The sequence below is a fragment of the Aegilops tauschii genome, chromosome 4, assembly GCF_002575655.3.
Source record: "Aegilops tauschii subsp. strangulata cultivar AL8/78 chromosome 4, Aet v6.0, whole genome shotgun sequence".
NCBI lineage: Eukaryota > Viridiplantae > Streptophyta > Magnoliopsida > Poales > Poaceae > Aegilops > Aegilops tauschii.
In genome coordinates, this window is record NC_053038.3 from 102849043 (window position 1) to 102993221 (window position 144179).

At 46.3% G+C, this 144179-nt stretch overlaps 1 protein-coding gene, 1 non-coding gene and 1 pseudogene across 2 annotated transcripts; 1 reads left to right on the forward strand and 2 right to left on the reverse strand.

Moving 5' to 3' along the window:
* Positions 1 to 17002: 17002 nt before the first annotated feature.
* LOC109732165 (F-box/FBD/LRR-repeat protein At5g22660) lies at positions 17003 to 18917 on the reverse strand. The gene is made up of 3 exons (XM_020291364.4): positions 17857 to 18917; positions 17605 to 17748; positions 17003 to 17469 (listed from the first exon to the last, which is right to left on the reverse strand). The coding sequence occupies exons 1-3, from the start codon at positions 18826 to 18828 to the stop codon at positions 17095 to 17097; spliced, it is 1491 nt and encodes a 496-aa protein (XP_020146953.1). The 5' UTR covers positions 18829 to 18917; the 3' UTR covers positions 17003 to 17094.
* An 8251-nt stretch (positions 18918 to 27168) lies between these two features.
* On the reverse strand, positions 27169 to 82337 carry LOC109732162 (F-box/FBD/LRR-repeat protein At1g13570-like; annotated as a pseudogene).
* A 12952-nt stretch (positions 82338 to 95289) lies between these two features.
* On the forward strand, positions 95290 to 95371 carry TRNAS-UGA (transfer RNA serine (anticodon UGA)). The gene has a single exon. It is a non-coding gene; the product is annotated as a tRNA-Ser (tRNA).
* Positions 95372 to 144179: the final 48808 nt, after the last annotated feature.

Sequence of the window (144179 nt, forward strand, 5' to 3'; positions counted from 1 at the left end):
ACGTTCTCTGGGCCGTGGGGCCATTTGGCCAGTGGCCCAGGGGGCCTATTGGGCGCTGGGCACTAACGGGGCGGGTCGGGCGTTGTGGCGCCCGACTGGGCGTTCGCCCAGATCGCCGGGGCGAGGAGGGCCGGGGCACCGGCGAACACGCGTGGGGCGACGGCTGGCGGGGTGCTGGGGTTGGGGGCGCGCTCAGCGGCGCGGCGCACCTGCCGGCCACGGTCGCTGGGCGGGGCAGGCGCAGGGAGTCGTCGAGGGAGAGCGGGGCGGGACCAGCAGGGCGCAACGGCGCGGGAGCGGGGCCGCGCGAGGCCAGGAGGGCGAGGGCGCTGTGGGCGCAGCCGACGCGGCCAGACGCCGGAGAGCGGGGCGGGTGAAGGATGGCCTGCACGGCGGCGGGGAAGCAGGCCACGGGCGAGCGGGCGACAAGCAGCTGTGGCGCGAGGCAAGGCGGGGCGATGGCGCGGGCGGCAGAGGAGCAGAGCAGCGGAGCGGGGCCACGCAGCATGGGGCGCCGTCGAGCGCGGCGGCCAGCCGCAGCAGCGGCGACGGGGATAGCCGCAGCGAGAGAGGGGAGGAGCGCGGTGCAGGGGCCAGGGTCGACGGCGGGCGCGACAGGGGGGCAGCGTGTTGGGCGTTGCGGAGCAGGCCTGAGCGGGGGCGCGGTGGCCGGGCGTAGCAATGGCGGCGCGAGGTCCGCGGCGAGGTGAGCACAGTGGCGCGGGCGCGGCCGACGCATGTGCGTGCGTGCGCACAGGGACAGGGGGAGAGGAGGAGAGAAAAGGCGGCGGCTCACGGCGGGGGAGTAGGGTCCAGGGCAACGGGGGCGAGGAGGAGGACGGAGACGACCGGCGACGGGGAGGCAGACCGGTGGGGAGGAGGAGGAGGCAGGCAGGCAGGCGAGGGCGAGGCGGCGTCGGGCGATCCGGGCGGCGGCGTCGGTGGTCTCCTCCTCTCGATCCCGATCCAGTCGGGGGAGAGGGGGGAGATATTTTTGGGGGAGGAGTGGGGTGTCGGTGGCGATTCGGGTGGGGGATGGTGAGTGGATAAGGGGGGGGGGGAGTGGGTGGCCGGCTGGGCCTGATGGGTTGGCCCAGTTGGGCCACGGCCCAGGGGGTTTTCTCTTTTTTGTTTTCTGTTTTGTAATTTCTTTTCTTTTTTCTGTTTTAAATCATTTTAATTTATCTAGGAATTTTATAAAAATGTGTTTATTACACCATATTTACTTATGCAAAATATGGCACCTCCCGAACATTTTTGTTTTAAATTTTGAAAAACTTTTATCGTTGACATTAACTTGAATTTGAATTTTTAAACGGTTTGACCTAACGGTAGATTAGCAAAGTAACCGTGGTGACGTGGCACCATTAGCATGTGATTATTGTAGCATCATTATTCGGGCGTTACAAAACTCCTCCACTACAAGAAGTCTCGTCCCGAGATTTAGGAGGTAGAAGGAAAAGGGCGGGGTATTCATCACGCAGGCGATCCTCGCGTTCCCAGGTGGCTTCATCTTTAGAATGGTGCGACCACTGGACTTTGAGGAACTTGATCGCCTTCTGACGTGTGCGGCGTTCAGCTTGGTCGAGAATGCGGACTGGATGCTCCTTATAGGAGAGGTCCTGCTGCAATTCGAGCACTTCATGATCCACTGCTCGGATTGGGTCCTTGAAGCAACGGCGGAGCTGTGACACATGGAACACATCGTGAACCTGAGGAAGGTTCGGCGGAAGCTCCAGTTGGTATGCCACTTTTCCACGCCTTTCGAGAATAGTGAATGGGCCAATATATCGAGGAGCTAGTTTGCCCTTGATTCCGAAGCGGTGAGCACCCTTCATTGGTGTGACTCGAAGATAAGCCTTTTCGCCAGGTTGATAGACCATGTCTTTATGATGACGGTCATACTGACTCTTCTGACGTGACTGAGCAGTCTTGAGATTCTCACGAATAATGCGGACTTGTTCTTCGGCATGTTGGATAATATCCGGACCGAAGAGTGGACGTTCCCCAGTTTCTGACCAGTTCAGAGGGGTTCGGCACTTTCGTCCATATAACACTTCGAAGGGGGCCATCTTCAGACTAGATTGATAGCTATTATTATAAGAGAACTCAGCATACGGGAGAGATTCCTCCGATTTCTTGCCGAAGGAAATAACACAAGCTCGAAGCATGTCTTCGAGAACTTGGTTGACGCGTTCAACTTGCCCTTGCGACTGAGGATGAAACGCAGTACTGAATGACAGATGAGTTCCCATAGCTTCTTGGAAACTTGCCCAGAAACTTGAAGTGAATAAGCTGCCACGGTCTGAGCTGATAACCAATGGAATACCGTGGAGTGAAACAATCCTGGACATATAGAGCGTTGCCAACTGACTAGGAGTGATCGTTTCCTTGACCGCCAGGAAATGTGCAACTTTGGAAAGCCGATCAATGACGACAAGAATAGCATCATTACCTTTCTGTGATTTGGGAAATCCAGTGACGAAGTCCATCTCAACATGGTCCCATTTCCATTCAGGAATAGAGATAGGTTGCAGAGTTCCAGCAGGCCTTTGATGTTCTGCTTTGATACGACGACAAACGTCACACTCAGCAACATAACGAGCAATGTCTTGCTTCATATTAGACCACCAGAATCTCTGACGGATGTCTTGGTACATCTTTGTACTACCAGGATGGATACATAGAGGCGTATCATGAGCTTCTTTCATAACTTCCTGTGTCATATCCAGGTTTTTCTCTGCACATGGCACCACTAGGCGGCCCTTGAAGTACAAAGTGCCATCTTCAGCAATAGTGAAGAATGAGGGCTTTCCTTCTGCGAGGTAGAGCTTAATCTTGTGGGCTTCAGAGTCATATCCCTGTATTTTTTTGATGGAGTCCAAGAGATCTGGTTCGACGACCAATGTATTGAGGGAACCCTGGGAAACAACACGGAGGTTCATCTTGCGAAACTCCTTAGGAGGGGGAGCGAGTGCACCCGGAGGAACAATATGGAGGTTCAGCTTCCTGAATTCTTCAACAAGCGAGGGCTGAACTTTTTGAACCTGGAGGTGGTTGCAGTAAGACTTGCGGCTCAAGGCATCAACCATTACATTAGCCTTGCCTGGCATATAGGAAATACCCAAGTCATAGTCTGCAACAAGCTCCATCCATCTCTGCTGACGGAGGTTCAGGTCTGGCTGAGTAAACAGATACTTCAGACTTTGGTGGTCAGTGAAGATCTCACAAGGATTACCGAGAAGGTAATGTCGCCACTGCTTCAGCGCATGAATGACAGCAGCAAGTTCGAGGTCGTGAACTGGGTAGTTCTCTTCGCGAGGGCGCAATTGCCGAGAGGCATAAGCAATCACTTTGCGGTCTTGCATTAGGACACAGCCTAATCCTTGACGGGAAGCGTCGCAGTAAATGACGAAGTCCTTCTTAGTATCAGGTGGAGCTAGAATTGGGGCAGAAGTCAACTTGTCTTTGAGTGCCTGGAAACTTTCCTGACATTTGTCTGTCCATTGGAACTTGACGCCCTTATGCAACAGGTTAGTCAGAGGCCTGGCGATCTTGGAGAAGTTCTCGACGAATCGACGGCAATAGCTGGCGAGACCGAGAAAACTTCTGACTTGCTTAACTTTCTTGGGAGGAGTCCAATCAAGGATAGCCTGGACTCGTTCAGGGTTGACGGCAATACCATCCTTAGAGATGACATGCCCAAGATAGGTTACTTCTGGTAGCCAGAATTCACATTTGGAGAACTTGGCATATAGTTGATGCTCTCGTAGCTTTTCCAGCACAAGTCGAAGATGTTCAGCATGTTCTTCTTCGTTCTTGGAAAATACCAGGATATCATCCAGATAAACCACGACGAACTTGTCGAGGTAATCCATGAATATATAGTTCATCAGACGAGAGAAGGTGGCTGGAGCATTGGTTAAACCGAAAGACATGACGATGTACTCGTATGAACCATATCGAGTCACGAAGGCGGTCTTTGGGATATCCTCTTCGCGAACACGGATCTGGTGGTAACCCAACCTCAAGTCGAGCTTAGAGAACACTGATGAACCCGCCAGTTGATCATATAGATCATTGATCCGAGGAAGAGGGTATTTATTCTGAATGGTAGCTTGGTTTATAGGACGGTAGTCTTGAACTAATCGGTTTGTCCCATCCTTCTTCTTGACAAAGAGAGAAGGTGCTCCCCAAGGAGAGCAACTTGGGCGAATGAATCCTTTGCGAAGAGATTTGTCGATTTCCTCCTTAAGCTCAAGGAGTTCATGCGGCGGCATTTTGTAGGGTCGCTTGGCTATAGGAGTGGTGCCTGGTTTCAAGTCGATGATGAATTCGACAACTCTAGCAGGGGGAATCCCTGGAAGTTCTTCAGGGAAGACGTCGAGGAATTCACGCACGACGGGAATGTTTTCAATGCCCTCGAGTGGTGCGGCGTTCAAGGCATTCAATGCATAGAGCCTGGCCTCGGCATTTTGCACCAGATGAGCTTGGTAAGCAACTATTTCATCTGAAGGGTGAAGTAGATGGACGGTCTTAGTGGCGCAAACTATAGAAGCAGTATGCGCTTTTAACCAATCCATCCCCAAAATGAGGTCGATGTTAGACGACTTCAGGATAATGGGAGAGGCATAGAATTCCAGCCCTTCGATTTCCACGGGGACGTCGATGCCAACCAGGGAGGTTTGACACTGTCCCACGGGGGTTTTGACCAATACCGAGGTGTTCATCTCCTCACATTTAATGTCGTGCTTGTATGCAAAATCTTCTGACATGAATGAATGCGATGCACCTGTATCAAATAAAACAGATGTTGGTACTAAATTTACGAGGAGTGTACCCATCACAATAGCAGGCTGGTCTTGAGCTTCGTTCAGATCAACGTGGTTGGCATGAGCACGACCATAAGACTTGGCCTTGTTGCTGCGGGGCTGGTTGCTTCCATGGCTAGCTGCGGGAAGGGCAAGTTGATTCTGATTCTGATTGCAGTCCCTGGCATGGTGACCTGGTTGACCACACCTGAAGCACAAACCATTATTGGGAGTGGGAACAGGAGCTTGGGGTGGTGGAGCTGGAAGTCTTGACTGCCTAGATGGTGGTGGAGGCAGACGAGGTGCAGCATAGGTCTGCCTTGGGGCAGATGCATTTGGACGGTACATGCTGTTCGGGATCCATATCTTACACTTCTGTGAGGGCGGGCCCAAAGATGAGCCCGTGTCACAGTTGCGCCTGTGGGAGCTCTGGTATTCCTGCAGACCAGTTTCGACATTGATGGCCTTGTTCACCAAGGTGGCGAAATCAGCAAAGTCATGCACCAAAAGTGCGAGCTTGATGTCAGCTTGAAGGCCATCACGGAACTTCTCCTGTCTGCGTGCATCAGTTGCAATGTCCTCTTCAGCATAGCGAGACAAGTCCAGAAACTCCCGCTGATAAGCTTCAACAGTTTTGTTGCCTTGGGTGAGGTTGCGGAACTCACGCTTCTTCCGGTCCATGACTCCCTGAGGAATGAAGCGGGCACGGAAAGCTGCTTGGAAGTCTGGCCAGGTGATGATTGTTCTAGCTGGCAGAGTACGCCTGTGGCTGTCCCACCATTGAGCTGCGGGTCCCTTCAAAAAGAAGGAAGCAAAGGTGACATAGCTGGCAGGGGCTACATTGGCAAACTCCATCTCATAGGTGATGTCACGGAGCCAGTCATCAGCATCCAGAGGCTGAGTTGAGCTGCGGTACACAGTTGGATTGAGGCGCATGAAATCCCGCAGAGTTACTCGGGTTGGTTGCCGGTCCATATTGGGGCGCGGAAACTGAGCCATCATATTTTCCATGAATTGGCGGTTCAGTTCGAACTGTTGGATCATACCAGCCATGTACTCAGGTGGTGGTGGGGCATTGCCACCACTACCACGACCACTTGGTCTAACCATCCTGCTAATATATAACAGGGGTAGTTCATCATTGAGAAATTTGCAAAGACAAGAATCATTCATGATGAAACATGCATAATGAAAGGAGCACGATAGCTACTACATAGTAGTCGGCATAACTTACAAAAGGGGTCATGCATAGAGTTCAGTACACAGAGTTCAGTACATAGACTAAAAGAACATAGGCGGCACACAGGCTCGCGGCGAATGCATCTAACACTAACAAGCAAGCCTACATCAGTCCCAAGAGGTACTGTGGAGGTAGGTGTAGCCTGAAAGCTGGTAGTGTCGCATCGGGAACTCCACGTCAGCAACCTGGGGGCCGCGAATACTCTGGTGCAGAACCTGACGCTCAGGTGGCAGAAGAGGTCCAAGTGCGGGAGAGTGGCCTCCCACATCTGGCCAGCCGACACCCTGGGGCATCACAATCCTGGCTGGGTAGATCGCAGAACGGGGCAGCTCCCTAGATCGGACAAAGGGGTGCAGCAGCGTCAGAGCACGGTAAAGGTGCTGACGGGTGGTGTACAACTCATGGAGAAGAGCTCGGTTAGCTCGATCCAGCCCATTAGCATGCAGAACCAGGTTCTGATGGTAGAAGGGCTCTCGGGTGACAGTGGAGTAGGCAGCAGTATAGTATCCCTCCGCACCAACATCAGATGCGATAGCAATGTGCCTGAAAGGGGAGGTGTCCAACTCCCGATACTCTCCACGAAGACGTGTCAGAGCAGCATAGGCAGCATCTTGGACAGCCATATCGATGGTCACTCCAACACCATGAGCGGTGTGCATCACAGTAGTGGAGTCATACTCCCGCGAGTAGAGGTGGACGATGGCACGGTACTGCTCCTGGTTAAAGTCCTGGTACTCCTCGTAGACGGTGTACTCAGGGTGCCAGCGATAACCCAGATAGGTCATCATCTCAGCTAGCACAGCAGGTGATCCCGAGGCACCAATGGCCGTCGTGTGGCGCACGACCTGCCTCGTGGGTTCCATCTGAAAGCAAAGATGTTTCAAAGGAGTCAAATGACAGTGTGTGAATTGTTCAAAATACTATTCTAAGAAATAACTATGGCTTATCCAACTTTGGGGTGAATGTGGTCACGGGATCCTAGTGTTAGAGTTAGTAAATTCGTTTAACCCGAGTAGAAGAGAGTTCAGAGTCCGAGAGTAAAGGTCGAGGAGTAAAAGATCCTAGTACAACCCAATGGCGACGTGGGCCCATAACCCACAGGTCCCAGGATCGAAACCTGGCTCTGATACCAACTTGTGACGCCCCCGATTTGACCATACACTAATCATGCACGCAAATGTGTACGATCAAGATCAGGGACTCACGGGAAGATATCACAACACAACTCTAAAACATAAATAAGTCATACAAGCATCATAATACAAGCCAGGGGCCTCGAGGGCTCGAATACAAGTGCTCGATCATAGACGAGTCAGCGGAAGCAACAATATCTAAGTACAGACATAAGTTAAACAAGTTTGCCTTAAGAAGGCTAGCATAAACTGGGATACAGATCGAAAGAGGCGCAGGCCTCCTGCCTGGGATCCTCCTAACTACTCCTGGTCGTCGTCAACGGGCTGCACGTAGTAGTAGGCTCCTCCAGTGCCGTAGGAGTCAGCGTCGACGGTGGCGTCTGGCTCCTGGGCTCCATCATCTGGTTGCGACAACCAGGTAGAAAGGAAAGGGGGAAAAGAGGGAGAGAAGCAACCGCGAGTACTCATCCAAAGTACTCGCAAGCAAGGAGCTACACTACATATGCATGGGTATATGTGTAAAGGGCCATATCAGTGGACTGAACTGCAGAATGCCAGAATAAGAGGGGGATAGCTAATCCTGTCGAAGACTACGCTTCTGGCAGCCTCCATCTCACAGCATGTAAAAGAGGGTAGTTTGAAGTCCTCCAAGTAGCATCGCATAGCATAATCCTACCCGGCGATCCCCTCCTCGTCGCCCTGTTAGAGAGCGATCACCGGGTTGTATCTGGCACTTGGAAGGGTGTATTTTATTAAGTATCCGATTCTAGTTGTCATAAGGTCAAGGTACAACTCCGGGTCGTCCTGTTACCGAGGGACACGGCTATTCGAATAGATAAACTTCCCTGCAGGGGCGCACCACATAACCCATCACGCTCGATCCCATTTGGCCGGACACACTTTTCTGGGTCATGCCCGGCCTCGTAAGATCAACACGTCACAGCCCCACCTAGGCACAACAGAGAGGTCAGCATGCCGGTCTAAATCCTATGCGCGCAGGGGTCTGGGCCCATCGCCCATTGCACACCTGCACGTTGCGTATGCGGCCGGAAGCAGACCTAGCCTAGTGGCGTTCCAGTCCAATCCGGCGCGCGCCGCGCGGTCGCTGACGTCACGAAGGCTTCGGCTGATACCACGACGTCGAGTGCCCATAACAGTTCCCGCGTAGTTGGTTAGTGCGTATAGACCAAATGGCCAGACTCAGATCAAATACCAAGAACTCGTTAAGCGTGTATTTTGAAGTAACCACAGACGCCGTCCAGGGCCAGGCCCACCTCTCGCCTAGGTGGTCTCAACTTGCCCTGTCGCTCCGCCACAAGGATCCACTTGCGGGTACTCCTACGAGCCGACCCGACTTTAGTCACCACATGTGTCATGTATATAGTATATAAGTATATACCCGTGATCACCGCCCAAGTGATCACGGCCCGATAGTATAGTACAGCAGACGGACAAGAATGTAGGGCCACTGATGGAAAACTAGCATCCTATACTAAGCATGTAGGATTGCAGGTAAAGGTAACAACAGTAGAAGCAAGGACAGGCTATGCATCAGGATAGGATAAACGGAAAGCAGTAACATGCTACACTACTCTAATGCAAGCAGTATAGAGAAGAATAGGCGATATCTGGTGATCAGGGGGGGCTTGCCTGATTGCTCTAGCAAGAAGGAGGGGTCGTCAACAGCGTAGTCGGTCGGGGCAGCAACATCATCAGTCTCGTAGTCTACCGGAGAGAAGAGGGGGAAGAAACAGTAAATACAATGCAAACATAAGCATGACGATGCGTGACATGACAATGAGCGGTGCTAGGTGTGCCCTAACGCGCCAGTAGGTGGTACCGGCGAAGGGGGGGGGACATCCGGGAAAGTATTCCTAATGTTTCGCGTTTTCGGGCAGACGGACCGAAGGGGGAAAGTTCCATGTTCGCTATGCTAGGAACGTGTGGCTGACAAACGGACTACGTATTCGGATTCGTCTCGTCGTTCTGAGCAACTTTCATGTACAAAGTTTTCCCATCCGAGCTACGGTTTATTTTATATTAAATTTTAAAGATTTAAATCATTTTTAGAATTTAATAAATTAATTTAATTCGAAATTTAATTAATGCATCAGCATGACGTCAGCAGTCAACATTGACCTGGTCAACCTGACAGGTGGGTCCCACCTGTCAGGGGCTGTTAGCTAATTAACAGTAGTTAATTAGGTTAATTAGTTATTAGGTTAATTAATCTTAATTAGTTAATATTAACAGGATTAATTAAGTTAATTAATTATCTTTATTATTTATTTTTATTAATATATTTTTAATCATTTTCATTTTTTTTAAAATTAAACGTTCTCTGGGCCGTGGGGCCATTTGGCCAGTGGCCCAGGGGGCCTATCGGGCGATGGGCACTAACGGGGCGGGTCGGGCGTTGCGGCGCCCGACTGGGCGTTCGCCCAGATCGCCGGGGCGAGGAGGGCCGGGGCACCGGCGAACAGGCGCGGGGTGACGGCCGGCGGGGTGCCGGGGTTGGGGGCGCGCTCGGCGGCGCGGTGCATCGGCCGGCCACGTCCGCTGGGCGAGGCAGGCGCAGGGAGTCTTCGAGGGAGAGCGGGGCGGGACCAGCAGGGCGCAACGACGCGAGAGCGGGGCCGCGCGAGGCCGCGGTGGGCGCAGCCGACGCGGCCAGACGCCGGAGAGCGGGGCGGGCGAAGGATGGCCAGCACGGCGGCGGGGAAGCAGGCCACGGGCGAGCGGGCGACAAGCAGCTGTGGCGCGAGGCAAGGCGGGGCAATGGCGCGGGCGGCAGAGGAGCAGAGCAGCGGAGCGAGGCCGCACAGCGTGGGGCGCCGTCGAGCGCGGCGGCCAGCCGCAGCAGCGCCGACGGGGATAGCCGCAGCGAGAGAGGGGAGGAGCGCGGTGCAGGGGCCAGGGTCGACGGCGGGCGCGACAGGGGGGCGGCGTGTTGGGCGTTGCGGAGCAGGCCTGAGCGAGGGCGCGGTGGCCGGGCGTAGCAACGGCGGCGCGAGGTTCGCGGCGAGGTGAGCACAGTGGCGCGAGCGCGGCCGGTGCATGTGCGTGCGTGCGCACGGGGACAGGGGGAGAGGAGGAGAGAAAAGGCGGCGGCTCACGGCGGGGAGTAGGGTCTAGGGCAACGGGGGGCAAGGAGGACGGAGACGACCGGCGACGGGGGAGGCAGACCGGTGGGGAGGAGGAGGCAGGCCGGCGAGGGCGAGGCGGCGTCGGGCGATCCGGGCGGCGGCGTCGGTGGTCTCCTCCTCTCGATCCCGATCCAGTCGGGGGAGAGGGGGGAGATATTTTCGAGGGAGGAGTGGGGTGTCGGTGGCGGTTCGGGTGGGGGATGGTGAGTGGATAGGGGGGAGTGGGTGGCCGGCTGGGCCTGATGGGTTGGCCCAGTTGGGCCACGGCCCAGGGGGTTTTCTCTTTTTTTTCTTCTATTTTGTAATTTCTTTTCTTTTATTTATTTTCTTTTCTGTTTTAAATCATTTTAATTTATCTAGGAATTTTATAAAAATGTGTTTATTACACCATATTTACTTATGCAAAATATGGCACCTTCCGAACATTTTTGTTTTAAATTTTGAAAAACTTTTATCGTTGACATTAACTTGAATTTGAATTTTTAAACGGTTTGACCTAACGGTAGATTAGGAAAGTAACCGTGGTGACGTGGCACCATTAGCGTGGGATTACTGTAGCATGATTATCCGGGCGTTACACTAGGTCTGCTTCCGGCCGCGTTCGCAACGTGCAGGTGTGCAATGGGCGATGGGCCCAGACCCCTGCGCGCATAGGATTTAGACCGGCGTTCTCACCTCTCTGTTGTGCCTAGGTGGGGCTGCGAACTCGCAACTTTCCCCCTCCGGTTCATCTGTCCAAAAACGCGAAACACCGGAAATACTTTCCCGGATGTTTCCCCCTTCGCCGGTATCACTTACTACCGCGTTAGGGCTTACCTAGCACCGCGTATTGCCTCGTTATGTTTTGTGGTGCTTTGTTTGCTCCGTATTTACTGTTTCTTCCCCCCTCTTCTTCTCCGGTAGACCCCGAGACCGGCGCTGAGGCCACCGAGTACGACTACGTCACCGACGACCCTTCTCCCTGTACAACAGAGCTTCCAGGCAAGCCCCCCCCCCTTGATCACCAGACATCGCCTATTCTTCTCTATACTGCTTGCATTAGAGTAGTGTAGCATGTTACTGCTTTCCGTTAATCCTATCCTGATGCATAGCCTGTCATTGTTGCTACAGTTGTTACCCTTACCTGCTATCCTACTGCTTAGTATAGGATGCTAGTGTTCCATCAGTGGCCCTACACTCTTGTCCGTCTGCCATGCTATACTACTGGGCCGTGATCACTTCGGGAGGTAATCACGGGTATATACTATATACTTTATATACATGACACATGTGGTGACTAAAGTCGGGTCGGCTCGTTGAGTACCCGCAAGTGATTCTGATGAGGGGGCTGAAAGGACAGGTGGCTCCATCCCGGTAGAGGTGGGCCTAGGTTCCTGACGGCCCCCGACTGTTACTTTGTGGCGGAGCGACAGGGCAGGTTGAGACCACCTAGGAGAGAGGTGGGCCTGGCCTTGGTCGGCGTTCGCGGATACTTAACACGCTTAACGAGATCTTGGTATTTGATCTGAGTCTGGCCATTTGGTCTATACGCACTAACCAATTACGTGGGAACAGTTATGGGCACTCGACGTCGTGGTATCAGCCGAAGCCTTCGTGACGTCAGCGACCGAGCGGCGCGCGCCGGATTGGACTGGAACGCCACTAGGCTAGGTCTGCTTCCGGCCGCGTTCGCAACGTGCAGGTGTGCAATGGGCGATGGGCCCAGACCCCTGCGCGCATAGGATTTAGACCGGCGTGCTGACCTCTCTGTTGTGCCTAGGTGGGGCTGTGACGTGTTGATCTTCCGAGGCCGGGCATGACCCAGAAAAGTGTGTCCGGCCAAATGGGATCGAGCGTGTTGGGTTATGTGGTGCACCCCTGCAGGGAAGTTTATCTATTCGAATAGTCGTGTCCCTCGGTAAAAGGATAACCCGGAGTTGTACCTTGGCCTTATGACAACTAGAACTGGATACTTAATAAAACACACCCTTCCAAGTGCCAGATATAACCCGGTGATCGCTCTCTAACAGGGCGACGAGGAGGGGATCGCCGGGTAGGATTATGCTATACGATGCTACTTGGTGAACTTACCATCTACTCTCTCCTACATGCTGCAAGATTGAGGTGGCCAGAAGCGTAGTCTTCGACAGGATTAGCTATCCCCCTCTTATTCTGGCATTCTGCAGTTCAGTCCACCGATATGGCCCTTTACACATATACCCATGCATATGTAGTGTAGATCCTTGCTTGCGAGTACTTTGGATGAGTACTCACGGTTGCTATTCTCCCTCTTTTCCCCCTTTCCCTTCTACCTGGTTGTCGCAACCAGATGCTGGAGCCCAGGAGCCAGACGCCACCGTCGACGACGACTCCTACTACACCGGAGGTGCCTAATACTACGTGCAGGCCGCTGACGACGACCATGAGTAGTTTAGGAGGATCCCAGGCAGGAGGCCTGCGCCTCTTTCGATCTGTATCCCAGTTTGTGCTAGCCTTCTTAAGGCAAACTTGTTTAACTTATGTTTGTACTCAGATATTGTTGCTTCCGCTGACTCGTCTATGATCGAGCACTTGTATTCGAGCCGTCGAGGCCCCTGGCTTGTATTATGATGCTTGTATGACTTATTGTTATTTTTAGAGTTGTGTTGTGATATCTTCCCGTGAGTCCCTGATCTTGATCGTACACGTTGTGTGTATGATTAGTGTACGGTCAAATCGGGGACGTCACGATTCATAGCGTCATTGACACGAGCAGGAACTAGCTGCAGTAGCGCAGACATATCATTAAAAGCCTGAGATTAATATAAGTTTTGGTAGAAACCCATGATTTCATGTTGCACTTCCACCGGGTCATCACATATTGTTCCATCCGCCCTCTCAAGGGAGGAAATTCTATTTGTTCGGCTGCGCTTCGCCACTTGGGCTTGATAATATTTTGTGTTACGGTCCCCTTTGCGCAGCCAATCAATTCTTGATCGTTGCTTTAGCCACACCTCTTCTTGCCTCAAGGTTTCTTGAAGCTGTGCCGCCACTGACAGCTCCTCCGCATTCGGTCCCCGTCCTATCGAGGCCGCTCGAAGACGCTCCAGATTTTTCTGAAGTCTCTGCACCTTTTTGGTGATGTTGCCAAACTCCCGATCACCCCATGCTCCCAGTTTTTCCTGAACAGACGTTAGAGCAAGCATAACGCCCTCCAATCCTTGCTGACCCGTCTCTGACTGCCAAATATCATTCACCAAGGCATCATAGTCATTGTGAGACTGCCAAACATTTTCATAACGAAACGGGCGTCAACCACGTCGTTCCCCACGTTCCTGAACACACTTCAACTCAGCAAGAACATAGCAATGATCTGAAGCCGTCGAGCTGATATGTTTCATAGTAGAATACACGAACAAGGACAGAAAATCTGCATTGCCAACAGCACGATAGAGTCGTGCTTTCACATTGGCATTTCCCTGCTGCTTATTGTCCCATGTAAAAGGAACACCTCTCCAGCCTAGGTCTTGAAAAGAACAGTGATCCAAGACCTCCCGGAAACCACGCAAGAACTCCCAACTATGATATCTATTTTCAGTTCGAGGTTCCTCGTAAAAACCCGTGAAGCGCCAAGGTTGCTGCTGATCACTTGACTTGACACTTACATCAATGTGCGCACGGCTATAGTTCTTCAGTTCAACAGTTACATTATCGGTCCAGAACAAACCAATGCCACCACTAAGGTCGTTACTATCAACAGCAAAACACCCCGAAAAACCAAGGAGGTTCTTCAGACTCTCAACTTTGGTCCCTTTTATCTTTGTTTCCATGATAAACAGAAGGGAGGGTCCTTCCTGCTTCACAATCTTGCGAAGCTCACAAACTGTCGATGGGTTCCCAAGTCCCCGACAGTTCCAGCTCAAACAATTCACTGGGACGGGCAGGGCTGTCCTGCAGCCTCTGCCGAATTCTCAGGAGTTGGCTTCTTCTTCTTCGGAAGCCTGTTATAACCATGTTCAGCCCCAGAGTCATCATCCGCTTTGTCTTCCTTTGCATTAGCCGAAGCACCAATTTCAGATTGCTCTCCGGCTTCTGTCAGCAGAAGCTGTTGTACAGTTTCAACACGACGGTAGACCTGCTGAGGTGCTTCCTTTCTTTTTTGCTGATTCTTCTTCTTAATAGGTGAGTTCACCTCATTACCCCCCGCCGATACGTTGCTGGAATTCTTAGACTCCCTCTTGCTGGCCGGGCCCGACTGCTGCTCTCTGGCTGCAGACTCACCCGAGGTAGTCTTCCTGCGCTCCTCCGGTGCCCTCAACTTCGGACCAAAGGGTAGCTCGCCTTTCTCATCCCGGTGACCAGGAGTTGGGCAAAATGGATCAGAGTGACCTAGACGGCCGCATGAGAAACAAAAGTGGGGTACGTTTTCATACTGAATATCATAGTGATCCTGCTTCTGTCTCTTTGCCGATTCAATGACAATCCACCGTCGCAGCGGTTTGTTCACATCAACTGAAACTCCCGCCCTCAGAAAGCCACCCATGTGGTCAAACTGCGCGTGAGTAGCTCCTTTATCAATCTGCTTTGCAATAACTTTTCCCCACAAGTCATCCCGAAGGTTGTAGGGTAGGTTCAAAACCCTAGCCCATAGGTGCAATTTATCAAACTCAACCTCATCGGGTCTCATACAATCCTTGAAATCAGCCAAGATGACCGCATTCTTACTGATATGCCAAGGCGATCCGTCCTAGATGCGGTCCCTATCTCGCTGCGACTCAAACTCATCAACAAAAATATTCTCTCCCATCAATCTGAATTGAAGTCCCGGAGGGTTCCCCCACGCCGGCCGCAGAGCATTAGTGATGGTATGGATGTGGAGCACGTTGCGATGCAGTACCTTCCTGCTAGTAGCCACTTCTCCGGCGCATCCTCCTCGCGATCATCAATGACCAACGGAGTAGCTTCTTCATCGGTGATTCCCAACTTCCCTAGAGCCTCCTCCAAACGAGCCCTATCTGCACGCAGCGGGTCCTGACTCCCTGCTGATTGCTTGCCATGATCATATGTAGCCATCCTCTCAGGAGATCGAAGCGCCCCGCTGGTCGAGATCGACGAGCGCGAGTTTTTTCCCCCGATCCCCAATCGCCGCCGCCAGGGAGGTTTAGGGTTTCGTGGAAAACGGTTCCTGGTGGCCCTAGGGTTAGCCGAGAGGGAAAGTGAGCCGAATGGTCAGGTTGGGTCGTGACTGTGTAGGCTGCGACTAGGGCTATGTTGTGCCGTAGGGCGAAAGTTAACTAAGCGATACTCAACTGCTGCTGGACCGGCTCAAACACACAATACACACACTCTCTCTCGGCTTTAATCATTATATTAAAATAACTCATATTAAAAAATTGTTTGGCAGGTAAAATGGGCTCCTGATTTGATAAAAATTTACGTGTAGCCTTGCGATATATTTGGGCACTCATTTATAATTTACATGGAATGTAATCCATATACATTAACATTTGGGTTTGAACTGCAACTGTAAGTGGTACTAAATTATTCCAAAAATTAGAAATAATTTTGGGAGGTTCCTATTTTTAGTGGAGACTATCTATAGGGTTACAACTTTTAAAAACCGGACCAACAGTGGACCCGGTTAGGCTATTGGTTTCGGGTTTTACCGGTCAGTGGACCCGGTTAGGCTATTGGTTTCGGTTTTTACCGGTAGGACCGCTGGTTCAACTGGTTCAATAGCGACCAAAAACATGAATATTTAAGTTGTTCTTCTTTTTTTTTAAATGACCGTTGATCAAATGAACCTTCACAACCAAGCTTTATTCATCGAAAATCAACAGAATGTGGGATACAATTCTGGTTGTAGGGTTGGCGAACCAAATGTGACGTCTCAGACCTAGAGACAAAGCGAACTTGGCTAAACTACGTGCTTCAACATTGACAACACGACCTTCAAAAGTAAAATTACAAGTAAAAAGCGAAGCTTGAAGCTTAATCTCATTGATAATGGCTCCATTACTACCACGGTTGTCATTGTGGATATCACCTATGACCTGCTTAGCATCCGAAGCAACCACACACTTTATATTGGTTGTAATCCTTTATTAAATCATAAATTGTAGCTAACCCAGTTGGTATTGGGCCTTTGGGCGTGTGGTGGCTCAATGTTAAAGGTTCGATTTCTAGTTTACATACGATTTTCTTGATATTTTGCTGGTTTTTTGCTAAAAGATCAACACACGTTAAAAACTGGACAAGGCTTCGGTTCCGGTTTTTCCCCCTTCATTCCGGTCCGGTTTTTAAAACTATGGTTTCGACAGATTTCACCATGTTAAAGTCTCTCAATTTAAATAGATACAAATCTATGTATTTTATTAAACTGCATTTTAATTAGGCATTAATACTATTGGGATTTAATCTAACACCATTTCAAGATTAAAGCATGATGATATATGATGGCATCATGCCATGGTGATACAAAAACAAAAATAAGAAGCAATTCTAATTAGGATACTACCCCGGACCGTTACACCTTGGCTATCTATCGACGGGATCGCTGAGCAATGAGTGGAGCGCTATTGGAGAAACCATCAAAATGATGATTAAAGCACCACTCCATATCTGGTGTGAAAATTTGCATTCTAACCTTAGTTGGTTAGACCTGACAACTACAAACTTGTAATGGCTAATCATGCTAGTAGCAGAAACAAGAGACAGTGTGAATCTTCAAACACTAAAATCAAATCTTAAACATTGTCTTGCAAGCAGCAGAACATTCTGAAGTACATAGGCCACTTGCCTTGACTTCAGTAGTTTTCAAAAGGGTCGGCAGGAGAAAAATCAGATCCTATTTTGAAGCTCCAAATATAACCTCCTTGAGGATCAGAACGTGTAGTGAGCAGCACTATGGAGGTTTCACTGGCCCGTTTCATGGACCCCAGAATATCCAATTTGGATTGCACCTCTTCCATCGAACTGGGGGCAGCGGCAAACACAATCACCGCCTCCTGCAGCACCAATGCGCTCTCAAAGAAGAATTTGAGGAAGGCGAGCTCACCGCGGCCCCCTCGGAAATCATGGAAAACCAGCAGCTTGATGCGCGACCGGATGCATTCTATGGTGCCAGACTCGTGCCAGGACTTTAGGTTCAGCTTGCCAGTGGATTGGTCGGTTTTTCCAGACTGAAAATTCAACCAGTCAAATGTACATGCAGTTCATCAGCTATTGATAGCAAGTAGCAATATGGCACAGTTCAAAATATGATGCCAGTACATGATGGTGCAAATGAATGGCAATAGAAACTTCAGGGGCCTCACCTTGATGTGGAGCGTCTCAACATTCGGAAAGCATCTGAGGACACCGGGAACCATCTTGGCATCATTGCGGACTTCTAAACGCACCTCCAAAGCCAGAATTCCCACACTTGGCACCATGGTGCTCAGACTCACCCCTGTCCCAGCCTGCAATTGCAATTAAAATTTACAATGCACCCAATTAAGAGAAGAAAGATCACACATTTGCATTGATCGCCTAGGAATTTAGGCTGAACTAAAGGGGAGATGAGGCACCTTGATGATGGTGTTGCCGACCTCTAGGATGTGCCTCTGGTCCAGCTCCAAGTATCCCAACAAGTGCAGCTTGGGGGCATGCCCAATCTTCACCTTGATGCAGGTGCCATTAGGGGTACAACCTTCGGACTGGATGAGCCGCTCAAGGTGCGGGGCGTCCACCACGAAGATTTCTTCAAGGAAGCACCCTATGATCTGCACGCACCGGAGGCTCTGGCTGACAAGGCGGAGGCAAAGCCTGAAGAGATTCCCTTCGAGACAGAGCGTCTCCAGCACGGGGCTCCTGTCGAGGACGAAGTCCAAGTCCCTGCTCTCCATTATGACGTTGCAGAGCCCGAGCTCGCGGAGGTTGCGGAAGCAGGTGGCGCTTGGGAGGCCGGCCGTGTCGGGGAACTTCCAGGGGCCGAGGTAGAGGCGGGTGAGGGTGGCCATGCCTAAGAAAGTGTCGGGGAGAGTGATGTCGAGCGGCCACCGGCGGTTGACGAGGACGAGTTCCCGGATGCCCTTGTCGGCGAGGATCTGGAGCCAGCCCGTGAGCAGGGCAGGGAACTCGTCCATGTAGCAGTCGTTGAGGTGGACGCATCGGAAGGGGCCCGGGTGCGCGGCGAGGACGCTGGACACGGCGGAGGTGGCGGGGAAGAGGTCGGCGTCGACGAGGACGAGCGGGGCGGAGCGCCAGACCCCGCGCCAGCGGCGGGAGAGCGCGGAGGTGCGGGCGGCGTCCTTTACGGGGAGGCGGGAGACGATGTTGTGCAGGAGCGCGTCGGGGAGGCGGCTGACGCGGTCGACGTCGTCGTGGGGGGGAAGGGCGAAGAGGCAAGCGGCGGCGGAGACGGGCGGGTCGGGGAGGGCGTAGTGGGCAGGCAAGTAGGTGCGGTGGAAGAGCTGATGCATCCAGTCCTCGCTGCCCAGGTACTCGCCCACTAGCTTGACCAAAGGCATGAAAAGGGGACTCGAGGTGAAGTACTCCATTTCCGCCGCCGCCGCCGGAAGCCGCGGTGGGGACGAGGGCTTTGAGCGGCGCCTGGTGTCTATGTCTGTGGACTGGAGCAGGAACGGCCGAAGGAAAGGGGAAATAAATGCTCCTGAGCTTTTTCATTTAGGGATGGAACCGGGCCGATGGGAGAATATCAGGATACACCACTTAGATGCTCCTAGGATACCAACTCGAAAAAAAAATTCAAATTTAAAGGATTCAAAAAAATTCATGAAAATTTGTGAATGCTCACAACACATGTGTCTACGAACCCTAAAAATTCAGATCCAAATTCAAATCACGCACAGAGAAAAAAGAGAGACAAATTTAGCACGAATAGTGTCAATAAAGACAAAAGCATGAATAGTGTGAAAAACTATTCTATCCACAGCAGGTTTGTCTCTTTTTTTTCTCAATTTGTATATGATTTTTTTAGGTTTTGTAGACACATATGTTGTGAACATCCATGCTTTTTCGATTTTTTTTGAAACATTTAAATTTGACTTTTTTGAGTTGGTGTCAGGGGAGCTTCTAAATGTTGGTATCACCTGATATTTCCCCCCGAGCCGATATGCTCGTGGCCCACTAAATTAGTCAGTCAGTTATTGATTGAAATCCAATAAAAAGGACAAGCAATTTTTTTTGAAAAAGGACAAGTTGTTAATTGGAATTTATAAAAGCAACCACCTGGGACATATGTGGAGAGGAGATCACTAGGGCTGTGTCGGCTGTCGTCAAGATTATGAAAGGAGAAGAGAGTGCGAAACACATTAATGAAGTAGTGTTGGTTAATTCCCAAGGTAACAAACCCTACACTTCTTGGTCAGTTGCGACTTATAAGTTTGTGCAATGTGCTTTACAAAAAAGTATCCAAAGTGATTTTCAACAGACTAAAGCTCACCTTGCCTGACGTCATCTCTGTGGAACAGTCAACTTTTGTTCCTAGAAGGCTAACCACGAACAATATTATCTATGCATACGAGTGCTTATATTTTATGAAGCGTTCCAAAGCCAAGTCGAGTAGCTCCTTCGCACTGAAGCTTGACATGATGAAGGCCTGACAGATTAGAGTGGACTTATTTGCAGGCTATCATGACCAAACTTGGGTTTGCTTCAGTCATGGATAAACACGGTCATGGGGATGATGTCTTTAGTTTCTTTATCAGTATTATTCATTGGAGAGAAACTTGACCGGTTCAAGCTTCCCCTTACTTGTTTTTTATTGCGGCAGAGGGTCTTTCATGCCTTTTAAAATCCAATTCTCTGTTATCAATTCTAACTTCTAAGCGGCATAAAGGTGACACCCACAGCCCCGATAGTGAACCATCTTTTATTCATGGATGACAGTCTATTGCCTTTCAAGGCAAGTCTTGAGGGTGCAAATCTGATGTCAAATATGTTGAACACGTATTGCAGCGCTTCGGGTCAGAGAATTAATAACTATAAGTCGTTCGTCTTTTTAGTAAGGGATGCCCTCAAGACATCTGAACCAGCGTGAAAGATGTACTGAATGTCCCAAACGACTCTCTGAGCGATAATATTTGGGCATGCCGACTGATGTTGGCTGCTCAAAATACGAGACTTGGGCTGTGTATGGGAGATGGTGAAAGGCTGGATGGAAAAGCTATTATCTGATGTTGGCAAGGAGGTGTTAATCAAGGCGCTAGCTCAGGTAATTCCAGTTTATTCCATGGCATGGGATGTTAAGACAAGACCAAAGCATTTTGAGAGGTCTTGGCTTCCATGACATGGAAATATTTAACCTCGCGTTGTTAACGAGGTAGGCTTTGAGGCTGCTGAATGAACCTATGAATCTAAATGCAAGAATGCTTAAAGCTATATACTATCCAGAGTGCACCATACTAGAGGCGGAATAGGGTTCTCGTCCAACTCAAATATGGAGGGTTGTTCTAGATGGGCATGACATTTTGGCACAAGGAATCATCAAGTGAATTGGCGCGGGAGAGGATACTAGCATCCGGTCGCATAATTAGTTACCAAGAAAATATCAAGAGGACCATTTGAAAGGATCGATACGGTCAACTAGAGAGGGGGTGAATAAGAGACTACAAATTTTAGTCTTGTTTGTGAATTTTAGGGCGGATAAATAGGGTTCACTAAATGTGCAACTAGGTGGACACAGCCTATATGACAAGCAACCTTACAAAAATATATGCTAGACAACAATCTAGATAGCAAGCCAACAAGCATACAAAGCAAAGCAAGGTGCGGGGAAGGATGAGTCGGGGACATGGATTTTATCCCAAAGTTCATTATTCCTTGGGGAAGAGCTAATCTCCGTTGGAGCGGTGTCGGAGCCAAAGCTTACGGAACGCCATCGAAGGCTCACTGTATTCTCCTTGAGTTACCCCCGACGGATGAGCCTCAAATCACTCGAATTGGTCTTGCAGTCGACCACCACACCTTTACATACGTCTCCGGAGCACACTACAAGCAAGGAAGCTTATGGAGGAGCCCTAACCATCTAGGAGCCCAATCTCCAAGAGTAACAAATCAATGGTAAATAAATCTTGCGGGGAATACAAATTGGTTTGGTCAAAGCGTAGATCAGATCTTGCTTTCTCATCTCAAAATTTTTAACAAATTTTGGTGTGGGGATTGAGAGATAGGAGCAAAATGGAGTTTGTCAATCTTGGAGCTCAACAAGACATAAGGGTTAGGGTTGGAGGTGGAAGAAGATGCCTTTATTTTGCCCGTTGGACCCCATGCGCACAGGCTAAGTCAGCCTCGTGCACACGGGCTACACACACATAAGAAACCCACACCCCGTGCGCACGGGGGTCCAGGACCCCGTGCGCACGGGGTGTCCAAAGAGTTACGCGCCACCCCATGCGCACGGGGTGCCCAGTGAGTTATTGACCACCCCGTGCGCACATGGGTCAAAGGTATCTAGTGACTTTCTGTTGCAGCTCTTTGGATACCACCGAACAAGCACAATATTAAAGGCAATATAATGGTAGGTGTGGGAAGGCTGGTGTATATGTTTGAAGTGTTCTCAAACGAAACTCATCCAATATGACCCCTCTTAATAGTGTGTTTTTTCCTACAACTCGAATCGAACCAAAATGAAAACCTTCGAGCCGCCAGGAAAACCATGTCTGTGATCTTTTAAAAATTGGGGGGGATGTTGGAAATATGCCCTAGAGGCAATAAAAAATGGTTATTATTGTATTTCCTTGTTCATGATAATTGTCTATTGTTCATGCTATAACTGTATTAACTGGAAACCGTAATACATGTGTGAATACATAGACCACAACATGTCCCTAGTAAGCCTCTAGTTGACTAGCTCGTTGATCAATAGATGGTTATGGTTTCCTGACCATGGACATTGGATGTCATTGATAACGGGATCACATCATTAGGAGAATGATGTGATGGACAAGACCCAATCCTAAGCATAGCACAAGATCGTGTAGTTCGTTTGCTCAGAGCTTTTCTAATGTCAAGTATCGTTTCCTTAGACCATGAGATTGTGCAACTCCCGGATACCGTAGGAATGCTTTGGGTGTACCAAACGTCACAACGTAACTGGGTGGCTATAAAGGTGCATTATAGGTATCTCCGAAAGTGTCTGTTGGGTTGGCACGAATCGAGACTGGGATTTGTCACTCCATATGACGGAGAGGTATCTCTGGGCCCACTCGGTAATGCATCATCATAATGAGCTCAATGTGACTAAGTAGTTAGTCACGGGATCATGCATTACGGAACGAGTAAAGTGACTTGCCGGTAACGAGATTGAACGAGGTATTGGGATACCGACGATCGAATCTCGGGCAAGTAACATACCGATTGACAAAGGGAATTGTATACGGGATTGATTGAATCCCCGACATCGTGGTTCATCCGATGAGATCATCATGGAACATGTGGGAGCCAATATGGGTATCCAGATCCCGCTATTGGTTATTGGCCGGAGAGATGTCTCGGTCATGTCTGCATGGTTCCCGAACCCGTAGGGTCTACACACTTAAGGTTCGGTGACGCTAGAGTTGTTATGGGAAATAGTATGTGGTTATCGAAGGTTGTTCGGAGTCCCGGATAGGATCCCGGACGTCACGAGGAGTTCCGGAATGGTCTGGAGGTAAAGATTTATATATGGGAAGTCATCATACGGTCACCGGAAGTATTCGGGGGTATGCCGGTATTGTACCGGGGCCACCGAAGGGGTTCCGGGGTCCACCGGGAGGGTCCACCTGCCCCGGAGGGCCTTATGGGCTGTAGGTGGAAGGGAACCAGCCCCTAAGTGGGCTGGGCACCAACCTCCCCCTAGGGCCCATGCGCCTAGGGTTGGGGGAAACCCTGGAGGGGGCGCCCCCCTTGACTTGGGGGGCAAGCCACCCTCCCTGGCCGCCGCCCCTCCCACCAGATGGGATCTAAGGGGCCGGCCCCCCTCTCCCTTGCCCCTATATATAGTGGAGGGGTGGGAGGGCAGCCGTACCCCTTACCTGGCGCAGCCCTCTCCTCCTCCAACTCTTCCTTCTCCTCCGTAGAGCTTGGCGAAGACCTGCAGGAATACCACAAGCTGCATTGCCACCATGCCGTCATGCTGCTGGAGTTCTCCCTCAACTTCTCCTCTCCCCTTGCTGGATCAAGAAGGAGGAGACGTCCCCGGGCTGTGCGTGTGTTGAACGCGGAGGCGCCGTCCGTTCGGCGCTAGATCGGATCTTCCGCGATTTGAATCGCTGCGAGTACGACTCCATCAACCGCGTTCTTGTAACGCTTCTGCTTAGCGATCTTCAAGGGTATGAAGATGCACTCCCTCTCTCTCATTGCTAGCATCTCCTAGATTGATCTTGGTGACACGTAGGAAATTTTTGAATTATTTCTACGTTACCTAACAGGGGAGGGGGTCACACATCTCCAACATGATCTTCATGGAACCAATATCCTCAGATAAACTTTAGCAATCGATGTTAGTTAAACTAACCATATTGTCATCACACCAAAATACAATTAAGTGCCACATGCACTTTCACTATACAACTTTAGTTCCGGATCCACCCCAACTTCTGACGGAGTTGATCGACACCACTTCGGGCTAGTTCTTTTGCTGGCTTCTAGAATAAGCTGGAATAAGCTCTTACCCAGCTTATTCTAGAAGCTCAACCCAATTAATTTTTTAGAAGCCTGCTAATAAAGACTTGACTAGTAGGCTTCTAAAAAATTGGTTGTGCTTCTAGAATAAACCAGGTAGGGGCAGCTTATTCCAGAAGTCCAAAAAAGCCACCAAAAGAGTTGGCCCTTCATCCTCATGGCAGGAGGACCTGGTGAGCACTGTGTTCATCCCTATTGATGATGATGAGTTTATGAAAATCTCCTTATCCACAAGGAGATCGAGGATTTATGGGCATGGAGCAAGGAGAATCAGGGAAACTTTTCAGTGCATTTGGCGTATAGGATGATCCTATCGATGAAACAAAGCAGGGAGGATTGGCTGGAGCACAACGCCAGGACTTCTAGCACTGAGTCAGAAGGCAAGAGTTGGACAAAGCTCTGGAAAACCAATGTGCCATCTAAATTGAGAGTGTTTGTCTGGAGACTTGTGCAACATTCAATTTCCATGGGCGAGCTACTACATCATCGCAACATGGCCATGACACCGGCGTGCCCAATAAGCGGTATGCATGACTCGTGGCGACACACTTTGCTCGAGTATTCCATGGCATAGAGTGTGTGGTCATTATCTTCAGAGTTGAGTGAATGAATGTGCCTCGACTAGGATCAGGGTATGAGAAACTGGATTTTCTCCTTACACGATTCATTACCGCATGTGGACTTTACTCGTCTTGTGGTGACACTAAGACTTGCGGGGCCAGAAGGAAGGCCATATATGAGCAAATTTTCCAGAGTCTGTTGTCCACACACATGTTCATTAACTTTATTTCAGACATGCAATATGAGGAGAAGCCAACTGCGGCTGCTAAAGGAGGATAAACATCAAGTCCATCGATGTGGCTTGCCCCTCCCGTGAGTATTTCCAAGATCAATGTTGATGGTGCTTTGACAAGAAGTGGGCATTTTGGGGCTGTTGGAGCGGTATGTAGAGATCACCATGGAACATTCTTAGGTGCCTCTGCTATAGTGCTGCCAAGGATCTATGGCCCACCAACTTTGGAGGTGATGGCAGTAAGGGAGGCGTTGGCCCTTGAAGAGGACCTCTATCTACAAAGGATACAGGTGGCTTCGAACTACAAGGTAGTAGTGACCGAGATCAAACAAGGGAGCGTTGCAAACTATGGAGCTATTATTCAAGAAATCGTTCACCATTCTAGTTCTTTTTTTTGGCAATTTTGTTCATGAGTTTAGGTCCTCGAATGTTGAGGCACACAATTTAGCAAAGCATGCTCTTACTTTAGGGGCTGCCTGCCATGTTTGGTTAGGCCAGCCCGGTGATCTCTATTTCGTCCCTGTAAAGGTTGTGATGAGTTAATAAAGTTTCGCGAGATTGCCTAAAAAAACGACCACCTGGTATCATGCCAAAGAAAACTGGTAAGTGCATTAAGAAAACCAAGTGTTTTCCAACAAAAAAGCATATCTTATTTCAAGTTGATACCGACCAACAACACAACATCAAAAGCTAGTCCGGACATCAAGATTACTATTTTTTCGAAAAGGAAGTTAAACCCCTGGCCTCTGTGTCATCATGATGCACATAGCCATGGACATCAAGATTATACACAACCAATTTATTAAAAAAGAAACAAAAGACATCAGCTACAAAAGTCATGTTGAAGCAATAGCATGCATAGGCTCAAACATCTGTTTCTCTTGCAATTAGGGTATGAAACCCTGAATCGAGCATTTTTTATGTCTCTCTACAGCATCCAAATAGCAACACAAATGAATTCTGCACATTCAGACATATCAAGAAATAAAGCGATGTGAATCAAGGTAATGGCGTAACAGAAGATGTGCACGCTCGACATTTTCCTTGCCATAATATATCCAGATGAACATGCAACTCCCAGAATTCAAATAGAAGATGTGCATGCACGATCGTTGCATATATGGAAGATTAAGGTTCCCTTGCGTATTAAAATTTTTATGTGGTTTGTCCACAAGCAAGTAATACTCACCAAGGACAACCTAATTAAGAGGCGATGGGTAGGTAGTCCATGCTGTTGTTTTTGTGATCATGATGAAACAATACAACATTTATTCATTGAATGCCCACTCGCCAAATTGCTTTGGAGAACGATTCATATAGCCTTCAACATTAACCCTCCTGACATTGAGTCATTGTTTGGAATGTGGCTAGCTGGGGTTGAACATACTATTGCAGCTCGTATTCGGATTGGAATATGTGCGCTTCTGTGGGCTATATGGAACTGTCGGAATGATTTTATTTTTAACAAACAATACAATTTAACATTCTTGCAGGTTATCTTCAGAGCTACTGCTTGGATCCGTACGTGGTCCTTACTCACTCCTATGGACTCCAGGGAGCCTTTGGTTACTGGGTGCAACCAGTGAGAGATGGTAGCACGGGCTATATTCAACCGGTTCGGATGGCGGTCGCATAACAGGATAGGACTCTAGGAACCTTATCCTCCATATTACCGTACCGGTTGTGATTGTCAGCATGTACTTTTTTTTTCTTTTGCTTCGCTCCGCTTGTGAGCTGTATTACTTTTATGACTATATGCTACTTTGCGTACTTTTAATAAGATGGCTGCATGCATCATTATGATGCAGAGGCCGGAGGTAAACCTCCATTTCCAAAAAAAGGAATTCAAATAGAGCACTTGTTTATCTATGCACTTTCACAAGATTGAATGAAAAGGCTGGGGGTTTAAGACACTACTAATCATGTTACATATGATAAACCGGTCAAGTGATCAGATTAGCTTTCACGACTGCACATCAGGATTCACATTTCAATTAGAAGAAACCAGGAAATTCATGAAGAGTTGGAGCTCTGATCATAATTAACTTGGCAGATCTAGGAAATTCATGAAGAGTTGGAGCTCTGATCATAATTAACTTGGCAGATCTAGGAAATTCAATCAGAACACACAAAGGCACAATGCTGAAGGTATAAAATCTGCTTCAGAGAGAAACACACATTCCCTAGAAGTAGGAGCATGCTCAAGTAAAATTATGACAGAATTGGCAAATCATAAATTGGCTCAAATGTAGCACATTCAACAGAATTGTGACACACATCTAGCAGAAATTGTGTGATGTAGCACATTCAGCAGCAGGTCAAAGCTAAGATAAATAAGCTACATAAAACACCTGTCTTTTGCATAAACGCCGGAACTACTAACTTAAACGTTTGAAGGTAAACATGCTAATAGAACCAAGAACCCTGTTGAGTCTCCATAGAACATGTGCCAATGATCCAAACAGTGCCCTCATTTTTCCAGCAAAACTAAGCTCTGACGATGATGGCGAAAGGGTCCCTCACAGAGAAGTTATATCCTCTTTCGAAGTTCTGCATTTCAAGGCCTTGACCTTCAGCAAATGCACTCTCGAAGAGCAACAGTTGACAGCAGTTACTGGCCCATTTTGTGTCGAACAGAGGCTTCACTTTGGCATTTTCCTCAGCCAGCGAGCCGAAGCTTCCATTGACACACACAATCGCCAGATTCGTCAGCATCCGAGCATTCTCAAGGAAGAACTTGAGGAAGGAAAGTTCGCACCGATCTCCTCGGAAGTTCTGAAAGATCATCAAGTCAACGTGTGAACGGATGCATTCGATGGCACCGGACTCCTCCCAGAACTTGAGGTTGAGCTTGCCGGTGGTCTCGGCAATTTTCTTGGACTGTAGATAATTAAATCGGTGCAAACTTCAGTTAGAGCTCGTAGATCTCATCACTTGGCAGCGGCAATATACATGTATGAGTGCGGGAAGATGCAAAATTGTTGACAAATTGAGTAGGGGGTCACCTCGATGTCCAGACTCTCAACATTTGGAAAGCACCTGAGAAAGCAAGGCAGAATTTTGGCTTCGTTGCGGACACCAAAACACACTTTTAAGCAGAGGATCTTTACGGTTGGTACCATGGTGCTTGGGCTCGCCTTTGTCCCAGTCTACAATGCACACAATTGTCTTGAGGCAAGTTGACACATTGGTATCGATGATTTGTGAGTTAAACAAGCAAAAAGTAATTCTGAGAGCGCGGGATGAACCTTGATGGTGGTGTTGCCGATCTGGAGCGTGTGCAATTCCGGCTCCAAGTAGCCAAGTATGCTTAGCGCTGGTGCATGACCGATCTTGATCCTCTTGTGCGAGCCTGGGCCTTTGCGGGTGTATTTATCCAAAACCACTACAGTTGGGGCTAGGGTAACAGGTTGTACCAGATTTGAGCCAGGTCACAAAAACCCACCAGTTCTGAGACTAATCAGTAACATGGAGCACTGACGGGCTGATTTGGCCGCGGAAATAGCGAAACCGATAGGTGGGACCCACATGTCAGGTCGACGTGGCGCGGGCTGACGGATGTCGTTAGACGGCTATTTCCTTGCCCGTGTCTTAGCTCACCCGCCCATCGTTTCCTCCAAGCCCTAATTTAGTTTCCTCCCGCGCGACTCATGGCGACCAGCTCCGGCGGCGACGATGGCGGGGAAGGCCTCGACGGCAGCGGTGCCCGTTCTTTCGGTGTCCGCCGCCCGCAATGCGACCCCGTTGGCAAGTTGGGCCTCAACCCCGATGGCGTCTGCGAGCTGGCTTCGGACTCGTTGGCGGTGGAAAAAGTTGTCCTGCCGCCGCCGTCCCATTATGCGGAGGAGGCAGAGAAGGCTGCGGCGCTAGCTGATTCGTTGGGGGAGGAAGTACCCCCCTTGCCTCCATCTCCAACCAGGTTCTCAGTGCAAAAAAACTAGGGTTAGGGTTCTAGCAATACTGCTTAGTTAGGATACCTAGGGTTAATTCTAGATGTGCTGCCTAGTTGATTGTAGCAATATTATACCTAGGGTTAGGATTGAAAATGTAGTTTCTTTGTATTTTCTCTGACTTACTTAATGTATCATAGTTTTTACAGCATCTGTCATAGTCTTATTGTTTCTTTGTATTTTCTCTGAATTACTTAATGTATCATAGATCTTATTGCTATTACTCTTGCTGTTACTTTGTTTTATCTATGCATATGTATCATAGAGTTTTTATTGTGCCACTGTACTGAAAATGCTGTTATTTTGTTTTGTCTTTTGTAGGCCTGAGGAGCCATGGTCATTATATTTTTAGTTCCTTCTAAAGATGCTGCCAAAAAGTATGCCCTTGTGAAGATGTATGAGAGAGACATGAGTTATGGCTGTTTGCTTAATGTGATGGTCGGAAGTGGATATGAAAGTGATGACAATATTTTCTACTTGAGGAAGGATGGCATAGGGATGCAAAGGATTTCTGTCATCAGAAACAACACTAAAGTGGATGAGATGATAAATCAATTTAAACCCAGTCAGACATTGTGTTTGTATGTTAATGAGGGGAAGTTAAATATTAAGCAAGCACCAGTTAACAAAAATGTAGAACATGAAGAAGTGGACCCAGCTGAAACAATTGTAGATTTAACAGTGGACCCACCAGCTGTATTTGTTGTTAATGAGTCAAGTGTTGTGCACAAAACAATAGATGATTATGTTGGCTCATCATATTTTGTTGGTACACAAGAAAGTGTGAACTATATGCCAATAAAAGCAGTTCCTACACCATGTCAGTTACTTCTTGGGACACAAAATCACCCAATTGAGACAGAGATGGCAGATGTAGAGCAGGAAAATAATGCATTGCAACATGTTAACACTCAAGTTAGTGTTAATTATGCAAATTTCCAGTTTGATACAGATGAGGAGGAGCATGCAGCAAATGAGGACACATCTGATGAAGATGATGACTCGGTATTTGATGAATACTTTGTAGCTCATGTGGACCTCCCAGATGTAGAAGAAGAAGAAGAATCAAAGTCAATGGAGTATGAAGAAGAAGATATAGTGTAGCCAGAGAAGAAGAACAGAGGAGGACAGTGGACAGTGATATGAAAGAAACAATTTCTGACATTAAGAGGAAGAGAGCTCAATACATGAGTAGTACACATTGTGAAGGGGACACAAACCCTGAAGATTTATATGACATGGACTTGGAGGAAGAGGGTGATGACTGTCAAGAGATTGCAGTTCTTGAGCCTGTTGAGAAGAAGGTAAAGAGGCCTGGGCCTACAAGTAGGTCCCACTCTAGTATTGCCAGAAGCATGAATGAGGACTGGTATCCATCTTCGAAAGAGGATGATACAGGTTTTGAAGCTGATGATGATGGCAATGAACCAATGTCCTTTGTAATCCCCATTGGTAGAAGGAGCAGAGCTAAGAAAAGACCACCCAGGGTCTGGTATGATGAGGATAGGGTGCATCCAGAGCAGTAATTCCAGCTCAGGCTTTGTTCCAGAGATGTTTACCAATTTAGAGAGGCTCTTGTGAATTTGCATGTGAAACAACTTAAAAGATACAAATATCACAGAAACTGTAGTGATAGGATAATAGTGTACTGTGATGGAGAGGGCTGTTAGTTCCACATGGTTGCATCAAAGATCAGTAATGAGCCCACTTTCTGCATTAAGAAGATGATATTGGAGCACACATGTCCCACCCAATCAGAGAAGACAAGGATTAGCTCAAAGTGGCTTGGCAACAAAATGCTTGAAACTATAAGATCAGACCCCAACACTACTGTACCTGCTATAGTTGACAAGGCAAAGAGGCAGTTTGGTGTTGGGGTGCCCAAGATGATGGCATGGAGAGCAAAGAGGAAAGCAAAGGAGATTGTGCTTGGAGATCACAAGAGGCAATGTAAGAGGCTGGGAGATTATTTGGAGACTGTGAAAGCTACAAATCCTGGATCAAGATGCATTGTCAGTACTGTGAGTGAAAAAACAAGAGAAAATCCAACTATAGGACCAAGGTTTCATGGCTTTTTTTCTGTTTGAATGCATGTGTTGAGGGATTTTTGAATGGATGCAGGCCATTCATAGGCCTAGATGGTTGTTTCATTAAGTTGAATAGTGGGGCACAAATACTAGCTGCTACTAGAAGGGATGCAAACAACAATATGAACCCCATAGCATTTGGAGTGGTTGGAGTTGAAGACACACGAAATTGGTCCTGGTTTTTGACTCAACTCAGTATGCCATAGGAGGGACTGGAGAGGGAAAATTTGGGAAGTACACATTCATGTGTGATAGACAGAAGGTGAGTTCATTTAGATCTTCACTTGTTCCTAAATTAGTAGTATATCTAGTTCATAATTTGTGCTGCACTTAGTATAATTAGTTCATTAATTTGTTCAGCCTTTAGTATAATTAGTTCATTTATTTGTTCTGCACTTAGTATAATTAGTTCATTTATTTGTTCTGCATTTAGTATATTTAGTTCGTCTATTTGTTCTGCACTTAGTATAATTATTTCATTAATTTGTTCAGCATTTAGTATAATTAGTTCATTTATTTGTTCTGCACTTAGTATAATTAGTTCATTAATTTGTTCTACATTTAGTATAATTAGTTCATTTATTTGTTCTGCACTTAGTATAATTAGTTCATTAATTTGTTCTGCATTTAGTATATCTAGTCCATTAATTGAACCCCCCATCTACCCTAGTTGGTATGTGTTGAGTGGTAATGCGTCTTGTCGACACTTAGGCCAAGATAGGCTAGGGTGACCTTTTTGGGTCAACATAGCCTAAGCAACCTTTCATTGAACCCATCTACCCTAGTTGGTATGTGTCGAATGGTAACGCGTCTTGTCAACACTTAGGTCAAGAAGGCCCTTTTGGGTCAACATAGCCTAAGCAACCTTTCATTGAACACATCTACCCTAATTGGTATGTGTCGAGTGGTAACGCGTCTTGTTGACACTTAGGTCAAGATAGCCTAGGGTGAACCTTTTGGGTCAACATAGCCTAAGCAACCTTTCATTGAACACATCTACCCTAATTGGTATGTGTCGAGTGGTAACGCGTCTTGTCGACACTTAGGTCAAGATAGCCTAGGGTGAACCTTTTGGGTCAACATAGTCTAAGCAACCTTTCATTGAACACATCTACCCTAGTTGGTATGTGTCGAGTGGTAACGCGTCTTGTCAACACTTAGGCCAAGATAGCCTAGGGTGACCCTCTTGGGTCAACATAGGTCAACATATAATTGCTATCAATATACCAATTAAATCAAATTAAGCAATTGAATTGAGTTAAATCAAAATAATAGTAGAACAATTAAATTGAATTAAATCAAAATAATAGTAGAACAATTAAATTGAATTAAATCAAAATAATAGTAGAACAATTAATCATGAAAATATATGCAATAGTTTAAAATCATGTAAAATGGTAGTATTAACTGATTTAAATTTGTTTTGAAACATTTCTTTAATTTAAAAAATGTAAAATTCTTTGCAGGGTCTGCTGAATGCAGTCACAACAATCTTTCCAAACTGCCCTCATAGGTACTGCTTGAGGCACATTTATGCCAACTTTCAGAGAGCAGGATTCAGAGGAGAAGACTTGAAGAAATGCATGGATGCAGCTGCATATGCTTACACTGAACATGACTTTCAGTTGGGAATGGAGAGCATGAAGGCTGAGTGCAAGGCTGCTTGGGAGTGGATGTCAAGGATTCCTCCTAAAGCTTGGTCAAGACATGCAATGGATACTAACTGCAAAATTGATCTGGTGGTCAATAACTTAAGTGAAGTTTTTAATAGGTACATACTTGATGTAAGGAAAGAGCCAATTGTCACTATGGTCAATGGGATCAAGGACAAATTTCTGGTAAGGTATCAACAAAAGAGAGAGGGTGGACAAGTTGGAAGATGGAAATTGCACCAACCTATGTTGGGAAGTTATAGATGAACAAGAAATATGCAAAGGACTGCAAATCATTGATAGCTAGACCAGATCTTTTCCAAGTGACTAGTGGGGAAAAGACATACACTGTTGACACTAACCTAAAAACATGTGGCTGTAAGAAATGGGACATCACTGGAATTCCTTGCAACCATGGTTGTTCTGCCATCTATAGGTCCAAACAGCTACCAGAGGACCATGTTAATGTGTTCTTAAAAAGGCTATGTACTTGGAGTTGTACAAGCCTATAATTTACCCAGTTCCTGGTCCTGATTATTGGATGAAAACTGCAACTCCTGACATTAACCCACCTCAGTTCAAAGAAGACAAGAAGGGACCAGCAGAAGAGAAAAGGAAGAAAGGAAGGTTTGAGCCTCCTCAAGCAAAGCAGACATCAAGGATGGCCACTATAACTTGTGGTAACTACAAGTTGCAGGGCCACAAATACACAAGTTGTGGAAAGCCATTGAGGCCAGATCTGCAAATTAGGAAGAACAAGCACATGGTATGTTCTTTTTGACTTCCTTCTCTGTCTCATCATTCATTAAGTATCACTGAAATTTATCCCACAATAATCATTGCAGGAAAACAGAACAGCCCCTGCATGGCAGCAAGGTGGAAGTTCAACATCTGCTACAACTCCTAGGGGTGCAAGCTCTACATCTGCTTCAAGGGGTTCATCCGCTGCTGCTTCACGGGGAAACTCTACTGCTGCTGGTACATCTGCTAGAGCTGCAAAATCTTCTCCTTCTAGTGATGGTGCTGCTGTAAGAAGAGGTGCAAAAACAGGTGCAAGAAGCTTCAATCCTCCAAGAAGTACTGCAGAAGCTTCAAGTAGCCAGGCAACAGGAAATAGGCCAAAGAGGACAAAATACATGAGCAAAAGGATGGAGGGGTACTTCTATGCCAGTGGGAACTACTGAGAGTTCTTGATTGACTATGTATCCAAGTGCATGTGTGCTCCATCAGGCACTAGAGCACTTTATCTATGCCAAGACTAAATATTGAACTTATGTACTGCTATGTTGAACCTATGTATGGCACTAAGAACTACTGCTGTGTACTGCTATGTTGAACCTATGGATCTTGGTTTTATGCTATGAGGAACGGCTATCAATAATTCTTGTGTACTGCTATGTTGGCTTGCATGATCATCATATATCTTTCTGTAATTATGTGCGATAGTTCAACAATTTGACCATATATTTACTGTGTACTGCTATGTTGTTTGCCCGATCTGTTGGGGAACGTTGTATTTCAAAAAAAAAATCCTACGATCACGCAAGATCTATCTAGGAGAAGCATAGCAACGAGCGGGGAGAGTGTGTCCACGTACCCTCGTAGACCGAAAGCGGAAGCGTTTAGTAACACGGTTGATGTAGTCAAACGTCTTCGCGATCCAACCGATCCAAGTACCGAACGCACGGTACCTCCGCGATCTGCACACGTTCAGCTTGGTGACCTCCCTTGTACTCTTGATCCAACTGAGGCCGAGGGAGAGTTTCGTCAGCACGACGGCGTGGTGACGGTGATGATGAAGTTACCAACACAGGGCTTCGCCTAAGCACTACGACAATAACCGAGGTGGAAAACTATGGAGGGGGGCACTGCACACGGCTAAAGATCAACTTGTGTGTCTATGGGGTGCCCCCCTTCCCCCGTATATAAAGGAGGGGAGGAGGAGGAGGGCCGGCCACAAGGGGCGCGCCCAGGGGGGATTCCTACTCCTACTAGGAGTAGGTTTCCCCTTTCCTAGTCCAAGTAGGAGAAGAAGGAAGGAGAGGAAGAAGAGAAGGAAAGGGGGGCCCGCCCCCTAGCCCTAGTCCAATTCGGACCAGCCCATGGGGGGGCATGCGGCCTCCCATTGTGGCCCTTCTTTCCTTTCCACTAAGGCCCATGAAGGCCCAATACTTCCCCCGGCGAATTCCAGTAACTCCCGGTACTCCGAAAAATACCCAAACCACTCAGAACCTTTCCGATGTCCGAATATAGCCTTCCAATATATCGATCTTTACATCTCGAACATTTCAAGACTCCTCGTCATGTCCGTGATCTCATCCGAGACTCTGAACAAACTTCGGTCATCAAATCACATAACTCATAATACAAATCGTCATCGAACGTTAAGCGTGCGGACCCTACGGGTTCGAGAACTATGTAGACATGACCGAGACACATCTCCGGTCAATAACCAATAGCGGAACCTGGATGCTCATATTGGCTCCTACATATTCTACGAAGATCTTTATCCGTCAAACCGCATAACAACATACGTTGTTCCCTTTGTCATCGGTATGTTACTTGCCCGAGATTCGATCGTCGGTATCATCATACCTAGTTCAATCTCGTTACCGGCTAGTCTCTTTACTCGTTTTGTAATGCATCATCCCGTAACTAACTCATTAGTCACATTGCTTGCAAGGCTTATAGTGATATGCATTACTGAGAGGGCCCAGAGATACCTCTCCGACAATCGGAGTGAAAAATCCTAATCTCGATCTATGCCAACTCAACAAACACCATCGGAGACACCTGTAGAGTGATACGTCTCCAATGTATCTATAATTTTTGATTGTTCCATGCTATTATATTATCTGTTTGGATGTTTAATGGGCTTTAATATACCTTTTTATATTATTTTTGGGACTAACCTATTAACCTAGAGCCCAGTGCCAGTTTTTGTTTTTCCTTGTTTTTGAGTATCGCAGAAAAGGAAAACCAAACGGAGTCCAATTGACCTGAAATTTCACGCAGATTATTTTTGGACCAGAAGAAGCCCACGGAGTATCGGAGATGGGCCAGAAGAGTCCCGAGGCACCCACGAGGGTGGGGGCGCGCCCTACCCCCTGGGCGTGCCCCCTACCTCGTGGCCGCCTCGGAGACCCCCGTGACTTGTCCCTGACGCCAACACCTCTTATATATACCCAAACTTCCAGAACATAACCTAGATCAGGAGTTCCGCCGCCGCAAGCCTCTGTAGCCACCAAAAACCAATCGGGACCCTGTTCCGGCTCCCTCCCGGAGGGGGGATCCCTCACCGGTGGCCATCTTCATCATCCCGGCACTCTCCATGACGAGGAGGGAGTAGTTCACCCTCGGGGCTGAGGGTATGTACCAGTTGAGGGAGTCCCGGATGAAGGGGTCCTCGGGCGTCCGGACTATGGAACATGGGCCGGACTGATGGGCTGTGAAGATACAAGACCGAAGACTCTCTCCCGTGTCCGGAGGGGACTCTCCTTGGCGTGGAAGGCAAGCTTGGCACCCGAAGATTCCTTTCTCTATAACCGACTTTGTACAACCCTAGTCCCCTCCGGTGTCTATATAAACCGGAGGGCTAGTCTGTACAGGCAATCATAATCATACAGGCTAGACTCCTAGGGTTTTAGCCATTACGATCTCGAGGTAGATCAACTCTTGTAATACTCATATTCATCAAGATCAATCAAGAAGGAAGTAGGGTATTACCTCCATAGAGAGGGCCCAAACCTGGGCAAACATCGTGTCCCCTGTCTCCTGTTACCATCAACCTTAGACGCAAAGTTCGGGACCCCCTACCCGAGATCCGCCGGTTTTGACACCGACATTGGTGCTTTCATTGAGAGTTCCGCTGTGACGTCAAAGACAAGATTGATGGCTCGCCTTGTTATTGCTACCTCTTGAGCACTGCGTTGGTTTTTCCCTTGAAGAGGAAAGGGTGATGCAGCAAAGTAGCGTAAGTATTTCCCTCAGTTTTTGAGAACCAAGGTATCAATCCAGTAGGAGACCACACGCAAGTCCCTCGTACCTACACAAACAAATAAGAACCTTGCAACCAACGCGATAAAGGGGTTGTCAATCCCTTCACGGCCACTTACAAAAGTGAGATCTGATAGAGATAATAAGATAAATATTTTTGGTATTTTTATAATATAGATTGAAAAATAAAGATTGCAAAATAAACGGCGACAGAAATAGCTAGTTGACGGGAGATTAATATGATGGAAAATAGACCCGGGGGCCATAGGTTTCAGTAGTGGCTTCTCTCAAGATAGCATAAGTATTACGGTGGGTGAAGAAATTACTGTCGAGCAATTGATAGAATAGTGCATAGTTATGAGAATATCTAGGCATGATCATGTATATAGGCATCACGTCCGCGACAAGTAGACCGAAACGATTCTGCATCTACTACTATTACTCCACACATCGACCGCTATCCAGCATGCATCTAGAGTATTAAGTTCATAAGAACAGAGTAACGCATTAGGCAAGATGACATGATGTAGAGGGATAAACTCAAGCAATATGATATAAACCCCATCTTTTTATTCTCGATGGCAACAATACAATACGTGTCGTTTCCCTTTCTGTCACTGGGATCGAACAACGCAAGATTGAACCCAAAGCTAAGCACTTCTCCCATTGCAAGAAAGATCAATCTAGTAGGCCAAACCAAACTGATAATTCGAAGAGACTTGTAAAGATAACCAATCATACATAAAAGAATTCAGAGGAGATTCAAATATTGTTCATAGATAATCTTGATCATAAACCCACAATTCATCGGATCTCGACAAACACACCGCAAAAGAAGATTACATCGAATAGATCTTCGACAGAATCGAGGAGAACTTTGTATTGAGATACAAAGAGAGAAGAAGCCATCTAGCTAATAACTATGGACCCGAAGGTCTGAGGTAAACTACTCACACATCATAGGAGAGGCTATGGTGTTGATGTAGAAGCCCCCCGTGATCGATGCCCCCTCCGGCGGAGCGCCGGAAAAGGCCCCAAGATGGGATCTCACGGGTATAGAAGGTTGCGGCGGTGGAAATAGGGTTTTGGATCTGTCTCTGATGTTTTCGGGGTACGTAGGTATATATAGGAGGAAGAAGTAGGTCGGTGGAGTTGCGGGGGGGGGGGGGGCATGAGGGTGGGGGGCGCGCCCAGGGGGGCAGGCGCGCCTCCCTGCCTCGTGGCCTCCTCGCTTCTTTCTTGACGTCCACTCCAAGTCCCCTGGATCACGTTTGTTCCAAAAATAACTCTCCCGAAGGTTTCATTCCGTTTGGACTCCGTTTGATATTCCTTTTCTGCGAAACACTGAAATAGGCAAAAAAACAACAATTTGCACTGGGCCTTCGATTAATAGGTTAGTCCCAAAAATAATATAAAAGTGCTTAGTAAAGCCCATTAAACATCCAAAACAGATAATATAATAGCATGGAACAATCAAAAATTATAGATACGTTGGAGACGTATCAAGCATCTGCAAGCTTAATTCCTGCTCGTCCTTGAGTAGGTAAATGATAAAAACAGAATTTTTGATGTGGAATGCTACCTAGCATATTTCTCAATATAATTTTCTTTATTGTGGCATGAATGTTCAGATCCGAAAGATTCAAGATAAAAGTTTAATATTGACATGAAAATAATAATACTTCAAGCATACTAACAAAGCAATTATGTCTTCTCAAAATAACATGGCCAAAGAAAGTTATCCCTACAAAATCATATTGTCTGGCTATGCTCTATCTTCATCACAGAAAATATTTAAATCATGCACAACCCCGGTGACAAGCCAAGCAATTGTTTCATACTTTTGATGTTCTCAAAGTTTTTCAATCTTCACGCAATACATGAGCATGAGCCATGGACATAGCACTATATGTGGAATAGAATGGTGGTTGTGGAGAAGACAAAAAGGAGAAGATAGTCTCACATCAACTAGGCGTATCAACGGGCCATGGAGATGCCCATTAATAGATATCAATGTGAGTGAGTAGGGATTGCCATGCAACGGATGCACTAGAGCTATAAGTGTGTGAAAGCTCAACAAAAGAAACTAAGTGGGTGTGCATCCACCTCGCTTGCTCACTAAGACCTAGGGCATTTTTGAGGAAGCCCATCATCGGAATATACAAGCCAAGTTCTATAATGTAAAATTCCCACTAGTATATGAAAATGACAACATAGGAGACTCTCGATCATGGTGCTACTTTGAAGCACAAGTGTGGTAAAAGGATAGTAACATTGTCCCTTCTCTCTTTTTCTCTCATTTTTTCATCATTTTTTTATTTGGGCCTTTTCTCCTTTTTTTATGGCCTCTTTTTTTCTTTTTTTTCTTTTCGTCCAGAGTCTCATCCCGACTTGTGGGGGAATCATAGTCTCCATCATCCTTTCCTCACTTGGGACAATGCTCTAATAATGATGGCCATCACACTTTATTTACTTACAACTCAAAAATTACAACTCAATACTTAGAACAAAATATGACTCTATGTGAATGCCTCCGGCGGTGTACCGGGATATGCAATGAATCAAGAGTGACATGTATGAAAGAATTATGAATTGTGGCTTTGCCACGAATACGATGTCAACTACATGATCATGCAAAGCAATATGACAATGATGGAGCGTGTCATAATAAATGAAACGGTGGTAAGTTGCATGGAAATATATCTCGGAATGGCTATGGAAATGCCATAATAGGTAGGTATGGTGGCTGTTTTGAGGAAGGTATATGGTGGGTGTATGATACCGGTGAAAGGTGTGCGGTATTAGAGAGGCTAGCAATGGTGGAAGGGTGAGAGTGCGTATAATCCATGGACTCAACATTAGTCATAAAGAACTCACATACTTATTGCAAAAATCTATTAGTTATCGAAACGAAGTACTACGCGCATGCTCCTAGGGGGATAGATTGGTAGGAAAAGACCATCGCTCGTCCCCGACCGCCACTCATAAGGAAGACAATCAATAAATAAATCATGCTCCGACTTCATCACATAACGGTTCACCATACGTGCATGCAACAGGAATCACAAACTTTAGAACAAGTATTTCTCAAATCCACAACTACTCAACTAGCATGACTCTAATATCACCATCTTCATATCTCAAAACAATTATCACTATATATGATAGTTTTTATTATACCTATCTTGGATGCTCATCACTTAAGGACTAAAATTTTAACCAAAGCAAATTACCATGCTGTTCTAAAAGACTCTCAAAATAATATAAGTGAAGCATGAGAGATCAATTATTTCTATAACATAAAACCACCGCCGTGCTCTAAAAGATATAAGTGAAACACTAGAGCAAAATTTTCTAGCTCAAAAGATATAAGTGAAGCACATAGAGTATTCTAATAAATTCCGATTCATGTGTGTCTCTCCCAAAAGGTGTGTACAGCAAGGATGATTGTGGTAAACTAAAAAACAAAGACTCAAGTCATACAAGACGCTCCAAGCAAAACACATATCATGTGGTGAATAAAAATATATCATCAAGTAAAGTTACCGATGGACGAAGACAAAAGAGGGGATGCCTTCCGGGGCATCCCCAAGCTTAGGCTTTTGGTTGTCCTTGGATTTTGCCTTGTTGTGCCTTGGGAATCCCCAAGCTTAGGCTCTTGCCACTCCTTGTTCCATAATCCATCAAATCTTTACCCAAAAACTTGAAAACTTCACAACACAAAACTCAACAGAAAATCTCATGAGCTCCGTTAGCGAAATAAAACAAACCACCACTTTAAGGTACTGTAGTGAACTCATTCTTTATTTATATTGGTGTTAAACCTACTGTATTCCAACTTCTCTATGGTTCATAACCTCCGATACTAGCCATAGATTCATCAAAATAAGCAAACAACACACGAAAAACAGAATCTGTCAAAAACAGAACAGTCTGTAGTAACCTGCATCTAACGCAAACTTCTGGAACTCAGAAAAATCTACCAAATAGGATGAGATAGATAATTTGTTTATTGATCTACTGCAATTGGAATCAGTATTTTATCACGTTCTGATGATTTTTAACAATTGTTTTCATGAGCAGAAAGTTTCTGACTTTTTCAGCAAGATCAAATAACTATCATCCAAGAAGATCCTATAGGTTTTACTTGGCACAAACACTAATTAAAACATGAAAACACATCTAACCATAGGCTAGATCAAATATTTATTACTAAACAGAACCAAAAAGCAAGTAACAAAAATAAAATTGGGTTGCCTCCCAACAAGCGCTATCGTTTAACGCCCCTAGCTAGGCATAAAGGCAAGAATAGATCTAGGTATTATCATAATAATGATAGGGTAAATTGCGAAAACTCCTCTCATATTCCCTACGTTCAGCAGCAAGTTTCCTTTGGGGCAAGCAAATCTAATCAAAGGGGCTAAATTTAATGGGACAAAAGTCCCCAAGATCAAGCTCGGGAGGTATGGGTTCCTCCTTTGGCCCCTTATATTGCACAACCAATTCATCATTATAAGCGTTCTTTTGGCAAAAAGTCATGAGCCTACGTACAAGGAAAAACCCTAACCCATTATTCTGAATAGCAAAATCATCATTGAGTTCAGAAATTCTATCAACTAGAACATTGGTAGGAACCTTCTTTCTAAGGTTTTCATTATAGGCGACATGATCTAAAGATCGTAAACGCATTAAGTGTTCTTGATTAAAAAGGATAGCTTCTATGGGAGGACATCCAACGTCCACCCTATAATGTGCAAAAATTTCATTGGCTTCTTTCATTATAAATCAAAACTCATGTGCCAAAAAGATAGTAGCTGCTCGCTTAACAGAAGAGTGCTCAATATTGGAAAATTCTAGAAAACCTTTGAATGCAAGGATGCATATGAATAAACTGTCTTTCAAGTTCAACTACGAGCAAAGATATAGCATCCGAAGACTACTGGTTCTATGAAGGATAGATCCACCCATAGTGGGCAAAGCACCGACACAAGTAAAGAAATCTTGAATAACTCCTTTTCCAATAATATTACCACCACCGATTCGAAACTTTTTAGTATGTAAGATAGTGGGTTCTTCAGGAGGATCATCCGAAGCATCAAAGTTTCCCATGTTATTACTATTGTCCTTATCAACGATAACCTCCCCAGATTCAGACATAATGGCAGCAAATACAAGGGACAAGAGAAAAAGAGGCGAACGGAAAAAGAGGGCGAATAAAGCGGCAAGGGTGAATTGGGGGAGAGGAAAACGAGAGGCAAATGGCAAATAATGTAATGCGAGGGATAAGAGTTTGTGATGGGTACTTGGTATGTCTTGACTTGTGCGTAGACTCCTCGGCAACGGCGCCAGAAATCCTTCTTGCTACCTCTCGAGCACTGCGTTGGTTTTTCCCTTGAAGAGGAAAGGGTGATGCAGCAAAGTAACATAAGTATTTCCCTCAGTTTTTGAGAACCAAGGTATCAATCCAGTAGGAGACCACACGCAAGTCCCTCGTACCTACACAAACAAATAAGAACCTTGCAACCAATGCGATAAAGGGGTTGTCAATCCCTTCACGGCCACTTGCAAAAGTGAGATCTGATAGAGATAATAAGATAAATATTTTTGGTATTTTTATAATATAGATTGAAAAATAAAGATTGCAAAATAAACGGCGACAAAAATAGCTAGTTGACGGGAGATTAATATGATGTAAAATAGACCCGGGGGCCATAGGTTTCACTAGTGGCTTCTTTCAAGATAGCATAAGTATTACGGTGGGTGAACAAATTACTGTCGAGCAATTGATAGAATAGTGCATAGTTATGAGAATATCTAGGCATGATCATGTATATAGGCATCACGTCTGCGACAAGTAGACCGAAATGATTCCGCATCTACTACTATTACTCCACACATCGACCGCTATCCAGCATGCATCTAGAGTATTAAGTTCATAAGAACAGAGTAACACATTAGGCAAGATTGCATGATGTAGAGGGATAAACTCAATCAATATGATATAAACCCCATCTTTTTATCCTCGATGGCAACAATACAATACGTGTCGTTTCCCTTTCTGTCACTGGGATCGAACAACGCAAGGTTGAACCCAAAGCTAAGCACTTCTCCCATTGCAAGAAAGATCAATTAGTAGGGCAAACCAAACTGATAATTCAAAGATACTTGCAAAGATAACCAATCATACATAAAAGAATTCAGAGGAGATTCAAATATTGTTCATAGATAATCTTAATCATAAACCCACAATTCATCGGATCTCGACAAACACACCGCAAAAAGAGTTACATCAAATAGATCTCCAAGAAGATCGAGGAGAACTTTGTATTGAGATCCAAAGAGAGAGAAGAAGCCATCTAGCTAATAACTATGGACCCGAAGGTCTGAGGTAAACTACTCACACATCATTGGAGAGGCTATGGTGTTGATGTAGAAGCCCTCCGTGATCGATGCCCCCTCCGGCGGAGCGCCGGAAAAGGCCCCAAGATGGGATCTCACGGGTTCAGAAGGTTGCGGCGGTGGAAATAGGGTTTCGTGGTGCTCCTGGATGTTTTCGGGGTATATGGATATATATATGAGGAAGAAGTAGGTCGGTGGAGCTGCGGGGGGCCCACGAGGGTGGGGGGCGTGCCCAGGGGGCAGGCATGCCTCCTTGCCTCGTGGCCACCTCGCTTCTTTCTTGACGTCCACTCCAAGTCCCCTGGATCACGTTTGTTCCAAAAATAACTGTCCCGAAGATTTCATTCCGTTTGGACTCCGTTTGATATTCCTTTTCTGCGAAACACTGAAATAGCAAAAAAAAACAACAATTTGCACTGGGCCTTCGGTTAATAGGTTAGTCCCAAAAATAATATAAAAGTGCTTAGTAAAGCCCATTAAACATCCAAAACAGATAATATAATAGCATGGAACAATCAAAAATTATAGATACGTTGGAGACATATCAGTTATCAAGGACGGTGTCACCTCTGGAGGAGCACTGGCCCCAGGCCAAACCCTCCGGCTGGGCGGTTTTTCCATGACCGCCCGCTCGGCCGTTAAGCCGACGATGACTTCTCGAGTCATCGAAAATCCCCTCCGTGTTGGCTCCGAATACTCCAAGCAGATGGATCCGGCGGAGTTGTCGTCTTTGAACGAGCTCCTAGATCGCACCACCGCCTTGGGGATCGCAACAGACTACGATCGGATTGGGCTTAAACCCGACTAGAGAGAAATTAAATCTCCACCGATCACCCACCAGATAGCGGTAGTAGAGGAGCAAGACGACAACTCTTCCTCTATACTAAGGACGAACTATGTTCGGATCTCCGAGCTCGAAGAGCCGGATACCTGCCTTCGGAAAGACACACCCTGCCCTTCGAACCTAGAATCGGACGACGGGCCTGAAAAATCGGTTGATATCCCAGAGCCCGAGCTATTAAGTTCGGAAGTTTCTCAAACTCCGGACCCCAAGTTGGGTCAGGGTTCGGATTTAAAGCCACCCACCCACCTAGATGTACGTGATCTCATGTACATACGGCAGCAGTCTCAGGAAATAGTCCATCACTTTTGGGCCAGATTCCTCCTTGTCAAAGACAAGATTAAAGATTGCCGCGACGAAGACGCGATCTCAACATTCTGCCATAATTGCACGGATGTAGGAATCCTTAACGCCATCAACCGCCGTCGCTTATTACACTTCGCTGACTTGGCAACTATCGTACAGAAGTACTGCGCAATGGAAAGCACCTAGAAAACTCAAGCAGCTCGTTGGGAACCACATGTTTCCACTGAACCCTTCGTCCGGGCAAAAAGGATGCACCCTCGCGGGGCACCCGAACCAATAGTAAAGAAATCTAAGCCCATTACGGGGCGCGGAACCGTTCTAGAGGGATGGCTCGATAGGCCATGCAAAATAGACACAACATCGGATACCATACCAACCCACAGCCTTAGAGCATGTTGGATTCTCCGACAAGTGGCCAAGAGCGGCGAGGATATCCTCACCAAAAATACCTCAAAACAACACCCCCCGGAAGACGAGGACCTCAGAGTATTGACGGTCTTCGAGACTTTCGCTTCAAAAAATAGGCACAAAAGGGCACTGCGCGACCTCGCCGAAGTCTGCCAAGTCGCATCAATAAACCCCTGGAACGACACGGCCATAACTTTCAACGCCAGTGACGAACCAAAATTCAGGACAGTCCGGGCACCAGCCGCCTTGGTCCTTAGTCCAATCGTCGATGGCTTTCGGCTCACCAAAGTGCTCATGGACGGCGGCAGCGGACTAAACCTCATCTACGAGGACACACTCATCAAAATGGAAATAGACAGGAGCCGCATCGAGCAAAGTAGCATGACCTTCCGAGGAATTATTCCCAGTCGGGAGGTGCGATGCGCGGGAAAAATCACACTCGACGTGGTATTCGGCACGCCGGAGAATTGTCGATCCGAGGAAATAACCTTCCAAGTGGCCCCTTTCAATAGTGGATATCACGCCCTATTGGGGCGAGACGCATTTACACGCTTCCAAGCTATATATACCCCATTACGGGTACTTGAAGCTCAAGATGCTCGGGCCCAATGGTATAATCACTCTTACCAGTGATCCGGACATAGTACTCCACGCCGAAAATAAAACCGCATCCCTGGCCCTCAAGGATTTATCTGAAGCCCTCGCTGCCGAAGAATTAACCGCACTACGCTCCACGGTGGATAGGGACAACGTAATCCTGGACAAGCGACCCAAATCCACCTCCTTTAAACCAGCAAATGAAATAGTCAAATTTCAGGTCCACCCGACGGACCCCAAGAAGACAACATCCATTGGGGCACAACTGGACCCCATGGTCGACGCCACGCTACGAGAGTTCCTACGCGAGAACTGGGACATATTCGCCTGGCACCCTTCTGACATGCCAGGAATCCCACGCAGGTTGTCCGAAGAGAGCCTCAATATATTGAAGGGATATAAGCCGGTCAAACAAACACTGCAACGCTTTTCCGAACCCAAACGTCAAGCAATGGGGGAGGAGCTAGCCAAGTTAATCGAGGCCGGATTCATCAGAGAAATAAAACACCCAGACTGGCTAGCAAACCTGGTGATGGTGCCAAAGAAGGATAAATCCTGGCACCTGTGTGTCGATTTCAAAGACCTTAATAAGGCCTGCCCTAAGGATCCCTTCCCCCTCCCCCGCATCAATCAGATCATTGACGCTACCGCAGGACACGACTCACTGTGTTTCCTCGACGCATATTACGGATACCATCAAATCAAAATGAAGGAGTCCGACCAAGCCGCAACGGCATTCATTACCCCATATGGGCCGTTCTTCTTCAACACTATGCCCTTCAGACTTAAAAACGCTGGTGCCACCTACCAACGCATGATTCAAACATGCCTGGAGAAACAGATCGGCAAGACAGTTGAAGCATATGTGGATGATGTCGTCATCAAAACTAGGCATGTCGAGTCATTAATAGACGATTTGCATCTCACATTCGACAACCTCCGTACATACGACATCAAGCTCAATCTGGAAAAGTGTGTTTTCGGCGTTCCCGCCAGAAAACTGCTGGGCTTCATCATTTCCAATAGAGGAATTGAGGCAAACCCAGCAAAAATCCGAGCTTTGTCATAGTTGGCTACCCCAACAGACCTTAAACAGGTCCAAAAACTAGCTGGATGTGTGGCAGCGTTAAGCTGCGTTATCTCCAGAGTAGGAGAAAAAGCATTGCCACTTTATCGCCTTCTCCGACGCACCGACCACTTCGAATGGACGGAGGCGACAACGGCCGGACTGGAAGAAATAAAGGCTCTTTTAGTGAGCAACCCAATCCTGGCCGCACCGAACACCGGCGAACCCATGTTATTATACATATAGGCAACACACCAGGTCGTGACTGCGGTGCTCGTCATTGAAGAGCGGAGGGCGGACACAAATTCCCGCTTCAGAAGCCGGTATATTACGTATCCACTGTCCTCACACCATGCAAATCCCGGTACCCTCATTACCAACAAATAGCATACGCGGTCTTCATGGCATCCCGGAAGCTACGACACTACTTTCAAGAGTGCTCAATCACGGTGGCCTCCGAAGTACCACTTAATGACATAATAAACAACCGCGATGCCACAGGCCGGATTGCCAAGTGGGCCATTGAGCTCCTCCCATTCGACATAACATACAAACCGCGTCGGGCCATTAAGTCCCAAGTGCTGGCCGACTTTGTCGCCGAATGGATAGAGGCCGAACTCCCTAAAGAGTATGGCACATATTCCAACTGGGTCATGCACTTCGACGGCTCCAAAATGCTGGCAGGCTTAGGAGCGAGCGTTGTCCTAACGTCCCCCACTGGAGATACAGTTCAATACGTACTCCAAATATTATATACAGACTCCAACAATGCAGCCGAATACGAGGCCTTGTTGCATGGTCTTCGGATGGCTGTCTCCATGGGCATACAACGCCTGGAAGTGCGCGGGGATTCAAACCTCGCAATATCTTAAATAAATGGAGATTTCGATGCCAAAGATCCGAAGATGGCGACTTACCGTAACGCCGTTCTCAAAATGTCGGCTCGGTTCGAGGGGCTCGAGTTTCATCATGTGGCTCGAGAAAGTAATCAAGCGGCGGATGTCCTTGCTCGCATCGGCACCAAGCGCGACCCCGTCCCACCTAACATCTTTTTGGAAAGACTCTTCAAGCAATCCGTGGTGTGGCAAGGGGAGAGCGGCAACACCAATCCGGATCCGACTATGACCCCAGATTCCGAACACACCGATATCATCGGGGGCTCGGCAGCCGAAATAACACCGCCGGCCCATCTTATCATGGCAGTTATTGCCCCATGGACCGAACCCTTCTTGGCCTACCTTAATAGGCGAGAACTCCCTGAGGATCAGAATGAGGCTCGCCGCATTGTCCGGCGCTCGAAAGCCTACAAGGTTCATGACGGAGAACTCTACAAGAAAAGCGCTACCGGAGTACTCCAAAGATGTATCTCCGAGGAAGAGGGGCGGCAGCTATTGGCTGAAATTCATGCCGGTCTCGGTGGTCACCACGCTGCGGCTTGGGCCCTTGTAAGCAAGGCCTTCCGTACAGGTTTCTATTGGCCGACGGCTCGAGCAGATGCACAGGACCTTGTCCAACACTGCGTCGGATGCCAGCTTTTCGCCAACCAAAGCCATATGCCACCCACCACTCTACAAATAATCCCCATCACTTGGCCTTTCGCGGTCTGGGGGCTTGATATGGTCGGACCCCTTAAAGGAGGAAGCCATAAGAAAAAATGTCTGCTGGTCATGGTAGATAAATTCACTAAGTGGATAGAGGCCAAACCAGTTAAAACGGCCGAAGCTGGACCGGTGATAGACTTCATATCCGATGTTGTGCACCATTATGGTGTCCCACACAGCATCGTCACCGATAATGGCTCCAATTTCACAGCCGATGAGGTGAAAACCTGGTGTGCTAATCTGGGTATTAAGCTCAATTATGCCTCCGTCTATCACCCGCAAACAAACGGTCAAGTCGAACAAGCAAATGGTCTTATTATGAGCGGCATTAAGCCTAGACTAGTGCGGTCTTTGAAAGAATCAGACAAGCACTGGATGGAGAAGCTCGACTCCATACTCTGGGGGCTGCGGACCACGCCCAATCGCACTATCGGATATACACCTTTCTTCATGGTGTACGGCGCAGAGGCTGTGTTACCCTGCGACATTATTCATGACTCACCTCGAGGCGCATGTACGAAGAGAGAGAGGCCGAGCTTGATCGGCAGGACAGCTTAGATGCCCTGGAGGAGGAGCGCGACGTTGCAAAAGCCCGTTCCGCATTTTATCAACAGCAGGCCCGCAGATATCAAAGCAGAGAAGTGCGGGCCAAGACTTATAATGTTGGCGAACTCATTCTACGCTTGCCGGAGAAGTAAAAGGGCAAACTCAAGCCCAAGTGGGAGGGTCCCATCATCATTGACGAAGTTCTCACTGGAGGAGCGTACCGCCTGCGTGATGCATCAGACAATCGCCTGGAGCCGAACCCCTGGAACGCGGCCAGACTCCGAAGATTCTATGCCTAGCGCTGAACTCTTTGTTCGTCTCCTTCTCCCTCTTGTTTCATTATTTTTCCTCTCTTTTCACTTTTTTTGGCCTTAAAGCTTTCGCGCGGCTAAACCGTGCACCTATGACGTACACATTCTCAAAAATGTACGTCCATTATACCTGGGGGCTTCTGGCACAGAAGCTTATTATTTTTATTTTCTGAGCATCAAGCTCATCACATATGCGTTTTTTCCTCATATGTACCTTTTCTTCGCCATTATATGCATCGATATGACTTAAGTTTTGGTCAAGCTGGGTTGCCTGGCTCCTGTGCTTATGCCTTACATTCCCGTTAGTTTGGCTAGGGCATAAAGGGAGCACCTCTGTGATTGTTACTGTCGGGTCATCCGGATGTGTACCTCAGACTGGGTGAAGCCGAAAGCTAGCGTTCTTAAGGGAATATTCGGTTGGCGGACTAAAGATGTTTTTACATTCATTCCACTATGAACCCCCAGATGTTACGTATACTGCGATTTTTTCAATCACAGTTCGAACATGCACATTAACGCATGTACACCCAGGGAAATGAACCCTTAACGGAACTATTCTCTCTCGAAGATGTTTCTTACAATCACAATGTAATATAACATAGCTAGCCAGATACAACTTGTCTGTTCAAGCAACTATGACCCCTACGCCTGGTTTCCATGCATACCCCGGTCTATTTTGCCGCTTAGGTATTCGGAAACACTCCGCACCTTCGGGTCCAGAGGTCGAAGCGAAAAGGTTTGCCATGACAATCGTTTTACAATCCGGCTAGGGACAAATATGTCAAGGAAAGTACACAGTCACTTGGACTCAAAAATTTCCTCCTCTATACCGTCTAACAGGCTGTCTAACTTACAATCCTGTTGGGAATATTTGGCGGCTACTTCTACTTGGTCATATACCAAATTAACGGGAATTACTTTCCCATCTGACCCTAGAGGTCCGACCCGGGCCATATGAGTTGGATCAAGCTTGGTATACCGTGTTTTCACCATGGCCCAGGCCTCTCGCGCACCTTCCCGGCAGGCCGATTTCTTCCATAATCAGAAAAGCCACCGCGCTCCCTTGAATAGATGTACGAGCTCCTCCATACTTCCTGGAGGGGAGGCAGATGGCCATAAGGCCTTGGCAACACTTCGCATCGCCTGCCGAGCTCACTCATGCATTTGCGACAGCTCTTGTAGCAGATCGCCCGAAGATCCGGACATCCCCTCCTCGGGACGGCCAGTCAGCATACCTAAAGACATAACTCTGTCAGTTCCTTTCCTCGCTGAATTACACGAAGGTAAGTTTGAACACATACTAAATATGCCGCCTCGCAGCCTCTTATTTTCCTTCACAGAGTCAGCCAGCTGGGCCTGCACATCTTTCAGTTCTTCGCCCAGCTGGGTATTGGTATCCTGGAGTTTTTTTTCTCCTCCCTGACCCGTGTCAGTATACGTTCGCCCGCGGCCCATTGCCTTTTGGCTTCTTGTTCACCCGCTTGCGCGACTTCCAGTGCCTCCTTCAGTTTATCTGACGATCACGCCATGAGATATGCAACACTGTTAGCATAGCTGGTATATAATTATATTTTCTCAATGAAGGGGAATATTACCAGGCGATTCCTTTTTGGATTTTTCAAGTTCGGCGGTAGCGGAATTTAGCTCAGTCCGACACTTTTCCAGTTCTTGAGACAACAGGTTGTTCTTCTCCGTAAGCACCTGGTTATACAATGATCCTTAAATCAGTTGTATCAACTGTTTCAAGTCTCGGGGGCTACTGGTATATAATTATCATATTTGGACAATGTAAACTTACCCGTATATCTTTCAAATACTGGTCTGTGGCTCTGGTAAGCCCGTCTCGAGCAGCTCGGATGTATGCATCAGCCGAGCTGAAGGCATTGAATGCCTCTTTTGTAAAACCGGCGATGATGATTCATGGCGCTCTCCACTTCCGAGTTTGTGACGGATACATCATCTGAATCCTCTGCCAAAGGACAATCCGGCGTCACTCCCGTATCAGCCCCCATCTTTACGGCAGGGTCTGGAACCTGGCTGTTGGGAGTGTGATCGGCAGGACCACCGGACATAGTCCGGCGAACGCTTTTCCTGATAAGGCACAAACGGACAATGTCATAGTTGGATGTGACTGCCAAGGAGCATATTTACAAAGCCATACCTCTTTGATGAAGGCTCGATCATGTCTTCGTTTGCCTTCCTCTTCGAAGGCTTGCCCGGCATGGGCGCCGCTCTCTTGGGAGTTGCCTCTGGTGTAGTATGGCGAGCCGGACGCCTCCCCTTTGGAGCACGAGACAGTGCGGTGGGTGAGGCAGAATAAGGAAGCTCTTTCGGAGGAGATGTCTCCTGATTACTTATGTGTGAGGCAGGGAGAAGACCGAGATAGTCGGCGGTGATGGCCACTTCCGTGCAGTCATAGCTCGCCTGGTAAAACACCCCATTCTCGAGCTCTAATACGTCTCCAACGTATCTATAATTTTTTATTGTTCCATGCTATTATATTATCTGTTTTGGATGTTCAATGGGCTTTATTATACACTTTTATATTATTTTTGGGACTAACCTATTAACCGGAGGCCCAGCCCAAATTGTTGTTTTTTGCCTATTTCAGTGTTTCACAGAAAAGGAATATCAAACGGAGTCCAAACGGAATGAAACCTTCAGGAACGTGATTTTCGGAACAAGCGTGATCCAGAGGACTTGGAGTGGACATCAAGCAAACAACAAGGAGGCCACGAGGCAGGGGGGCGCGCCCTCCATCCTCGTGGGCCCCTATAGCTCCACCAACCTACTTCTTCCTCCTATATATACCTACGTATCCTAAAAACATCAGAGACAGAGCCAAAACCCTATTTCCACCGCTGCAACCTTCTATACCCGTGAGATCCCATCTTGGGGCCTTTTCCGGCGCTTCGCCGGAGGGGGCATCGATCACGGAGGGCTTCTACATCAACACCATAGCCTCTCCGATGATGTGTGAGTAGTTTACCTTAGACCTTCGGGTCCATAGTTATTAGCTAGATGGCTTCTTCTCTCTTTGTATCTCAATACAAAGTTATCCTCGATTCTCTCAGAGATCTATTCGATAGAATCTTCTTTTGTGGTGTGTTTGTCGAGATCCGATGAATTGTGGGTTTATGATCAAGATTATCTATGAACAATATTTGAATCTCCTTTGAATTCTTTTATGTATGATTGGTTATCTTTGCAAGTCTCTTCGAATTATCAGTTTGGTTTGGCCTACTAGATTGATCTTTCTTGCAATGGGAGAAGTGCTTAGCTTTGGGTTCAATCTTGCGGTGCTCGATCCCAGTGACAGTAGGGGAAACGACACGTATTGTATTGTTGCCATCGAGCATAAAAAGATGGGGTTTATATCATATTGCATGAGTTTATCCCTCAACATCATGTCATCTTGCTTAAAGCGTTACTCCGTTCTTATGAACTTAATACTCTAGATGCATGCTGGATAGCGGTCGATGTGTGGAGTAATAGTAGTAGATGCAGGCAGGAGTCAGTCTACTTGTCACGGACGTGATGCCTATATACATGATCATACCTAGATATTCTCATAACTATGCTCAATTCTATCAATTGCTCAACAGTAATTTGTTCACCCACCGTAATACTTATGCTATCTTGAGAGAAGCCACTAGTGAAACCTATGGCCCCCGGGTCTATTCTCTATCATATTAATCTACCGTTATTTCTATTACCGTTTATTTTGCTTTCTTTACTTTTAGTCTTTATCATAAAAATACCAAAAAAATTATCTTATCATCTCTATCAGATCTCACTTTTGCCAGTGGGCGTGAAGGGATTGACAACCCCTTTATCGCGTTGGTTGTAAGGTTCTTATTTGTTTGTGTAGGTGCGTGGGACTTGAGCGTGGTCTCCTACTGGATTGATACCTTGGTTCTCAAAAACTGAGGGAAATACTTATGCTACTTTACTGCATCACCCTTTCCTCTTCAAGGGAAAACCAACGCAGTGCTCAAGAGGTAGCAAGAAGGATTTCTGGCGCCGTTGCCGGGGAGTCTACGCACAAGTCAAGACATGCCAAGTACCCATCACAAACTCTTACCCCTTGCATTACATTATTTGCCATTTGCCTCTCATTTTCCTCTCCCCCACTTCACCCTTGCCGTTTTATTCGCCCTCTCTTTCCGTTCGCCTCTTCTTCGCTTGCTTCTTATTCGCTTGTGTGTTGGATTGCTTGCTTGTCACGATGGCTCAAGATAATACTAAATTGTGTGACTTTGCCAATACCAACAACAATGATTTTCTTAGCACTCTGATTGCTCCTCTTACCGTTGCTGAATCTTGTGAAATTAATGCTGCTTTGCTGAATCTTGTCATGAAAGATCAATTCGCCAGCCTTCCTAGTGAAGATGCCACTACCCATCTAAATAGCTTTGCTGATTTGTGTGATATGCAAAAGAAGAAAGATGTGGACAATGATATTGTTAAATTGAAGCTATTTCCTTTTTCGCTTAGAGATCGTGCTAAAACTTGGTTTCCATCTTTGCCTAAAAATAGTATTGATTCTTGGAATAAGTGCAAAGATGCTTTTATCTCTAAGTATTTTCCTCCCGCTAAGATCATCTCTCTTAGAAACGATATTATGAATTTTAAGCAACTTGATCATGAACATGTTGCACAAGCTTGGGAGAGGATGAAATTAATGATACGTAATTGCCCTACTCATGGTTTGAATTTGTGGATGATTATACAATTTTTTTATGCTGGATTGAATTTTGCTTCTAGAAACCTTTTAGATTCGGCCGCGGGGGGCACTTTTATGGAAATCACTTTAGGAGAAGCTACTAAACTCCTAGATAATATTATGGTTAATTATTGTCAATGGCACACTAAAAGATCCACTAGTAAAAAAGTGCATGCGATAGAAGAAATTAATGTTTTGAGTGGAAAGATGGATGAACTTATGAAACTGTTTGCTAATAAGAGTGTTTCTTCTGATCCTAATGATATCCCTTTGTCTACTTTGATTGAGAATAATAATGAATCTATGGATGTGAATTTTGTTGGTAGGAATAATTTTGGTAACAACGCATATAGAGGAAACTTTAATCCTAGGTCGTTCCCTAGTAATTCCTCTAATAATTATGGTAATTCCTACAACAATTCTTATGGAAATTTTAATAAGATGCCCTCTGAATTTGAGACTATTGTTAAAGAGTTTATGAATTCACAAAAGAATTTCAATACGTTGCTTGAAGAAAAATTGCTTAAGGTTGACGAATTGGCTAGGAACGTGGATAGAATTTCTCTTGATGTTGATTCTTTGAAACTTAGATCTATTCCACCTAAGCATGATATCAATGAGTCTCTCAAAGCCATGAGAATTTCCATTGATGAGTGCAAAGAAAGAACCGCTAGGATGCGTGCCAAGAAAGATTGCTTTGTGAAGGCGTGTTCTTCTAGTTTTTATGAGAATAAAGATGAAGATCTAAAAGTTATCGATGTGTCTCCTATTAAATATTTGTTTTGCAATATGAATCTTGATAATGATGGGACTGGAGATGAGTCAACTTTAGTTAGAAGGCGTCCCAAAAATTCGGAGTTTTTAGATCTTGATGCAAAAATTGGTAAAAGTGGGATTGAAGAGGTTAAAACTTTAGATAGCAATGAACCCACTATTTTGGATTTCAAGGAATTTAATTATGATAATTGCTCTTTGATAGATTGTATTTCCTTGTTGCAATCCGTGCTAAATTCTCCTCATGCTTATAGTCAAAATAAAGCCTTTACTAAACATATTGTCGATGCTTTGATGCAATCTTATGAAGAAAAACTTGAGTTGGAAGTTTCTATCCCTAGAAAACTTTATGATCAGTGGGAACCTACAATTAAAATTAAAATCAAAGATCATGAATGCTATGCTTTGTGTGATTTGGGTGCTAGTGTTTCCACGATTCCAAAAACTTTGTGTGATTTGCTAAGTTTCCGTGAATTTGATGATTGTTCTTTAAACTTGCATCTTGCGGATTCCACTATCAAGAAACCTATGGGAAGAATTAATGATGTTCTTATTGTTGCAAATAGGAACTATGTGCCCGTAGATTTTATTGTTCTTGATATAGATTGTAATCCTTCATGTCCTATTATTCTTGGTAGACCTTTCCTTAGAACGATTGGTGCAATTATTGATATGAAGGAAGGGAATATTAGATTCCAATTTCCGTTAAGGAAAGGCATGGAACACTTCCCTAGAAAGAATATTAAATTACCTTAAGAATCTATTATGAGAGCCACTTATGGATTGCCTACCAAAGATGGCAATACCTAGATCTATCCTTGCTTTTATGCCTAGCTAGGGGCGTTAAACGATAGCGCTTGTTGGGAGGCAACCCAATTTTGTTTTATTTTCTTGTTTTTTGGTTCTATTTAGTAATAAATTTTTGATCTAGCCTCTGGTTAGATTTGTTTTTATGTTTTAATTAGTGTTTGTGCCAAGTAAAACCTATAGGATCTTCTTGGATGATAGTTATTTGGTCTTGCTGAAAATTCCAGAAACTTTCTGTTCACGAAAACAATTGTTTAAAATCACCAGAACGAGATAAAATACTGATTCCAATTGCAGTAGATCAATAAACAAATTATCTAGGTCGTCCTATTTTGGTAGATTTTTATGAGTTCCAGAAGTTTGCGTTAGATACAGATTACTACAGACTGTTCTGTTTTTGACAGATTCTGTTTTTCGTGTGTTGTTTGCTTATTTTGATGAATCTATGGCTAGTAAAAGAGTTTATAAACCATAAAGAAGTTGGAATACAGTGGGTTTAACACCAATATAAATAAAGAATGATTTCATTACAGTACCTTGAAGTGGTGTTTTGCTTTCTTCCGCTAATGGAGCTCACGAGATTTTCTGTTAAGTTTTGTGTTGTGAAGTTTTCAAGTTTTGGGTAAAGATTTGATGGATTATGGAACAAGGATTGGCAAGAGCCTAAGCTTGGGGATGCCCGAGGCACCCCAAGGTAAAATTCAAGGACAACCAAAAGCCTAAGCTTGGGGATGCCCCGGAAGGCATCCCCTCTTTCGTCTTCGTCTATCGGTAACTTTACTTGGGGCTATATTTTTATTCACCACATGATATGTGTTTTGCTTGGAGCGTCTTGTATGATTTGAGTCTTTGCTTTTTAGTTTACCACAATCATCCTTGCTGTACACACCTTTTGAGAGAGACACACATGATTCGGAATTTGTTAGAATACTCTATGTGCTTCACTTATATGTTTTGAGCTATATAGTTTTTGCTCTAGTGCTTCACTTATATCTTTTAGAGCACGGTGGTGGTTTTGTTTTAGAGAAATTATTGTTCTCTCATCCTTCACTTATATCATTTTGAGAGTCCTACAAAACAGCATGGTAATTTGCTTAAATTGTGAAATTAGTCCTAATATGATAGGCATCCAAGATTAGTAAAAACTTTCTTATAAGTGCGTTGAATACTAAGAGAAGTTTGATGTTTGATGATTGTTTTGAGATATGGAGGTAGTGATATTAAAGTTGTGTTAGTTGAGTAGTTGTGAATTTGAGAAATACTTGTGTTGAAGTTTGCAAGTCCCGTAGCATGCACGTATGGTAAACGTTGTGTAACAAATTTAAAACATGAGGTGTTCTTTGATTGTCCTCCTTATGAGTGGCGGTCGGGGACGAGCGATGGTCTTTTCCTACCAAGCTATCCCCCTAGGAGCATGCACGTAGTGCTTGGTTTTTGATGACTTGTAGATTTTTGCAATAAGTATGTGAGTTCTTTATGACTAATGTTGAGTCCATGGATTATACGCACTCTCACCCTTCCATCATTGCTAGCCTCTTCGGTACCGTGCATTGCCCTTTCTCACCTTGAGAGTTGGTGCAAACTTCGCCGGTGCATCCAAACCCCAGGATACGATACGCTCTATCACACATAAACCTCCTTATATCTTCCTCTAAACAGTCGCCATACCTACCTATTATGGCATTTCCATAGCCATTCTGAGATATATTGCCATGCAACTTTCCACCGTTCCGTTTATCATGACACGCTTCATCATTGTCCTATTGCCTTGCATGATCATGTAGTTGACATCGTATTTGTGGCAAAGCCACCATGCATATTATTCCATACATGTCACTCTTGATTCATTGCCCATCCCGGTACACCGCCGGAGGCATTCATATAGAGTCATACTTTGTTCTAGTATCGAGTTGTAATCATTGAGTTGTAAATAAATAGAAGTGTGATGATCATCATTCATAGAGCATTGTCCCCCAAAAAAAGAGAAAGGCCAAATAAAAAAAGGGAAAGGCCCAAAAAAAGAAAATAAAATAAAAAGGGGCAATGCTACTATCCTTTTTCCACACTTGTGCTTCAAAGTAGCACCATGATCTTTATAATAGAGAGTCTTTTGTTTTGTCACTTTCATATACTAGTGGGAATTTTTCATTATAGAACTTGGCTTGTATATTCCAACAATGGGCTTCCTCAAATGCCCTAGGTCTTCGTGAGCAAGCAAGTTGGATGCACACCCACTTAGTTTCTTTTGTTGAGCTTTCATACATTTATAGCTCTAGTGCATCCGTTGCATGGCAATCCCTACTCCTTGCATTGGCATCAATTGATGGGCATCTCCCTAGCCCGTATATTAGCCCCGTCAATGTGAGACTTTCTCCTTTTTTGTCTTCTCCACATAACCCCCATCATCATATTCTATTCCACCCATAGTGCTATATCCATGGCTCACGCTCATATATTGCGTGAAAGTTGAAAAAGTTTGAGATTACTAAAGTATGAAATAATTGCTTGGCTTGTCATCGGGGTTGTGCATGATGAGAGCATTCTTGTGTGACAAAAATGGAGCATGACCAAACTATATGATTTTGTAGGGATGAACTTTCTTTGGCCATGTTATTTCGAGAAGACATAATTGCTTAGTTAGTATGCTTGAAGTGTTATTACTTTTATGTCAATATTAAACTTTTATCTTGAATCTTTCGGATCTCAATATTCATGCCACAGTTGAGAGAATTACATTGAAAATTATGCTAAGTAGCATTCCACATCAAAAATTCTGTTTTTATCATTTACCTACTCGAGGACGAGCAGGAATTAAGCTTGGGGATGCTTGATACGTCTCCAACGTATCTCTAATTTTTTATTGTTCCATGCTATTATATTATCTGTTTTGGATGTTCAATGGGCTTTATTATATACTTTTATATTATTTTTGGGACTAACCTATTAACCGGAGGCCCAGCCCAAATTGTTGTTTTTTTTGCCTATTTCAGTGTTTCGCAGAAAAGGAATATCAAATAGAGTCCAAACGGAATGAAACCTCCGAGAACGTGATTTTTGGAACAAACATGATTCAGAGGACTTGGAGTGGACGTCAAGCAAACAACGAGGAGGCCACGAGGCCGGGGGGCGCGCCTACCCCCCTGGGCGCGCCCTCCACCCTTGTGGGCCCCTCGTAGCTCCACCGACCTACTTCTTCCTCCTATATATACCTACGTACCCCGAAAACATCAGAGACAGATCCAAAACCCTATTTCCACCGCCGCAACCTTCTATACCCGTGAGATCCCATCTTGGGGCCTTTTCCGGCGCTCCGCCGGAGGGGGCATCGATCACGGGGGGCTTCTACATCAACACCATAGCCTCTCCTATGATGTGTGAGTAGTTTACCTCAGACCTTCGGGTCCATAGTTATTAGCTAGATGGCTTCTTCTCTCTTTGTATCTCAATACAAAGTTCTCCTCGATTCTGTCGAAGATCTATTCGATGTAATCTTCTTTTGCGGTGTGTTTGTCGAGATCCGATGAATTGTGGGTTTATGATCAAGATTATCTATGAACAATATTTGAATCTCCTCTGAATTCTTTTATGTATGATTGGTTATCTCTGCAAGTCTCTTCGAATTATCAGTTTGGTTTGGCCTACTAGATTGATCTTTCTTGCAATGGGAGAAGTGCTTAGCTTTGGGTTCAATCTTGCGGTGCTCAATCCCAGTGACAGGAGGGGAAACGACACGTATTGTATTTTTGCCATCGAGGATAAAAAGATGGGGTTTATATCATATTGCATGAGTTTATCCCTCTACATCATGTCATCTTGCTTAAAGCGTTACTCCGTTCTTATGAACTTAATACTCTAGATGCATGCTGGATAGCGGTCGATGTGTGGAGTAATAGTAGTAGATGCAGACAAGAGTCGGTCTACTTGTCACGGACGTGATGCCTATATACATGATCATGCCTAGATATTCTCATAACTATGCTCAATTCTATCAATTGCTCGACAGTAATTTGTTCACCCACCGTAATACTTATGCTATCTTGAGAGAAGCCACTAGTGAAACCTATGGCCCCCGGGTCTATTCTCTATCATATTAATCTACAGTTATTTCTATTACCGTTTATTTTGCTTTCTTTACGTTTAGTCTTTATCATAAAAATACCAAAAATATTATCTTATCAGCACTATCAGATCTCACTTTTGCAAGTGGCCGTGAAGGGATTGACAACCCCTTTATCACGTTGGTTGCAAGGTTCTTATTTGTTTGTGTAGGTGCGTGGGACTTGAGCGTGGTATCCTACTGGATGGATATCTTGGTTCTCAAAAACTGAGGGAAATACTTACGCTACTTCACTGCATCACCCTTTCCTCTTCAAGGGAAAGCCAACGCAGTGCTCAAGAGGTAGCAAGCTCCACGAATATGTCATGATCCTCTTCGAATCCGGGGTCAAGGTCTCGGTTGTGGTCCTCTGGCTGTGGGGCGGGGCTGTGGAGCCCCTTGGTGATCTTTCGCCATTCCTGTTACAAATGGATGAATTAATATTCATTAAAATTGACTCAGGGAGCAGATTGAGTAGAGTAGTAGGATTGGAACTCACCCAGCTAGGAGTATTGTACATGGAAAATCCATCTCGGCGCTTGATACGAGTGAATTCCTCTTTCTCCCCTTTGAATAGTTCGACCAATATTTTGGCCAAAGCAGCGGGGGTGTCCGGACCCTTCCGACCGCAGCGGGAGGCGTCGTCTTCCCTGTTATAGTGCCACATGGGAAGCCCTCTGTATTGTAGTGGCTGAACCCCTCGTACTATGGAAGTCGCCATTACCTCGACTATTGATAATCCGGACTGGGCAAGCGTCTTTATCTTGCTCATCAGTTGACGGACTTCCGCGCTATGTTCCTCCTCGAGGCTCCGAGGGTGCCAGCTGTGGCGTTTCTTCAACGAAACACTTGTAAATTCCGGAAGACCCATTCGGACTGCGTCGGGAAGGGCCACGTCCTCGATATAAAACCATTCGGAAGGCCACTCTTCGGATTCCTTCTTCGGCGTGCCGGACAGGTATCCGGTCCCGGCGATGCGCCATACCTTGGCTCCGCCCACTTCAAATATTGATCCCTCTTGGTTACGAGGGACGAGGCAGAATAGCTTCCTCCACAATTCAAAATGGGCCTCACAATCCAGGAATAGCTCACAAAGAGCAACGTAACCCGCGATGTGCAGGATGGAGGCAGGAGTTAAATTGTGCAGTTGGAGGCCATAATACTCCAGAAGTCCTCGGAGGAACGGGTGGATTGGAAATCCAACGCCTCTCAACAAGTAGGGAACGAAGCACACTCGTTCCCCCTGGATGGATTGGGGAAATTCTCCGCCTGAGCCCCACCGTTGAAGGAAGTCAATCCTGCTCGAACGGGGACCAGATCCGCGGGGGGAAGAAATCCCTGTGTTTGCAGCTTCACTAGCTCTCTGTGGGATACGGAACATCTCTCCCAATCACCTTTTTCGGAGCCGTAGGGCCGGGAGGAAGAACTGGGAGCGCTAGCCATGTTGGAGTGGTTCCTCCTAGCAAGCTCTGAGGATTTTCCGTGTGGTGTGGAATGGATATGAAGATCCCAATCTCTTTAAATCGACGCCTTTCTTATATGGTCAGGGTGATATGTGCAAAAATACCCCGACCTCTCGTATTCGCTCGACACGTGGAAACTGAAGTCATGAAGGCGTGGAAGCCGATGGGCATGACATTAAATGGAAAGCCGAATACTGCTCTTTAAGTCAGGTACTTTGAAGTAATCGGAGGAGGAACCCGCCTTGCAATGCCGAAGACAATCTGCGCGCCGGACACATCGTCATTGAAAGACTGGTTCGGGGGCTACTGAGGGAGTCCTGGATTAAGGGGTCCTCGGGCGTCCGGACTATGGAACGTGGGCCGGACTGATGGGCTGTGAAGATACAAGACCGAAGACTCTCTCCCGTGTCCGGAGGGGACTCTCCTTGGCGTGGAAGGCAAGCTTGGCGCCCGAAGATTCCTTTCTCTATAACCGACTTTGTACAACCCTAGTCCCCTCCGGTGTCTATATAAACCGGAGGGCTAGTCCGTAGAGGCAATCATAATCATACAGGCTAGACTCCTAGGGTTTTAGCCATTACGATCTCGAGGTAGATCAACTCTTGTAATACTCATATTCATCAAGATCAATCAAGCAGGAAGTAGGGTATTACCTCCAAAGAGGGGGCGCGAACCTGGGTAAACATCGTGTCCCCTGTCTCCTGTTACCCTCAACCTTAGACGCACAGTTCAGTACCGCCTACCTGAGATCCGCCGGTTTTGACACCGACACCAGTAGCTATGTGTTTGATCTCTCTCTCTCTCTCTCTCTCTCTCTCTCTCTCTCTCTCGTTCTTGATTTGGCACGATCTTGATGTATCGCGAGCTTTGCTATTATAGTTGGATCTTATGATGTTTCTCCCCCTCCACTCTCTTCTAATGGATTGAGTTTTCCCTTTGAAGTTATCTTATTGGATTGAGTCTTTAAGGATTTGAGAACACTTGATGTATGTCTTGCGTGGGATACCCATGGTGACAATGGGGTATTCTATTGATTCACTTGATGTATGTTTTGGTGATCAACTTGCGGGTCCAGTGACCTTGTGAATCTATGCATAGGGGTTGGCACACGTTTTCGTCTTGACTCTCCGGTAGAAACTTTGGGGCACTCTTTGAAGTTCTATGTGTTTGTTGAATAGATGAATATGAAATTGTGTGATGCATATCGTATAATCATACCCGCGGATACTTGTGGTGACATTGGAGTATCTAGGTGACATTAGGGTTTTTGTTGATTTGTGTCTTAAGGTGTTATTCTAGTACGAACTCTAGGATAGATCGAACGGAAAGAATAGCTTCGTGTTATTTTACTACGGACTCTTTAATAGATCGATCAGAAAGGATAACTTTGAGGTGGTTTCGTACCCTACAATAATCTCTTTGTTTGTTCTCCGCTATTAGTGACTTTGGAGTGACTCTTTGTTGCATGTTGAGGGATTGTTATATGATCCAATTATGTTATTATTGTTGAGAGAACTTGCACTAGTGAAAGTATGAACCCTAGGCCTTGTTTCAACGCATTGCAATACCGTTTACGCTCACTTTTATTATTAGTTACCTTGCTGTTTTTATATTTTCAGATTACAAAAACCTATATCTATCTCTTTGCCGAACTAGTGCACCTATACAATTTACCATTGTATTGGGTGTGTTGGGGAACACAAGAGACTCTTTGTTATTTGGTTGCAGGGTTGCTTGAGAGAGACCATCTTCATCCTACGCCTCCCACAGATTGATAAACCTTAGGTCATTCACTTGAGGGAAATTTGCTACTGTCCTACAAACCTCTGCACTTGGAGGCCCAACAACGTCTATAAGAAGAAGGTTGTGTACTAGACATCAAGCAGTTTCTGGCGCCGTTGCCGGGGAGGTGAGTGCTTGAAGGTATATCTTTAGATCTTGCAATCGAATCTTTTAGTTTCTTGTTTTATCACTAGTTTAGTCTATAAAAGAAAACTACAAAAAAATGGAATTAAGGTTGCCTCATATGCTTCATCTTTTCAATATCTTTCGTGAAAATGATGGAAAGGAAAATTGTGCCCAAGTGCTAGAAGAAGAATGCATTAAAATGTTTGGCACTAAATCTTTGAATGATGAGCATGATTGCAATGTTGTTAGTACGAACTCTTTGAATATCCATAGTACTAATGATGATTGCACTAGTCATGATGAAAATGTCTCTTATAAGCATGTCAACTTTTGTGGAGTGCATAGAGTTTGCAAGTACACACCAAATAGGAAAGATAGATTTTGCAAGAGGCATAAGTATTTAGAAACTAAATGGTTGCAAGAAAGGCTAGATGTTTGTGCTGAAAATTTAAATTTTCTTAGCCATCCTTATGAACTTTGCAATGAACGTGGTCATTTAAATATCCAATGCAAATTGTTTCATGATCGAATCGTGTCCAAAAATTGTGATGACTTGATTTCCCTTGCACATCATAATGAACTTAGTTTGCTTGTGGATTATGAAGAAATGAAACGTATAACTAAGGATATTCCAGAATTTGCCCTTGAGACAATTCTTGATTTTGATCTAGAGGAAATTTATATGTATTGTGCGGTTAATTGCATTGAAAATCCTTATATTGTCAATTACATAAAGACAAGAAAACAAATAGAAGATGGAGAGAATACTAATGAAAGGGAAGAGACTTCCCAATATCCTCCTATTATTTCTTATGATGAATCAGGTAACGAGGAGGAGCCTTCTATTCAACCAATCTCATTAATAAGGAGCTCCAGAAAGAGGATTAAACCCACACATGATGTGAAGAAGAAAAAGAAAAGACGGAGAAGCAAAGGTAAAAAGGTATCCCTCCCAAATGATGTTGCTCCTACTACTCATTGTGATGATAATAGTTGCTATAATATTGGTGCTATCCATACTATTAATGATGAGAGTGATTATGCTTATGATGTGAAAAGGCCCAAGCTTGGGGATGCTATATTTGATGAGAATGACATGTTTGATAATTTATTTGCTGCAATTAATGTTTGTACCAAGCTTGGGGATGCTATGTTTAATGAAGATGATATTTCTAGCCTCCCAAGTTTTGATATGCAAATTTATTATGATGATAGCATGCCTCCTACTTATGATGATTATATTGATGAAAGTGGGTTTGGAAGAGTGTCAACTTTAGGAAGTAATGATCCCACTATTTTGGCGGGTGTTGAATCTTATTTTGATAATTATAAAAGTGGATTTGGAGAGGTCATGACTTTATTTAGTAATGATTCCACTATCTTGGAAGAGGTTTCAATCGATTATGATGAGAACAAAGTTGCTACTTATGATAATTATTGTGATGATACTTATGCTATAAAAAGTAGTGATGATTATATTTATAAAACTTGTCATGATTATGATTGCCCTTTTCTGAACTTTATTCTTTCAATGTGGAAACAATTTATAGTATTCGAGTTTCTTATGATACTCTCACTATTCATGTGGAGAGTAATAAAAATTCTATGCTTGTAGATCATGAAAAGAATGCTTTATGCATAACTTCAAAACTTTAAGCACATAGAGAGGAAACTTGATATTATTGCAATTCCTACCAGCATATGTTCCTCCCTCATAAAATTTTTCAGTAGCATCATGAATGAATTCAACAATACAACCATAGCCGGAGCTAGGAGAGCTACTTCAAGCTAGGAGACGAGGGCACACCCCGCCGGCCGCCACTTCGGCGTCGACGGCCACCACTTCGGCGTCGGCGGCCACCACTCTACGCCGCTGCCCGCGTGGGATCGGCGTCCACCCACCCGTCGTACGCTACTCCGGCTGCGGCGGCCACCCCTACGTTTGGTGTGCCTCGTCTTGCTACAGGAGTTAGGGCACGATCTCCACGTCCACGGTTTCTTCTTCATCCCAGGCTCGCTCTTCCCTCTCTACTTTTGTGGTCTCTTGGTTGTTGGTTGCCCATTGCTTTGATGCATGCCGTTGTCGTTCTTCCCTTGATGCATGCTGCTCTGCGTCTGCTAGGTTTCCGCCCGTGCTCTTTCTTCTCTCCTGATAGGTTTCTGTGCGTGCGCCCATAGAGGGTACGAGGTTTCAGGATGCTATGCTTGAGAAGTACGGTTGCGCCACTGTTGAGGCCATAGCCGGACACCGTCGCCCCACCGGCGTGCTCGCTGTCATGCTTAACAACGGCGTCCATCTCTCGCCAGAGTTTTTTGCTTCCCTGCTAGTCAGTTGGTTTGGAGGGTTTACCAACGGCTACCTTGTCAGGCCTGGTGCGCCAGGTTGTTTAAGTGGCCCATGCATGTATTGCCAAGGAGATCGTGTTGCGTGGATGCTGGTCGTCTGGCTTGCTCCGAGTCGTGATGTCTCTCTCTGAGCTGTGCTCTCTTGCTGACGCTTTGTCTCTCCCGCGTGTTCGTTCCTTAGCCTGGCGAGTAAATTCCGCTTTGCCTTCTCTCCTTGGCCCTGGCCCGAGGCAATCGATTGCCCCTCCGGGCTGGATGCTCGTGCCCAGGTTTTAGGGAGGTCGGACGTGGCTCTGCATGCTTTGCCTGCAGCCCGTTCTCGCGCTCAGGTGCACGCTCCGGGGCGTAATCAAGTGCCTGCTAGCTTAGATATGCTGAATCCCCCTCACCGCCCTGGTCAGCATGGTCTCGACCAAGCAACAGCTAATCTCAGCCAGGATTCTGTCGCTTCCTCTTACTCCGTTGCGCCACCCAGCCACCCTTCTGCCTCCTCTACGGGCTCGCACGACTCCCTAATCGCCAGCCCCCCTTCGCCTCGCCATGCAACCTATTGGGACGCCCTCCTTTCGTGTAGCTTTATGCAGCTTGAGCAATCATGTCTCTCGTGGTTTGAGCCAAATCTTTTCTTCCGATATGGTAAACCACGCGATTTACACCAGCGCTGTTTTCGCTGCCTTTCGTTTAGCCACATGAGGCGCGATTGTAGGGATCCCGTTGTCTGCTGGTTATGCCTCCGGGTTGGACACTTCATCTTCCAATGCACCATCCGCGTTTATGGCTCCGGTCCTAGGTCTGGCACTGTGTCTATTAGTACTTGCCCTCCCTTTCCTTAGATCGCCACCCAACCCTACCCCGCCTCCTCCTCCGAGATTGCTATCGTCCCCTTTCACCCTCCGTGCCCCTCTCCCTCCGTCCCAATGGAGCCCGTGATCCGGGGACGCCCCACTTCGCTCGACGTCCACTTCCCTCTTGTCCCCGACCAGAACACCCTAGTCTGCCTTGTCAACATCTCCCCACCCAGACCCAACTTCCTGCCCTGGCTCCGACGCGTGTTCCGACAACGGCTAGGGATTGCTGCCATGCGCTTCGCCGGCTCCGCGGTTGGCATAGCCTTTCCCGTGTTCCAGCGCGAGGAGGAGCAGCTCGCAGCCTTCCAGGCAAGCCCGATCTATGTCGGCTCGCACACCGTCCGGATCTTGCCGCACCATGCGGGGGACAATGCTTTCTCGTTCTCCTATCGGCACGTCGTCAACCTATCCCTAGAGAAGCTGCCGCTGGAGCTCTGGAACAGGCGCGGGGTTGCGGCCTCGGTCGCTGGCTTCGCGAGCATCCTGCGGGTGGAGCATGCTTGTCTGCATGGCAACGAGTTTTCCTCCATCTTCGTCCTTGTCAAGGTGGAGGCGTTGCAACACATACCCCACCATCTCGCCTTCCACCGCTTAGACGGCACCGGCGCGTATGCTGACGTGCTCATCAACGAGATTTGGGACGTCGCCAGGTCTCTGGGGGCTCCGTCTGCGCCCCCGCAACCCTCATCCGTCCGCCTTGGGGGAGGCGGTGGTGACTCTGGAGCGGGGCGCACGCCCCCAAGGACGCTTCCCCGTCAGGGCCATGCACATCCGCGTGGTTCTCGGCCGGCGCCGGGCGGCGTCTACGACGAAGATGATGGCATGGCCACCAAGGCGTACCGTGCTTTCCTTCAGCCTCACATTGCCTCCGTCGGTGACTTCATGGCCATGCTAAAGCTCTCCTTCAAGACTTAGTTCCTCAAGGGGGCGACCTTCTCTCTCCCCACCATCGAGTAGCTTGGTCATGAGGGCGAGCATCGGGGCTGCTTGCGCCCCGTCCTTCTGGCCGCCGACTCTCGCCTGCCGCGCGTCGCCGTCTCCTTTGACCCGGATGCCATGTCTTTCTCCTTCAAGCTGGAACTCAGCAACTACCGTTCCACTGCAGCGTGATCCAGGTGCGGGCTATTGCCCTAGACAACGGCTTCTTTCCTTGCTTCGACCTTCGCTCCGAGCTGCTCGCGCGGGAAAGTTGTCGCTCCCTCCTTTTCAAATTCTTGCCACACGTTGGGCCTGGCCTCAGGGGCGAATCCACGTACAACACAGTGGGGGCGAATGCCCCCACTCGATTTTTTGGCCATTTATACTAGGCCCATGTCATACAAAGTTGCCCCCACTCAGCCCGCAGTGTTTGCCCCCGCTCAGCTTACTTTTTTCTGCTTATTTTCCTTTAGCCCATGTATGAGAAACAAGGACTCAGCCCATCAAGCCTGCTAAGCAGCCTAGCAGAACATACGTAACTAGGAAACGTGAGATCTGTTCCTAAAAAAGAGAGGAAATGTGAGATCTTCTGGAAAACAAAATTAGGAAATGTTTAGACGAAGATGCGACCCAGCCGCCATGCTCCCTGCAGCCTTGCCTAGCCATGCCCTCGCCAGATCACCTCCGGCGACCGGCCTGGCCGCCCGCCATGCATGCCGGCCAGCCGGCCGGCTTGCGACTAATTCTTTTAGTCCTTTCAACTTTAAAGATCGCTGCCTCTGCGGGGATCTCCGTGCTATTGATGCAACACCAATGAGGTAAGTATTAGGGTTCTTCATCAGTTCCTCTTTCTTATTTTCTGTTATAATTTCTAAATTCTTGTTCCTTTCCTATTTCTTTGTTAAGAACAAAGTGGGCGAACATTTTGTGAGCCATAGCCTTATTTGCTTGATAGACAAGAAATCTTAATGAGTGATAGTTCTTTCAGGGATAATGATGTGATAGTTAAAACATGAAAGATCGTTGTCGGAGGAAAGAAAAAGGTAATGTGGTAAAACATTTTCTTATTTGTCAATGTTTTTTATGTTGCATTCTGTCTTAATTTTAGCTTCGTTTTTGTATAACTTTTGGGCTAGAAAAATTATCCAGGAAGATAGGTGATTTCTTTTGCAATTTAGGAACACAAATATCAATATATCTCAGGTCATTTTGTCTAAAGTGATTAGTTTACCTTGACTTTTGCTATGAAATAGACTTTGTTTTTTGTGATGGAATTATCTTAATAAAACATATTATTTTTCGGTGTTGCTTCTTATTCACTATATACAATATGGTTGTGTGTGGTCAATCTTTGTAAATGTTCTGGCTATAAGCTTCTATACATCTTTGCCCCCTCTCAATTTTAATCCTGGCTCCGCCCCTGCCTGGCCTGCTATGCTCGCGCACTCAGTCTCTTTTGCCCTCCGTTGAAAGCTTGCACCCACCAAAGCCCATTGTGCCTCATGGCCTGCTTCCCACGGTTGGGCCTCTGCTCTCTGCCGACAAAGGAGATATCCTCCCAGCCGATGCTTATTTTCCTGCTTACACACGTGTCCAGGCCCACCAAGTCCTCGCCGCTCGCCCTATCTGCTCCAGGCCGCTCAAGCACGTGCCTGCCCTTGGGGATGGCCTGCTTAACTGTGACCGCTCCCCAGTGGTCTACACCAATCTGCGGCATGGTGCCTGCGCTGTGCTTCCGGCTTAGGTGGCGGCGGTCTTCTGTGACTGCCGCGCGCCGCCGCCCAAGCCCAGAGCTGGCGATCTCCTCAGCCTTCCTCCCACGCTCCAGCTTCTTGACGTGCCAACAGATGCGGCCTTCCCTCCTCTGCGTCAGTCTGCCGCCCTTGCTGCGTCAGATCTCGGCTTGGGGCTGGGCTCTGGCAGCCCCGACATGGCTTCTGGGGGGCTAGCCAGGCCGGCTGAGCTGGCCCGGATCCCGGACGACACCACTGGCTCGAAGGCTGCCCCCCCCCCCCCCCCCCCCCCCCCCCCCCCCCCCCCCCCCGCCGCAGCCCCCGTATCCTTCAGATGTACGACGGGGTGCGCACCGGGTCCGTCGAGCGGGCCTCCAAGAGGAAGGCGGCGGTGGCTGGCGCCATCCCCGGCAAATCGGGTCGGCGCCCGAGCTCTTCCAGCGACCGTCGTAAGAAGGCCATGGGGTCTGTAGCCAAGCTTCTGGACCTCAACTTCACCGCCGCCCCGAGGCCCCTGACCAGGGGCAAGCTCAAGCAGTTGGCTAAATGCTATGACCTCAACGCGGACGCCATCCTCGCTCAAGCTTCATCCTCTGCTTCCAGTGGTGGTGGACGCTCTGCTTCGGCCGGCGGATCCGCTACTTCCTCCGTGGGTGTTGACGATGTTCCACATGTTTAGTCCGTCGGTTGCTATGCCTATGATCGGTCAGTTGTTAGGTATTATGGCTTTTGCTGCCGCCATGCATGTCACCTGTTGTCTTGCTCTTCGTCATCCTCGTTGGTCAGGAGAGTTTGTTCTCCCTAGTTGCTTTCTGTTTAAGTGTTCTTGCATTAAGCTAGTTCAGTCCCAGGTCATTCTATGTACTGGTCTATGCTGCCCTGCTACCCTTTCGGGCTTTCTATGTATTTGCAATCTGCATCCCTTCATGATCTGCCATGTCTTTTCCTTACTTGCACGAGTTGCCTTCACCTTTGTCCATGAAAATACTTGATTGGAATGTGCGAGGCCTGGGTGATGAGAACAAGTGCTCGTTGGTTCGTGACGTTTTAACCTCCTGTCGCCCTAGCATTGTGCGTGTGCAGGAAACTAAGCTGGAATCCATCACAACTAGGAAGCGCTGCTGCTTTCTTCCGCCGTTTCTGGATGAACTCGCGGTGGTGCCCTCTGTTTGGTGCCTCCGGTGGTCTGTTCATGGCTTGGGACTCGTCTGCAGTATCTGGACAGGTCGTCGCCACTCATCAATACCACATCACAGTGCGGTTTTCTTCAACTGCCACCAATTCGGTTTTCTTGATCTCCGTTGTCTACGCCCCCTGTGTTGCCCGTGACAGGCCACTCTTCTTTGAGGCTGTCGACAGTGCAATTGGTCAGGTTTCTGAACCCTGGATGATTGTTGGTGATTTCAACATGTACCGCTCAGAAGATGAAAAATCGCGGGGCCAAGTGAACTGGGCTATGATGGAGATGTTCAATGACTTGATCAGAGAAAATGGCCTAGATGACATCAATATCTGCGATCGTCGTTTCACTTGGTCGAATAAAAGGGAAGTACCGACCCTGGTACGGCTCGATCGGGTCTTGATTAATGCTCATTGGTCACTGGCTTTTGCTCAGACGAATGCTTCAGTTATTCCCTCTGTCACATCAGACCATGTACCGATTCTAGTTCAGTTCTGCAATGACAAAGCCAAGAGCAGATTCTTCAGGATGGAAAACCATTGGCTCGTGATGGAGGAAACTGAATCGCTCATCACCAGTTGCTGGAATAAGGGCACAAGACCCCTACTTTCTGCTGCCTCTCTATTCAATTTCAAGATGAGACGTGTCTGTGTTGCCTTAAGAAGATGGAAGCGAAACAGGGCCAGCCTGGAGCTGCTTATTTCCAATAATAAACTCGCAGTGGATTACCTTAATTCTGTTGAAGAGCACCGCCCGCTGTCCTGTTTGGAATTTGTTCTCAGAGTCTTTGATAGCTCTAAGGCAGAGCAGTTAATTTTGTGGCAAGCTGCTATGTGGCGCCGGCGGGCTTCGTTGGTGCGACTTCGGGGACGAGAACAGTAGGTTCTTTCACGCTGCTACCAACGGTCATGCCAGGCGCAACAAAATCAGAGTTCTCTGTCAAGATGGTGTGGAATACTTTGACGATCAGCAGAAACTTCAGTTGGCCACATCCTACTTCTTTGATCTGCTGGGACAACCATCTTTATCAGTACCTACGGTGCAGCTAAGTAATCTCTATGAGCAAATGGATCTGTCCTGCCTTGTGGATGAGTTCTCTTGGGGTGAGATTGCCACTGTTGTCATGCATTCACCTAACAATCGCAGCCCGGGCCCGGATGGTTTCACCAATGAGTTTTACAAAGCCTTCCTTGGTGTCATTAAGAACGATCTGCAGTTCTTTTTCCAGCAGTTGTATCATCACCTAGTGGACTTGTCTGGAGTTAATCAGGCATACATTTCCCTCATACCAAAGAAAGACACCCCCTTGGAGCTTAGAGATTATCGGCCCATCTCGGTTGTACACAGCCTGCCAAAGCCTGCAAGCAAAGTGCTTGCTAGGAGGCTCCAAATTCAGCTTCCTGCGTTGGTTCACCCTCTTCAGTCCGGCTTTGCCAAGGGCCGATCCATTATTGAGAACTTTGTTATGGCTGCAGACATGGTGCAAACGGCACATAAACGAAAGATTCCCATGATAGTTCTTAAACTAGACTTCCAGAAGGCATTCGACACGGTTAGTTGGGCTTGCCTTCCCAGCATTTTGGAGGCTCGTGGCTTTCCTCAGAAATGGATCAGTTGGGTTGATGCTATTCTGTCCACGGCCAGCTCCAGGGTCATGATCAATGGTGAATTGGGCGAACCGTTCCAGGCCAAAAGAGGATTCAGGCAAGGTGATTCAATGTCACCGTATCTGTTTATTTTGGTGGCTGATGTTTTGCAAAGACTCTGTTGTCAACAATTCGAGGTTGGTAACTTGATCCACCCACTTGGATCTGATAGGTTATTCCCTGTGCTACAGTACGCCGACGACACCCTTATGCTCTTTCAGGGTAGCATTCAACAAGCCACCATTATTAAGCATATTCTATCATCCTTTTCAGCGTTCTCGGGCTTGCACATAAATTACCACAAGAGCACATTGATTCTAATATGTGTGGATGGCAGTACTACCTCTCAGATTGGAGAGCTGTTTGGTTGCCCGATCTCCAGTTTTCCATGCACTTACCTTGGCCTCCCTCTGTCTCTGCACAAGATCAAGCACGGTCTGCTTCTGCCAGTAATTCACAGGGTGGACAAGAGGTTATCGGGTTGGCTAGCTACCTTTTTGTCTTCGGGGGGACGGCTCACTTTAATTAACTCTGTGCTTGCTAGCATCCGCAGTTATTACATGGCTTGCTTCCCTTGGCCAAAGGAATCCATTGCCAAACATGAAAGCTTGATGAGGGGGTTCTTCTGGCAGGGTAAGAGCTCGACTAAAGGAGGTCAGTGCCTCGTAGCATGGCAGTCTGTTACTTTGCCAAGGACATCTGATGGTCTGGGAGTCAGGGATTTGGCCGCACACAATCAAGCGCTGCTGTCTAAGTTTGTTGCAAGAGTTCTGCAATTCTCTGATGTCCTTGCTACCAATGGTTAGCTCGTCAATACTGTCAGAACAGCATACCCTTGAAGAGCTGGAATCGGGACTCTACCATTTGGAAAGGCTTCAAGTAGTTTATTCCGCTAATATTAGCCTCCTCTCGGTGCTCCTTGGGATCTGGCAATACGATATCCTTCTGGCATGATTGTGGGCTGCCTGTAGGCCGGCTTTTGCTTTGTTTTCCCCACCCTCTTCAGCTTTGCTCTTGATGGCTGCTGCACTGTCGCCTCTCAGTTCCATCAGGGTAGATGGCGCATCCTGCTACACCCAAACCTATCTGCTACGGCCATCCAAGAGCTGCGTTTCCTATGCGATCTGTTGGCCGCTCTCATGCCATCCTCCAGCCATGTCGATGTGCGCTCGTCTGCTCTTCAAAATAAGGCAGTCACTACATCATACATATACATGCTACTCACCTTCAGAGGGATTTCTTCTGTTATTAGTCCTTGGATCTGGGACCCGTCATCCCTTTGAAGCACCGCATCTTCCTGTGGCTGGCTTTTCGAGGGCGACTAAACTCACGTGACAACATGGTCAAGAAGCACTGGACGTCCATTACCGCGCACCAGGATTGTGATATTTGCCCTGCTTGTGAATCTATTGATCATATTGTCATCCGCTGTTCTCCATCTTTGATACTATGGGACTCGCTGCACATGACAAATCTTGCCAACTGTTCCACGGATCTCATCAGCTTCATGCAGGAGGCGTTGCATGCCTGGCCTCCCTCTACCAGATTTTCGTTGATGTTTGTTGCGGCTGCTGTCACACTCTGGCACGCAAGGAATGATCGTCTTTTCAACAACAAGCAATGGTATCCTACCTACATCAAACTATATGTTGTGCAGTTGCTAACTCTGGAAAAATAGAGCATGGAAAACAGCTGATCAAGATGCTCTGGCGGCTTCGACACAATGGTTGTCCCCTGCTTATGCTAGCCTGATACCTTTGCCTCCCTGATGCCTTCCTCTTTCTTTTTTCTCTCTACTTACTTTCTCATTCAAATCTGGCTGCTTATAGCCAGGGCACCATGGTGCTGAATATGAGCCTCATGTACTTGACCTTTTGGTCCTCAGGCTTGCGCCTTTTTTGAAATACATAAGGTAGAACCCCATCTACCTTTCATTTCAAAAAAAAAAGTTATGCTTGTGTTGCCTTCCTATGCTAGTTGATTATTGTTCCCATAAGCTGTTTGCTCACAAAATTCCTATGCATAGGAAGTGGGTTAGACTTAAATGTGCTAGTCATATTCTTCATGATGCTCCCTTTATGTTTCAATTCTTATCTTTTATGTGAGCATCATTGAAATTATCATGCCTAGCTAGGGGCGTTAAACAATAGTGCTTGTTGGGAGGCAACCCATTCTTATTTTTGTTCTTTGCTTTTTGCTCCTGTTTAGTAATAAATAATTCATCTAACCTCTGTTTAGATGTGGTTTTATGATTTAATTAGTGTTTTTGCCAAGTAGAACTTTTGGGAAGACTTGGATGAAGTCTTTGCGATCTTGCTGTAAAAAAACAGAAACTTTTGTGCTCACGAGATTAGCTGCCATATTTTACTGGAGAGTGCTTTTAGGTTGATTCTTTTTGCAGATGATTGATAGACAAATTCCTCAGGTCCACCAATTTATTTCAGAATGTTTGGAGTTACAGAAGTATTTGAATGATACAGATTACTACAGACTGTTCTGTTTTTTACATGATTCGATTTTTTATGTGTTGTTTGCTTATTTTGATGAATCTATGAGTAGTATCGGAGGGTATGAACCATAGATAAGTTGGAATACATTAGATATTACACCAATATGAATTTAGAATGAGTTCATTACATTACCTAAGTGGTGATTTATTTTCTTATACTAACGGAGTTTACGAGTTTTCTGTTGAGTTTTGTGTTGTGAAGTTTTCAAGTTTTGGGTAAAGATTCGATGGACTATGGAATAAGGAGTGGCAAGAGCCTAAGATTGGGGATGCCTAAGGCATCCCAAGGTAATATTCAAGGACAACCAAGAGCCTAAGCTTGGGGATGTCCCGGAAGGCATCCCCTCTTTTGTCTTCGTTCATCGATAACTTTATTTGGAGCTATATTTTTATTCACCACATGATATGTGTTTTGCTTGGAGCGTCATTTTATTTTATTTTGTTTTGCTTGCTGTTTGAATAATATCCCAAGATCTGAAATTCTTAAATGTTAGAGAGTCTTCACATAGTTGCATAATTATTCGACTACTCATTGATCTTCACTTATATCTTTTGGAGTAGTTTGTCATTTGCTCTAGTGCTTCACTTATATCTTCTTAGAGCATGGCGGTAGTTTTATTTTGAAGAAATTGTTGATCTCTCATGCTTCACTTATATTTTTTGGGGGTCTTTTAGAACATCATGGTAATTTGCTTTGGCTATAAAATTAGTCCTAATATGATAGGCATCCAAGATGGGTATAATAAAAACTTTCATATAGAGTGCACTAAATACCATGAGAAGTTTGATACTTGATAGTTGTTTTGAGATATAAAGGTGGTAATGTTAGATTCATGCTAGTTGGGTAATTGTGGAATTGAGAAATACTTGTGTTGAGGATTTCAAGTCCCGTAGCATGGACGTATGGTAAACGTTGTGTGAAAAATTTGAAGCATGGGGTGTTCTTTGATTGCTTTCCTTATGAGTGGCGGTCGGGGACGAGCAATGGTCTTTTCCTACCAATCTATCCCCCTAGGGGCATGCGTAGTAGTACTTTGCTTTCAGGGCTAATAACCTTTTGCAATAAGTATATGAGTTCTTTATGACTAATGTGAGTCCATGGATTATACGCACTCTTACCTTTCCGCAATTTGCTAGCCTCTACGGTACCGTGCATTGCCCTTTCTCACCTTGAGAGTTGGTGCAAACTTCGCCGGTGCATCCAAAACCCGTGATATGATACGCTCTATCACACATATGCCTCCTTATATCTTCCTCAAAATAGCCACTATACCTACCTATTATGGCATTTCCATAGCCATTCCGAGATATATTGCCATGCAACTTTCCACTGTTCCGTTTATTATGACACGCTCCATCATTGTCATATTGCTTTGCATGATCATGTAGTTGACATCGTATTTGTGGCAAAGCCACTTTCATAATTCTTTCATACATGTCGCTCTTGATTCATCGCATATCCCGGTACACCGCCGGAGGCATTCACATAGAGTCATATTTTTGTTCTAGTATCGAGTTGTAACTTTGAGTTATGAGTAAATAAAAGTGTGATGATCATCATTATTAGAGCATTGTCCCATGTGAGGAAAGAATGATGGAGACTATGAAAAAAAAGAGGTCAAAGAAGCCAAAATAAAAAAAGAGGCCAAAGAAGCCCAGACAAAAAAAGAGAGAAGTGACAATATTACTATCCTTTTTCCACACTTGTGCTTCAAAACAGAACCATGATCTTCATGATAGAGAGTTTCTTATTTTGTCACTTTCATATACTAGTGGGAATTTTTCATTATAGAACTTGGCTTGTATATTCCAATGATGGGCTTCCTCAAAATTCCCTAGGTCTTCGTGAGCAAGCAAGTTGGATGCACACCCACTTAGTTTCTTTTGATGAGCTTTCATACACTTATAGCTCTAGTGCATCCGTTGCATGGCAATCCCTACTCCTCGCATTGACATCAATTGATAGGCATCTCCATAGCACATTGATTAGCCGCGTCAATGTGAGACTTTCTCCTTTTTTGTCTTCTCACATAACCCCCATCATCATATGCTATTCCAACTATAGTGCTATATCCATGGCTTGCGCTCATGTATTGCGCAAGGGTTGAAAAGGCTGAAGCGCGTTAAAAAGAATGAACCAATTGCTCGGCTTGTCATCGGGGTTATGCATGATGGGAGCATTTTGTGTGACGAAAATGAACCATGGCCAAACTATATGATTTTGTAGGGATAAGCTTTCTTTGGCTATGTTATTTTGATAAGACATAATTGCTTGGTTAGCATCCTTGAAGTATTACTATTTTTATGTCAATATTAAACTTTTATCTTGAATCTTTTGGATCTGAACATTCATGCCACAATAAAGAGAATTACATTGAAAATTATGTTAGGGAGCATTCCACATCAAAAATTCTATTTTTATCATTTACCTACTCGAGGACGAGCAGGAATTAAGCTTGGGGATGCTTGATACGTCTCCAACGTATCTATAATTTTTGATTGTTCCATGCTATTATATTATCTATTTTGGATGTTTAATGGGCTTTAATATACCTTTTTATATTATTTTTGGGACTAACCTATTAACCTAGAGCCCAGTGCCAGTTTCTGTTTTTTCCTTGTTTTTGAGTATCACAGAAACGGAAAACCAAACGGAGTCCAATTGACCTGAAATTTCATGGAGATTATTTTTGGACCAGAAGAAGCCCACGGAGTATCGGAGATGGGCCAGAAGAGTCCCGAGGCACCCACGAGGGTGGGGGCGCGCCCTACCCCCTGGGCGCGCACCCCTACCTCGTGTCCGCCTCGGAGACCCCCTGACTTGTCCCCGACGCCAATACCTCTTATATATACCCAAACTTCCATAACATAACCTAGATCGGGAGTTCCACCGCCGCAAGCCTCTGTAGCCACCAAAAACAATCGGGACCCTGTTCCGGCACCCTGCAGGAGGGGGGATCCCTCACCGGTGGCCATCTTCATCATCCCGGCGCTCTCCATGACGAGGAGGGAGTAGTTCACCCTCGGGGATGAGGGTATGTACCCGTAGCTATGTGTTTGATCTCTCTCTCTCTCTCTCGTGTTCTTGATTTGGCACGATCTTGATGTATCGCGAGCTTTGCTATTATAGTTGGATCTTATGATGTTTCTCCCCCTCTACTCTCTTGTAATGGATTGAGTTTTCCCTTTGAAGTTATCTTATCGGATTGAGTCTTTAAGGATTTGAGAACACTTGATGTATGTCTTGCGTGAGATACCCGTGGTGACAATGGGGTAATCCATTGATTCACTTGATGTATGGTTTGGTGATCAACTTGCGGGTTCAGTGACCTTGTTAATCTATGCATAAGGGGTTGGCACACGTTTTCGTCTTGACTCTCTGGTAGAAACTTTGGGGCACTCTTTGAAGTTCTATGTGTTGGTTGAATAGATGAATCTGAGATTGTGTGATGCATATCGTATAATCATACCCGCGGATACTTGTGGTGACATTGGAGTATCTAGGTGACATTAGGGTTTTGGTTGATTTGTGTCTTAAGGTGTTATTCTAGTACGAACTATAGGATAGATCGAACAGAAAGAATAGCTTCGTGTTATTTTACTACGGACTCTTGAATAGATCGATCAGAAAGGATAACTTTGAGGTGGTTTCGTACCCTACAATAATCTCTTTGTTTGTTCTCCGCTATTAGTGACTTTGGAGTGACTCTTTGTTGCATGTTGAGGGATTGTTATACGATCCAATTATGTTATTATTGTTGAGAGAACTTGCACTAGTGAAAGTATGAACCCTAGGCCTTGTTTCAACGCATTGCAATACCATTTACGCTCACTTTTATTATTAATTACCTTGCTGTTTTTATATTTTCAGATTACGAAAACCTATATCTACCATCCATATTGCACTTGTATCACCATCTCTTCGCCAAACTAGTGCACCTATACAATTTACCATTGTATTGGGTGTGTTGGGGACACAAGAGACTCTTTGTTATTTGGTTGCAGGGTTGCTTGAGAGAGACCATCTTCATCCTATGCCTCCCACGGATTGATAAACCTTAGGTCATCCACTTGAGGGAAATTTGCTACTGTCCTACAAACCTCTGCACTTGGAGGCCCAACAACGTCTACAAGAAGAAGGTTGTGTAGTAGACATCATAGAGCATCTTTATAATCACCCAGTTACGTTGTGACGTTTGATATCACACTAAGTGTTTCTCCGGTATTCGGGAGTTGCATAATCTCATAGTCATAGGAACATGTATAAGTCATGAAGAAAGCAATAGCAACAAACTAAACGATCATAGTGCTAAGCTAACGGATGGGTCTTGTCCATCACATCGTTCTCTAATGATGTGATCCCGTTCATCAAATGACAACACATGTCTATGGCTAGGAAACTTAACCATCTATGATTAACGAGCTAGTCAAGTAGAGGCATACTAGGGACACTCTGTTTTGTCTATGTATTCACACATGTACTAAGTTTCTGGTTAATACAATTCTAGCATGAATAATAAACATTTATCATGATATAAGGAAATATAATAACAACTTTATTATTGCCTCTAGGGCATATTTCCTTCATGATCACCACATTCCGTGCACAATAATCATGAACTATCACACCAGTTTCACCTGATACAAATATAATACAAAAGACAGTACTGCAAATTCAGTCCAATTCATGCCATAAGTTCAAATCCTAGTCTTGGAGATAAACTGGATAATTCAGTACAAATTCAACCATTACAACAGTATAGTGCACTTCTAGTTAGGTCTGCTTATTAAGTGCAACAAAGCACAATTACAGCAGTACAATACCACATTACATACTTAAAATTCATCACACGTCTCCTTCAACTTCTTGATCTTGTCCTTGTAGCCATGCTTCTGTTTTAGCAAATCAGAAATGATGTACTCCAGCTCTTTCTTCTCTTCCTTTAGTTAGTCTCTCTCTGTGAGCACTTGGTATCTCTCTAGCACAAGCTTATCCCTCTCCTTCTCTGCCTTTGCCCTGAGTAACTGATGTAGATTGGTGCAACCATGGTCTGCCAACTTATTCTTCTCCATCTCCTCTTTCAGGTCACTAAGAGCCAACCTAGCATTGCCCAGCTGAGTGATAGCCTCCTCCTTGTCAGCCACCATTTTTGCAAAATCAAGTTTCAAAAATCTCAGTTCTTCCTCCTTCCTCTTTTCTCCAACTACTTTGAAATTGTGTTCAGCAAGCTGAACATTGTCTCTCAGCCTGTCCTTGTTTTCTTTGTCATACATGCTCCACAATTCAGTTAGGTAGAACTGCATAGCCACTGACCACTCAGGGTCTATCCACTCCAGATAGCTGCACTTTAGTTCTGCCTAAAATTCAAAATAAAATATTGTCAATCATACTTCAACAGAGATGTTCTCAATAAGAAATTGTGGTCATCATTTAAGAGCAGAAACAATTATGAAAGCCTATGAAATAAATATGTGTCGCCAATAAGAAATTATTGTCAATTTTAACAGCATATAAACTAAATATATGTTGTCAATAATTATAACAGCAACTATATTATTTCCACAAAATTATTTAATAGAGCATAATTTCCTACTGGCATTTACAATTTTGTACACTACTAAATTATTTGGACCAAATTACACTACTGCCTGAGCATAATTTCCTACTGGCAGAGCATCATTTCCTACTGTCAGAGCATAATCACTAAATTATCTCCAACTGTGGGTAGTGACAATTCTTTACACTACTAAGCAGAGCATAATTTCCTTGTGGCATTTGAATGGAGCATAAACTAACTAAGATTAACTAATTACAATACTAAGCAACATACCTTCTCCTCAGCACAAGCAAGAAAACGCCAGCCAGTGTCCGTAGATTCAAAGGCAACTAGCCTGAGGCAAGGCTCTCGATGTAGACAGCAAGAGGAGAGCTCATGAGCAATGCCACTCCATTCATAGCATGGGATAGTCCTAGGAAGCTAAAAAACCCAAGAGATTGAATCAGTGAGTTGGTAAGAAATCCCCAACTCAAGAACCCTAACCCTAACCCTAACCCTAACCCTAAATGCTGGAATCCCCAAATGAACGTACCTGGCTAGTCATTGACTCGTCGTTCGAAGAAGCAGAGCTTGAACCCTCACTCCAAGAAACCATGGCGGAGCGGCGGCGAGACGACGGTGGCGGTGCCGGCGGTCGTCGAGGTCGAGACAGAGCGGGCGGTCTGATGTGGTATGGTGCGGTCTGGTCCGACCAGCTACCCGCGCGGGCCACTCATACATGGGCAAGGAAACGGCCGTCGAACGGCATCCATCAGCCCGCGCCACGTCAATCCGGCAGGTGGGTCCCACCTGTCGGTTTTGCTGTTTTCGCGGCCAAATCAGCCCGTTAGTGCTCCGCGTTACTGATTAGTCTCAGAACTGGTGGGTTTTTGTGACCTGGCTCAAATCTGGTACCAACTTGTTACCCTAGCCCCAACTGTGGTGGTTTTGGGTAAATAACTCACGGGTGAATGACTCCCAGATGATGAGGCGCTCGAGCTTGGGGGCTTCGTCCATGACGTTTTCCAGATCGGAGGCCCCGATTAACTGCACGCACCGGATGCTACGGCTGACGAGGGTGAGACGGTCCATGAGCAAGTTCGCTTGGATGCACAGGATCTCCAGCACGGGGCTCTTGGAGATGATGAAGTCCATGTGCCGGCTCTCCATTGCGACTGTAAAGAGGCCGAGCTCACGGAGGTTGGGGAAGGAGGCGGCGCGGGGGAGGCCGGCGGTGTCCGGGAACTTCCAAAGGGCGAGCTAGAGGCGGGTGAGCGTGGCCACGTCTAAATTCAATTGCATTTGGAGAGCTCGTATCCCCTTGAGATCAAGATTTTCTTGTGGCAAGCTTTCCGTGGGAAACTTCTCGCGGCGGATCAAATTCGGAAAAGGAATGGGCCGGGCTCTGACAGATGCGCGTTATGTGGGGCCATTGAAAACACTGACCATATTTTCTTTCATTGTTCTCTGGCTAAATTCGTGTGGAGCTGTATTCGTTTTTGGTTGCAAGTGAACTGGAACCCGTCGTCCTTCGTGGACTTGAGGCGGCTTTCTAGCGGCTTATCTGGCTCCTCTAAAAGGATTTTCTGGGTGGGGTTTGCGGCGATCTGTTAGTCGCTGTGGACCATTCGCAACAAATTTACCATCGAGCTTTCCTTCCCGGCTAATCCCGTGAGTTGCTTATTTAAAACTGGTGTATTCCTGCAGCAGTGGAGATTATTGATTAAGGAGGTGGACCTCGAGGCTTTCGACGCTATGACATCCAAGATTCGGTCCACAGCTTCCTCCCTGATGCAGCGGATTCAGACGGCGCCTTAGTTCTGTTGCCGTTTATGCTGTCTTTTGATTGCTGGCCTGCGTGCCTTGTTCGGCTCGTTTGCCATGTACGCTAAACTTCCATCTGTTCGGTTGCTACCTTGTTGGCTTGGTTGGTGGATGTTGGTTGTGATATTGTGCTTGATGCCTTTATTTATAAAGTCGGGCGTATGAAAAAAGCGTGCCCATGCCGTAGAAGGTGGCGGGGAGGTCGAGGTCAAGTGGCCATGAGCGGTTGGCGAGGACGAGTTCTTGCATGCCCTTGACGGCGAGGAGCTGCAGCCAGCGCGCGAGCAGGCCGCGGAACTCCTCCATGTAGCTGGTGGTGAGGTGGACGCAGCGGAAGGGGCCCGGGTGTGCGGCGAGGATGCGGGAGACCGCGGAGGTGACGCGGCGCGCGGCGTCCCACGACACCTGCACCTGCATCGTGGGCGAGGTCGGGAGGAGGTGGGCGTCGACGAGGACGAGCGGGGCGGAGCGCCAGAGGCCGCGCCAGCGGCGCGAGAGCGCGGTGGTGCGCGCGGCGTCCATGACGGGGAGGCGGGTGAGGACGTTGCGGAGGAGCGTGTCGGGGAGGAGGCTGAGGCGGTCGAGGTGGTCGTGGGGGAGGAGAGCGTTGAGGCCGGGGGCATGGCGGGAGGCGGGCGGGCCCGGGAGGACCAGGTGGATGTAGGAGAGGATGCAGCCAATGAGCGCCTCGAGGTCGCGCGGGTCCTTGCCCCGGCGCCACCATAGGTTCTCTGACGCGCGGTCCATGGGAAGGGGCGGCAAGAAGGCGGCCATGGCCACCACCGCCGACGAGGTGTAGTACTGTGGTTTTTGAGTTGAGCGCGGCAGGGAGAGCGAGGGGTGGAGGCGGAGGAAGGAATGAAAGCCTTGGCTTTTGTGTGGGGGCACGTGCTTCTTTTGTTCTGTAGCGGTGACGACATGCCTGTGTGGAATGCGGGAGGCGGTTTCAAGTTTGAACCACTACTCGAGTTGGGTTCCCCTCTTCCTGCTCGAATTTTCATATCTGTTATTCGAGTTCATGGAGGATATGCAAACCGCAATCATGCCACAACACACATTTTCACTTCCAGTACACCCACTATAAAAATTTATAACCCTTCCCTTGTTCTATAACTCTATAAATCTCTCAAAATTGAGGAATTGAAATAGAGTGAAGTGAGCTTTCCCCCAAATTTAACTCCGCAAAATCCAGAATGTGCACATACAAGTCACTCGAAACTCAAATTAAAACTAGATTAGGCCACTGCACTTAATTGCACATAACCGACCATAATTAAACATCGCTGTACTGATATTAAACTAGTTACAACTCAATTATAGCTAATTAGAGCTAAAAGGAGCTAAGCATAAACTCATCATTGTCGGAGGAGACGTTGTAGATAACCGGCGTCGTGCTCGAGCCCGATGCCTCGTTGTCATGGGTAACCCTCAGCATCTTCGCCAATAGCTCATGATCGGCGTCACTGAGGCCGACGATGTCGGGGTGTGGGGTGGAGGCGGAAGGAACGAAAGCCATAGCTTTCCCATGGGGTCCGTGCTTCTCTTTTGTTTTGTAGCCATGGCGATGAGGTGTGGCATGCCTGTGTGCGTAATGGCAACGTCTAAAACGTAGTAAGTGGGGGTGTCTGGTGTCTGAACCAGTACTATTGACAGGTTGTTATTTGAATTTTTGAATCCGATCTTAGAGTTCAAGGAGGGTACATACCATATGAAAGCTGCAATTCACAATACACATTTGCACGTCCAGTATAGCCAGCAGAAATTTTACTATATTTTTTCTTAGAGTAATTAGCAAAGTGAAAACTACCGTCAATTCAAATTAGGGTTTCAAACACGTACTACTACTTTTTTGTTTGATAAATTACTACCACTTTGGGTCTAATTTTTTTGGCAAAAAAATCACTAGTGGCCATTTGGGCCAAAATTGATCCCGATTGTTACATGTATGGCCCGCATGTAAGAGATGGCGTAAGACTCCCACAACATGGGCCCACCCAAAACTGAGCCAGGGCACTTGTTTTTCATTCTCCATTTGTACCCATGTGCTTTGTATCCACCCTCATGGACTTCGACGACACCGTTGTACCACCCCGGGATCCGTCCAGGCCTTGCCGAACCTTCGTCGCTCCATGGCTCTACCCAGGTGCCCGCTTGGCTTTGCCCACTCCACCGTTCCACCCCCAGTTTGGCCGCCACCCATGTAACCTCCGCCCTGCTACCATCGTCCATGGAGGACACCAAGTCCGACAAGTGTTTGACCAAATTCCATAGCCAACTTTTTTTATGTTCTCGGTGTTTACCTTGAAGCAAACAAAACACAATGGAGTCAAACGAGGAAGACTGAGTTCATGGATTCTTCTTTGGCGGATGAAGATGAAGATGATGATAGAAGCGACTGTTGAAGACACACATCATGCATCAGAGCATGTTCTTAACTCCAAGGGTTCAACAAAGGGACATTGAGTGTTGAATCGGCAGTGAGCACTGTCGGTGTCAAAACCGGCGGATCTCAGGCAGGGGGTCCCGAACTGTGCGTCTAAGGTCGATGGTAACAGGAGACAGGGGACACGATGTTTACCTAGGTTCGGGCCCTCTCTATGGAGGTAATACCCTACTTCCTGGTTGATTGATCTTGATGAATATGAGTATTACAAGAGTTGATCTACCACGAGATCGTAATGGCTAAACCCTAAAAGCATAGCCTGTATGACTATGGTAATGAATATCTCCCTCCTCCGGACTAAGTCCCCCGGTTTATATAGACACCGGGAGGATCTAGGGTTACACATGGTCGGTTACAAAGAAAGGAATCTACATATTTGGTCGCCAAGCTTGCCTTCCACGCCAAGGAGAGTCCCATCCGGACACGGGTACAGTCTTCGATCTTCATGTTCTTCAGAGCCCATCAGTCCGGCCCATGGCTAACAGGCCGGACGCCCGAGGACCCATTAGTCCAGGACTCCCTCAGTAGCCCCTGAACCTGGCTTCAATGACAAGGTATCCGGCGCGTAGATCTGTCTTCGGCATTGCAAGGCGGGTTCCTCCTTCCGAACTCCAAGATAGTCTTCGGACGTATTGAACGTGTCCGGACTTGTAACACACACACCACACACAACCGTAGAGAGAATATAATATTCCACGAGTCCAATCCGCTGACAACTTTTTGTAACATGACATCACGTCTACCCGGTCATAATTTTGAACCGTTGTTCGTCTGCCGCTCCATGTTTCGAGACGCGGTTGCCATTGGCACGTCTTGTCAAAGCAGAGATCGTGTCCCCTTATTGCGGGATTCGCATTAATACGGGCATGGGTAACCCAACCGTGCTGTTTACACAACCCTTGGGAATGGGCGAGTTTTAAGGCGAGTGGGGAGGCGTTCAATATTCACGGCCTTTATAAGGAGATAAGGATTCCCCTCCTTCACCCACGCCTTCTCTTCCTCTCTATCCTTGCATTCTCGAGCTCCAGCGCCCAAGTTCCCATCTTCTCCATCTCTAGGAAGCACTCAATCATGTCCCGATCTGGAGGCCAAGGCAAGTGGATGGTCTCCTCTGTCAAGGAGAAGGACATCACCCAGCTCCGGGCGGCTGGGTACCTGGCGAAAGGAATCGCCCACCGTCTTCCCACCAAGGGGCAAGTCATCCCCACCCCGAAGCCTACTGAGAGGGTAGTTTTCCTCCCTCACTTTATCCGCGGATTGGGGTTTCCACTGATGTACTATTACGGGCTAGATTTCCATGATCTATCCCCGAACTTCTTCCTCAACATCTCGGCATTCATTGTCGTGTGCGAGGCTTTCCTCCGCATCCATCCCCACTTCGGCCTATGGCTCAAGGTTTTCAACGTGAAGCCGAAGGTAGTGGATGGTCAGCACGCGGAGTGCGGAGGCGCCATGGTGAGTAAGATGCCCAACGTCACATGGCCCAAAGGCACTTTCGTGGAGACTTTCATGGAGTGGCAGAAGCAGTGGTTCTACATAACAGAGCCATGCGGCGCCACTTGGGCGGCGGCTCCCGAGTTTAAGGCCGAAGCTCCAATGCGGCTCACCTCCTGGATGGAGAAGGGCCCCAACTGGTCTGCGTTAGACGAGCTGATAGCGCTGCAAACGCGCATTTAGAACATGGTGGATAAAAACATCAAGCTCGTCGATGTGATCCTGGTGATGCTGGTTCGCCGAATTCTTCCCTGCCAACGCCGAAGCTTCCCTTTATGGGAATTCGATCCGGAGAAGCACCAGACCCTGGGAGGGCTCTTCGGAACTACTCACGAAGATGCGTGGACGTTACTCTTCAAGGGCAACGAAAAGCCGCCGGTCATAGATTCGGACTGTGGGCACGATCACACCCATCCCGCCAATGAGGTAAGTTCTTTAAGGCGTACCTTCTACCCTTTGCTATATTTTTGTTTTTTCAGGCGTGGACGGAGAGAGCGGAGCGGATCCATAGTTCGCCTCCGCTGCCCGAAGAGCCAATCATCCCGCTCCTGGCGAAGATGCTGGTTCCGGCGCCCTATAGGCCGCCGGAAAAGAAGGCCAGGAAGAAGGCCAAGGGGACCAAAGGTGGCCCATGTCGCAAGGGTGCCTCGGACGTGACGTCCGAAGACGAAGTGACCCTTTCCTCCGCCGCCGAGGACGATGACGAGGAGGAGGAAGAAGAGAACAACCCTCCCCCTGATGAGGGAAAGAAGAAGAGGGTGGCCTCCACGAACCCGGAGGCGGAGACGTCCAAGAAAGGGAAGGGCTCCCTCGCGGATAACTCCGCGTGGGACGTCGACAGCAGTCCGGAGCGACGCTCCCGCACTAAGCCTCGGGCTGCATCGTAAGTGCTAGGACTCATATATGCCCATAAATCTAGCCTCTCCTCTTCGTTGTATTGACATGATTAGTTATGCTATTGCAGTCCGGCCCACGACAACTCCCAGCGATCCTCGTCACGAGGTTTGTTGGATTCAAAGGCGATGGCCAGCGAGTCACCGCCGACCGCTCACTCCCCCAAGGCCAAGGACGACGTAGAGGTGCTGTCCCGAAGGACTTTCCCAGGCCGGGGAGAGGCTCAGGAGGCGCCAGGAGGCGAAGCCTCCATCGCCGGACACCAGGGGGAGCCGATCCCCATGGAGACTGGCGATGAGGGCCGTATTCAGTTCGGCCCTCAGCCGGAATCCGGCGCGCAGCCTCCTTCGAAAGAAGGGGGTATGCCTATTCCGCCGGTGACCCCTGTCCAACCAGGGGCACTGGATAATCTGCTGGAAGCGCTGCGAGGCGCTTCCATTGTGGATGAGCACCGTGTATTTTTGAGCACGATAATTGAAAGGGTTCAGTCCGCCAAGAGCGGACTAACCGAAGCCTGCAGCAGCCTGCTGACAGGTTTTGAGGTAAGCGACGCGAAAAGAGAAAATCCCAATGTAGACAGTAGCCCTTGAGACACTGTCCGGTGTTCGGAAAGAAAAAGCCGGACAGAGGATCAATCCCTTTCTGCAGGAAACTAACTAAATTTGTCTAAAATGAATTCGCAGGCGTCGCTGTTGGTCGCAGCCTCTCATACTGCCAAAGTCTCCAGACTGAAGCAGAGACTAGAGCAGGCCGAGGAGGAGCTCGACCAGGTGAGGAGGCAGCTCCAAGAAAAACAAGGTATGCAATAACCTGTTATATGTTCAAAAAAGGTAAAATGATATGCATTGACCGAAGTGTCATGATATGCATAGAAGCGACGGCCGAGGTCGAGGCCCTGGCCAAAGCCGAGGGGAAGGCTATCAAGGAGCAGGCCGCCCGTAAGAAGCTCAAGGCCCGGGTCAGCGAGGTCCAACAGGAGCTCCAGGACGCGGTGAGGAAGTGCGAGACCTTGGAGCGCGATGCGTCGGCTCAAGAGACCGAACTCGCCAAGGCTCGTCAGAGTGCGCAGACGGCCCGGAGTGAGGCCCAGGGCGCCCTCCGGGAGATCCAGGAGGCCAGGAAGATCGCAGCGGGTAAGGCATTCAGTATGCAAAGCAAATATGTAAGGAGGAAGTATCTTTTACTAACCCGGATTCGGAGTTCTCCAGGGGCTTTTGCTGATCTGCCACGTAGTGTGTCCGACGCCGCGGAGTTCTTCCGAGCCGAAGAAGGGAGCTCTACGGAGAAGCTGTTCTGGTCGCAATATCTTGCGCCAGAGCATCCGGTGCCCTTCAGCAATCAGCTAAAACAGCTGGTCGAGCTGCACAGGGTGGCCGAGCTGGCCATGAAGGATTTAATAATCCGGTTGTGGCCAGCCGAAACTATACCCAGCAGTTACTTCGGCCTCGTGAAGCGGCTGGTGGATGCCTGGCCTCGGCTGGACACCGTCAAACGGTCCATCTGCATCGAGGGTGCGCGCCTGGCCTTCTCCTATGTCAAGGTGTGGTGGGCGAAGATGGACGCCGTCAAGCTAGCGACCGAAGGGCCGCCCGAGGGCAAGGAGCACCGCACACCTGAGCGATATTTCGAAGACGTCCTGGAGGGTTCCCGCATTGTTGCGGAGCAGTGTGCGAAAGACGTGATCTTTGAATGAATACATTCGTATTTTGTCTCGCCCTGTATTATGAAACAAAGACAATTTATGTAATATAATGCTTTGTGTTAGATTTTTACCTCCTGTGCGGCCGTTTTTATTAAATCTGAGAGTTGGACAGTCGTCGGCTTCAGCCCCCACGTAGGTAATACGGGGGTGTTCGGGATGAAATCTAAACACTCTTGATCCAATTATTTGGCCCTTGAAGGAGGTGTTCAGTGCAACAAACAAGGCAATCGGACTATAATGCTTTATCACCCTCACTTAGCTATAGGAGTTTGATGATAAAATTTTAGGCGCAGCCCCTGGTATTCGGAAGTCCGAACTGGGGAGATTCTGTAAACACCTGATCGGGTAAGAACCGATTCATGGCGTAATGCGGAAAAAATCTCTAACGATTTGAGAGCTCCGAAGAGCTGACCGGCTCTCGCTGTATCATGACAGTCAGTTTTCAGCTTTCTCTACTGAGGTGCTCATCCGGATGAACCAGGGCACAATCGCAGTAGTTCTCCCTTTACTACCCTAGCCGATATAGCGGAACATAAGGTAGTAAGCACAGGAGCCGGGCAACCCAACTATTGACCAGAGACATGATTCGGAGCCAATGCATATAGTGCTAAATTCAGGGTGCCGAACTATACTTATAAAGAGTGTTCAGACTTTATTGTCGTATTGCGGGGCGCTATAAAGCCCCTGGAAAATGTGAAACGTACCAGAGTGTACGGGTGCTATCTGATAAGTTTATTAACAAAGAATAAAGGAAAACAGAAAAGGAGCAAAGGTAATGAGCTAGGGCCGCAGAATTTGGGCCGCGAACTGTTTTCATTGCAATTTTATTAATACGTCAAAGCGCATTGATACAAATAGTGCGTTAAGCAACTGGCTATTTAACATGCCAAAAACCAAGGAAGAGTTGCATGTGGGTCCTGAAAACAGGTAGAGTGATTGTTAACGAAACCACCTTGAAATTCCCCAATACGCTTGTGCTTCTTGCCATTTTGGTGTATTTGTCCTTCGAGAGGACCGGTGATCTAGCCATGAGGGAAGGTCTGCGGAAAAGAAACCTAAAAAGGGGAAAAGGAAACAATGAAAGTATATGTGTCCTGGAGCGGTCGAGCCGTATTGTGGATCACCGGCTAGTTATACCTCCGTCTATGCCCATGGTATTTTGAGTGCGTAGTTATGTACGCGCGATACTAGTGCCGCCACCTGATCGAGACTGGGACGGAGGCCGAATTGCTAATCAAGCTCCTGACGAGCCGAGCTGTCATGCTGCAGGATGGTCTGGACCCTCTTGACAGTGTCCGGGAGCTTGGCCGCCGAATTAAGGTTCTGCTTAAAAAGGCCGCTATGTGCTTCTGCTGCTAAGGCAGCAGTGTGTTCCTCGGTACGGAGGGAACGTTCCGTGTTTCCATTAACTGTTATGACGCCGCGTGGCCCGGGCATCTTGAGCTTGAGGTAGGCATAATGAGGCACCGCATTGAATCGGGCAAAAGCGGTTCGTCCGAGGAGTGCGTGATAGCCGCTGCGAAAAGGGACGATGTCGAAGATTAACTCCTCGCTTCTGTAGTTATCCGGAGATCCGAAGACAACCTCTAGCATAATTGAGCCCGTACAGTGAGCCTCTACACCTGGTATGACTCCTTTAAAGGTTGTTTTTGTGGGCTTGATCCGTGATGGGTCAATACCCATTTTGCGCACTGTATCCTGATAGAGCAGATTGAGGCTGCTGCCACCATCCATGAGGACTCTCATTAGGTGGAATCCATCAATGATTGGGTCGAGGACCAGTGCGGCTGAACTACCATGTCGGATACTGGTCGGATGATCCCGACGATCAAAGTGATCGGGCATGACGACCATGGGTTGAATTTTGGGGCGACTGGCTCTATCGCATAGACGTCCTTGAGCGCGTGCTTGCGCTCCCTCTTAGGAATGTGTGTGGGATATATCATGTTCACCGTTTTGACCTGAGGGGGGAACTTCTTTTGTCCCCCTACGTTCGGCTGCCTGGGCTCCTCGTCATCGTCCTTGCTTTGCGATCCCTTCTCCTTGTTTTTGGCATTTAACTTGCTGGCCTGCTTAAAAACCTAGCAATCTCTGTTGGTATGGTTGGAAGGTTTATCTGGGGTGCCATGGATTTGGCATGGACGATCAAGTATGCGGTCCAAGCTGGATGGTCCCTGATTGTTTCTTTTTTATGGCTTCTTCTGCTGGCCTGACTTGGAGCCACTGAACCCGGCGTTGACTGTTGTGTCATCGGTGTTGTCGCCATTGCTTCGGCATTTGTGTCTGTTGCGTTGGAGCTTGCCGTTGCTATTTTTGCCCTCGGAGGTGCCTAATTTCACTTTTTGTGTTTTTGCTACGGGCCAGCCAACTATCCTCACCCGCACAGAAGCGGGTCATGAGTGCCGTGAGGGCTGCCATGGATTTTGGCTTTTCCTGGCCGAGGTGGCGAGCGAGCCATTCGTCACGGATGCTATGTTTAAAGGCCGCTAGGGCTTCGGCATCCGGACAGTCGACGATCTGGTTCTTTTTAGTTAGGAACCTAGTCCAGAATTTCCTGGCTGACTCTTCAGGCTGTTGGACTATGTGACTCAAGTCATCGGCATCTGGTGGCCGGACATATGTACCTTGGAAGTTGTCAAGGAAAGCTTCTTCCAAGTCCTCCCAGCTGCCAATAGAATTTTTGGGCAGACTGTTTAGCCAGTGCCGAGCTGGCCCTTTGAGTTTTAGTGGGAGGTATTTGATGGCGTGAAGATCATCCCCGCGGGCCATGTGGATGTGGAGAATAAAATCCTCGATCCATACCGCGGGATCGGTTGTTCCATCGTATGATTCGATGTTTACGGGTTTGAACCCTTCTGGGAATTCATGATCCATTACTTCGTCCGTGAAGCAAAGAGGGTGTGCGGCACCTCTATATCGGGCCGCATCGCGACGTAGCTCCGATGGAGTCCGTCTGCGGTTTTCGTCCCGGCCGTGACTAGGTTTGTCTCGTCCGAATAGATAGCCGTCCTCGCGTGTTAGGGCACGTCCTCGCGATCCGTAGATCGATCTTGTATGTCCTGCTCTACTATCCAGGTCTTGACGAAGGTCATATGTATGACGACCCCGAGCTGTCTTATCCCTGCCTTTACGGTGAGGTGGGACAGTCTGGTTTTCGGCTCGAGCTGCCGTTTTATCCCGACCGCGCGGTGGTCGGTCCGCCGCATTGCGCGATGCTGGTGCGGGTGCTGCCGCCTCGTCATCGAACTGAGGTAGCAATTTGCGCTTTGGGTAACTTTTAGCTAGGCGCTTAAGGCTGTATTCCTCGGCCGCCAGGACGTCGGTCCATCTGTCATTGAGCAGGTCTTGATCAACTTGAAGCTGTTGCTGCTTCTTTTTCAGGCTCCTCGCAGTGGCTATTAGCTGAAGCTTAAAGCGCTCCTGCTCAAGGGGTTCCTCAGGCACAATGAAATCTTCGTTGCCGAGGCTCACCTCCTCCTCAGAGGGCGGATGATAACTACCATCCTCCGAGTCTTCTTCTATGGCCTGTTCGTCAGGGCTGACTTGCCCATCTTCCCGATTGTCTTGTTAGGCAGTTTGTTCATCGGGTTCTTCTGTGTCTTCGGCACCATCCGGAGCGTTGTCGTCTCCTGTGCCGGTGTTGCTGTCTTTGCTGCGGCGCCATTTAGAGCGGCGCCCCTGACGCCGGCGCTTTGGTTGTGTCTTAGGAGGGTCCTCCTTCGCTGGGTTTCCTTGTCATCGCCGCTATTATTTTCCGGCATATCTACCATGTATACATCATATGAGGAAGTGGCCGTCCATCGTCTAGTGAACGGCGGGTTTTTGGCATCCTCGTCTCCGGCATCGTCGTCCATACCATCGATGTCTTCGGAGTCATAGTCAAGCGTGTCGGTTAAGTCCTCGACAGTGACTATGAAGTGGGTGGCGGGTGGGAAGCGAAATTCTCCCCCATCATCAGCCTCCAGTTCAAACCGGACATAATTCGGCTGTGAGTGCCCCGCCAAGGATAGATTTCTTAATGAATTTAGCACATTGCCCAAGGGCGAATGCTGGAAGATATCTGTGGTGCTGAATTCGAAGATCGGTAATCGATCAAGTTCGGCGTCCGCAGATTCACATGGTTCGGAACTTATAGCCGGAGACGAGTCCGGAATTCCGGTGTCACAAATGTCGGGTGATGTTGAGACTATGTGCGGCTCCAACGTCGCGGAGTCTGCGACCTCCATGGCGGGGTTGAGCCTCCCGTCCTTGGAGGGTGCGGTCTGCTCTGGATCTAAAGCCAGAGCAGTTACGGAAGCCATCTCCTGGATGGGGTCCGATGACAGATTTAAGTCATGTTCATTGGGGTGACAAGGGGCGGTCGCCGTGGTCTCAAATCCATCGAAGATCAAGTCTCCACGGATGTCCGCGACATAGTTCAAGCTTCCGAATCTGACCTGATGGCCAGGGGCGTAGCTATCGATCTGCTCCAGATGGCCAAGTGAGTTGGCCCGCAGTGCGAAGCCGCCGAACACGAAGATCTGTCCGGGGAGGAAGGTTTCTCCTTGGACAGCTTTGTCGTTGACGATTGAAGGGGCCATCAAACCTTTTGGGGATGGCACAGTGGAACTCTCAATGAAAGCACCAATGTCGGTGTCAAAACCGGCGGATCTCGGGTAGGGGGTCCCGAACTGTGCGTCTAAGGTCGATGGTAACAGGAGACAGGGGATACGATATTTACCCAGGTTCGGCCCTCTCTATGGAGGTAATACCCTACTTCCTGCTTGATTGATCTTGATGAATATGAGTATTACAAGAGTTGATCTACCACGAGATCGTAATGGCTAAACCCTAAAAGCCTAGCCTGTATGACTATGGTAATGAATATCTCCCTCCTCTGGACTAAGTCCTCCAGTTTATATAGACACCGGGAGGATCTAGGGTTACACAAGGTCGGTTACAAAGAAAGGAATCTACATATTTGGTCGCCAAGCTTGCCTTCCACGCCAAGGAGAGTCCCATCCGGACACGGGTACAGTCTTCGGTCTTCATGTTCTTCACAGCCCATCAGTCCGGCCCATGGCTAATAGGCCGGACGCCCGAGGACCCCTTAGTCCAGGACTCCCTCAAGAACAGGGTCATATGATGTTGTACGACGAATACTCTGACCTTGATGCGCTATTCAAACCCCATTGTCGTCTCGTTTTCAGATGCAGCGCCATGTGTTTGAACGCATCTACCAAGGTGTTAGTTACTTCAAGCTGAAACGTGATGTTAAAAACATTGGGTTCTTGGTTACCTAAAGTGCACAACTACTATGAGGATGCTTGACTATGGCACAACCTCAAATTTATGGGATGAGTACCTTCAGATTTTTGAAAGCACATGCCTCGAAGCCATGGTCAGATTTGCTACTATTATGGTTACGGTATTTGGACCGGAGTACTTGAGAGAACCAAGTGACACATGCACAATAAGGCTCATGGTAAGTGGAGAATCAAGAGGGTTTTCTTTGTTGCTCGGATCTCTGGATTGTATTCAGTAGAAATGGAAGAACTGACCATTCGCTCAATGGGGGCAATACTAGGGCCATTTCAAAAAAAAAACACCATCATTTTTGAAGTAGTTGCATCACAAGATCTCTGAATTTGACACTCTTTCTTTGGCATGTCTGGGTCCCACAATGACATGAACATGTTGCATCAGTCTTAATTGTTTGCAAAGTTGTGCGTGGGTGAAGCTCCTGCATGCAACTACCGCTGATGATCATGATTACAATATGGGGTCCTATCTTTATGATGGCATATATCCTCCGTGGGTAACCTTCGTCAAGATCATCTTTGAGCCAAGAGGTAACAAAAATGTCACTTTGTCCAAAACTATGAGATAGAAAGGATATGGAGAGGGCATTTGGAATGCTCCAACCCTGTTTTGTAGTTGTTTGCGGACTTGCTAAACTATGGGGTGCAGAGACGTTGTGGGAAGTGATGACAATTTGTGTGATCATGCACGACGTGATTATGGAGGATGATGGTGAGGGAGTTCTCCAAGGTCTAGAATTTCAAGTAATGGCCAATCCTATTTAACGTCCAGAATAGAATCTGGTGACGTTTTGAGTTTTTTCTCCAAATGCATGAGCAGATTCGTCATCAAGGAACTCATGAGAAAATTCAAAATAATATGATTGGAGATAACTAGAACATCTGTCCGGATAAGTTGAATTTAAATATGAATATTTTATTTCAAAATTTTATGTTTAAATTGTTATATTTATATTTGAATTACTATTGCATTATTTCAAAAGACCCTCCAAGACGGTGATTTCATGCAAGGCCGGCTCACACACTTGAAGCCACGTCGTAGCAAACCAAGGCTCGACATAGTTGCATGGATGCCAACATGTATATGTTTTTTTAGGGGAGGTATATATGTTGGATTGTAAATCTCATTGGTTCAACTGAGCTATGTTTTTATTATTTTACAACCTCCTTGGCTCATAGCTGCTTTTCCACAATTCATAGTTCACTATATAGCTGAACAGAAAAATAGTTCACGGTAGCCCTTTCAAAATCTACAGCTGAACCAAACACATCCTTGACGGTGTCGATCTTTTACCACCTTTCATGATAGCTAGTTGCAGGGGCGAATCCACGTACAGCACAGTGGGGGCGAATGCCCCCACTCGATTTTTTGGCCCATTTATACTAGGCCCATATCATACAAAGTTGCCCCCACTCAGCCCGCAGTGTTTGCCCCCGCTCAGCTTACTTTTTTCTGCTTATTTTCCTTTAGCCCATGTATGAGAAACAAGGACTCAGCCCATCAAGCCTGCTAAGCAGCCTAGCAGAACATACGTAACTAGGAAACGTGAGATCTGTTCCTAAAAAAGAGAGGAAATGTGAGATCTTCTGGAAAACAAAATTAGGAAATGTTTAGACGAAGATGCGACCCAGCCGCCATGCTGCCTGCAGCCTTGCCTAGCCATGCCCTCGCCAGATCACCTCCGGCGACCGGCCTGGCCGCCCGCCATGCACGCCGGCCAGCCGGCCGGCTTGCGACTAATTCTTTTAGTCCTTTCAACTTTAAAGATCGCTGCCTCTGCGGGGATCTCCGTGCTATTGATGCAACACCAATGAGGTAAGTATTAGGGTTCTTCATCAGTTCCTCTTTCTTATTTTCTGTTATAATTTCTAAATTCTTGTTCCTTTCCTATTTCTTTGTTAAGAACAAAGTGGGCGAACATTTTGTGAGCCATAGCCTTATTTGCTTGATAGACAAGAAATCTTAATGAGTGATAGTTCTTTCAGGGATAATGATGTGATAGTTAAAACATGAAAGATCGTTGTCGGAGGAAAGAAAAAGGTAATGTGGTAAAACATTTTCTTATTTGTCAATGTTTTTTATGTTGCATTCTGTCTTAATTTTAGCTTCGTTTTTGTATAACTTTTGGGCTAGAAAAATTATCCAGGAAGATAGGTGATTTCTTTTGCAATTTAGGAACACAAATATCAATATATCTCAGGTCATTTTGTCTAAAGTGATTAGTTTACCTTGACTTTTGCTATGAAATAGACTTTGTTTTTTGTGATGGAATTATCTTAATAAAACATATTATTTTTCGGTGTTGCTTCTTATTCACTATATACAATATGGTTGTGTGTGGTCAATCTTTGTAAATGTTCTGGCTATATGTTCTGGCTATAAGCTTCTATACATCTTTGCCCCCTCTCAATTTTAATCCTGGCTCCGCCCCTGGCTAGTTGTCCAGGTGGATCATATGTCATAAGGCATAAGGAGATTTCCATGACATGGTCGTGAATGACAGTAATGATGAGTTGGGCCAATGAAGTGACGAATGCATGCCCGATGTTGCTGCCGGTGTCTTATACCCGGAAGTCTGAAGTCCAGAATATATATATATATGTGCTTACTTAAGTTCATCCTTTATCTCCAAAGGTCGATATGTCCGAGTGGTTAAGGAGACAGACTTGAAATCTGTTGGGCTACGCCCGCGCAGGTTCGATCCCTGCTGTCGACGTTTAAGTTTTTTTGTTCTTTGTAGACTTCTGGGCGGCACGGTGACTTGGCCGAGCAGAAAAATCGATCCCTGCTACGCCCGCGCAGGTTCGATCCCTGCTGTCGACGTTTAAGTTTTTTTGTTCTTTGTAGACTTCTGGGCGGCACGGTGACTTGGCCGAGCAGAAAAATCGATCCCTGCTGTCCACGGTTTAAGTTTTTGTTCTTTGTAAACAGCTGTGCGGCACGGAGAAAACCATCTAGCGAATCACACTAAGACCATGTTTCATAGCGAAGTAATATAAAAAACAAAGGAAAACACTATCCTTCAGCCGACGGATACACGCGCAGCGTCCGCCGTCTACGTAGCCGTCCGATTAATCTTGATCGAGCGCTCATGCTGGCCATAAGTCCTGTGCAGCCAATTTTTTTTTTTGCAACAATCGTATTGTTTTAGAAGGTTTCTGCAACATAGATCTTGTTTCAGAAATAAAAAACGATTCGGTGGTGACGTTTTTTTCCGCAACACAGTCTAGTTTTGAAAAGTTTCTGCAACAGAGGTCTTGTTTTAGAAAAAGAAATGGTTCAGCAACGAAGATTTTTTTCTTTTGCAACAGGGGCCTTGCTTCAGAAACATAGCCCTGATTGCAGAAAGCGTTGAAGGAGCGCACAATGTTAGAGTGTACGAGGCCAAGCATTGCAACAAGACGCATGTTTCAGAAACATAGCGTCAGTTGCGTTGGGCGCAGCTCGGTCGAGGCCAGGGCAAGTTTGTTGTCTTGTTTCTATAACAACACGCATGTTGCGGGAATAATGTGAAGGGCATGCGGGAGACGGCTAACAATTTAGGAATCCAACGACTGTCCAAGCAGCGGATAATTTCAATACGTCTGCTGGCGAACGCATAGCAGCAAGAACGAACAGCAGTACATAATAGGCTACGGTTGTAAACATGTAGTACTAGAATATATGAATCGATTAGACTAATGATGATCAGCTGCCGCGACCGCGGCGGAGTAATTAGCAGATGGATAATGAGAACTAGTAGAAGTAGGAGAAAATAAGCATTTGTCCTTTGCAGATAGCAAGAACCAAGTTGTCGAGCACAATGGGGAAGAAGATGCCGTCCCTTCTTTTCGGCTGCTTGGTTTTTAGAAAAGAGGTTTGAGGTTTTCTTTTATGCAAGAAAAAACTACAATACGATCAATATTGTAGTATTAAAATCACGGTATTTAGGGACAACCAAATAGCTCATTATAAATAAAATTATGTTATCTTAAAAACTATAGTATTCTAAAAACTTAGAAAATACTCTGCTAGCAAACATGGCCTAAATTATATTTTATTTCTTTTGTAGACAGGGAGACAGTTAATTAATGTTGAAAAGTAATGCGAACTCATGGTAGAACGGATGTTTATATTACCAGAATACTCGTGCTTTGCTACGGGCTATACTGCATATATATAAATGAATTAAACGTTAAAGCTTATTTCTCGTCATCCGTCCAGGCATGCTTGGACATCAAACAAGCGCTCAGTAGGCTCCAAAAAATTCAACCGTCTGGACAGTCCGAACGCCCTCAAATTCAGATCATATATGAAGGAGAAATGTGGTTGTCCGGACTATACGTCATGTTATGTCTGACACACGGTCCCAACACAAAAAAACCACCCCACAACTGTAACATCCCCAGTGTCATACTACAGTAACCCTCTGTGATTAAGCTAATCATTTTTTCAAACAGTGCTTAATCACCTTTGTTCAATATCTCATTTCAAATTTCAGTCAATTCAAATTCAAGTGAAGTTTGAAGTTGATCAAAAGTTGCTGACAAAATGTTCATCATTTGTCAAAAATTCCATAACAATTATTTGTTAAGGAACACAACATCACTTTTGTGCAAAGATGAGCATTATCAATTATAACAGCACCAATTCAGCATTTTTAAATGCTGTCCTATTTATGAAAAATACCAAATGAATTCTTCTGGTCTCCAAAATATTTGTGGCACTGTCTATAATCACCAGGGATTTAACGGGACACCTCCCAAATTTATCCTAAGTGAAATAGTTGACCAAATAATTTCCTTTCTATCTCTCTTAAATAAACAAAAGATTTTATAAAAAAAGAAAGAGCACAGGCCACTATGCACTCCCAGTGCACAGTGCCTGGCCCAAACTAGCCCAGCCCACTCCCCCTGCTTCTCTTTCTCCCTCCTCCACCTATCGGGTCGAACCGCAACAGGGCACCGTCCCCGCCGGACCACGTCGCCGGCCGCGCCGCAGGGTAGGATAAGGGTGCCACCGCATCCCTCGGCCTCATCATCGCCCCCAGATGCGCCTCACCCACTCCCCCTCACTCTCTCCCACGATCCCCACTCCTCAGATCCCCTTTCACCCCAAGCGCCGCTGCCGCCGCGCTACTGCTCCACCGCGGCCACCGGCCGCCCCGTGCCCCGCCGTTGTGCCCGGGAGCACGACCGTCGTCTGCCTCGTCGTCACCGACCACCCAAGCGGGTCGGGTGTCACCAGAGAGCCCGCTGCGACGTCTTCTTCCTCCTCTGCACCACCGCACGCCGTCACTGTCTCGAGCCACCACGAGCCCTCCCCGAGCCCGCGACCGCACAACTATAGGGCCCGGTGAGCCTCGCGCTCCTTTCCCCTCTATTCTCAGCCTCTACCACGGCCGTAGCTGCTCCCCCCCGTCGTGCCCGAGCTCGTCGCCGCGGTGGTCCTCGCTACCATGGCTACAACTCACGGAGCTCGCAGTCGACCGCCCCGTCGTGCTCAACACCTCCGCCCGCACCCACTCCGCGCGCCCGCTACTCCTCCCGCTCCCCCTAGCGCCGTCCTCGACAAGCCAGTGCTCCGGCCGCCGCCACGAGCTCGTCTCCGGCGATCTCGTCGCCTCCCGCCGACTGCGGCAACGGACTCGCGCGAGCGCCATCTGCCCCGTAGAGCCGCTCCGCACGCCGAACCATGCCCCGCGCTCTGCCGAGCCCCGTAGTGCCAAACCTGAAAGCGGCCGAACTCCGGCGACCGCCCCGCCTCTCGCCGTCGTCGTTCTAGCTCATTACGGGCCGCTCCGCCGCCGTAGATGGATGCGGCGTCGAACGCCCGATCGAACGCGCCTAGCCGCACCTCTCCCCATGCCCAGTAGCATTTTTCCGGCGAAGTCTGGCGATGCTCCGCCGCAGATTTGGTCGCTGGAGCTCTCTCCGGCGCCAACGCCGACGTGGCTCAGTGGGCCCCGCCCCTGGGTCGCTGACTAGTGGGCCCTGATGGCCTAGTTGACTGGGTTGACCCAGTCAACTGCTGACTAGGCTGCCCAGTGAGACTGACGTGTGGGCCCCACTTGTTTAAAACATTTTAAAAATAAATAAATCTGCTAATTAAAATCTGTTCATTAATTAGTAATTAGTTAGTCACACACCAAGGGCCCACCCCTCTAATTAGCCTGTTAGTTTAGTTTAAATTACTGTTAAACAAACGGAGGCTGACATGTGGGTCCCACTGGACCCACAGGTCAGTTTGACCTGGTCGGCCGTCCTGTTGACTGCTGATACGTCCATTTTGCATCATGCTTTTATATCGATATTTATTGCATTATGGGCTGTTATTACACGTTATGTCACAATACTTATGCCTATTCTCTCTTATTTTACAAGGTTTACATAAGGAGGGAGAATGCCGGCAGCTGGAATGTTGGGCTGGAAAAGGAGCAAATATTAGAGACCTATTTTGCACAACTCCAAAAGTCCTGAAACTCCACGAAAGTTATTTTTGGAAATAAAAAAATACCGAGCGGAAGAAATACGTCGGGGGGGCACCACCTGTCCACGAGGGTGGGGGCGCGCCTACCCCCCAGGGCGCGCCCCCTGCCTCGTGGGCCCCCTGTTGGTCCTCCGGTGGCCATCTTCTGGTATATGAAGTCTTTCGTCCAGGAAAAATCATACGCAACCTTTCGGGACGAGACTCCGCCGCCACGAGGCGGAACCTTGGCGGAACCAATCTAGGGCTCCGGCAGAGCTGTTCTTGTTGGGGAACGTAGCAGAAATTTAAAATTTTCTACGTATCACCAAGATCAATGTATGGAGTCATCTAGCAACGAGAGAGAGGGGAGTGCATCTACATACCCTTGTAGATCGCGCGCGGAAGCGTTCAAGAGAACGGGGTTGATGGAGTCGTACTCGTCGTGATCCAAATCACCGATGATCCTAGCGCCGAACGGACGGCACCTCCGTGTTCAACACACGTACGGAGCGGGGACGTCTCCTCCTTCTTGATCCAGCAAGGGGGAGGAGAAGTTTATGGAGATCCAGCAGCACGACGGCGTGGTGGTGGAAGTAGCGGGATCCCGGCAGGGCTTCGCCAAGCGCAAGCGGGGAGGAAGAGGTGTCACGGGAGGGAGGGAGGCGCCAGGGCTTGGGGTGCTGCTCCCATGCGCCTCCCCACTATATATAGGGGTGGAGGGGGCTGGTTTCTTGCCCTCCAAGTCCATTGGGGCATTGGCAAAGGTGGGGAAAAGAAATCCCATCATTTCCCTTCCCCACCGATTGTTATCCCCCCTTTTTAGGGATCTTGATCTTATCCCTTCGGGATATGATCTTATTCCTTCTAAGGTGGGATCTTGGTGCGCCTTGACCAGGGGTGTGGGGCCTTGCCCCCACTACCCACGTTCATGTGGGTTCCCCCATGCAGGTGGGCCCTACTTCAGAACCTTCTAGAACCTTCCCGGTACAATACCGAAAAATCCCGAACATTTTCCGGTGGCCAAAATAGGACTTCCCATATATAAATCTTTACCTCTGGACCATTCCGGAACTCCTCGTGACATCCGGGATCTCATCCGGGACTCCGAACAACTTTCGGTTAACCGCATACTAATATCTCTAGAACTCTAGCGTCACCGAACCTTAAGTTTGTAGACCCTATGGGTTCGGGAGACATGCAGACATGACCGAGACGACTCTCCGGTCAATAACCAACAGCGGGATCTGGATACCCATGTTGGCTCCCACATGTTCCACGATGATCTCATCGGATGAACCACGATGTCGAGGATTCAATCAATCCCGTATACAATTCCCTTTGTCAATCGGTACGTTACTTGCCCGAGATTCGATCGTCGGTATCCCAATACCTTGTTCAATCTCGTTACCAGCAAGTCACTTTACTCGTACCGTAACGCATGATCCCGTGGCTAACTCCTTAGTCACATTGAGCTCATTATGATGATGCATTACCGAGTGGGCCCAGAGATACCTCTCCGTCATACGGAGTGACAAATCCCAGTCTCGATTCGTGCCAACCCAACAGACACTTTCGGAGATACCTGTAGTGCACCTTTATAGCCACCCAATTACGTTGTGACGTTTGGTACACCCAAAGCATTCCTACTGTATCCGGGAGTTGCACAATCTCATGGTCTAAGGAAATGATACTTGACATTAGAAAAGCTCTAGCAAACAAACTACACGATCTTGTGCTATGCTTAGGATTGGGTCTTGTCCATCACATCATTCTCCTAATGATGTGATCCCGTTATCAATGACATCCAATGTCCATGGTCAGGAAACCATAACCATCTATTGATCAACGATCTAGTCAACTAGAGGCTTACTAGGGACATGTTGTGGTCTATGTATTCACACATGTATTACGGTTTCCAGTTAACACAATTATAGCATGAACAACAGACAATTATCATGAACAAGGAAATATAATAATAACCATTTTATTATTGCCTCTAGGGCATATTTCCAACAGTTCTGCCGGGGACACTTCCCTCCGGGAGGGGGAAATCATCGTCATCGTTATCTCCAACGCTCCTCTCATCGGGAGAGGGCAATCTCCATCAACATCTTCACCAGCACCATCTCCTGTCAAACCCTAGTTCATCTCTTGTATCCAATTCTTATCTCCAAGTCCGGGATTGGTACCTGTAGGTTGCTAGTAGTGTTGATTACTCCTTGTAGTTGATACTAATTGGTTTATTTGGTGGAAGATCATATGTTCAGATACTTTATGCATATTAATACCCCTCTGATTATGAACATGAATATGCTTTGTGAGTAGTTACGTCTGTTCCTGAGGACATGGGAGAAGTCTTGCTATTAGTAGTCATGTGAATTTGGTATTCGTTCGATATTTTGATGAGATGTATGTTGTCTATCCTCTAGTGGTGTTATGTGAACGTCAACTACATAACACTTCACCATTATTTGGGCCTAGAGGAAGGCATTGGGAAGTAATAAGTAGATGATGGGTTGCTAGAGTGACAGAAGCTTAAACCCTAGTTTATGCGTTGCTTCGTAAGGGGCTGATTTGGATCCATATGTTTCATGCTATGATTAGGTTTACCTTAATACTTTTGTTGTAGTTGCGGATGCTTGCAATAGAGGTTAATCATAAGTGGGATGCTTGTTCAAGTAAGAACAGCACCCAAGCACCGGTCCACCCACATATCAAATTATCAAAGTACCGAACACGAATCATATGAACGTGATGAAAACTAGCTTGACGATAATTCCCATGTGTCCTCGGGAGCGCTTTTCTCTATATAAGAGTTTGTCCAGGCTTGTCCTTTGCTACAAAAAGGATCGGGCCACCTTGCTGCACTTTATTTACTTTTGTTACTTGTTGCTCGTTACAAATTATCCTATCACAAAACTATCTGTTACCACTTATTTCAGTACTTGCAGAGAATACCTTGCTGAAAACCGCTTATCATTTCCTTCTGCTCCTCGTTGGGTTCGACACTCTTACTTATCGAAAGGACTACGATAGATCCCCTATACTTGTGGGTCATCAAGACTCTTTTCTGGCGCCGTTGCCGGGGAGTGAAGCGCCTTTGGTAGGTGGAATTTGGTAAGGAAAATTTTATATAGTGTGCTGAAATTTACTGTCACTTGTTGCTATGGAAAGTAATCCTCTGAGGGTCTTGTTCGGGGTATCTTCACCCCGACCAGTAGAGCAAAGAGTTGCTCCTCAACCTACTGAACCTACTGAAAATGAAAATGAAAATGAAGATATTCACTTTGAGATTCCTTCGGGTATGTTAGAAAAACTGCTAGCTAATCCTTTTGCAGGAGATGGAACAAAGCATCCTGATGAGCACCTAATATATGTGGATGAAGTTTGTGGTTATTTAAGCTTGTAGGTATACCCGGTGATGTTATTAAGAGGAAGGTCTTCCCTTTATCTTTGAAGGGAGATGCATCGACATGGTATAGGCTATGTGATGATACGGGATCATGGAACTACAAACGATTGAAATTGGAATTTCATCAGAAATTTTATCCTATGCATCTTGTTCATCGTGATCGCAATTATATATATAATTTTTGGCCTCGCGAAGGAGAAAGCATCGTTCAAGCTTGGGGGAGGCTTAAATCAATGTTATATTCATGCCCCAATCATGAGCTCTCAAGAGAAATAATTATTCAAAGTTTTTATGCTCGGCTTTCTGATAACAATCGCACCATGCTCGATACTTCTTGTGCTGGCTCTTTTATGATGAAAACTATTGAATTCAAATGGGATTTACTGGATAGAATTAAACGCAACTCTGAAGATTGGGATCTCGACGAAGGTAAGGAGTCAGGTATGACACCTAAGTTTGATTGTGTTAAATCTTTTATGGATACCGATGTTTTCCGTAAATTTAGCACTAAATATGGACTTGACTCTGAGATAGTAGCTTCTTTCTATGAATCTTTTGCTACTTATGTTGATCTCCCCAAGGAGAAGTGGTTTAAATATCATCCTCCCATAGAAGTAAAAGTAGCTACACCTATTAAAGTTGAAGAAAAGACTGTCACTTATAATGATCCTATTGTTCCTACTTCTTATGTTGAGAAACCACCTTTCCCTATTAGAATAAAGGATCATGCTAAAGCTTCAACTGTGGTTTGTAAAAGCAATATTAGAACTTATACACCTCCTGAGCAAATCAAAGTTGAACCTAATATTGCTATTGTTAAAGATCTCTTGTCTGATAATATCGATGGGCATGTTATTTATTTCTGTGAGGAAACTGCTAGAATTGCCAAACCTTGTGCTAAAGATAAACATAGACATGTGGTAGGCATGCCCGTTATTTCTGTTAAAATAGGAGATCATTGTTATCATGGTTTATGTGATATGGGTGCTAGTGCTAGTGCCATACCTATTGACTTATACAAAGAAATTAAGCATGATATTGCGCCTGCTGAGTTAGAAGATATTGATGTCACAATTAAGCTTGCCAATAGAGATACTATTTCACAAATGGGAATTGTTAGAGATGTTGAAGGCTTGTGTGGAAAAACTAAATATCCCGCTGATTTTCTTGTTCTTGGTTCCCCACAAGATAGCTTTTGTCCCATTATATTTGGTAGACCCTTCTTGAACACTGTTAATGCTAGGATAGACTGTGAAAAGGATGTTGTTACTATTGGTTTGGGTGATATGTCTCATGAGTTTAACTTTTCTAAATTTCGTAGACAACACCGTGAAGAGGAATTACCTAGTAAGGATGAAATTATTGGTCTTGCTTCTATTGCCGTACCTCCTAGTGCTCCTTTAGAACAATATTTGCTGGACCATGAAAATGATATGTTTATGAATGAAAGAAGGGAAATAGATGAAGTGTTCTTTAAACAGGAACCTATCCTGAAACACAATTTGCCTGTTGAAATCCTAGGGGATCCTCCTCCACCCAAGGGTGATCCCGTGTTTGAGCTCAAACCATTACCTGATACTCTTAAATATGCTTATCTTGATGAGAAAAAGATATATCCTGTTATTATTAGTGCTAACCTTTCAAAGCATGAAGAAGAGAGATTATTGAAAACTCTGAGGAAGCACCGTGCTGCTATTGGATATACTCTTGATGATCATAAGGGCATTAGTCCCACTCTATGTCAACATAAAATAAATTTGGAGGAAGATGCCAAACCAGTTCGTGATCATCAACGACAGCTGAATCCTAAAATGAAGGAAGTGGTAAGAAAAGAAATACTGAAGCTCCTTGAGGCAGGTATAATTTATCCTGTTGCTGATAGTCAGTGGGTAAGTCATGTCCATTGTGTCCCAAAGAAGGGAGGTATTACCGTCGTTCCTAATGATAAAGATGAATTGATCCCACAAAGAATTATTACAGGTTATAGGATGGTAATTGATTTCCGCAAATTAAATAAGGCTATTAAGAAAGATCATTACCCCTTACCTTTTATCGATCAAATGCTAGAAAGATTTCCAAACATACACATGTTTGCTTTCTAGATGGTTATTCTGGTTTCTCTCAAATACCCGTGTCAGCCAATGATCAATCAAAGACTGCTTTTACTTGCCCTTGGTACTTTTTCTTATAGACGTATGCCTTTTGGTTTATGTAATGCACCTGCTACCTTTCAAAGATGCATGATGGCTACATTCTCTGACTTTTGTGAAAAGATTTGTGAGGTTTTCATGGACGACTTCTCCGTCTATGGATCCTCTTTTGATGATTGCTTGAGCAACCTTGATCGAGTTTTGCGGAGATGTGAAATAACTAATCTTGTCTTGAATTGGGAAAAGTGCCACTTTATGGTTAATGAAGGTATTGTCTTGGGGCATAAAGTTTCTGAAAGAGGTATTGAGGTTGATAAAGCCAAGGTTGATGCTATTGAAAAGATGCCATGTCCCAAGGACATCAAAGGTATAAGAAGTTTCCTTGGTCACGCTGGTTTTTATAGGAGGTTCATTAAGGACTTCTCAAAAATTTCTCAGCCTCTGACTAATTTATTACAAAAAGATATACCATTTGTCTTTGATGATGATTGTGTAGAAGCATTTGAAATACTTAAGAAAGCATTGATCTCTGCACCTATTGTCCAGCCACCTGATTGGAATTTACCCTTTGAAATTATGTGTGATGCTAGTGATTATGCTGTAGGTGCTGTTCTAGGGCAAAGAGTTGATAAGAAATTAAATGTTATTCAATATGCTAGTAAAACTCTAGACAATGCCCAAAGAAATTATGCTACTACTGAAAAGGAATTCTTAGCAGTTGTATTTGCTTGTGATAAGTTCAGACCTTATATTGTTGATTCTAAAGTAACTATTCACACGGATCATGCTGCTATTAAATATCTTATGGAAAAGAAAGATGCTAAACCTAGGCTTATTAGATGGGTTCTCTTGCTACAAGAATTTGATTTGCATATTGTTGATAGAAAGGGAGCTGAGAACCCCGTTGCAGACAACTTGTCTAGGTTAGAAAATGTTCTTGATGACCCACTACCTACTGATGATAGCTTTCCTGATGAGCAATTAAATGTCATAAATGCTTCTCGTACTGCTCCATGGTACGCTGATTGTGCTAATTATATTGTGGCTAAATTTATACCACCTAGTTTCACGTACCAGCAAAAGAAAAAAGCTTTTCTATGATTTGAGACATTACTTTTGGGATGACCCACACCTTTATAAAGAAGAAGTAGATGGTGTCATTAGACGTTGTGTACCTGAGCATGAACAAGAACAAATCCTACGCAAGTGTCATTCCGAGGCTTACGGAGGACATCACGCTGGAGATAAAATTGCACATAAGGTATTGCAATCTAGTTTTTATTGGCCTACTCTCTTCAAGGATGCCCGTAAGTTTGTCTTATCTTGTGATGAATGTCAAAGAATTGGTAATATTAGTAGACGTCAAGAAATGCCTATGAACTATTCACTCGTTATTGAACCATTTGATGTTTGGGGCTTTGATTATATGGGACCTTTTCCTGCCTCTAATGGATACACACATATTTTAGTTGCTGTTGATTACGTTACTAAGTGGGTAGAAGCTATTCCAACTAGTAGTGCTGATCATAACACTTCTATTAAAATGCTTAAATAAGTTATTTTTCCGAGGTTTGGAGTCCCTAGATATTTAATGGAACAATTACATTTTTACCCTTAGTTGGTTCCTACCCACGGGTTTTGCCCTTACTTTTCGAGCTTGCTTAGTTTTGCCCTTACTTTTTCCGTCGTGGTCCCTCGAATGCCCTTTGACCGTTTGACCAAAACTTTGAAAATTCATTACTAATTCATATGAACTCAGAAAAATGCAAATAAGATATCAAAATGTTCAGATAAACATTGCCTTTATGTGCATATCATTTGCATTCAGGACAAAAGCACCCTTTAAACTACCTGAGGTAATTAATGTTATTAACATTATTAAAAATAAAAAGGTATAAACAATATTTTTTTCATGAATAAAAATTACATGCAAATGTAGGTGACATTTTTTGAACATCCAGATATCTTATTTGCATTTTTCTGAGTTCGTATCATCTTGTTATGAATGTTCTAACGACTTTGACCATTATTTGGAAACTTCATAACAAATTGATACGAACTCAGAAAAATGCAAATAAGATATCACGATGTTCAGGAAACATCACCTACATCTGCATGCAATTTTTATTCATGAAAAAAAATATTGTTTATACCTTTTTATTTTCAATAATATTAATAACATTAATTACCTCAGGTAGTTTAAAGGGTGCTTTTGTCCTGAATGCAAATGATATGCACATAAAGGTAATGTTTATCTGAACATTTTGATATCTTATTTGCATTTTTCTGAGTTCATATGAATTAGTTATGAATTTTCAAAGTTTTGGTCAAACGGTCAAAGGGCATTCGAGGGACCACGACAGAAAAAGTAAGGGCAAAACTGAGCAAGCTCGAAAAGTAAGGGTAAAACCCGTGGGTAGGAACCAACTAGGGGCAAAAATGCAATTATCCCATATTTAATGACTGACGATGGTTCACATTTTATTCATGGTGCTTTCCGTAAAATGTTTGCTAAGTATGATGTTAATCATAGAATTGCATCTCCTTATCACCCGCAGTCTAGTGGGCAAGTAGAATTGAGTAATAGAGAGCTCAAATTAATTTTGCAAAAGACTGTTAATAGATCTAGAAAGAATTGGTCCAAGAAACTTGATGATGCATTATGGGCCTATAGAACTGCATATAAAAATCCTATGGGTATGTCTCCGTATAAAATGGTTTATGGAAAAGCATGTCACTTACCTCTCGAACTAGAACATAAGGCATATTGGGCTATTAAAGAGCTCAACTATGATTTCAAACTTGCCGGTGAGAAGAGGTTATTTGATATTATCTCACTTGATGAATGGAGAACCCAAGCTTATGAAAATGCCAAGTTGGTTAAAGAAAAAGTTAAAAGACGGCATGACAAAAGGATACAAAAGCGTGAGTTTAATGTAGGTGATTATGTATTGCTATACAACTCTCGTTTAAGATTTTTTGCAGGAAAACTTCTCTCTAAATGGGAAGGTCCCTACGTTATCGAGGAGGTCTATCGTTCCGGTGCAATAAAAATCAACAACTTTGAAGGCACAAATCCGAAGGTGGTGAACGGCCAAAGAATCAAACATTATATCTTAGGTAATCCTATAAATGTGGAAACCAATGTTATTGAAACCGTAACCCCGGAGGAATACATAAGGGACACTTTCCGGAACGTTTCAGACTCCAAAAAGGAATAGGTATGTGGTACGGTAAGTAAACTAACTCCAAAACAGTTTTTATGGCAATATTTCTCCGTTTTGGAATATTTAGAAAAATAGAAAAATAAGAAGCAGTCCGGGAAGGACACGAGGGCTCCACGAGGGTGGAGGGCGCGCCCTACCCTACTGGGCGCGCCTCCCTACCTCGTGGGCACCTCGTGTGCTCTCCGGACTCCGTTTTCTTGCACGATACGTATTTTGGTCGGTAAACATTCATTATATAATCTCCTGAATGTTTTGACTCCCGTATCACGCAATTATCCTCTGTTCTTGTTTCAAGCTGTTTTTCTGACAGATCTAGATCATCATGACGTCTCCAAGTGCTCCCAAGGACAAGTTCTTCGAGAAGGTTATCAACCCCTACCTCGCGGAGGTGCTGCAACACCCTCAAACCATTGAGATGCATGATGGGTTGCTGCACATCCGCGATGTTGAGGGACCGCGGAGGACCAGAAGCGTGGAGACGAGGCTTGAAGCAATGGAGCAACAAGTTTTCAAGTGCCAAGAGATGGTGGAGCGTGGACTTGACTCCAATCACATAATGATCACGGAGTTCACCAACAACCACAAGCTGGATGCCAAGGACATTGGGGAGGCCATCTTCAAGCTCCACGAGAAAATCAAGCACCTCCAAGACCAAATCTATGACCTGCAAAACCAAAACTGTGAGTATGAATATAGATTCAAAAGGATGAGTTTGGCTGCAGATTTAAGGATCCCGGAGACTCGATCATCATTCTATGATGGTGAGCCTATGCCTTGGAAGATGGACGACAAGCCTACATCATCAACAATCCCTTCACCTGGAAAGGAGACATAATCAAATGGGTATGGGCACTCCCCTTGGAAACTGCCAAGCTTGGGGGAGGTGCCCCGGTATCGTATCACCATCACACTCCTATCTTTACCGTTTTTCTTAGTTTGATCCTTTTAGTAGTATCTTGATCTAGTAGAATAAAGTTTTAGTATGATCTAGTTTTGAGTTTTGCTTTATGATCCCTCTTTGTAATCGAGTCCATGAGCTATATAATAAAGATTAGTGTTGAGTCAAGGGCTTGATTATTTTGCCATGATCTTGAGTGAATAAAAGAAAAGAGAAAAAGAATAAAAAGAAACAAACATATCATGTTGATCTTATTGAGAGTAATGACTTCACATAGAAAGAGTATGATGATTAAAAATTGTTGAGAGTTGACAGGCATAGCTTTGGTCATCGTTGCAATTAATAGGAAGTAATAAAGGAAGAGAGGTTTCACATATAAATATACTATCATGGACATCTTTTATGATTGGGAGCACTGATTAAAATATGACATGCTAAAGAGTTGATGTTGGACAAGGAAGACAACGTAATGGATTATGTTTTCTTATATCTGAGATAAAGTATGTTGTCATGGATCATCCAACATGTTGATCTTGCCTTTCCCCCTCATGCTAGCCAAATTCTTGCACCAAGTAGAGATACTACTTGTGCTTCCAAAAACCCTTAAACCAGTTTTTGCCATGAGAGTCCACCATATCTACCTATGGATTGAGTAAGATCCTTCAAGTAAGTTGTCATCGGTGCAAGCAATAAAAAAATTGCTATCTAAATATGTATGATTGATTAGTGTGGAGGAAATAAGCTTTATACGATCTTGTGATGTGGAAGAAATAAAAGCGACGGACTGCATAATAAAGGTTCATATCACAAGTGGCAATATAAAGGGACGTTCTTTCGCATTAAGATTTTGTGCATCCAACCTTGAAAGCGCATGGCAACCTCTGCTTCCCTCTGCGAAGGGCCTATCTTTTATTATTACCTTCTACCTTATGCAAGAGTCATGGTGATCTTCACCTTTCCTTTTTATATTTTATCCTTTGGCAAGCACAGTGTGTTGGAAAGATCCTAATATATATATATATATCTAATTGGATGTAGGGGAGCATGAGTTATTATTGTTGACATTACCCTTGAGGTAAAAGGTTGGGAGGCGAAACAATAAGCCCCTATCTTTCTCTGTGTCCGATTAAAACTCCGTAACCACAAGTATTGCGTGAGTGTTAGCAATTATGAAAGACTAAATGATAGTTGAGTATGTGGACTTGCTAGAAAGCTCTGACATAGACTCTTTCTGATGTTATGATAAATTGCAATTGCTTCAATGACTGAGATTATAGTTTGTTGGTTCTCAATGAAGTTTCTGATTCATACTTTACATTGTGAATAGATTATTACTTTAGCATAAGAAATCATATGACAATATCCATATATGTTGCTGTTATGAGAATAATCATGATGCCCTCATGTCCGTATTTTATTTTATCGACATTTATCATTATTGGCTTCCGCTTGAGGACAAGCGAGGTCTAAGCTTGGGGGAGTTGATACGTCCCTTTTGCATCATGCTTTTATATCGATTCTTATTGCATTATGGGTTGTTATTACACGTTATGTCACAATACTTATGCCTATTCTCTCTTATTTTACAAGGTTTACATAAGGAGGGAGAATGCCGGCAGCTGGAATGCTGGGCTAGAAAAGGAGAAAATATTAGAGACCTATTCTGCACAACTCCAAAAGTCCTGAAACTCCACGAAAGTTATTTTTGGAAATAATAAAAAATACTGAGTGGAAGAAATACGTCAGGGGGGCCACCACCTGTCCACGAGGGTGGGGGGCGCGCCCTACCCCCCAGGGCGCGCCCCTGCCTCGTGGGCCCCCTGTTGGTCCTCCGGTGGCCATCTTCTGGTATGAAGTCTTTCGTCCAGGAAAAAATCATAAGCAACCTTTCGGGACGAGACTCCGCCGCCACGAGGCGGAACCTTGGCGGAACCAATCTAGGGCTCCGGCAGAGCTGTTCTGCCGGGGACACTACCCTACGGGAGGGGGAAATCATCGTCATCGTCATCACCAACGCTCCTCTCATCGGGAGAGGGCAATCTCCATCAACATCTTCACCAGCACCATCTTCTCTCAAACCCTAGTTCATCTCTTGTATCCAATTCTTGTCTCCAAGTCCGGGAATGGTACCTGTAGGTTGCTAGTAGTGTTGATTACTCCTTGTAGTTGATACTAATTGGTTTATTTGGTGGAAGATCATATGTTCAGATACTTTATGCATATTAATACCCCTTTGATTATGAACATGAATATGCTTTGTGAGTAGTTATGTTTGTTCCCGAGGACATGGGAGAAGTCTTGCTATTAGTAGTCATGTGAATTTGGTATTCGTTCGATATTTTGATGAGATGTATGTTGTCTATCCTCTAGTGGTGTTATGTGAACGTCGACTACATAACACTTCACCATTATTTGGGCCTAGAGGAAGGCATTGGGAAGTAATAAGTAGATGATGGGTTGCTAGAGTGACAGAAGCTTAAACCCTAGTTTATGCGTTGCTTCATAAGGGGCTGATTTGGATCCATATGTTTCATGCTATGGTTAGGTTTACCTTAATACTTTGGTTGTAGTTGCGGATGCTTGCAATAGAGGTTAATCATAAGTGGGATGCTTGTTCAAGTAAGAACAACACCCAAGCAAAGGTCCACCCACATATCAAATTATCAAAGTACCGAACGCGAATCATATGAACGTGATGAAAACTAGCTTGACGATAATTCCCATGTGTCCTCGGGAACGCTTTTCTCTATATAAGAGTTTGTCCAGGCTTGTCCATTGCTACAAAAAGGATTGGGCCACCTTGCTGCACTTTATTTACTTTTGTTACTTGTTGCTCGTTACAAATTATCCTATCACAAAACTATCTGTTACCACTTATTTCAGTACTTGCAGAGAATACCTTGCTGAAAACCGCTTATCATTTCCTTCTGCTCCTCGTTAGGTTCGACACTCTTACTTATCGAAAGTACTACGATAGATCGCCTATACTTGTGGGTCATCAACTGCTGACGTCACAGTGATGTCATGCTGACGTGGTACTTCTTTTTCTATTAATTTAAATAAATCCAGAAAATGGTTTAATCTTTGAAAAATCATAGAAATTAAACCATAACTCGGATGAAAAAGTTTTGCTCAGAAAAACGAGACGAATCCGAATACGCGGTCTGTTTACCTGCTAGATGCCTCTAACTATCTGAACATGGAACTTTCCCCCTCCAGTCATCTGCCCGACACAGGTCCGGAACCGGGAATACCTTCCCGGTTGATTTCCCCCTTCACCTATGCCGTGCAACACTACGTTAGAACACCCCTAGTTCTCCTTTTCGTCATGTCATGCTTAGTGGTACCTCTGTTTGCTCTGTATTTACTGTTTCTTCCCCCTCTTCTTCTCCGGTAGACATCGAGACCGCTGTTGATGCCGCTGTGATCGACTACGTCGACGACGACCCTTCTTCCCTTTCTGTGGAGCTTCCAGGCAAGCCCCCCCTTTGATCATCCTGATATCGCCCATTCCATTCTCTCATGCTTGCATTAGATTTTTCTATTGTAATTGATTGTTCCTATTCTGATACATAGCCTGCTTTTGTAACCTGCTTATTGTTACCTACCTGCTTATCCTAAACTGCTTAGTATAGGTTGGTTAGTGATCCATCAGTGACCCCCACCTAGTCCTTGTTGCCCCTGCTTCATCCTCGATGACTTGATCAACATGATCGACGACCAGAGCCCGACACCTCATATCACATCGCGCCCCTTTTGTTGCTCGACTCTACAGAGTTACCATCGAGTGCCGAGGGTGGAACCTCATACATCACTCCTGATGAGATCTCTGTAGTGTAGCTATTCAGTTGTGGTCATCGAGGGTGATTTCCTCCTTAACCACTTCCGATATGACTCTGTCATGCAACCCCTCAAGTGTGAACCTCGAGGGTGGTTCCTTTTACGTTCACCTTGATGATTACATCGAGTGGAATCCATCAAGGGTGGTTCCTCAGGGTTCCCCTTAGTGTTAGACACACAGTTACTATGGATACTATGACTTTACACTGAATCATGTTACTAAAGATGGGTCGGCCCTGAGGGGTACCGACGCGAGCTTAATTGCGAGTGATGTGGAGTCGGGTTGACCTGGAAGGTGCCCGTGAGATACTTACGAGGCGTGTCCGGGCATTCTTAACCCTTGCCGCAAGTCCTCGAGACGGGGCGACGGGGTCACATCGATCGTGAGTCTCTGCTCGTTACCGTGTGCTCCTAATCCACTACGATTTGGATATTTGATCCGAGGGGCCTCTGGCCTGATAGCACTAACCATCACGTGGGCATAGTATGGGCATTCTGCGTCGTATGCATCAGCCGAAGCTTAAATAGACGTCATGCGACTGAGCGGCGCGCACCGGGTTGGACTGGTAAGCACCTGCCTTTTTAAGGAGGTAGCTAGGTCTGCTCACCGGCCGCCCACACAACATGCAGGAGTTCCCGGGGCGATGGCCCAAGACCCCTGGGGGCATAGGTTTAGTCCGGCGTGCTGACCTCTCTATTAAGTCTAGGTCAGGTTGCGGCGTACTGTTTGACCGAGGCCGGGCATGACCCAGGAAAGTGTGTCCGACTGGAGTTAATCGAGCGTGGTGGGTAAGTTGGTGCACCCCTGAGGGAAGAAAACATCTATCGATAGCCTGTCGTATGGTAACGGACACTTGGAGTTGTATCCCCATCGATACAACTAGAACTGGATACTTGAGGTGATAACTGGATAGTATGGCTCTGGGATTGCTTTCTCGCAGGGAGTCGAGAAAGGATCTCTGGCCGAGGTTGATAACACTACTAATACTTTACTTTATGCTACTCTTATCTCTTGTGATGCTGCAAGATGCTTGTAGCTGTTTGAAGATGCTAGTCTTCGATAGGCTAGGCTTTCCCCTTCTATTCTGGCATTCTGCAGTTCAGTCCACAGATACAACCCTTTCATTTGATACCAATGCATACTTAGTATAGATCTGATGCTTGCGAGTACTTTGGATGAGTACTCACAGTTGCTTTGCTACCCCCTTTTCCCCCTTTCTTCTTCTTTCTGGTTGATGCAACCAGATGCCGGAGCCCAGGAGCCAAACGCCACCGCTGATGCCTATTACTACGTGGAGACCGCCGACGACCAGGAGTAGTTAGGAGGTCCCAGGCAGGAGGCCTTGCCTTTTCGATCGATGTTGCTTTTGTGCTAGCCTTCTTAAGGCAAACTTGTCTAACTTATGTCTGTACTCAGATATTGTTGCTTCCGCTGGCTCTTGTGTTTTCGAGCTTATGTATTCGAGCCCTCGAGGCCCCTGGCTTGTAATATAAAGCTTGTGTTATTTTAATTTGTGTCTAGAGTTGTGTTGTGATATCTTCCCGTGAGTCCTTGATCTTGATCGTACACATTTGTGTGTATGATTAGTGTACGATTGAATCGAGGGTGTCACAAGTTGGTATCAGAGCCGAGTGTCTGTAGGTATCCCCCTTCCAACTCCTTGGCCGAAGTCGAGTCTAGTCACTACAAAACTTTTACTAACATGGCTGTGTGTCTTACGGGCCCACGTTGCCATTGGGTGGTATTAGGATCTTTTATTCCTCGTCTTTACTCTAGGACTCTGATCTCTCTTCTATTCAGGTTAAAGATTTTACTAACTCTAACCTTAGGTTCTCGTAACTACTTCCTCCCGGAGAGCTACTCATTCCAGATGGTCGCTTGGTGCACCAGAAGATTCCGAAGATACTCTTCGATGTTTTCCCGAGACCCTTGTGCCCTTCGCCGTTGCAATTCCCTACCACCGATGAATCACTATGGATAGCCACATATACTTGCCATCGAAACCTTCTTTTCCAATTGCTCTTGTTATTACAAGATACCCTGAAATACTTTCTGATATTCCGAAAATCCGTTGCGCCTGCTACCTTGCAGCTCCCTTTCCGCAATGAATACATGTTCGAATAATTCCTCACACTTATCAAGGATTTGTTCATTCCTAGTTATTCATGTGTTCCACAAAATATCTTGAAATGCTATTCGACCTTCCGAGAATCCTTTGCAACCTATTGCTTTGGAAAGTTTTGCGTGCCGGCGTTATGGTTAATTCCATATTTCTAGTAATCTCCGTTGACATCCTATGTCTCTATCGTTTCGAGTCCCTTCATCCAATTTGTTGCGAATGCTTGAAATCCTCAATCAGATCCTAGCATTCATCCTTCTGGCTCAGACTTCACTCCGAACATGGGCTTGTTCTTGGCAAATGAAACCTTGATTGATTGTCAATCTATATCGATTCAAATCAATTATCTTTTGATCAGAGCCTCTGCTTCTGATCTTCTGATATGAAAAATCATAATTCCTTTGTAATTAAGCTTTGAAATTATCCAGATATATCTATAATCCAATGCCGTTGCATTCATTCTTCCTCTGGTTGAGTATCGATAATCACATCAGATCCTTTGTGGACTGCCAAATCCTTTGTTGGATTATTATCCGATAGTGTCCTTCACATTCTAAATTCTCGTGAGTTTTTCACTTGTTACATAATGCCTTTGGTAAATTGTATCCTCTTCTTTTGTCAACCATACTCTACCTTTGAGCTTGTGTTATTTACTCTTTAAGTTTGTGGTTTATGTTCCTAAGATGCCCCTATGGGTTGAACCTATGCCTTCCCTAATCCGTGTGAACCTTAGAGTTTTCACGAGTCATGCTCTTCTGGTGTTTTGCCAGATATAATTTTAACACTACGACTTCATCGAAAGTGAGAAGTGAATGGAAGGTTATGCATTGAAGAAGTGGGAGTCGACCTTGAACTTTGTGTTCATGCCCATGGACCTGATGTGGAACTTATCATGGAAACTTCTTATGATAATAATAATCCCCTTGTTATAAGTTCATCTGGTATCTATTTTTGGTCCTTTGCAACCGTGGTTCCGACCATGATTGTTCTCCTTTGATTCCATTTCGTGGATAAGTTAAAGCACTTGCCTTCTGCAGATAGATAATCTCAGCAACCTCTATTTTGATCTTCCTTCGAGTATTACCCTCTGGTATCTCGAGGATATCAAAGAACTGTGTTGCTTCCTATGAGTATTCATCTAGTGTTGCTCCTCACCGAATTCAGATTTCCCCCGGGTTATGACCTATTACTCACTCTAGACCACCAATAAGTGAATCGATTCCACACTCTGATTCGATAACTCTAAGTAATTTTCGTTGCTTACGAGTTTATTAATCCTTCAAGTCATTCCTAGCCCGATCGGCTATATGATTATCGTGCTAAATTTTAACTGTGCTACCTGGTCCTCTTCCCGGAGCACAATTTTCGACGATGAGCTAAGCCTATGTCGATTTTCCTTGTCATATCTTTTCGCCTTAAACAACAAGCTTGACTTCGAGTTTGTGTTGTACCCATGGTTTAAATAACCTTTCGCTTCTTCATTCCTTTGACTTGATGTCATCGTCGATCGATTACATCTTCATGAAATTTCTCGACAAATGTGTCGTGATCGTCATCAACATTCTGAGCTCTTCCAGGATATTAATTAAATTCATGATGAGAAATACCATCTGCCCCCTTGATGAATTGTTCCTGAGCCCGCCGGCCACAAAATCATCCTTTTCTTGCTGAAATTGTATGACTTATTTTATAAGTTGTTCCGATGGATCCTTTGTGTATCCGAAGTCTGACCTTTCCCTGATGACCATGTCAACACTATCCCGAAGCATGTGTGTGGTACTCCGATCATCAACAAGAACATTGGGAGCGCAATGCTAACTGTTCTTGATCAATTATCCAAACACCATTGTATGGGTAAACCTCATAAATTCCTTGCCCCTTTGTCTAAATGGTTTAATACTTGGAGCCCTATCATGCTCTGCCTTTCCTTGGGAAAGTTATACTCTAATACTTGGGTATAAACACCTTTCCTTTCCATTGGTCTGATTATCATAATAATCACATTTCCTTTCCATTGTTTTGTTTCACCTTTCTTGTAATCTAACTTGTGTGAACAGAGATAAATCCCTGCTTAACTAAGCACCTCGGTGTACAACTCTGTCAGTAAGACCCTGTTACTATTGTTGATGACATTCCGGTAACCACCGATGGATGAGAACTTTGCCTATTAGTCCGCCTCGTCTTACGAGTAGGAAAATGGTTCTCTTCGTCCCGCACCCTTGGTACCAAACTTTGTTGCCAACATAACTAACAGGCTATCCTCTGACCTGCCTAGCTATCATGACCGTTCAAGATGTTAGCGCCTTCCTGCTTTTAACCCACATGGTGGGCCCATAACCCACAGTTCCACAAGATCGAAACCTGACTCTCCTGTACACCCTGGTTTCTAAGGTTATTTCTCACACTTGGCTTCATATGAAAATCCCGAGCCACCTTCCGAGAGGCGATCTATTCTGGTATCAGACGCAATACTTATTCCCATTGCTTTGAACCCCTTTCACCCCTTGTTTCAGGAACCAAACGATTGTCTACCAGGTTGAAGCTTCTTATTGCACCTCACCTTGTTCTCGATGACTTTCTTGAATTTCAACTCGAGAGATGCCTCTATGCCACGTTCACTGACATAGTCCCCACGTACCTATCTTGTGTTGAGCTCTGTCCTTCCCGAGTCTTTCCCCTTACTCCAGCTCTTAAATCTCGGGACGAGATTTCTTGTGGTGGAGGAGATTTTTAACACCCCCAGTGTCATACTACAGTAACCCTCTGTGATTAAGCTAATCATTTTTCCAAACAGTGCTTAATCACCTTTGTTCAATATCCCATTTGAAATTCCAGTCAATTCAAATTCAAGTGAAGTTTGAAGTTGATCAAAAGTTGTTGACAAAATGTTCATCATTTGTCAAAAATTCCATAACAATTATTTGTTAAGGAACACAACATCACTTTTGTGCAAAGATGAGCATTAGCAATTATAACAACACCAATTCAGCATTTTTAAATGTTGTCCTATTTATGAAAAATACCAAATGAATTCTTCTGGTCTCCAAAATATTTGTGGCACTATCCATAATCACCAGGGATTTAATGGGACACCTCCCAAATTTATCCTAAGTGAAATAGTTGACCAAATAATTTCCTTTCTATCTCTGTTAAATAAACAAAAGATTTTATAAAAAAAGAAAGAGCACATGCCACTGTGCGCTGGGCCAAGTGCACAGTGCCTGGCCCGAGCTAGCCCAACCCACTCCCTCTGCTTCTCTTTCTCCCTCCTCCACCTGTCGGGTCGGACCGCAACAGGGCACCTTCCCTGCAGGACCACGTCGCCGGCCGCGCCGCGGGGTAGGATAAGGGTGCCACCGCTACCCTCGGCCTCACCGTTACCCCTAGATGCGCCTCACCCACTCCCCCTCACTCTCTCCCGCGGTCCCCACTCCTCTGATCCCCTTTCACCCGAGCGCCGTCGCCGCCGCGCTACTGCTCCACCGCGGCCACCAGCCGCCCCGTGCCCCGTCGTTGTGCCCGGGAGCACGGCCGCCGTGTGCCTCGTCGTCCCCGACCACCCAAGCGGGCTGGGCGTCACCGGAGAGCCTGCTGCGACGTCTTATTCCTCCTCTGCACCACTTCACGCCGTCACTGTCTCGAGAGACCACGAGCCGTCCCCGAGCCCGCGACCGCACAACTATAGGGCTCGGTGAGCCCCGCGCTCCTTTCCCCTCTATTCTCAGCCTCTACCACGGCCGTAGCTGCTGCCCCCCGTTGTGCCCGAGCTTGTCACCGCGGTGGTCCTCGCTGTCGTGGCTACGACTCACGGAGCTCGCAGTCGACCGCCCCGTCGTGCTCAACACCTCCGCCCGCACCCACTCCACGCGCCCGCTACTCCTCCCGCTCCCCCTAGCGCCGTCCTCAACATGCCAGTGCTCCAGCCGCCGCCGCGAGCTTGTCTCCAGCGATCTCGTCGCCTCCCGCCGACTGCCGACTGTGGCAACGGACTCGCGCGAGCGCCATCTGCCCCGTAAAGCCGCTCCGCACGCCGAACCATGCCCCACGCTCTGCCGAGCCCCGTAGTGCCAAACCCAAAAGCGGCCGAACTCCGGCGACCGCCCTGCCTCTCGCCGTCGTCGTTCCAGCCCGTTACGGGCCGTGCTGCCGCCGTAGATGGATGCGGTGTCGAACGCCCGATCGAACGCGCCTAGCCGCACCTCTCCCCATGCCCAGTAGCGTTTTTCCGGCAAAGTCTGGCGATGCTTCGCCGCAGATTTGGTCGCTGGAGCTCTCTCGGGCACCGACGCCGACGTGGCTCAGTGGGCCCCGTCCCTGGGTCGCTGACTAGTGGGCCCTGATGGCCCAGTTGACTGGGTTGACCCAGTCAACTTCTGACTAGGCTGCCCAGTGAGACTGACATGTGGGCCCCACTTGTTTAAAATGTTTTAAAAATAAATAAATCTGCTAATTAAAATCTGTTCATTAATTAGTAATTAGTTAGTCACTGACACCAAGGGCCCACCCCTCTAATTAGCCTGTAAGTTTAGTTTAAATTACTGTTAAACAAACAGAGGCTGACATGTGGGTCGCACTGGACCCACAGGTCAGTTTGACCTAGTCAGCCATCCTGTTGACTGCTGACGTGACATTGATATCATGCTGACGCAGTACTTCTTTTTTGTTAATTTAAATAAATCCAGAAAATAGTTTAATCTTTGAAAAATCATAGAAATTAAACCATAACTCGGATGAAAAAGTTTTATACATGAAAGTTGCTCAGAAAAACGAGACAAATCCGAATACGCGGTCTGTTTACCTGCCATATGCCTCTAACTATCTGAACATGGAACTTTCCCCCTCCGGTCATCTGCCTGACACAGGTCCGGAACCGGGAATACCTTCCTGGTTGATTTCCCCCTTCACCTATATCGTGCAGGACTACGTTAGAACACCCCTAGTTCTCCTTTTCGTCATGTCATGCTTAGTGGTACCTCTGTTTGCTCTGTATTTACTGTTTCTTCCCCCTCTTCTTCTCCGGTAGACATCGAGACCGCTATTGATGCCGCTGTGATCGACTACATCGACGACGACCCTTCTTCCCTTTCTGCGGAGCTTCCAGGCAAGCCCCCCTTTGATCATCCCGATATTGCCCATTCCATTATCTCATGCTTGCATTAGATTTTGCTACTGTAATTGATTGCTCCTATTCTGATACATAGCCTCGTTTTGTAACCTGCTTATTGTTACCTACCTGCTTATCCTAAACTGCTTAGTATAGGTTGGTTAGTGATCCATCAGTGACCCCCACCTAGTCCTTGTGGCCCCTGCTTCATCCTCGACGACTTGATCAACGTGATCGACGACCAGAGCCCAACACCTCACATCACATCACTCCCCTTTTGTTGCTCGACTCTATAGAGTTACCATCGAGTGCCGAGGGTGGAACCTCATACATCATTCCTGATGAGATCTCTGTAGTGTAGCTATTCGGTCGTGGTCAACGAGGGTGATTTCCTCCTTAACCACTTCCGATACGACTCTGTCATGCAACCCCTCAAGTGTGAACCTCGAGGGTGGTTCCTCTTACGTTCACCTTGATGATTACATCGAGTGGAATCCACCGAGGGTGGTTCCTCAGGGTTCTCGTTGGTTTTAGACACACAGTTACCATGGATACTATGACTTTACACTGAACCATGTTACTAAAGATGGGTCGGCCCTGAGGGGTACCCGCGTGAGCTTAATTGCGAGTGGTGTGGAGTCGGGTTGACCTGGAAGGTGCCCGCGAGATACTTACGAGGCGTGGCCGGGCATTCTTAGCCCTTGCCGCAAGTCCTTGAGATGGGGCGACGGGGTCACATCAATCGTGAGTCTCTGCTCGTTACCGCGTGCTCCTAATCCACTACGATTTGGATATTTGATCCAAGGGGCCTCTGGCCTAATAGCACTAACCATCACGTGGGCATAGTATGGGCGTTCTGCGTCGTATGCATCAGCCGAAGCTTAATAGACGTCATGCGACTAAGCGGCGGGTGATACGTCTCCAAGGTATCTATAATTTTTGATTGTTCCATGCTATTATATTATCTGTTTTGGATGTTTATGGGCTTTATTTTACACTTTTATATTATTTTTGGGACTAACCTATTTACCCAGAGCCTAGTGCCAGTTCCTGTTTTTTCCCTTGTTTCAGTGTTTCGAAGAAAAGGAATATCAAACGGAGTCCAAACAAAATAAAACCTTCAGGAGAGTTATTTTTAGAACGGAAGCAATCCACGAGACTTGGAGTGTACGTCAGGGAAGCAATGAGGTGGCCACGAGGCAGGGAGGCGCGCCTGCCCCCCTGGGCGCGCCCCCACCCTCGTGGGCCCCTCGTGGCTCCCCTGACCGACTTCTTTCGCCTATATATGTCCATATACCCTAAAAACATCGAGGAGCAGAATAGATCAGGAGTTCCGCCGCCGCAAGCCTCTGTAGCCACCAAAAACCAATCAGGACCCTATTTCGGCACCCTGCCAGAGGCTCCATGACGAGGAGGGAGTAGTTCACCCTCGGGGCTGAGGGTATGTACCAGTAGCTATGTGTTTGATCTCTCTCTCTCATGTTCTTAAGGTGGTACGATCTTGATGTATCGCGAGCTTTGCTATTATAGTTGGATCTTATGATGTTTCTCCCCCTCTACTCTCTTGTAATGGATTGAGTTTTCCCTTTGAAGTTATCTTATCGGGTTGAGTCTTTAAGGATTTGAGAACACTTGATGTATGTCTTGCATGTGCGTATCTGTGGTGACAATGGGATATCACGTGATTCACTTGATGTATGTTCTGGTGATCAACTTGCGGGTTCCGTGACCTTGGGAATCTATGCATAGGGGTTGGCACACGTTTTCGTCTTGACTCTCCGGTAGAAACTTTGGGGCACTCTTTGAAGTACTTTGTGTTTGTTGAATAGATGAATCTGAGATTGTGTGATACATATCGTATAATCATACCCACGGATACTTGAGGTGACATTGGAGTATCTAGGTGACATTAGGGTTTTGGTTGATTTGTGTCTTAAGGTGTTATTCTAGTACGAACTCTTGAATAGATCGATCCGAAAGAATAACTTTGAGGTGGTTTCGTACCCTACAATAATCTATTTGTTTGTTCTCCGCTATTAGTGACTTTGGAGTGACTCTTTGTTGCATGTTGAGGGATAGTTATATGATCCAATTATGTTATTATTGTTGAGAGAATTTGCACTAGTGAAAGTATGAACCCTAGGCCTTGTTTCCTAGCATTGCAATGCCGTTTGTGCTCACTTTTATCATTAGTTACCTTGCTGTTTTTATATTTTCAGATTACAAAAACCTATATCTACCATCCATATTGCACTTGTATCACCATCTCTTCGCCGAACTAGTGCACCTATACAATTTACCATTGTATTGGGTGTGTTGGGGACACAAGAGACTCTTTGTTATTTGGTTGCAGGGTTGCTTGAGAGAGACCATCTTCATCCTACGCCTCCCATGGATTGATAAACCTTAGGTCATCCACTTGAGGGAAATTTGCTACTGTCCTACAAACCTCTGCACTTGGAGGCCCATCAACATCTACAAGAAGAAGGTTGTGTAGTAGACATCGGCGCGCGCCGGGTTGGACTGGTAAGCACCTGCCTTTTTAAGGAGGTAGCTAGGTCTGCTCACCTGCAACATGTAGGAGTTCCCGGGGCGATGGCCCAAGACCCCTGGGGGCATAGGTTTAGTCCGGTGTGCTGATCTCTCTATTAAGCCTAGGTCGGGTTGCGGCGTATTGTTTGGCCGAGGCCTGGCATGACCCAGGAAAGTGTGTCCGGCCGGAGTTAATCAAGCGTGGTGGGTAAGTTGGTGCACCCCTGCAGGGAAGAAAACATCTATCGATAGCCTGTCCTACGGTAACGGACACTTGGAGTTGTATCCCAATCGATACAACTAGAACTGGATACTTGAGGTGATAACTAGATAGTATGGCTCTGGGATTGCTTTCTCGCAGGGAGTCGAGAAAGGATCTCTGGCCGAGGTTGATAACACTACTACTACTTTACTTTATGCTACTCTTATCTCTTCTAATGCTGCAAGTTGCTTGGAGCTGCTTGAAGATGCTAGTCTTCGATAGGCTAGGCTTTCCCCTTCTATTCTGGCATTCTGCAGTTCAGTCCACAGATACAACCCTTTCATTTGATACCAATGCATACTTAGTATAGATCTGATGCTTGCGAGTACTATGGATGAGTACTCACAGTTGCTTTGCTACCCCCTTTTCCCCCTTTCTTCTTCCTTCTGGTTGATGCAACCAGCTGTCGGAGTCTAGGAGCCAGATGCCACCACCAATGCCTACTACTACGTGGAGACCACCGACGACCAGGAGTAGTTAGGAGGTCCCAGGCAGGAGGCCTTGCCTTTTCGATCGATGTTGCTTTTGTGCTAGCCTTCTTAAGGCAAACTTGTCTAACTTATGTCTGTACTCAGATATTGTTGCTTCCGCTGACTCTTGTGTTTTCGAGCTTATGTATTCGAGCCCTCGAGGCCCCTGGCTTGTAATATAAAGCTTGTATTATTTCAATTTGTGTATAGAGTTGTGTTGTGATATCTTCTCGTGAGTCCTTGATCTTGACCGTACACATTTGCATGTACGATTGAATCAAGGGCGTCACAACAACACACCATTCCCTTTTTGGTCGGACCTTCCCCTTTTCGCTCGGTTTCCTGCCGTAGCGGGGTTCTCATTGAGCCCCCTCCTTTAAAACTAGATGACATCCACCTCACCTTCGCCGTTTGTAGCAACAGATATGATTTTTTTTTCAAATTTACAGTATAATAGAGTGTGTTAAACTAACACATACAATTCTCACTAAATAATAAATAACTATAGAGATTAGGCTCTAAGGTCCATTCAACTTTGCAAATGAACACTCACATGAGAGGCGATTGACAGCCTGAACATATTTCTAGTCACCAATAAGCTCGACCTCTAGCTCAAGTGCCATTCATTGCTAGAAGGGATAACTATTGTTCTTCTCTTCCTTGTCCTTCCATACATATTCTACTCCTGGCCTCTTCACCAACCCGTTTCCTTGGAGCCAACCAGCACCACGTCAACATCAGTGCGTTTGTCACCCATGCCTCATCTTCTTCTTCCTCCTTCCTCGCCTGTTTCGTTCTCATTACTACTTATATTTTATAATATTCTTTCTTTCTTGTTTCACTTTATTTTCTGGAACACTCTTTCCTTCTCCAACACCATGGACCACTTGCTCACTTTTGCTCTTTTTCCTTTTTATTCTTGGAACACTCTCCCTTTCAACTATAGCATTAACCATCTCGGCAATGTTGTGGGTGTTGTCCTCACCCGCTAATGTTTTGGCAATCGTCAGCATGTGCACATCCTGCAGAGCATGGTCATCATCCATCTTGCTGAATGCTAGGTCGCCCATGTCGCGAGTGCATGGTGACCATTGTCCATGTTGGCAAGCGGTGCTTGGCCAATACAGTGAGAGACTGTTGATTGTCCTTACCCACAAGCGCTTTCAAAATGATTAAATGTGATTTCTTGCTTAATTAATGAATTACATAAATAATTGACAGTCTGCCTAATTCTCTGCATGCCTAATTAATTGCCAACCAAATCAATTAATTATCTGCCTACGTGGAAAAAATCCCTACTTCTAATTATTTGTAGGCATAATTAAATGTCTACCTAATTAATTAATTGCATTAATGACTCGATTTCCACGGGAAATATTTTTGCAGCTTTTGGTTTTCTTGAACAAGCAAATAAAAGGGAAAAGCAAAAATGAGAAAAACTATTTACACGGGAAAGCTCCCAACAAGCAAAAGAAGAACAAGGAAATCTTTTGGGTTTTATTTTTAGTATTACAACTAAACATGCATAGAAAGTAAACTAACTACAACTAATTTTTTTGGTTTTCTAAAGTTTTTTCAAACACACAAGAAGAAAGCAAGAAAATAAATTTAAGCATGGATAATACAATGAAAAAGTGTGAACACCGACAAATAGAATAAATGGACATGAATGTAATGTCGGTGAGAAACACGTACTCCCCTAAGCTTAGGCTTTTGGCCTAACTTGGTAATCGATCAGTAGCCTGGATAGTAGTCGGGGTGCTGAGGAGCGGGCATCCACTCATCCCACTGTTGAGGCTCCTCCTCTGTTGCAGCCTGATCGTTCCGGTAGGCGATGATATCCACGGGCATAATCCTATATCCGCCCTGGCAACAGAATCAAACAAAGCAGGAGCAGGCAATGTAATAATAACATGAGTGTTAATGCTGAAAACCAGGTTATATGGAATAGGGATGTTAGGAGAATTGTTATCAGTGAAATGGTGGTGATCCATGGCTGCGCGGTCTAGGTAAACCTTGGTTAGAGGGAAATCATGAAGGCGTATCTCAACCTTGAAGTGAGCCGCCAAACGGGTAGTGAAAATCCCACCATGTATTTTACCCTTGGACTTATTAATATGAAGGCGACGTGCCACAATAGCTCCCAAGCTATAAGTGTTGTCGCCCTCTAGTGCACGACGTAAAACATCAAGGTCTGGTGAGCTGAGTGCACCCACCTTCTCTATAGCAAGCAAGCATTTTGCAATGAAAAGAGCAAAGTAATGAACAGCAGGAAAATGCAAGCTAGCGGCAGTGATAGCTGACACCCCTCTCTCATCTCCCACTGTCAAGGTACGATAAAAGGCCTCAAACTCTGCTGGCCTAGGCTCAACTAAGCTCCCATCAGAAGGGATCATGCATATGTTACAAAATCCAGTAAGTGGTATCTGACGGGTTTCAACATATAAACTAAATTGCACCTCAGGAGGATTATTCCTAGGAAGGAAAGTAAAACTTTGAATAAAGATGTTTATGAGGAGCTGATACTGTTCACATTCAGCTGCGATGAAGTCGGTGAGGCCACATTAGCAGCATATTGTGTGAACTCCTGAAGGATTCCAGCCTCTTCCATGAACTGGGTGTGCGGCCATTCGCACGGCCGTACTTCCGCCAACCTCCGAGGATGGAGATCACTGTCAGACGACTCCCCAATAACACCCTTGGAGTTCTTCTTAGAAGCAAACTTCCTAAAGATATTCATCCTTTTCCTATGAACAAAAATTCTGAAATTTTTAGTCCACAAATTTTTCTCAACAAAACTTCACAAAATTGATAGCAACTAGTCATAGGGATGCATAGAGGCCATAGCAAGCATTCAAACTACTTAGAACTCTAAGAATTCAACATGCAAGCTCATCTACAGCAGCACCAAGAGTAGCTAATTATTCAAAATATAGACCACTAAAACAAAAACTAATTGGACAAACAGTGGAGTCACATACCAAGCAACAATCCCCCGAAACAGTTTCGGAAACGGAGCTTCGAGCAAAGAGATCGAAATCCGTGGGTTTGAGAGCAAGAACACGGGAGAGAGAGCAATGGAGAATTCCGGAGGTAAGTGATGATGTGGTGTGAAGGGATAAGTGAGGGGGCCCACGTGGGTACCACAACCCACAGGGCGTGCCTGGGGATCCTGGCGCGCCCAGGTGGGTTGTGCCCACCTGGTGCACCCCCCTCTGATATTATTTGCACCAAAAATTCTTAAATATTCAGAAAAAATCATATTAAATTTTCAGAGCATTCTCAGAACTTTTATTTCTGGGTCATTTTTTATTGCTCAGAAAATTTAGAAAACAGACAAAACATGGCATTTTATTCTATTTAACTAACAAAAACAGAAAACAAAAGATAGGAACAGAAGGTAGTGCTTACTAAATTCATCAACTTCATACCGCTCAAAAATGATCCATTAATAAGGTTGATCAAGTCTTATTAACAACCGCTTTCGATTAGCATGAAACCGAAGAACTATCATAAATCACTAAGTTGCCTCAATGGGGATATGAATGTCCCCAACAATAAGCATTTCATATTTCTTTTTGACAGTAGGTAGAGGTATTTGAAAACTTCCAATAATGATTGTCGGAGATTTTTCAATAACATTAATACCTTTCACTTAGAATTGTTTCTTCAGAAAGTGCACCGCATGCTCATTACCATTGATATGAAAAGTGACCTTGCTTTTATTGCAATCGATAACAACCCCTGCAGTATTCAAGAAGGGTCTACCAAGGACAATCGACATGTTGTTGTCCTCGGCATCTCAAGTATAACAAAGTCAGTCAAAATAGTAACATTAGCAACAATAACGGGCACATCCTCACAAATACCGATAGGTATGACAGTTGATTTGTCAGCCATTTGCAAAGATATTTCAGTAGGTGTGAGCTTATTCAAATCAAGTCTTTTATATAAAGAGAAAGGCATAACACTAACACCAGCTCCTAAATCACACAAAGCAGTTTTCACATAGTTTCTTTTGATAGAGCAAGGTATAGTTGGTATTCCCGGATCTCCAAGTTTTTTAGGTACTCCATCTTTAAAAGTATAATTAGCAAGCATAGTGGAGATTTCAGCTTTTGTATTTTTCTTTTATTGGTGATGTCTTTCATATACTTTGCATAAGGAGGCATTTTAAGGATATTAGTCAAGAGAGTACGCTAAAAGACTGGCCTCAGCATTTCAGCAAAGTGTTCAAATTCTTCATCATCTCTCTTTTTAGTTGACTTAGGTGGAAAGGGCATAGGTTTTTGAACCCACGGTTCTCTTTCTTTACCGTGTTTTCTAGCCACAAAGTCACTTTTATCATACCTTTTATTCTTAGGTTGTGGGTTATCAAGATCAACTGGTGGTTCTATCTCAACATCATTGTCTGGTTCTTTATTATTTGTTTGAGTGTTTCCATGAAACTCATCTTTATCATTTTCATTATCAAAAGGTGAGTGTTCACTACCAGATTGAGTTTCAGCATCAGAGATAGAAACTTCATTATCATTATCAGGAGGTTTTTCTACTTCAGGTTCACTAGAAGCATGCAAAGTCCTATCATTTTCTTCTTCTTTTTCTTTCTAGAAGGACTAGGTGCACTAGTGTTATTTCTTTGTGAGTCTTTTTCAATTCTTTTTGGGTGCCCCTCAGGATAAAGTGGTTCCTGAGTCATTTTACCTCCTCTAGTTGCTACTCTAACAACAAAGTCATGTATATTATGATTAATTTCATCAAGCAATTCTCTTTGAGATTTAGCAACTTGTTCTAACTGAGTTTGAACCATAGAAGCATGCTTTACAACACCTCTAACATCATTTGAGATTCTAAATAACAAGTCACTCAAGCGAGCAATCATATCAGAATTATATTTCAATTATGTCATGACATTTGCATTGAAGTGATCTTGTTTTCTAATGTAGTTTTCAAACTCATAAATGCATTGGCTAGGGTGCATATTGTGAGGATTGTCATTATCATTGAACTTCATTAGAGAATTTACCTCTACCACCTTAGGCAGTGGTGGTGTATTAAGCCCATGTATTTCTTCAATAGGAGGTAAAATTTTAACATCCTCAGCTTTAATACCTTTTTCCTTCATAGATTTCTTTGCCTCTTGCATATCTTCAGGACTGAGATATAATATACCCCTCTTCTTTGGAGTGGGTTTGGGCGGTGGTTCAGGAAGAGTCCAATCATCATAGTTTCTCAACATATTATTCAATAATTCTTCACCTTTCCCAATAGTTCGTTCCCTGAAAACACAACCAGCACAACTATCTAGGAAATCCCTAGAAGCATCGGTTAGTCCATTATAGAAGATATCAAGTATTTCATTTTTCTTAAGAGGATGATCAGGTAATGCATTATTAAATGGCAAAGCCTCCCCAAGCTTGTGGGAGACTCTCTTCTTTAATTTGCACAAACTTAAATATTTCCTGTAAAGCAGCATGTTTCTTATGAGTAGGGAAATATTTTTCAGAGAAGTAATAAATCATATCCTGGGGACTACGCACACAACCAGGAGCAAGAGTATTGTACCAAGCTTTAGCATCTCCCTTTAGTGAGAACGGAAATAATTTGAGAATAAAGTAATAGCGAGTCTTCTCATCATGAGTAAAAAGGGTGGCTATGTCAATTCAACTTAGTAAGATGTGCCACAACAGTTTTAGTTTCATAACCACGGAAAGGATCAGATTCAACCTAAGTAATTAACTCTTGGTCGACAAAGAACTCATAATCCTTATCATCAATAAAGATAGGTGAAGTAGCAAACTTAGGATCATATTTCATTCTAGCATTCAGAGATTTTTCTTTACACTTGCATAGTAATTTCTCAAGATCATCTCTATCCTTACAAGGAAGAATATCTCTAGTTGTCTCCACATTCATAACATAACCTTATGGTACCTTAGGTAATTCATATCTAGGAAGGCTAGTTCTAGCAGGTGTTTCAGGAGTTTCAGTTTCAAGCTCATCATCAGATTCAACAACATCATGTTGCATTACTCTAGCAATTTGTTCATCAAGAAATTCACCAAGTGGCACATCATTATCATCAAGCAAGGTACTAGCATCATCATAAGCATCATTCATAGTAGAAGCAGCATCATCAATAACTTGTGACATATCAGGATTAATAGCATGTGGTGGTGTTGAAACTTTACTTATAACAGAAGGTGAATCTAAACCAGAACTACATGGCAGTTCCTCACCTCCCCTCGTCTTAGAGGGATATGTCGGGGTTAGAACGACACCTATGGGATCACAGGGAATCCCTACTACGGTTGCCGGGGCGCGGGGTTGTGCGAAGAGCGGGTTTAGGAGATCAACGCGGGGGAATTTTATCCAGGTTCGGGCCGCAAGCGATTTGTAATACCATGGTCTTGCTTTTGGTGTGTACTTGGGTGTTCTTGATCTCTTGAACTAGTTGCGGTGCATGCCTAGTCCAAAAAGTCCAAATCCTTTTCCAGTACGCCTCGGGCCTCCTTCTATATGTCAAAGGGGTCGCCACGGTGGCACACAAGAGTTGGAAAGCATGTACAGTGTACAAGTTTATCTCTTACATCGTGGGACAAAACGCATTTAATGCACCGCCGACGTGTCCTCTTGCTTTATCGGGGACGGCAAGGAAGCTTGTCTCGCTTGTCGCCGCCTCGCCTTGCTTCGACGCGCGTCCAAGCTGACGAGGCATGCAGCGCCACACTGGCTGGCTGCCTGCTGCGCTGGTGTGGTGGCAGGGTCTTCACGAAGATCTGCATGCCACCACGCAGGTGCTTGCCTGGTTGGCCTAGAAGCTGCATGCTGCCACGTAGGTGCATGCCTAGTTGGCCTAGAAGCTGCATGCTGCCATGTAGGTGCGTGCCTAGTTGGCAGGCTGGCTGCTGCGTTAGAACGGCCATGGGGCAGCGAAACCTTGGTAAGTGTGGGCCTGGTTGTGGCCCCGCAGATGTCCCCGGCAAGGGTCTTGCCGGGTCCCCGACAAGGATCTTGCCGGGGTCTTGCGGGTGTCCCCCAAGGGTCTTGCCGGGGGGCCTTCGTCTTCTGGTTCTCATCCAGTCTTGCATGTCTTTAGTCTTCACAAAGATCTGCATGCCACCATGCAGGCACCTCCCGAGCCTTGGTTCCAATGTTGTCGATGGTGTCGGAACTCTCGAGCTCAAGGGTGGCGGCCTTGCTGGTGTTGGATAAGTTGCCCCGGCAAGGCCCTTGCCAGGGCAGCGTAGGTCGTCCCTGGCAAGGCTCTTGCCGGGGGAGGCCCACCTTGCCCCTTCACTCTTCGCGTCTCTGGTTTCAGCGCTGCTCTGGTAGTCTTGTATCTTGCTTCCTCTGCCCCGCCAAGCGTGGCCGCAGGTGTGGATACAACTGCCCGCACACAAGTAGAGGGGTGCAGAAGGCCCCTACTTTTGTACACCGAGAGGAGCCCCCAGGCCTGGGCCACACATAAGCGTGGAGCGTTGTTGGGCCAGGCCCAGAACGCCAGTTGCGCTTCCACACGATGCGCATTGAGTGCGTGACGTGGGGTCGTGCGTGGGGCGGTTCCTGCACGCTTGCGTCACATCGCGGTAAATAGTAAAGAGGCGGCCCGCGTTTTCCCCATAAAGGAGAAAACCGTAGGGGCACTGCTCATTTACCCTTCGTGCCTTTTCCAATCTCGGAACCACCGTTCCCCTCTTCTTCTCCAAACGCAAGTCGAAGCTCTCGCCCGCGCTCGCCTCCGCCGCACCCCCATTGCCTTCAACCCCTCATCCCTTCTTAGCCGCCATGGCACCCAAGACAGGCAAGGGCAAGGGAGCGGCCAAGGACGTCGTGGGGAGGGAGGCGCCGGGGGTCGACATGGTGGAGCTGCGGACGCAGTTCGCCCTCTTCACCTCATCGGTTGATGCGCTCGTCCTCAGGGAGGAGTTCAGGCCCTCATGGGGGAGGGAGACAACGGGGCATCCCGCCACGCACATCATCCCATCCAACTTCGCCAAAGTCGGTCCGAATCGCTACCCTTTCTTCGTCGTTTACTTCTCCTGCGGGCTCTGCCCCCTTCCTCTGATTTCTTCAACGACGTCATGCACAATTACGGCTTCCATCTTTTGGATCTTACGTTGAATGCCGTGGTGTGCATGGCCTTCTTCGCCCATCTCTGCGAGGGCTTTGTCGGAGTGTTCCCCAGCACGACGCTCTTCCGGCACTACTTCTATCCTCGCATCCAGCCAGGGGGCGCCATCTTTGGCTGCATCACCTGGATCCCGAGGACCCAGGAGAGGGGCACGTACCTAGAGGGTGCTCAGAAGGAGAGGTGGGAAGAGTGGCGGGGCCGGTGGTGCTGGATCGTGGAAGAAGATCTGCCGGAGTTCTGCCGGGTCCATCAGGCGCCACCGGTCCGTAGGAAAAACTGGGGCGATGTCGACATCAACGACAAGAAGCTCACGGTCGCCATCACCAGGATCCATCGCCTCACCTCGGCCGGGCTCACCCTCGAGATGATCGGGGCTGACTTCATCCATCGCTCGATCGCCCTGCTGCACAACAAGGAGAGGCCGGCCTGGGATTTCAGGAACGCGACCGACATCATGAGGCTCCACCCCAGCCTGAAGCACAACTTCACAGTGCTGGAGTATGCCCATTTTTGTCAGAGGCTCTTCCAGCTCAAGGTGGACGAGGCCGGCGGAGTCGAGAGGACCGGCAAGGCCGTCAAGGCCGGCGGGTCCCTGTTTGGGTTGCCAGCGGGAGTGGTCCCGTTGAGCAACAACTCTCACCAGACCAACATCATCACCATGATGCCGGACTTCAACGTGCATGGCCTTGATCCAACCTGGGCCGAGCCGGAGGCAGAGCAGGTGCAGGAATTCTTCGACAACCTGTCGGAGAGGTACGTCCGCGACGAGCCAGGGCTCATCCAACCCACCACCGAGGCCGAGCTGGCATATATTGCCACCAGGGCGAAAGAGGCGGGCTCGCCGAGGAGGCCGGCAGCTGCGGCACCATGGAGGACGAGGCCGATACGGCCGCAAAGGAGAAGGAGCTCGCCGAATGGGCGAGGTCTTCTGGGGAAGCCAGCGGCGCCGGCGCCGGGGCCCCCCTTGTCGAAGACGCGGCCGAGGAGTCGGCCAATGAGGAGACTGAAGGAAATATGCCCTAGAGGCAATAATAAAGTTATTATTTATTTCCTTATATCATGATAAATCTTTATTATTCATGCTAGAATTGTATTAACCGGAAACTTGATACATGTGTGAATACATAGACAAACATAGTGTCACTAGTATGCCTCTACTTGACTAGCTCGTTTATCAAAGATGGTTATGTTTCCTAGCCATAGACATGAGTTGTCATTTGATTAACGGGATCAGATCATTAGGAGAATGATGTGATTGACTTGACCCATTCCGTTAGCTTAGCACTCGATCGTTTAGTATGTTGCTATTGCTTTCTTCATGACTTATACATGTTCCTATGACTATGAGATTATGCAACTCCCGTTTACCGGAGGAACACTTCGTGTGCTACCAAACATCACAACGTAACTGGGTGATTATAAAGGTGCTCTACAGGTGTCTCCGAAGGTACTTGTTGGGTTGGCGTATTTCGAGATTAGGATTTGTCACTCCGATTGTCGGAGAGGTATCTCTGGGCCCTCTCGGTAATGCACATCACTTAAGCCTTGCAAGCATTGCAACTAATGAGTTTGTTGCGAGATGATGTATTACGGAACGAGTAAAGAGACTTGCCGGTAACGAGATTGAACTAGGTATTAAGATACCGAGATGATGTACACCTTCTATCACAGATCCGAAGGCAAGACATTCATTGCTAAGTATGGATCCTTTCTAGAGAAGGAGTTTCTCTCGAAAGAAGTGAGTGGGAGGAAAGTAGAACTTGATGAGGTAATTGTACCTTCTCCCTTATTAGAAAGTAGTCCATTGCAGAAACCAGTTTCTATGACGCCTATACCAATTAGTGAGGAAGTTAATGATGATGATCATGGAACTTCAGATCAAGTTATTACCGAACCTCGTAGGTCAACCAGAGTAAGATCCGCACCAGAGTGGTACGGTAATCCTGTTCTGGAGGTTATGTTACTAGACCATGACGAACCTACGAACTATGAAGAAGCGATGGTGAGCCCAGATTCCGCAAAATGGCTTGAGGTCATGAAATCTGAGATGAGATCCATGTATGAGAACAAAGTATGGACTTTGATTGACTTGCCCAATGATCGGCGAGCCATTGAGATTAAATGGACCTTCAAGAGGAAGACGAACGCTGATAGTAGTGTTACTATCTACAAAGCTAGAATTGTCGCAAAAGTTTTTCGACAAGTTTAAGGTGTTGATTACGATGAGAGTTTCTCACTCGTATCTATGCTTAAGTCTGTCCGAATCATGTTAGAAATTGCCGCATTTTATGAAATCTGGCAAATGGATAAACAAAACTGCATTCCTTAATGGATTTATTAAAAAAGAGTTGTATATGATGCAACCAGAAGTTTTGTCAATCCTAAAGGTGCTAACAAAATATGCAAGCTCCAGCGATCCATCTATGGACTGGAGCAAGTATCTCGGAGTTGGAATATATGCTTTGATAAGTTGATCAAAGGATATAGTTTTATACAGACTTGCGGTGAAGCCTGTATTTACAAGAAAGTGAGTGGGAGCACTACAACATTTCTGATAAGTATATGTGAATGACATATTGTTGATCGGAAATAATGTAGAATTATTCTGCAAAGCATAAAGGAGTGTTTGAAAGGAGTTTTTCAAAGAAAGACCTCGGTGAAGCTGCTTACATATTAAGCATCAAGATCTATAGAGATAGATCAAGACGCTTGATAAGTTTTTTCAATGAGTACATACCTTAACAAGATTTTGAAGTGGTTCAAAATGGAACAGTCAAAGAAAGAGTTTCTTGCCTGTGTTACAAGGTGTGAAATTGAGTAAGACTCAAAGCCCGACCACGGCAGAAGATAGAAAAAGAATGAAAGTCATTCCCTATGCCTCGGCCATAGGTTCTATAAAGTATGCCATGCTCTGTACCAGATCTATTGTATACCCTACACTGATTTTGGCAAGGGAGTACAATAGTGATCTAGGAGTAGATCACTGGACAGCGGTCAAAATTATCCTTACTGGAATAAGGATATGTTTCTCGATTATGGAAGTGACAAAAGGTTCGTCGTAAAGGGTTACGTCGATGCAAGTTTTGACACTAATCTAGATGACTCTAAGCCTCGGTCTAGATACATATTGAAAGTGGGAGCAATTAGCTAGAGTAGCTCCGTGCAGAGCATTGTAGACATAGAAATTTGCAAAATACTTACGGATTTGAATGTGACAGACCCGTTGACTAAAATTATCTCACAAGCAAAACATGATCACACCTTAGTACTCTTTGGGTGTTAATCACATAGCGATGTGAACTAGATTACTGACTCTAGTAAACCCTTTGGGTGTTGGTCACATGACGATGTGAACTATGGGTGTTAATCACATGGTGATGTGAACTATTAATGTTAAATCACATGGCGATGTGAACTAGATTATTGACTCTAGTGCAAGTGGGAGACTGAAGGAAATATGCCCTAGAGGCAATAATAAAGTTATTATTTATTTCCTTATATCATGATAAATGTTTATTATTCATGCTAGAATTGTATTAACCGGAAACTTGATACATGTGTGAATACATAGACAAACATAGTGTCACTAGTATGCCTCTACTTGACTAGCTCGTTTATCAAAGATGGTTATGTTTCCTAGCCATAGACATGAGTTGTCATTTGATTAACGGGATCACATCATTAGGAGAATGATGTGATTGACTTGACCCATTCCGTTAGCTTAGCACTCGATCGTTTAGTATGTTGCTATTGCTTTCTTCATGACTTATACATGTTCCTATGACTATGAGATTATGCAACTCCCGTTTACCGGAGGAACACTTTGTGTGCTACCAAACGTCACAACGTAACTGGGTGATTATAAAGGTGCTCTACAGGTGTCTCCGAAGGTACTTGTTGGGTTGGCGTATTTCGAGATTAGGATTTGTCACTCCGATTGTCGGAGAGGTATCTCTGGGCCCTCTCGGTAATGCACATCACTTAAGCCTTGCAAGCATAGCAACTAATGAGTTTGTTGCGAGATGATGTATTCTGGAACGAGTAAAGAGACTTGCCGGTAACGAGATTGAACTAGGTATTAAGATACCGACGATCGAATCTCGGGCAAGTAACATACCGATGACAAAGGGAACAACGTATGTTGTTATGCGGTCTGACCGATAAAGATCTTCGTAGAATATGTGGGAGCCAATATGAGCATCCAGGTTCCGCTATTGGTTATTGACCGGAGACGTGTCTCGGTCATGTCTACATAGTTCTCGAACCCGTAGGGTCCGCACGCTTAACGTTACGATGACAGTTTTATTATGAGTTTTGATGTACCGAAGGAGTTCGGAGTCCCGGATGAGACCGGGGACATGACGATGAGTCTCGAAATGGTCGAGACGTAAAGATCGATATATTGGACGACTATATTCGGACATCGGAAAGGTTCCAAGTGATTCGGGTATTTTTTGGAGTACCGGAGAGTTACGAGAATTCGTATTGGGCCTTAATGGGCCATACGGGAAAGGAGAGAAAGGCCCCAAAGGGTGGCCGCACCCCTCCCCATGTACTAGTCCGAATTGGACTAGGGAGGGGGGCGCCCCCTTCCTTCCTTCTCCTTCTCCCTTCCCTTCTCCTACTCCAACAAGGAAAGGAGGAGTCCTACTCCCGGTGGGAGTAGGACTCCCCCCTTGGCGCGCCCTCCTCCTAGGCCGGCGGCCTCCCTCCTTGCTCCTTTATATACGGGGGCAGGGGGCACCACGTAGACACAAAAATTGATCTATTGATCTCTTAGCCGTGTGCGGTGCCCCCCTCCACCATATTACACCTCGATAATATCGTAGCGGTGCTTAGGCGAAGCCCTGCGACGGTAGAACATCATCATCGTCACCACGCCGTCGTGCTGACGAAACTCTCCCTCAACACTCGGCTGGATCGGAGTTCGAGGGACGTCATCGAGCTGAACGTGTGCTGAACTCGGAGGTGCCGTGCATTCGGTACTTGATCGGTCGGATCGTGAAGACGTACGACTACATCAACCGCGTTGTGTTAACGCTTCCGCTTTCGGTCTACGAGGGTATGTGGACAACACTCTCCCCTCTCGTTGCTATGCATCACCATGATCTTGCGTGTGCATAGGAATTTTTTGAAATTACTACGTTCCCCAACAGAGACCGAGGCGGATGACCCTCCGGCCTTGGGGAGAAAACGCGTCTTCCGGCGGGCTAGCTGCGGCGAGCCGGTCCGGCCCGGCAGGACCACGCAGCGACAACAGGCCCAGGCGCAGCCCGGGCACTAGACGAGGGCCGCGGCAGCGAAGAAGAAGGCAGCGGCTGCCGCCTCTTCCTCGTCCAAGCGGCGCAGGACCCCATCCCCTTCTCCTTCCTCTTCTGACAGCGACTCGGAGGCTGATTTCGACTTCGGGTCCTTCAGCCCGAAGAGGAAGAGGAGGCTAGAGGAGGAGGGGTAAGCACCCCGCCCTTCAGCACTTCTGACCCTCAGCCTGTGCTATCTCTCCTGGCATGATTTCATCTTTGGAGGGACACGGAGACGCTGGCCCAGAGGGCGGCGAAGAGGGCCAAGGCTTTGACGGGCGACAAGCCTTCGGCGTGCACTCCGCGCACGCCGACGGTGGTGGAAATCAGCCCGGACCCCAGCCCTCGACGCAGCTCCCGCTTCAGCCCCCAACGTAAGTTCATCACTCACTCCTCATTGGCGGGTGCCGGGGCAGGGATTCTTGGTGCTGAACTTGCCAGGTTTGCAGGAGGAGAGCGACAGCAGGAGGAGCCGCTGAGGGCCATCCCCGACGTGCCGCCCCCATCGACCACACTGCCCTGAGGAGCGTCCCTGGCAAGGGCGAACACCGCCGACCCCACGCGCATGGAGGAGGAGGAGGGCGGCACGGGCACCGATGGTTCCGCCCCGTCAACGGATGTTGGCAGGGAGGGAAACACTTCTCCACATTGCAGCACAGGTAAGTGGCCTGCTCTCCGTCCCTATTTCTTTTCCTTGAGATGGTTTCTCTTTTCTTCGCTCTGAGCCTAAACTTTGGCCTTGTTTCATTCTCCTCTTCGGGCTTCTAGACCCTCCCTCGATGGACCAGGAGGACATCAACACCGTCATCGAGGAGGTCACCAGGGACGCCAAGGCCGAGGCTGCCAGGATCGCGGCCGGGGAAGCCGCCAAGTCCGCCGCCGAGGGGGCCGGCAAGGGGCCTGACGAGGAGGCCGACAAGGGCGCTGCCGAGGAGGCCGACAAGGCCGCTGCTGAGGAGGCCACCAATGCTGCTGCCGAGGAGGCCGCCAAGAAGCCCGCCGAGGAGGAGGTGGCCAATGACCAACCCTCCTGCTCTGCAGCCCCCACGCCGGGTAAGTACCTGAAGGTGGGCGACGACTTGTTCGTCCGCCTCCCAGGAACGGCAGAGGCCAGGGCGCCTGCCGAGGGGGCGGGGTCTTCGATGACGAGGCGCTCGCCACTGTTGGGCTCCAGGTTGTCGATGAACCGAGCGCCAGCAGCGGCGGCCCCCAAGAAGAGCAGCTCCTTCGAGCCATGAGCGCCAACTTCCAGAAGCTCCAAGCGCTCCATCATACCCACCAAGACAAAGTGAAGTCCAGGATGGCGGCGGTGGACAAGGCGGAGGCGGATTTTGAGGTGCGTGTCGCTCAGACACAGGTCTGGTTCGGCGAGGCCCGGGATGAACTGAGGGCTGCCCAGGGTGAGCTAGATGAGCACAAGTGAGAGCTCATCCTGAAGAAGGCCGATATTGAGAAGGCCCAGGAGGTGGCGAAGGATCAGGCCGCCAAGGATGAGGCCGCTCGGCAGCAGCAGCAGGCTCTGCTGAACAGCCAGCAGGAAGACCTCGTTGCCCATGAGCAGGCGCTTGCCGCCACGCTCCATGGCAAGGACGAGGAGATCGGGAGGATCATTGCGCAGCGGACCCAGGAGCTGGAGCAGAGGCATAAGGACACACTCAATGCTCTGGCCCTGGACCATGCCGGCAAGGTGAAGAAGCTGGAGCTGGAGCGAGAGGAGTTGAAGAAGAAGGTCCTGGAGCTGACGGAGGAGAGGGACATAGCCAACCACGCTCTTGTGGATTCGCAGGTCGCCATCTCCGACAAGGCCAAGCTGCTCTCCGAAGCCAGCGACTCCATCAACGACCTGAAGCTGAAACTGGATGGCTTGGAGGGGAAGCTTTTGGAGGCTGGGGCTCGTGAGGAGACCTTGAACAAGGCCCTGGAGGACGAGAAACGACTGCGGAGCAATGTCGCCGCCGAGCACGAGGATTACGCGAAGAGCGTAAACCTCTGGATCAGCCGCCTCGTCGACATCGCTGGGAGGATCACCGCGAAGCTTTCCGTCATGGGCATGCCGGATGTCAGGTACTCCCAAGAGCCAAACATGAGCCCCAATGCCAGGCTGACCTTGTTCTTCGAGGGCGTCCTCGAGGCCCTGGAGTAGCTCCGCTCCAAGCGAGCAACCTATCTGGCCAACGAGTCCCAGAGGCTCTGCCGGGGCGCTCTGACCAAGGTGCTCACCAAGGTGGCATTCTGGAACCCCATCGTCGACTTCGCCAACGCGCTGAAGAGCCAGCCGGAGGATGTGGACCTCACGGCGCTCGAGGAGGGTATCGAGCCCATCATCAGCTGTGTCGACGGAGTCAAGAGGGTGGAGGGCCAGCGCCGAGACTAGGCACCCCGTTTCTCATTGCCGCTGCGAGTTCATGACCAAGACAATTTTATCTTAAGTTAGAACCGCGACAATTATTGATGTAATATAACTCTGAAGTACTTTGAAATGAAGCATGCTATCTTCCTGTTCGACCTTTCCTTGTACGTACACACCCTACGCCTAATTGGATAGGTTTGCCGGTGCGTAAACCCATGCTAGGGTGCTTTGAAGGACGGATCCTTAGCAGCCAGCCGGGGGGCGCTTGCTGTCGGGCAAGCCACCCTGCCATTCTCAGCGCAGTCGCCTGAGCTGTTGAGCGGACTCGAAACAGAACAAGGGTGTTGCCAATAGCAGAAGGGTTCCATCGCATACAGGTTTTCCGCACAAGGGGCAAGATTTTTTTAGAATAACCTTATATTAAAAAGGAATTTGCTCAAGGTTATGCGTGACTTAGCTTTTTATACGCTACGCGGATGGTTGTTGCGGCTGCGGACAGCACCGCTTCGCCTAGCTGATGGCACCAGAGCGTGGCAGATCAACGCCGCCCTCTTCTCTCCAGCCAATTTGACGAAGGAGTTGATGAGCTGACCCCAAAACCGGATTTTTGACAGCTTGCACGCCTCTACCTGGCGTGCCAATGATGTCGGGGTTCAAGAATGACACTATGGGATCACAGGCAATCCCTACTACGGTTGCCGGGGAGCGGGGCTGTGCAAAGAGCGGGTTTAGGAGATCAACGCGGGGGAACTTTATCCAGGTTTGGGCCGCAAGCGATGCGTAATACCCTAGTCCTGCTTTTGGTGTATATTTGGGTGTTCTTGAGCTCTTGAACTAGCTGCGGTGCATGCCTAGTCCAAAAAGTCCGAATCCTTTTCCAGTATGCCTTGGGCCTCCTTTTATATGTCAAAGGGGTCACCACACTAGCACACAGGAGGTGGAAAGCATGCACATTGTACAAGTTTATCTCTGAAATCGTGGGACAAAATGCATTTAATGCGCCGCCGATGTGTCCTCTTGCTTTCTCGGGGACGACAAGGAAGCTTGTCTCGCCTGTCGCCGCCTCACCTTGCTTCAACGCCATGCTGGCTGGCTGGCTGCTGCGCTGGTGCGGTGGCAGGGTCTTCACGAAGATCTGCATGCCACCACGCAGGTGCTTGCCTGGTTGGCCTAGAAGCTTGATACGTCTCCAACGTATCTATAATTTTTTATTGTTCCATGCTATTATATTATCTGTTTTGGATGTTCAATGGGCTTTATTATACACTTTTATATTATTTTTGGGACTAACCTATTAACCGGAGGCCCAGCTCAAATTGATTTTTTTTGCCTATTTCAGTGTTTTGAAGGAAAGGAATATCAAATGGAGTCCAAACGGAATGAAACCTTCGAGAACATGGAACAAACGTGATCCAGAGGACTTGGAGTGGACGTCAAGCAATCAATGAGGAGGCCACAAGGCAGGGAGGCGCGCCTGCCCCCCTAGGCGCGCCCCCACCCTCGTGGGCCCCTCGTAGCTCTCCTGACCAACATCTTTCACCTATATATACTCATATACCCTGGAAACATCAGAAGAGGAGCCCAAACCCTATTTCCACCGCCGCAACTCTCTGTACCCGTGAGATCCCATCTTGGGGCCTTTTCCGGCGCTCCGCCGGAGGGGGCATTGATCACGGAGGGCTTCTACATCAACACCACAGCCTCTCCGATGATGTGTGAGTAGTTTACCTCAGACCTTCGGGTCCATAGTTATTAGCTAGATGGCTTCTTCTCTCTCTTTGGATCTCAATACAAAGTTCTCCTCGATTCTCCTAGAGATCTATTCGATGTAATCTTCTTTTGCGGTGTGTTTGTCGAGATCGATGAATTGCGGGTTTATGATCAAGATTATCTAGGAACAATATTTGAATCTCCTCTGAATTCTTTTATGTATGATTTTTTATCTTTGCAAGTCTCTTCGAATTATCAGTTTGGTTTGGCCTACTAGATTGATATTTCTTGCAATGGGAGAAGTGCTATGCTTTGGGTTCAATCTTGCGGTGCTCGATCCCAGTGACAGAAGGGGAAACGACACGTATTGTATTGTTGCCATCGAGGATAAAAAGATGGGGTTTATATCATATTGCTTGAGTTTATCCTTCTACATCATGTCATCTTGCTTAAAGCGTTACTCTGTTCTTATGAACTTAATACTCTAGATGCATGCTGGATAGCGGTCAATGTGTGGAGTAATAGTAGTAGATGCAGGCAGGAGTCGGTCTACTTGTCACGGACGTGATGCCTATATACATGATCATACCTAGATATTCTCATAACTATACTCAATTCTATCAATTGCTCGACAGTAATTTGTTCACCCACCGTAATACTTATGCTCTTGAGAGAAGCCACTAGTGAAACCTATGGCCCCCGGGTATATTCTCTATCATATTAATCTACCGTTATTTCTATTACCATTTATTTTGCTTTCTTTACTTTTAGTCTTTATCATAAAAATACCAAAAATATTATCTTATCATCTCTATCAGATCTCACTTTTGCAAGTGGCCGTGAAGGGATTGACAACCCCTTTATCGCGTTGGTTGCAAGGTTCTTATTTGTTTGTGTAGGTACGTGGGACTTGAGCGTGGTCTTTGTTCTCAAAAACTGAGGGAAATACTTATGCTACTTTACTGTATCACCCTTTCCTCTTCAAGGGAAAACCAACACAGTGCTCAAGAGGTAGCAAGAAGGATTTCTGGCGCCGTTGCCGGGGAGTCTAGGCACAAGTCAATACATACCAAGTACCCATCACAAACTCTTATCCCTCGCATTACATTATTTGCCATTTGCCTCTCGTTTTCCTCTCCCCCACTTCACCTTTGCCTTTTCTTCGCCTTCTTCCTGTATGTCTTTTTGTTTGTGTTTCCATGTGCCTTCTATTTGCTTGCATCTTTGCTTGCTAAAAATCGATTGATATGGACCCACTTAAAGTGTTCTACTTGGATCATCTTCGATCCTTATGCGCTCATGCTGATACCCCAACTAGCCTAGTTGATGGGAAATATTTAGATGAGCATGCTCATTTTGTGCGTCACCGTTTGTCTGAAAAGGGAGACTCTTATGGGATCAAATAAACAGATTGCTATGTTATGCTTGGAATCTTTGTGAAATTTGTGATTTTACTTGTTGCTCTAAGAACCCTAAAAACACCTTCCCTACCTATGTGAGTTTAGTAATAATGAAATCTTATCTTCTTATGCAAAGGGTGTTTATAGTTACTACGATATCGAACAAATTGAAGAATTTGTTGCTTTTAAGGGTGCTTATGAAGTTGCTTCTTTGATTGAAAAGTATGATACTACTCTCTACGAATCTGAAAATTTTGACATACTTAAATATTGCTATGAAAACTATGCTCATAATGTCCATGTCGAAGAATTTATTGAAAGAATGACCGTTGCTTGGGAAGAAAATAATGATATGCATGAATCTATAGATAATTGTGATTCCGATGATTTGATTTAAATGTCCCTTGATGAACATGATGCTTGCTGTTCTTGTGGCCAGGATGCCAATATTTATGAATTTGCTATAGTTTCTTATGTTAAACATGAGATCGTTGCTATTGCACCCATACTTGATAGTTCCTTCGATGAAAAGCATGATTGCAATGATGTTACTATAAATTCTCTTGATGTCAATTGTGCTAATAATATGCAAAACCCTAAGCTTGGGGATGCTAGTTTAGCTATGTCTACTATTTGTTGCAATGATCATGATTGGGGTGATTCTTTTTATGATCTTAAAAAATTATTTAAGCCCCATGATGAATATGAGATTGATAATAATGGTTGCAATAATATTGAAAGTGGGTTTGGAAGAGTGTAAACTTTAGATCCCACATATTTGGAGAATGTTCAATCTTATGAAGTTTTTGATAAAAGTGGGTTTGGAGAGGTCATGACTTTAGTTAATGTTAATCCCACTATTTTGGAAGAGTGTCAACTTTGCATACATGTGGATCGTGTTAAGAATATGTTTTGTGATAGTTATATTGTTGAATTTTCTTATGATCGTACATGTAATATTATGAGAGAGGAAAATATGGTTGTAGAAATTTTCATGTTACTAAATTACCTCTCATTATGTTGAGATTGCTATTGTTTCTTTCCGCTTCCTTGCATATGCTAGTTTTTGCTTGCCTTGATAAATTGTTTGCTTAAAAAATGCCTATGCATAGGAAGTATGTTAGACTTAGATGTGTTTATCACGTGTTCTATGATGCTCTCTTTGTGCTTTAATTCTTGTCTTTGATGTGAGCATCATTAAAATTATCAATGCCTAGCTAGGGGCGTTAAACGATAGCGCTTGTTGGGAGGCAACCCAATTTTATTTTAGTTCCTTGCTTTTTGTTCCTGTTTAGAAATAAATATTTGATCTAGCCTCTGGTTAGATTTGTTTTTATGTTTTAATTAGTGTTTGTGCCAAGTGAAACCTATAGGATCTTCTTGGATAATAGTTATTTGATCTTGCTGAAAAAGTCAGAAACTTTCTGTTCACAAAAACAATTGTTTAAAATCAGAAGAACGTGATAAAATACTGATTCCAATTGCAGTAGATCAATAAACAAATTATTTAGGATTTACTATTTTATCAGATTTTTTTGAGATACAGAAGTTTGCGTTAGATACAGATCACTACACACTGTTCTGTTTTTGACAGATTCTGTTTTTCGTGTGTTGTTTGCTTATTTTGATGAATCTATGGCTAGTAAAAGAGCTTATAAACCATATAGAAGTTGGAATACAGTGGGTTTAACACCAATATAAATAAAGAATGAGTTCAATACAGTACCTTAAAGTGGTGGTTTGCTTTATTTCGCTAACGGAGCTCATGAGATTTTCTGTTGAGTTTTGTGTTGTGAAGTTTTCAAGTTTTGGGTAAAGATTTGATGGATTATGGAACACGGAGTGGAAAGAGCCTAAGCTTGGGGATGCCCAAGGCACCCCAAGGTAAAATTCAAGGACAACCAAAATCTTAAGCTTGGGGATGCCCCGGAAGGCATCCCCTCTTTCGTCTTCGTCTATCGGTAACTTTACTTGGGGCTATATTTTTATTCACCACATGATATGTGTTTTGCTTGGAGCGTCTTGTATGATTTGAGTCTTTGCTTTTTAGTTTACCACAATCATTCTTGTTGTACACACCTTTTGAGAGAGACACACATGATTCGGAATTTATTAGAATACTCTATGTGCTTCACTTATATCTTTTGAGCTATATAGTTTTTGCTCTA

Coding starts and splice junctions, on each gene's coding strand:
- LOC109732165 (XM_020291364.4), bottom strand. CDS start 18,828: ATGGAGTACTTCACCTCGAGTCCCCTTTTCATGCCTTTGGTCAAGCTA. Junction 17,749..17,856: donor TCGGCAACACCATCATCAAG/GTGCCTCATCTC, acceptor TTGCAATTGCAG/GCTGGGACAGGGGTGAGTCT. Junction 17,470..17,604: donor TTGAGACGCTCCACATCAAG/GTGAGGCCCCTG, acceptor TTGAATTTTCAG/TCTGGAAAAACCGACCAATC.